Source organism: Microtus oregoni, unplaced genomic scaffold (assembly GCF_018167655.1).
Source record: "Microtus oregoni isolate MIOR12 unplaced genomic scaffold, Mior012 000000F_ref0000247, whole genome shotgun sequence".
In the NCBI taxonomy this organism is placed as follows: domain Eukaryota; kingdom Metazoa; phylum Chordata; class Mammalia; order Rodentia; family Cricetidae; genus Microtus; species Microtus oregoni.
Genome location: NW_024543059.1, coordinates 93,439,617 through 93,582,405, shown reverse-complemented (window position 1 = coordinate 93,582,405; position 142,789 = coordinate 93,439,617). Strand labels below are relative to the sequence as shown.

At 48.9% G+C, this 142,789-nt stretch overlaps 2 protein-coding genes and 1 pseudogene across 4 annotated transcripts; all 3 read right to left on the bottom strand.

The window, feature by feature from the left end:
• Positions 1-22,268: 22,268 nt before the first annotated feature.
• Positions 22,269-23,121, bottom strand: LOC121455110 (annotated as a pseudogene).
• Positions 23,122-57,914: 34,793 nt separating this feature from the next.
• On the bottom strand, positions 57,915-78,015 carry LOC121447460 (potassium voltage-gated channel subfamily C member 4). 2 transcript variants are annotated; one of them, XM_041650732.1, is made up of 4 exons: positions 77,338-78,015; positions 66,801-67,737; positions 64,725-64,928; positions 57,915-59,026 (listed from the first exon to the last, which is right to left on the bottom strand). In XM_041650732.1, exons 1-4 carry the CDS (start codon positions 78,013-78,015, stop codon positions 58,965-58,967), a joined length of 1,881 nt encoding a protein of 626 aa, XP_041506666.1. In that variant the 3' UTR covers positions 57,915-58,964. The 2 variants fall into 2 exon arrangements, with proteins under 2 accessions (XP_041506666.1, XP_041506675.1); XM_041650741.1 differs by having other exon boundaries at positions 58,959-59,088.
• Positions 78,016-86,643: 8,628 nt separating this feature from the next.
• Positions 86,644-136,245, bottom strand: LOC121445535 (sodium-dependent neutral amino acid transporter SLC6A17-like). 2 transcript variants are annotated; one of them, XM_041647682.1, is made up of 12 exons: positions 136,108-136,245; positions 117,798-118,170; positions 112,926-113,083; positions 111,214-111,340; positions 110,378-110,559; positions 108,820-108,930; positions 96,564-96,805; positions 96,115-96,307; positions 93,804-93,996; positions 93,065-93,224; positions 91,158-91,320; positions 86,644-90,686 (listed from the first exon to the last, which is right to left on the bottom strand). In XM_041647682.1, the coding sequence occupies exons 2-12, from the start codon at positions 118,081-118,083 to the stop codon at positions 90,318-90,320; spliced, it is 2,184 nt and encodes a 727-aa protein (XP_041503616.1). In that variant the 5' UTR covers positions 118,084-118,170; positions 136,108-136,245; the 3' UTR covers positions 86,644-90,317. The 2 variants fall into 2 exon arrangements, with proteins under 2 accessions (XP_041503616.1, XP_041503691.1); XM_041647757.1 differs by lacking the exon at positions 136,108-136,245 and adding an exon at positions 135,649-135,913.
• Between the last annotated feature and the right edge of the window lie 6,544 nt (positions 136,246-142,789).

The following is a 142,789-nucleotide window of genomic DNA, read 5'->3' as shown; positions in this document are numbered from 1 at the left end:
ACAATTGAAATGCCACTACACATGGTGGCACATACCTTTAATCCCAGCACAGGAGACAGAGTAAGGCAGATCTCTTTGTGTTCGAGACCAGCCTGTTCTACATAGTGAGTTCCAGGACAGCCAGAGCTACATGACTGAGACCCTATCTCAGCCAAACAAACAAAAACAAAAGTCACCAGACTGTTGTATATATTAAATAAAATGATGTTTACAATGAGTATTCTGCCTGGTACACAATATGTTCACAACATTATCCTCACCTCCCTAAAGTATTACTTCAGCATTTAAGAAAGTGGAGTTAGCCTTGGGGATGTATCTCAGTGATAGGATACTTAACATGTGTGGGACCCATAGTCAATTTGAAGTACTGAAGAAAACAATAAAAGTGTATCATAGTTTATTCTACAGCCTGGCATGGTGGCTCATGCCTACCATCCCAGAATTCGGGAGACTGACACAGGAGGATGACTGCAAGCTCAGGGTCAGCCTGGGGTGCATAGTGATTTGTAAGCTATCCTGGGCTACAAGATGAGTCCTTGTTTCAACTCTCATCCCCTTCTAAAGGAAAATTGCATCTACTGGGGTGAGTCTCATGCTCGTCATGCATTAGGCACCTGAATAAATGAACTAAGACTGAGGGAAAGCATCCTTGACTGATCAAACAGTCACCGGAAAGAGGTCACAGGCTGTTCTGACGCATGATTTGAGATAACATTTGGCAGCTGGACGTCCCTTTTGATCTTCATAGTCCTCTAAGGATAAGCAACACAGCTTCCCAAGGGCACCAAGACTCACTGCAAGGAACGCAGCAAACAAGTAACTAAGCTAAGCTTCTGTGTGTGGAGGGGGTGCGGGGTGCGGGGGGACGGGGGACGGACAAGTGCCTCCTGTGGCAACATAAGAATCCTATCTGGGATCAGGTGGCCTGACTCACCCACCGCTCATTAGGATACAATGTACATAGGGAGCTCCAGACATTCCCAGAACCTTCGGTGTAAGTCCTTTTCAAGAAAGTAAAGCCGCCATGAATTAATGAATAATGGCTGTACTTAGTCATTTCTTGAAGAGAGCCACTGTAAACAATGCTGCGGGATGCATACCAAAGAGACTGGGAAATACCCAAGTCCAAGGCAAGTGACAGGAAGCTAGACAGTTTCAAGATGATCAATAGCTCCTGTGTGGCAGAAGGAAGGTCATGGCAACCGAATCTGTGGACGGGGTATTCCAAGAATTCAGTCAGCCTGTCTCCAGCTCTACCTGAAAGAGACGATGCCCGGGAGAGTTTATCATCATATTTTAGTCATCCATGTTTTCAACTCAATAAGGAACTTTCTTAGGATTAGCTCCCCCTCCGCCACCCCTCAGAAGGACTGGGTACCGGGTACTTGCCACCTGTGTTATTTTGCTGTGGTTCTTCAGTCTCTTAGGAGTTATGTCTCTTAGTAATTGTATGCCATTACTCTTGAACCTGAACAACTGCAAGCATGTTTGTGAATCTGGCTACTGTCTGGAACTACAAAGCCAGGCAAGGGCCATCTCTCTGTCCACAGCAGTCCTGCTAAGGATATTCTCCCACCTCCACCACCGCCAGATGTCAAGAATGAGATCATTCTATCAGCCTCTGGCCACACTGCTGTCACTGCCCAGCAGAGCTGCAGAGTAGAGTGAGGTCTTCTGTCCATGTCAATGAGGGCACAGATTCCTTGTAATAGACTTGAAAACTGAAGATGGCTCACTGGAAGACAATGCCATTATAGTAAGCACCCCAGAAGGAAACCCATGGCCAGATGTGAGTCTTACTGCTCCCTCTAGCGAGAGAAGGAAGCAATGAGACAATGGGCTGAGTGTTCGAGGACATATACAAATTTATAAACACCAGAGGCTGCCCCCCCTCAAGGGAGGAGTCATCCTTCCCTTGCAGGGCAGGATCCTCCAGATCCACGTGGGATGACATTTTCCTTTTATTTTTCTCCCCTCTGGGATCTGGAGAGTGACTGAGATAATTTACCATTTAATGTGGGCAGATGACTTAATTAGGCTCAACTGAAAGACATCCACAGTGGCTCTGAGTGTGTGAATGACTTGGAGGGCAGGGTGGGACCTGGGAGACACCTTCCAGATGTGTCTTCATGCTCTACCCTGCCACCCAGGCTGGCCCAAAGGTACCATGATGGTCATGGGGATCATGTCTGCTTAGGAATCCCACCTTGTTCAAAGAGCAGCTGGACAGCCCATAGCTCATGCATTAGGAGAGGCCTCTGGTTTTGTGCCTCATCTCCGGGTCTAGTGATAGCAGCAGCAGCAAAATTCAGCATTGCTGGATCCTTCTTGAGGCTGAGTTCTTGGGCTATTAGTCATGTATGAGAATGAAGCCATGCCCCTGCCTTCAGGGAGCCCATAGGTGGAAATATCAGAGTCAAAAAGCCCAGTCTTTCTCTGTAAGGTTGACAGTGAGGAACTGAGACTGGGAGAGACCCCAGAGCAGCAAGGCAGGCATGGTGACTTAGCATCCCAGAACCTAGGAGGGAGGGGGGCAAGGGACATAGGAAGGGAAGACAGGGATAAGAATGTGCATGTCTACATGTATATATCTGTAAGTACTTTCTTCCTCTTCTCTCCTCTGGCCTCTTTATCTTCCTAATTTATAGGGTTTTTTTTTTTTTTTTTTTTTGGTTTTTCGAGACAGGGTTTCTCTGTGGCTTTGGAGCCTGTCCTGGAACTAGCTCTGTAGACCAGGCTGGTCTCGAACTCACAGAGATCCGCCTGCCTCTGCCTCCCGAGTGCTGGGATTAAAGGCGTGCGCCACCATCACCCGGCTAATTTATATAGGTTCTTGACCAAAAGCTATGTCCTTTTTTATTTCTCTGTGTCTGAAGGAGGCCATGGGAACCCCCAAATGGCCAGTAGCTTCCCAGCTGTACTCATTCCAAGTCCAGAGCTTCTTCAGACACAGGCTTTGGGAGCAGCCCAGTGTCTTTTCCAGGGTCAGATACACTTCCACAGATCATTAGCCCATCCGGTCTGCAGCTGGCCAGCCTGAGGGCAGAAACCAGCAGCAAATCGCTCTCCTTGCACTCTCTGCCCCAAAGCACCTTAAAATGATTGTTTTGGGCCTGAGCCAGGGCACTGATGTTTTCCAAACCACAAGCAACATTTCTTGGCTCATTAGCTTCATTACTTTCCTGCTCCAGAAGCCCCCTCACCATTTTCACAGGAGCCTGAATAGAATGTCCTCAGAGAGATCTAAGCAACTCCAGGAAGTATACTGGGCCCTGACCAGGGTTGCAGCTCTTTGCCTCAAGGAGGGCTCCAGAGGGGCCGAGCAGGGTAAAATCAAAGGCAACTTTAGGCAGGAAGTGTGACACACAGCAACTCAGGCCCAGTGGGTCCAAGGATTTCTCCTACAAATAACAGGGCAGAGAATGGAAGGGAGTGGGGATATGGACCAGAGATGGTAGATGAGTAAATGGGAGAAAGAAGGAGCGAGGGGCCACTGAGGGAGCAGAACAGGGTTGGTGAGTGTGTCTGCTTCTCTGGAGAGACAGCACTAACAGGCTGCATAGTTGTGTTGATAGATGAGAGTGGACATGGTAAGGGAATTAATTGTTTTCCGTGGTTATGGACACTGAGGGGTTCCAAGGTAAGCCACCTGCAAGCTTGAGACCTAAGATGTCAGTTGTACAGCTCAGTCCAAGTCCTCAAATGGGAGGAAGTGAGTGGCAAGTTCTCAGACGGAGACTGAGAACTCTGTGAGTTCAAGGCCAGCCTGGTCTACAAGAGCTAGTTCCAGGACAGGTTCTAAAACTAGAGCGAAACTCTGTCTCGAAAAACCAAAACAACAAAAACAAAAAAAAAAAACCTATTAACCCTTACAAAAATGTTACAGCATGGCAAAATTACAAGTCAAGGTAAAAAATATTAATCATTACAGTGTGGCAATAATTCAAGGAATGGTGGGTAGAATTGCTACATAAAACACCGCAAGTCAACTAAATGTGAATTCCAGATAGGCACGTGATTCTGTAGTTTAAGTATGTCCCACAGAATATTGGGGAACATAATTAAGAAAGTCTTTTTAAGTTTGAACTTCAAGATTAACTGGCTATCTTGTTTTTATTCTTCAAATCCTGGCAACCAGGAGTCAATAGAGTAATCACCAAAGGATAGACCAAATAGAGTAAAATATCAGCTGGATGTGGTGGCCCACACCTTTAACCCCAGTCCTCGGGAGGCAGAGGCAGGCAGATTTTTGTGCATTTCCGGCCAGCCTGGTCTACAAAGGAAGTTCTAGGCCAGCCAGACTTACCCAGTGAGACTCCATCTTAACCCTCTCAAAATAAAGTACGATATCATGGGGCAATATGCCAGAATTTTACTCTACCCTTGACCTCTAAGATTGACCTTGACATGGGTTTTTGCAGGGTTGGATGCCGAGGACCTATCCTGGCAATTGTGTCATGGCTTTCACCTTGGGATTTCTCTCTCAAAACTGACAGAGAGGTGATGTGAGCCTCCCACTGCCCTGCAGCCACCAAGCACAGGCGCTCAGGCTCTTGCTGTGGAAGCACTTCCAAGTGCCAGGCACAGGCCTGGGAATGAGCCTGAGATCAGCAACCCACTGGCTGCGTGTCTACGCCTCTAGTTAACCACTCTGCACCTCTGTTTCTGGGACATGGGGGCGAAACAGAAACAACCTATCATGTTTGCCCAATGGGTTAATATTTATAAAGCTGTAGGTACAAAGCGCTCAATAACCGTTAGCTGAAAAAAATCCCCAGAGCTCTTTAATCACCAGAGGGAACCAGAAGAACAATACGAGCTAATAAACGGGAATAAGTGATACACGTATCAGATTGTTGAGAGGCTCTCACTCACAGCCATTGCCCTCTTTTAGGAATAATGGAAGCCATCAGTCTTACACTCCCTTCTGATACCTGAGAGGCACTCACTAAATCACGTGAGTCCTCTCACACCCTTCCTTCCCCTGGGTCGCTCTTTCACCTGTCAGTTCAGAGAGCAAGCTATGAATGAGCGTCTGTTCGCCCCTCAGAGCCAGGACCGGCCCCTCAGAATAACACTACCTTAGTTGACAAACTGCTACCAAATCAGCTCTGGATATATCGGGGAGGGACTCATGCATGAAATAGAATTTGCCTTTCTCCTTACAGAATTTACAGCCTGGCTGACCATCTCTTCTCACGGGTCTCTCCTAACTCCTGCCATCTTTATTTGAATGGTTGAGAGATTGGGGCAGTGAATTGGCGAAAATTAGAACAGCGACTCTGATCAACCAGAAGCGGTTCCGTGGAACACTGTGTTTAGCCAGGCTCCTGTTCGATGAGTGAACTGCTGTGATTGATTAGTGATGTCTGCCACAGGTGGAAGCGGCGAATGCGGTCTCAGACGTCCTGTTGGTAAGGCTACTGGACCTCTCCTTAATGTACAAAATCTGGGAATAAAAACTCGCAGCTGAAGTCCGCAGGACTACGAACCCAGACCTGAAGGATGGCGGTAATTGCGGTAGAGATCTGACTCACACCTCTAGGAGCCAAGCATATTCAGAGCTGACAGATCGAAAAGCCTCGGAGGAGGAAAGAAATGTGCGCGAGACAGTGAAGCACGATTGCAGTTAGGCCTGACCAGCACGGCTGACTGATAAGAACCTGCAATTCGAAGAGCCGCCACGAATACTACCCCAGGTCTCATCAAGCTTCTTCAGTGGGAATGCCTTTCTCAATGACTACATCCCTGCTGGTAACAGGTCAGATGACACAGATGCTCCCAGGCCTGCTCGGCTTAGAAGATGAGCCTGGAGGGAAAGATGGATCAGAATGGCCTCCTGGCCCCCAGAAATAAGTGCCCTGGATCTTGCCATTAAAACTCAAAGTGGGACTGATGAGCCGGCTCAGGGTAAAGGAGCCTACAACGGAGCCTGGTAACTTCAGCTCAATCCCCAAGACCCATGTGGTGAAAGGCAAAACATTAATTCCTTCTCTGACCTCCACGCATGCTCCATGGCACTCCATTTGTACACACACACACACACACACACACACACACACACACACACATTAAAATGCATATGAACAACTCAAGGGTCCCAATTACACATGCTCACACGGGTTTGTAGGTACAAAATGGCAGCAGACAGTCTTACACCTTGAAGAGAATTTAGGAATCATTCATTCCAGGGCTCCTCAACTTGGGAATTTTCAGAAAACTGTTTTAGTTAAGTTTTTAATTGCTGTGAAGAGATACCATGATATAGTGATATTTTATTTGTCTTAATAAATAAAGCTTGTCTGAAGATCAGAGGGTAAAATTAAGCCACTAGAGGCCAGGCAGTGGTGTCACACACCTTTAATCCCAGGATTTGGGAAACAGAGGCAGATGAATCTCTGTGAGTTCAAGGCCACCCTGGGCTACACAAGATCAATGCAGAAACAGATCCAGGTGGTAGCGGCTCATACCTTTAATCCCAGAATTGGGGAGTCATACCCCTTTAATTCCAGCACTAAAAGGGAATATAAAATGGGAGGAGACAGAGGCTCAGGGCTCAGTTTGCAGTTGCTCAGCGTTGGTAGAGGTTAGATTTCTCTAGTGGCTTGGTTGTTTTGCTTTTCTGATCTTCAGCTTGAACCCCAATATCTGTTTCTGGGGTTTTACATTCCACGACTATGGAAACTGTTTATTTAAAAATCTGTTTATTTATTATATATACACTTTCCAGGAGACAGTACCTGATCTCATTACAGATGGTTGTGAGCCCCCATGAGGGTGCTGGGAATTGAACTGAGGACCTCTGGCAGAGCAGTCAGTGCTCTTAACCTCTGAGCCCTCTCTCCAGTCTACCCATGGCAACTCATATAAAGGACATTTAATTGTGGTAGCTTGCTTACAGTTCAGAGGTTCAGTCTATTATCATCATAGTGGGCAGCATTGCAGCATGCAGGCAGGCAAACTTGGTGCTGGAGCTGAGAGTCCTTACATCTTCATAGGCAGGCAACAGGAAGCTGAGTGAGATATTGGGTGATATGCTGGGCACAGGAGACCTCAAAGTCCACCCCCACAATGACACACTTCCTCCAACAAGGCCATACATCCTAATAGTGCCACTCTTTATGAGATTATGGGGCGGGGGGGGGTCAGTTACATTCAAAGCACCACAAAAATCATTTTTAATTGTTCTTTATTAGTGTGTGTGTGTGCGTGTGCGTGTGTGCATGTGTGTATACCAAGAAGCAAATGTGAGGTCAGAGCTGGTTTCTCTCCAACTTTCAGGAGTTGGTTCCCTCCTTCTACCATATAGGTCCCAGGGATTAAATTTAGGTCATCCAGTTTTGCAGCAAGTGCATTTACCCACTGAGCCATGGACTATTTGGTTTGTTCTTGGTGAGTGTCCCTGGAGAACTGTATTGCAGTCCCCAGTCCCAAGATAGGGACTTGTAATTGCTCTCAGGCTCATCATATGTGGTTATGAAGCTTCTAGAACTAGGGAAGACTCTGGACCTCTCCTCTCCCCATAGGGTGCTGGGTCTGCGCCTTGTCAACCTGTTCCTTTCCACACAGCCATTCCTGAAATCAGTTTAAAACAAAACATGCAAGACTTAAAAGGTGAAAATCCTGTCACTTTCAGCTTCCGTGGCAGTGCAGCTAACCAGCTTGAATGAAAAATTTTACAGGATTAAAAAAAAATTATGTGTGTGTGTGCGAGTGTGTGTATATGTGCATTGTGTGTATGGGTGCATGTGTGTGTGTGCGAGTGTGTGTATATGTGCATTGTGTGTATGGGTGCTTGTGTGTATGTGTGCGTGCATGTGTGTATGTGTGTGTATGTGCATGTGTGTATGTGTGTGCATGCGTGTGTGTGCATGTGTGTATGTGTGTGTATGTGTGCATGTGTGTATGTGTGTGTGCACGTGTGTATGTATGTGTGTATGTGTGTGCATGTGTGTGCATGTGTGTGTATGTGTGCATGTGTGTGTATGTGTGTGTGCATGTGTGTGTGTGTGTGTATGTGTGTGTAGGTTAGAGAACAACTTGTGAGAGTCAATCCTCTCTTTCTACCCAGGTCATCAGGCTCAGCAGAAGCACCTTTACCCACTGGGCCACCTCACCAGCTCTAGGCCTTGGTTTTGAAGGAACAAAGGCATCAAGGTGCACGAGGCAGGCAGGACGTGGGGGAAGAATCCCAAGGTTACTAGTAAGAAGTGACTTGACTATCCCAGGAGCAGATAAGACTGAGGAGGAAATATTGAAGGCTGTCCATTTCACCAACAAATCTTATCATCTTTTTTTTTCTCTCGACTAAAAAAATCCCCCTGCTAATTAGTTAGAGCCCAGAATTGCCCACAGGCACTAACAGTGGCGGAGGGAATAACAGTACTTTCCTATTATCTTCCTAATGCAGGCATCAGAACCCACTCCAGCTAGGCTAGGTCATATTTCCAGCTAAAAAGCAAGGAATTTCAAAGGCATTTTTGCTGGCCCTGGACATATTTTGATGCGGCGCTTTTCTTTCTTGGCTTCACTTAGAAGATCACCCCTATCAAGGGAGCCCAAGTCTCTATGATTACTGAAATGCAAAAAGGAGAAAGCTAAATTTAGATTGTGGTCGGGTGTGGGGTAGTAGATAGCACTGAAAGCAGACAGTAGGAAATGGGAAGTTTACAGCGAAACCTGACATTCTTGTTAACTAAAAACATGGGCTCTACTGCAGAATATACACCCGATGTCCCTGCGCTATAGAGTTTTTGAGAGACATTGTCTATCATCAACCTACTTCCCCCATCCTGTGCACCCCCTAAGCTGTGTCAACTTTTGGGTTGGTTTTGGCATGGTGACATGACATGCTGCTCCTGAATGAGAGATTAAGCTGCTAGGGCAGGTAGGGCTCTTGTTTCTGTGAAGTATGGAACACGAAATGCCCTGCTCTCTCTGCTGCAGACAATGCTCATACATTTAGATGTGCCGCAGGACTCACTCAGGCTGACAGGCCCTCTCGGAGATTGACAGCGTATCAGAACTGTCATGAGAAATGGCTCCCAAACAGGCTGGAACCAGCAGGATGTTGCACGGCATTGAACCCAGATGTAGATAGCAAGGGGGCGGGTTTTGTGTTTAACGGTGATTATATTGTGTATGGGGGTGTACTTACACACCCACTGTAATGGTTAGTATTGCCAACACAACACCTAGAAAGCACGTTTCTGGACACACCTGTGAGGGGTTAGATTAAGGTCGGCTTCTGAGATGGTCTGGACAGGATCGTCTTGTTTATGCTAATTGGCGTGGAAAGACCCGTCTCTATTGTGGGTAGGAATTTTATTTATTTATTTATTTATTTATTTATATATTTATTTATTTATTCTGGTAGGAATCCTGGAGCATCTAAACTGGAGAGAAGATGAACACATATGTGCATTAACTCACTGTTCTCTGCTCTTAACTGTGGGTACAATGTGACTAATGCTCTCAGGCTCTTGCCGTGATGGACTGAGCCATGAGCCCAATCCAGAAAATAAACTAAGGCATCCACGCTAGGTGAGCCGTGTGAGGGAGGCTGGGGGCATCTCTTCCCTTCTGACAAAGCTATTCAAGCCCAAGTTCACTGGGTCCTGTTTTCCAGGAGTCATAAAACCAGCCCTTTGCTCATGCGAAAGGTCAGAAAGCATTCATGCTTTCAGCTCTTAAGGGCATCACAAAAACACACTGAACTCCTAGGTGCGTCCTGGAATGTCTCAGGTTCTATGGGCAACAGGCACAGACTGAAGTCTGGGTTACTTTCCCAGAAAACCCAGTAACCTTTAGGGTGACTGGTTCTGTTGTTGACATTAGTTGAACAAATTGCTGTACCTATATGGGTCAGGGGACCTCCTGTGAGACACCACTCACCCATATCCAGCAAGTGTTTGCTTTGAGCTCTTTCCTCAGCATGGATTTGGGCAGCTTCAGCTTTGTCTTCACCCCTTTCTGTCACACTGCATCACCGGGAGCACACATTGCCAAGACAGCCAGAGCCACCAGTGCTCACGATGGAGGAATGATGTCTACCCGGACATGGGAATTCTGACACAGAGGCCAACTCTGGCCAGTTCTCCAGTCATGTTCTAAGTGCCAGGATCTGACCTAGTCTCAGCGAAAGGAAGAGGAAAACTCCAGAGTTTCTGAACTCTTTGTATTGAAGAGATTGACACAGCTAGGAAGCCCTCATTGGAAACAGGCCAGAATGAAGGCTGAGCCGCAGTGGCAGCAGAATTTGGGTTAAAAGCTGTGGGTAGAATTCACGTCTTATTTGTCTGTTTCCTTTGCACCAAGCCAAGGCAAGCTCACACAGCCCCAAGCCCGGAATAAATGTTAATGAAAAGTGAAGGATCTGGGCGAGGGAACACTTCCTCTCTGGGGACCACACCAAGTTGGTAAAGATACTTCCTAGCTCTAACTAGATGTCCTCTTTCCACTCCCCAGCCGGTTTTCTCCAGGAAGCTTTATCTGCAGTCACCCGGGATGTGCGTTCCTATTCCCTCCCCAGCTCAGTTTCTTAATGATCTCTTGTTCTGCCAAAACCAATTGTCATGGGAACCGCTGAGGCTTAGACAGACATCACCAGCAGCTCCAGAGCCTTCCCTTGGAGATTTGGGAGCAGTCATTCTTATAACACATGAAATCAGATTACATGAAGACAAAGGCATTTGGGGACACCAAAGCCAGTCGTGCATGCCAAAATAAAGGTGGTGGCTATTGTAAGGCTATGACACAGCTCTGAGAAAGGAGGGGAGCCCAAGCTCTTAGAAACGGAATCATGGGAAAGCTGAGCTGTTCTAGTTGAGTTATTTCCTCCCTTGCTGCTGCCTTCTTTCCCTTTCTCTCACCCTTTCCTTCTCTCATCTCCTCGGATGAAAACTTTGGAGAAAAGCGAAAACAGGGTCTTACCATGTAGTCCAGACTGACCTCAAACTCGATTCTCCTACCTCTGCCTGTCCAAGATTACGGTGTTAAAAATGTCTTGTTTCATAGCCACATGGGCCTTAGTTTGTTTTTCAAGACAGGGTCTCACTGTGTAGCCCTGGCTGTACTGGAACTCACTCCATAAACCAGGCTGGCCTTGAATTCACAGGGATCTACCTGCCTCTGCTGCCGGAGTACTGGAATTTAAGGCATGCACCACCACACCCAGTTCTTGAGGGGGGAGGAGTGGGGTTCTTTATTTTTTCTTTTCCCGCACAAGCCCTTTTTTAAAAGACTTCTTTGATTCTCTTTTTGGGGGGATCTCCATGGTGTCTCATCTGTTTGCACGCACAAGCCACTATTCTCTCTGCCTCTTACTCAAGATACGTTTCTGCTTCCAGGCTGTGGGGCGTCTCTTAGCCTTCAGTGTGTGAGCACAGCCCCCGCCACCATCCAGCTCCCTGAGTCATCTGTAGCAAAGGGGACATTCCTGAAGCCCACGTGGGGCCAGTGCTCTCTTCAGCCTCAGGCACCACCGGGGCCTCTGTCACGTACTATACCAGAAAAGCCCTTCGGGATTGTCTGCTTCCTGGCAAGCCCAGACTTAGACATTTCTAGGAGCAGCTAGCCCACTCTTTGTTGAAACGATCTTCTAAGGAAGGAGGGAGTGTTCATTGGCAACACATTTGAACACCAAAACCCCTGTAGCTGGAGATACGCAAGTGGGGGGTATTTTGGATAAGAATGAACGAATCCAAACAGATCTGGGCTCAACAAATCTTACTTCCCATTTTTAGCTTTTTGCTCTTTAAGAGAACTTTTCTAGACTGGATTTTCCTGACGAGCTGCCAGAACTCTGGATCCCAACTGTTCTCAAGAATCTAAAGAGTGAGGTTTCACTTTTTTCCCTCCTACTAACCAGCCATGAGGCCAGGGCTAGTCCCTCCCCCACTGTGGGATTCAGTTCTTGCGCTCTCCATTCCCAGCATGGGAGATTGCCTAGGTTCTCTTGTTAACCCTCCACCACCCAGCCTTTCCCTAGCCACGCTGTCAGCTCCCCACATTTTTCTGAGGCGGGGGTGGGGGGTGGAGGGTGGGGTGGGGGTGAGGGGGAGAGCAGATACTTAGAACTCACAATTCCTTCACTACTCAAGGTTTGATTTTTGCTTTCTCTCTGTTCCATTTTTTCTAGGGTTTGAGTGGCCAGTCCCTGGACCTCGCCAGTTGTTCTAGTTAGCTTGTATGCTGCTTTAGTGAAACATCTGAACCAAAAGCATCTGGATAGGAAATTTATTTCATGTCATAGGTTATAGTTCATCGTTGAAGGAAGCTAGGGCAAGACAGCACTGAAGTCAAGACCATGAAGGAATGCTGCTTACTGGCTTATTCCAGGCTCATGTGCCCACATCCCAAGCCTACTTGCCAAGGGATGGTACCACCTGCCTAAGGATGACACCACCAACAATGAACCGGGCCCTTCTATGTCAATTAGTGTAGCATGCTTTCTCAGACTGACAGCCCCCAAATCACAACACAGAGTCTTATTATTGGTTATGAATGTGCAACCTTATCTTATGCTCATTTCTAGCTAGTTCTTTTAACTTAATTTAACCTGTTTCTCTTCATCTAAGTTTTGCCTTGGGGCTTTTTACCTTTCTTTCATTCTGTATGTTCTACTCTGTGTCTGTCTGACTGGCCCAGGTGTCTTCCTACCTTTCTCCCTTGTTCTCTTTTTCCTCTCTTCTCTCCTCTTCTCTCTTGAGCCTAAATGATTCCTTCTACTATTCTCTCTGCCCACCAGCCATGCCTATCCTTCTACTGGCTGGCTATTGGCTATTCAGGTTTTTATTAGGCCAGTCAGGTGTCTTAGACAGGCAAAGCAACAATGCTGCAAGATCCCCGCGGCAGTAGGCAGCAGAAATGCTGTAGGTCCCAAATGGTGGTAGCAGGCCATGTGGTGGCAGACAGTGGGCCCTGGGAGCAGCCAGTCCCAGGCAGAGACGGCTGCTGGTCTCAGAGCAGTGGTTGGTCCCAGGCAGGGAGACACATGGCAGACGGGCAGAAGACAGAAACATGGATAGACACGACATGTAGGGTGAGGTTGAATGTTTATTCAGGGGGTTATGGAGGAGGAAGGGTGAAGAGGGAGGGGACAGAGAGAGAGGGAGAGAGAGAGAGAGAAGAGGAGAAAGAGACAGAGAAGGGGGGAAGCAGAGAAGTGGGCAGAGAGGCAGAAGCGAAGCTCAGGCGGGAAGCTGAAGATCAGCCTGCCTCAGAGGATGGGGGAGGGAGTGGGCGTGGCTTGTCTCTTAAAGGGACCCAAACCGTAACATTATGCCTAAATAGGTGAAGTCCCCACAAAAGCCAACAAAGAAACTGAGTCCTGTATGTAAAAACAAAGAGCCTTTATTTTAATCAAGTTTGCAAACTCGGTCTCTCCGCATGTTCAATGTATTGGAATAATCAGAGAGCCCCAAGCTCAATTAGAATTGGGCTTTTATAGTAGTAAAGGTGGGGGTGAGGAGTTTCTGATGTTCAGGATTGGTGTAGGAGGTTCTTCTATCTATATGTTGCTTTCATTGGTTGAATAAAGAAACTGCCTTAGCCTTTTGATATGGCAGCACTTAGGTAGGCGGAGTAGACAGAACTGCATGCTGGTAAAAAGGGAGAGAGATAGCTGCCATGGAGCTGCCAGAGATAGACATGCTAAATCTTGCCAGTAAGCCAGGTGGCAATACACAGATTATTAGAAATGGGTTAAACCAAAATGTGAGAGTTAGCCAATAAGAGGCTAAAGATAATGGGCCAGGCAATGACTTAATTAATACAATTTCTGTGTAATTATTTCGGGTGTAAGCTAGCCGGGCAGGACGGTGCCAAAAGCAGGCCCTCTCTCCCACAACACAGGACCCCTGATTGGCTGACATCTGTCTAGGGGTGTCCTAGTGAACGTATGCTAGCAGGTGATCCTATCTACAGCAGTTGGAATGTTAGTCATTTCCTTTGGATGGTCTGTTCTTGGTGGAGGTCAGGTAATCTCAGTTTGTGGTTCCTCCTGCAACCAGGTAAAGAAATTGCCCTTTAAAGTTCCATGGAGCACATCTTTCAGGAGGGAAGATGGGATCAGAAAGCCGGCAATGAATAACACGGATGAAGATGCAGAGCAAAAGTCCACCCATAGTGGAGGCAGAAATGCAAAATTATCAGTCCTCTGCACATGACATGCCTGCTGCATTCATGGACTCACAGCCTCTGTGGTCCCCTGCAAAAGTTCAAGCCTGCTAAACATTCCAGCAGGAAGGGTGGAACGGCTCTGAAGGCCCCACCCCTAACTCAGGAGTTATTGACAACTGATGGCTGCTGGGAGAGGAAGAGGGACTTTTCACTGTGGCCCATGCCACTGTGGTTGATCCCATGGCCATGCGCAAATGGCATCACTAATTGGATTCAATGAGTTATGTCCTGACTGAAAAACAATTTTTATGTGTTTTAGATCCTGTACTACAGGAAGTCTTTTTGGGGGAAACTGTGTCCTCAGCACACCCATGGCTTTTTCTGGGGCTGAGGGATACAGGAACTAGAATAAGGCAGATTAAACATGATGGCTGGCTTTGGAGGGCTAAACCTGTTTGTTTGTTTCTTTTTTTTTTTTAATGAGGTAGTAGCTGAGAGTGTGGTCTAATCCAGGGAAGAAGGCAACAGACAAATTCTAAATGTCTTTACGAGTGTTTGTAAAGAAGCAGGGTGTGAGGAGAATGTACAGATTCAGGAAAGCCATGGGAGCAGCAGGATAAAGATTGCCTCCTACCAGCCAAACGTCTGTGTGTGTGTGTGTGTGTGTGTGTGTGTGTGTGTGTGTGTGTGCGTGTGTGAGCGTGTGTGTGCATGTGTGAGCGTGTGTGTGCATGCATGTGTGTGTGTGTTCACATGTACGTACAGTACAGAGTCAGAAACATATCTACATGCCTCAGAGCCTCAGTTTGTTTGGAAGAAAGCCCTGGCCAGTGAGAACGGTATAAACAGTGAGCAAACACCATGCTCTTCCACATCCAAGTGGAAAGAGCTGCCCGAGAGCCTGAAATGGAATTCGGCATGGCCCTCCTGGGCTCTAGCCCCTGCTCTCATCCCTAGCTACCAAAAGTCAGTATTCTGTCAAGCAAAGCTGACCCTGACAACCACTACCAAATAAGCCTCGAAGAGCAGCCCTTTCTCCATGGGCTCTGCCCTCAGAGGTGCAGGTTCCTCACTAACTGGAAGCCACCAGATCTTTCAGAATGCTGCAGTTCATATCACTGCAGGTCCCCGGCAGATGCTGTTTGCTCAGCTTATCCAGAAAAGAGAGAAATGGGTGCCCCTCGGGAACTACCCAGAAGATGATAAAGGAACGTCAAGTATAACAAACATTCCCCAAAATAATGACAAGTAAAAGTCTGCATCCTCGGGAGTCCAGGAAACTCACAACTTTAGGTATCTTCTGTGTTCAGATCTCTTGGTGTACAAATACCAAAGACTCAAATTGGAAGAAGTGAGGCCGGTCACCAGAAATGAATGTTAGTGAAGGCAACCACAGTTGTGGTAGCTGTATACCCAGGAGTAGACACTGGAGCCAGAAGATATGGGTTCAAATCCCAACCCTGCCTTTTAAGGATCCCATATACTTAGGCAAGTTGTTTAGCCTTTCCTTAATTACAAACATGACTTTTTGGGTAAAATTTTGTCTGGGAAAATATTGCCCCTTCTTCTTCAGACTGCTGGAGAAACTAAGCTATCAAATTGTAATGCGCTTGGGCAAGCCTAGCTGATGGTAAGAGACTTATTCAGTATGGGTTACCAACTACGAAGGATTGTATTTCTAGAGACTCCAAGGGGTTCCAAGGACCTGCTATCAATTATTGTGTCTTTTCTTAAGGATAGTGATTCCCTGGCATTAGCCTTGTGGGTAGGACAGGGTACATTCTTTACTGTAGCCAGTCCTCCTCATTCAGCTCCCTTTTTATTTATTTATTTATTAAAGATTTCTGTCTCTTCCCCGCTGTTATGGTTTTGGTCCCTTTAAGAGACAAGCCACACCCATCCGCTGAGGCAGGCTGATCTTCAGCTTCCTGCCTGAGCTCCCTCTCTTTTCCATCTTCCTCTCGGAGAGGCAGCTTCGCTTCTGCCTCTCTGCCCACTTCTCTGCTTCCCCCCTTCTCTGTCTCTTTCTCCTCTTCTCTCTCTCTCTCTCTCCCTTTCTCTCTGTCCCCCCCTTCACCCTTCCTCTTCCATAACCTCCTGAATAAACATTCAACCTCACCCTGCATGTCGTGTCTATCCATGTTTCTGTCTTCTGCCCGCCCGCCATTTGTCTCCCTGCCTGGGACCAGCCATTGCTCAGGGACCAGCAGCCTTCTCTGCCTGGGGCCCACTGCCTGCTGCCACATGGCCCGCCACCACTGCTCTGGGACCAGCAGCCATCTCTGCCTGGGACTGGCTGCTCCCAGGGCCCGCTGCCTGCCACCACATGGCCCTCCGCCACCATTTGGGACCTACAGCATTTCTGCTGCCTACTGCCACCGGGGATCTTGCAGCATTTTTTAAAAAGGAATAACACCCGCCACCGCCTCCCATTTCCCTCCCCGTCCCTCAATCAAGTCTCCCTCCCTCGTCAGCCCAAAGGGCAATCAGGGTTCCCTGCCCTGTGGGAAGTCCAAGGACCATCCACCTCCATCCAGGTCTAGTAAGGTGAGCATCCAAACTGCCTAGGCTCCCACAAAGCCAGTAGGTGCAATAGGATCAAAAACCCATTGCCATTGTTCTTGAGTTCTCAGTAGTCCTCATTGTCCACTATGTTTAGCGAGTCCGGTTTTATCCCAGGCTTTTTCAGACCCAGGCCAGCTGGCCTTGGTGAGTTCCCGATTGAACATCCCCATTATCTCAGTGTGTGGGTGCACCCCTCGCGGTCCTAAGTTCCTTGCTCGTGCTCTCTCTCCTTCTGCTCCTGAGAGATGCCCTATCATACAACAAAAGTATATGCTCAACTATGTTCATAGCAGCATTGTTTGTAATAGCCAGAACCTGGAAACAACCTAGATGCCCTTCAATGGAAGAATGGATGAAGAAAGTATGGAATATATACATATTAGAGTACTACTCAGCAGTAAAAAACAAGGACTTCTTGAATTTTGCATGCAAATGGATGGAAATAGAAAACACTATCCTGAGTGAGGTAAGCCAGACCTAAAAAGAGGAACATGGGATGTACTCACTCATATTTGGTTTCTAGCCATAAATAAAGGACATTGAGCTATAATTAGTGATCCTAGAGAAGCTAAATAAGAAGGAGAACCCAAAGAAAAACATATAGGCATCCTCCTGAATATTAACCTTCATCAGGCGATGAAAGGAGACAAAGACCCACATTGGAGCACCGAACAGAAATCTCAGCTCCCTTTTTTGAGGCAGAGTCTCTCTAAGTAGTTCAAGCTGACTTTGAATTTACAATCTTCCTCTCTCAGCCTTCCCCAGATTTTGGGATCACCACACCTGTCTCTAGTAAATTGCTTGTTTGTTTGTTTTTGTTTTTCAAGACAAGGTCTCACGCCTCAGCCTGGCTTTGAACTCTCCCAGTAGCTGAAGATAACATTGAGCTTCGAGCCTCTGCCAGTACCTCCCAAGGGTTAGTGTTACAGCCTGCATCACCACACCCAGTGTGAGCAGTGCTAGGGGATCAACCCAGGGATCTGTGAATGGTAGGCAGGCACTCTACCAGCTGGGCTCCAAGCCCAGCCAGCTGCAAGTTAAGCTTTGTAAGGCAACTGACTTTGTGGCTTATCTTCCACCTCCTCCCTTCAAGAAATACCAATTTGTGATGCTGCTTTGGTATGCTGATTACTTCTGAGAGCATTTGGGGAACAGCAAATCCAGGCAGAGGCATTCTCTGAGCTCCCCTTATCTAGCTAAAGACAGACACCCCCCCCCCCAAAAGGGACAGAGCTGTCAATCCATTACTAGAGAATCTCCTCAGCCAGAGAAGATTAATTGCATCACAGGAGAGAAGTTTGGCAGTGGACACAGTCCCACAGATGCTGTCACAAGCTGTCACCTGCTCTTCTGTGGCCAATTTGTCTTTCTCCAAACTCACTCTCTCCTAAGCTGTCTACACCCCTCCTGTGTCTACACCCCTGCTCCATCTTCCCAAGGAAGAAGAGCATAGGCTTCTAGATAACCTCAGGTTTGGGGTAATCATTTTCCTTTTCTGTGGAATCTCTGTGTATGTGACAAACCTGTCCATCTCTCCTTGTGGTCATCTCTCTCTTCTCCGTTTCCTCTCAGGCACAGAACGGAGTTCTCGAGGGGCAGAGGGGACATTTCCATATGCTGTGCACGTAAAAGTTTTTTTCTTGCTTGCCTCAGTGGTCTTAAGGGACACTCTAAAGAAACCTGTTTTCCTACCCATTAGACTAGGAGACTTGGAAAGCTTTGTACCCAGTGGAAAAGCCAACCTGGCAAAGAGATGCCCCTGAGGGCTTTCTAATGCCCACTTCCTCCAAAACCAGAAAGAAAAAAAAAGGATTTTTAAAGGGAGATTTTTGCCTGCCAAGCCTGAAGCTGAATGTGCTTCAAAGTGGTCTTCTTCCCACAGCAAGATTCTCTCTTATTTATTTATTTATTTATTTGTGTGTGGTGTATATGGGCACATGCACCACAGAACTCATGTGGAAGTCAGAAGGAGACTTTGCGGAGTTGGTTCACTCATTCTACTTTTATGTCTTCATGTGGGTGGGTTCCCAGGAGGAAACTCAGAACTCCATCTTCCCAAGGAAGAAGAGCATAGGCTTCTAGATGACCTCAAGTTTGGGGTAATCACTTTCCTTTTCTGTGGAATCTCTGTGTATATGACAAACTTGTCCATCTCTCCTTGTGGAGGTCAAGCACCTTTACCCACTGAGCCATCTTAACGACCTAGGCTATTTCTTATTCTATGACGGAAACTGGAGCTTTGGAGTCGTCAGCTCTCCCCCGAACCATCTCCCTCTACAAGCTGTTCTCTCTTACATAAGGAGCACTTTGAACCCCCAAAATAACTGTGGGTCAGATGATGGCACCACTTGGAGTCGTGTGCATATCTCTGGGCGTCTCTCTGTCTGTGCTGCCCAGACGCGATCCTTCTTACCCTTGGTAATCCTTACTGGTCCAAGGGTGCCGAGGCAAACCATCGGTCATTCTATCTCCAGCAGCAGTCTCAGAGGGCCAAGAAGATGTCAGCATCAGAAAATAAACAGCCCTAATATTAGCCTAGACGTGTAGACAGGTTTCTCCAGCAGGTGGAGGGGAAGAAAAGCACTTACATTCTCATATATTTTTAAGTTGTACCCCATGCACCCAAACCTCCCAGAATGTCAATCTGTGTCTCTTTTGACCTAGAACAGCTGTTATTAATGAAACGCTTACTTTAGGGATGAGGCATCATCTGGCCTTCAGTTCCTGGGCTTATGGTAGCTGGAAGTCCCCAGAACAAACTGACCATTCATTTCTAGGCCTCCTGACCCTACATGTCCCATCAGGCAGGCAGCAATTCCAGGGCTTCAGCACATGGCCACCCCCTCTACCATAGAAAAATGTGCAGGTGACAGTTGCGAACAGGTCACCGAGCAAGTCACCAGACATCACAGTGTCACCAGTGAGTGTTTCCGAATGAGATTCATCGCATCTGTGCAGCTCGGGTTGTTGTTCATGGGACTCTGTTCTAGGTGGTGGGAACCCCAAGGAGACTCCGTGCTTGATCAGGTAGAAGTAACAGGACATCCTTATCAAAACAAGGCCTTGTGCAAAAGAATTAAATCTTGGCTGAACATTTGATGCTGCAGGATTAGAGCATCTTCCCCATTTTTCTAAGTTGGTCAATATTTTGATTTTATAATTGTCATTGTCGAGGGCACTGATTTGCATAAATATGTGATGCAAAATGGCAGAGCCATGTTGAGGGCCATTTCTGAAACTGCTGGAAATTCTGTCCTGATCCCAAGCCAAATCATTTAGTGATTTTTGGTAAAATTCAATTCAACTGCTCAAATGACATTTTCCTCCTCCTTTTCCTGTGTGTACATGCTATGTGCATGCATGTACATGCCTGTTTGTTTTCATGGGTGTACATGTGTGTGCATGCTTGTGTGTGTTACTGTTGCCAGAATTTTCAAGATCCCCCACATTCAGTTATGAAACCCCATATAGGGCCAGCACCCACAGTTTAATTATCCCTAATCCTATGTAAATGCCATGCAAATCCCTGTTCAACTGTTCAGTTTATTTTTTACCTTTATTCATTATTTGTTTTGTGTGTATGTCTGTGGTCAGGCATGTGCCACAACACATATGTGGAGGTCAGAATACAACCTTCTGAAGTAGGTTCTCTCCTTCCGCTATGTAAGTCTCAGGTTGTCTTTTATTGAAAATAGACCCCCCCCCATTTGTTATATTCTGACTACAATTTCCCCTCCACCTACGACTCCCAGTTTCTCCTCCCTGTTGGACTGGCCTAGATCTTTGGCCCAAGATGAAGTCACCTAGGACACAAGGTGGATGGCCTATATGGGACCCAGCCCCGTCAGGGAACCGGAAATGAGTGCTCTGTACTTCTCAGAAGGCTTCTGACCCCTTGTCTCTGCTTGACCACAGCCTCCTGCTAGGGCTAGCAGCGAGACCCACCCCCACCCCCTACAAAACAAAACACAAAATGACCTTGCTTACTGTAGTCTCTTTTGCTTCCCACAGTTTCTTTTTCCTTAACACTCTCCTACCACACTCCAGCCCAGATAAAAGCACCCTTACAAACTCAGACTTTCGTTTTGACATTGCTGCATTCCCTTCCCTTGTGAACAGTCCGGAAGTCATACCCCGAATAAAGCTTTGACTTTTGGTCTCAGAGCAACCCTCAGGATCCGGTTATCTCAGTAGGCCTTACGCTCCCATCCCCCCCTTCCATCCGTAGCCACACCCTTTCTGTCTTTACTTAGAAAACAAATGGGCATTTCAACATAAAACCAGGTACACTGACCCTGGATGAAGAGAAAGTGGGGGAACAGTCCTGAACACATTGGCACAGGAGACAACTTCCTGTTCAGAACTCCATTAGTGCAGGCATTAAAATTAATAATTAATAATTGGGGACTTCATGAAACTGAAAAGCTTCTGTAAGGCAAAGGACACCTTCAAAAGGACAAAAGAGCAACCTACAGAATGGAAAGAGATTTTTACCAAATACACACCCAACACAGGACTAATATCCAAAATATATAAGAAACTCAAGAAATTAGATAGCAAGAAACACAAATAGCCCAATTAAAGCATGGAGTATAGATCTAAGCAGAGAATTCTTAATAGAAGACACTCGAATGTCTGAGAACCAGTTAAAGAAAGGTTCAGCATCCTCAGCCATCAGGAAAGTGTAAATCTACGTTGAGATTTCATCTTAAACCTGCCAGAATGGCTCAGATCAACAAAGCAAGTGACAGCTCATGCTGGTGAGGATGTAGAACAAGAGGAATACTCCTCCATTGCTGGTGGGAGTGCAAACCTGTATAGCTACTAAGGAAGTCAATATGGCAGTTCCTCAGGAAGATGGGACTCAGTGTACAGCCATACCACTCTTGGGTACCCAAAGGATGCCTCATCCTACCATAGAGACATTTGCTCAGCCATGTTTACTGCTGCTCTCTTCATAATAGCTAGGAACTGGAAACAACCTAGATGCCCCTCAACAGAAGAATAGAAAAAGAAACTGGTACATTTACACAATGGAGAATTATTTGACTGTTAAGGGGAAAAAAAGGCATGAAATTTTTAGTCAAATGGAAGGGACTAGAAAAATCATCCTGAGAGAGGCATCCCAGACCCAGAATGGCGTTACAACAGAGAGTGAGAGACCTTGGAACACTCAGCCCTAAATGGGATGTCTCCATCAAATCCCTCCCCTCAGAGCTTGGGGAACACCACAGAAGAGGAAGCAGAAAGACTGTAAGACCCAAGGGTTGGAGAGCACCAAGAGAACAAGACCATCTAAATCAACATGAACAAAGCTCCTATGAACTCATAGAGACGGAAGCAGCATGCAAGGGCCTGCATAGGTCTGCACTAGGGCTTCTCCGTTTGTATTATGGCTTCCAGGCTAGTGTTTATATGGGATTACTGAGTGTGTGAACGAGCTTATTTCTGATCCTTGTGCCTTCTCTTGGACTCCTTTCTTCTGTTGGTCTCTCTCGTCCAACTTTGATAGGATAGTTTTTATTTTATCTTTTTTTTTTTAACAGACTTAATTCACATTTATTTTCCTTGTATAAAAACCCTTATGTGGTGGCCACAGTTGGAGCCTGGGTCCTCTGAACAGAGACTCTGGTGTGGGTTTTCACAAGATGCTCAGTGAATTCCTGATAAGGAGACTCGGTGAACACAGTCTCTTTCCAGAGGTCGGGGGTCAGGTAGCTGTAGGTCTTAGAGATGGCATCAAAGGAGGCCTTGGCAAAGTTGCCCAGGGTGGCAGTGCAGCCCCTGGCTGATGTGTAGCAGTCATCAATACCAACCATCATCAGTAGCTTCTTGGGCACAGGAGCAGAGACTATGCCAGTGCCTCTGGGGGCAGGGATGAGACACACCAACAAAGAGTCACAGTGGCCTGTCACATTGCCCGGAACAGTGTGGGGCTTGCCAATCTTGTTCCCCCAGTAGCCTCTCCGCACAGGGACAATGGAAAGCTTGGCCAAAATGATGGCCCCTGGGATGGCAGTGGCTACCTCCTTAGAACACCTAACACTGAGACCAACATGACCATTATAGTCCCCAATAGCAACAAAAGTCTTGAACCTGGTCTGCTGGCCAGCCCAAGTCTGCTTCTGCACGGGCATGATCTTCAGAACCTCATCCTTTAGGGATGCTCCCAGGGGGAAAAAAAAAATCAATAATCTCGGATTCCTTAATGGGCAGGGAGAACAGGTAGATCTCCTCCAGGGACTTGATCTTCATGTCCTTAACTAGGTGGCCCCTCTTGGTGATGGACATCCATTCCTTGTCTTCGGCTTTACCTCTGTGCGGGCAAGCCCTGGGGCCTCTGCCAGGACCATAGCCCCTTAGACTGCAGAAGCTGCCAGAGCCTCCTAACCCTGAGCCCCTGGGCCCTCCCGGTGCACCGGTGTCATCTGCCATTTGCTGTTTCCCCAATGAAGAAGCAGCTTGATTTTTATCTTATTATATTTTATTTTGTTACAGTTAAAAGAATGAATGGATGTAAACTGAGCCACTAGGGTAAAGGTTAACAACTGAACTGTCATTTATACCTTCTGGGAGAAGGAAAATAAGCTTTCTCCAATGGAATAACACTGGCTATATCAATCACTCCAGGGCAGAGCTCATGTTCAAGAGTAGTTGAGCAACAAGAAATGGACTCCAAAGTGTGTGTGTGTGTGTGTGTGTGTGTGTGTGTGTGTGTGCTTTTATTTGGTTAGAGTTTGGCATTTTTCGGATGTTTTGTTTGTTTGGTTTCATCTCTTTTGGGGTAATAATGTATTTTGTTTTTTAGGTTTGGGATTCTTGTCATATTGGGTTTTTGGCTTGTTTTTTTGAGGAAGAACTTAAAAGTTTGGTGGATAGAAAAGGAGAGAGGATACAGACAAATTTGGGGGAGGGGAAAAATGACTAAAACACTTAAATTTTAAAATTGTTTTAAATAATAAAAATATATTAAAGTATTTTTAAAGGGCCAGGTACTGGTGGTACATGCCTTTAATTCCAGCACTTGGGAAGCAGAGGGGAAGTACATGAGTTTGAGGCCAGCCTGGTCTACAAAGTGAGTTTCAGGACAAATAGGACTGTTATACAGAGAAACCCTGTCTCGAAAACTCAAAAAAAAAAAAAATTAAAAAGGAAAACAAACAGGCATCTAAGGAATAATACTAAAATAAGATAAAACAAAAACAAACAAGCCAAAACAGTACAAAACAAATAAGAAAAATAGACAAAGAAAAAGCACAAGAAAGAATAAAGATGCACAGACACATTTGCCTGCAGAGGAACCTCATAAAACACAAAGCTGGAAGTCATATTACATACACAAAGGACCTATAAGGTAAAAGTCAAAAGAGAAAAAGCCCTGACAACATCATGAGATAAGGAATGATGCCATCTCTAAAGATGCCATTGCATTCCTTTTATGTTGGCCATCAACGGCTGGGCACAGGGCTTACACTTAAAAGTGGTTTTTTCTCCAGTGAGACCTCCTTGAAGAAAACTAAGTTTCATTTGCAAGCACTAACAATTACAGCTCCTAGGCTAGGGATGGGGGCGTGTGTCCCCTTCTCCTTTCAGCTCTTGGACCCCATCTGGTGTACACCATGCTGGCCCTGTTCATGCTGCCATCGTCCCTGTGACTGCATATGTGTTCTAACCCTGCTGCATTGTGAAGGCTTGATTCCTTGGTGCCCTCCGTCTTCTCTGGCTCTTACACTATTTCTGCCTCCTCTTCTGTGGGGTACTCTGAGCTCTGAGAGCAGGGATTTGATAGAGACCTCTCATTTATGGGTGAGTGTATCAAGTTCTTTCACTCTCTGCATATTATCTGTCTGTGGGCTCTGTTTTTGTTCCCATCTGCTGTGGGAGAAAGCTTCTCTGAAGATGGTTAAGCAAGGCATGGATCTGGGAGTATAGCAGAATATTTTTAGGAATCGTCTCATTGCTAAGGCCCTTCAGCAGAACAGTAGCATTTGGTTTGCCCCTGGTTCCTTGGGCTATCTAGATTCAGGTTCTTGGCTACCCAAGTATAGCGCTGGGCATGGGTTTCATTCCATGGAGTGGACCTTAACTCAAACCACAAGCTTTGTGCCATTATTGCACCATATTAGGGGAACAATAATGACACGGATAGGTAGATAAACCATTATAGATCAAAGGGTTTGTAGTTGGGTTGGTGTTTACCTTTCTCTTTCAGCAGTGCAGAGTGCCTTCCAGGATCATTTACACTATTTCATAGGGGTGAAGGCTCTAGGTAAGCACCAGCCTGAGTTCTTCATGCTCAATGAATTGTGTGGGTTTTGTCTTCAGCAATAGGGCCTTACTTCAGTTTGTAGAGAGCAATCACTGGCTGCAGCAATAGCCTGGGTTGTCTGGGGGTTCCTATGGGATCTCTTTGGCTTTGGCTGTAAGCCGTATCTAGTATTGAAAGTTTCATTTGGTGACAAGAAATGTCCAGTTGGGACTATGTCACCCCATTATTCGACAGTATCATTTAGATTGCCTACATGTACACAGTTTAGGAAGCTTTACTGTGCTAGGTTTCTGCATGACCCCTCAAATGGCCCTTAGTTTTATCTGTCCCTTCCTATATTCCTTCCCTTACCCCAACTTGTTCCCTCAGTTTGACCCTCCCTTTCCAGTACTACCCTATCCACCTATAACTTTCTGTTCTAGTTCCCTTCCTAGGGAGATCCATTCCCCTTCTAGCCCCTTACTCTTCACCTAACCTGGCTATATGGATTGTAGCTTGCTTACAGTGACTTAACATCTAACTGAGAGGACATGACTTATTTGTCTTTCTGGGTCTAAGTTATCTCACTCAGGATGATGTTTTTCTCATTCCATCTATTTGTCTTCAATTTTCATTTTTTAACAGCTGAGTAATACTCTACCATGTAAATGTACCATATTTTCTTTATTCATCAATCCACTGATGGACATCTATGCTGTTTCCAATTTCTTTGTGAATAGAGCATCAGTGAACATAGTTGAGCAAATACCTCTGTAGTAGGATGAAGCATCCCTTGATGCTACACAGGCTCCAGGGTGGTAGAGCTGGTTCTTGAGGTAGACTGATTCCCATCTTCCTGAGGAACCGTCACACACAGCTCCATAGTGGCTGTCCAAGTTTGCATTCTCACCAGCAATATATGATACTCCACATTCTCCCCAATATGAGCTGACATTTGTTTTATTGATTTGGGCCATTCTGATTGGAGTAAGATAAAATCTCAAAGTAGTTTTGATTTGCATTACTCCGATGACTAAGGATGTCGAACATGCCTTTTAAGTGCTTCTTGGACATTTGAGTTTCCTCTTTTGAGAATTCTCTGTTTAGAACTGTACCCTATATTTTAAATTGGGTTTTATTATCAATGTCCAGTTTTTTTTAATTCTCTCCATTCCCCCTTTCTGTCTCTGTCTCTCTCACTACACACACACACACACACACACACACACACACACACACACACACACAAAATTAGGTGTCTGTCAGATGTGTAGTTGGTAAAAGTCTATCTTTCTTTTTCTAATTCTGGCCAGGCAGTGGTGGTGCACGCCTTTAATCCCAGGACTCAGGAGGCAGACAGGTGAATTTCTGTGAATTCGAGGCCAGCCTGGTCTACCAAGTGAGTTTCAAGACAGGTTCCAAAGCTACAGAGAAAATCCGTTGAGGAAAAAAAAAAAAAAAACCCTTTTCCATTCTGTGGGCTTCTGCTTTGTACAAATGATCCTGTCCTTTACTGTACAGAAGTTTTTTTCAATTTCATGAGGTTCAATTTATTAATTGTTCTGAGTGCCTGTGCCAATGGTGTTCTGTTCAGAAAGTCTTTCTCTGTGCCATTCAGTTTAAGGCTATTCCCCACTTTCTCTTCTTTTTTTTTTAAAAAAAAAAATATTTATTTATTATGTATACAATATTCTGTCTGTGTGTATCCCTGCAGGCCAGAAGAGGGCACCAGACCCCATTACAGATGGTTGTGAGCCACCATGTGGTTGCTGGGAATTGAACTCAGGACCTTTGGAAGAGCAGGCAGTGCTCTTAACCTCTGAGCCATCTCTCCAGCCCCCCACTTTCTCTTCTATCAGACTCCGTGTATCTGGCCTTATGCTGAGGCTTTTGATTCATTTGGAGCTGAGTTTTGTGCGTGATGATAAATATGGATCTATTCGCCTTCTACATGTAGCTGCCCAGTTTGACCAGTACCATTTGTTGAAGATGCTGTCTTTTTTTTTTTTCCAGTGTGTATTTTTGGTTTCTTTATTTAAAAAATGTTAGGTACCATAGGTGTCTGGACTTGGGTCTGGGTCTTTATTCTACTCCATGGCCAATGTGTCTGTTTTTGTGTCACTACCTATCTATCTGTCGTCAGGTGACAAGCGCTTTTACCCGCTGAGCCATTTCACCAGCCCTAACCTAAACTGAACTGTTCAGAAAACAGCGATGAAGAAAGTGTCCTTCGTCTGTGTCTGCTCAGTACAGACGCAATCATGTTAGCCCTAACTACATTTTCCATCCGAAGATACAGACCTGGTAGATGGGAAGGAAGCAATGCTGAGGGAATATTTATGTAATGAAGGAAACACAAACATTAGTTTTCAAATACTCTTTGGTATAATTTTACTTTGGAAAAGGATTGAACAGCGCATCATCTTTATTTCAAAGGCACAAGTTAAAACTGCTTATTAAAAATTTACCTGACAGCCATTTGTCAACACGGATATGGATACGAAGAAACAACTGTCCTTTGGTATTGGCAGAACATGTAATTTATCTTTGATGTTGGTGAATCTTGAGGTACTGGCCAGGAGGAGCATCAGTGAGCTTCTATGTAAGTCGCAGATCTTCCTGGTCACTCTGTGTCCCACTACAACGTGTGTGAGCGTTCGATCACAGCGTAAGGACCTTGTTTGTGTAAAGCATCAATGAATGGCGTGTGCCCACTTTGTGCAAGTCTGGCTTTAACGTCTTGGCAGCCCAGTGACTGAATGTCAAGTGTGGATCTGTGTTTGCAACCGCAGCAGACTTCTTTTTTTTTACTCCAGTCAATAATTTTCCCATAAAACACTTTTATTAAGGAAGCCATGTATTCTCCTCCCATACAGCTTCCCTTTAATGAATCAAAAGCAGTTCTCTTGCGTACATTTCAATAAAATATAGCAAATCCATTAACTGTTGGAAATACCCATACTTTTAATCAAATGCTTTCTATAAGGCATACTATCTTGATACTCGTTTCTGAAAATTTTCAATAATGTTTTCTATGCATCTCTCAATAATACCTGCTGACAAAAGATTGCATTTTTTATCACCATATTGCCTTTGTATATTATTTCAACCATTTTTTTTTATGGTAGAAAAAGCAAATGTTTCCCTGAGGGCACGTGGCTTTTCATGTTCTGCGATGACTAAGAAGCACCAGAGAGGTTTGTGTGTGTTTATCACTACATCCAACAAAGAGCAAGGATCTAGATTAAGCTATACAGTGACTTTAAGCATCACTGAGAAAATGGGGAAAGTATCCTCATGGTCTAGATGTTTCTTTTTTAATATCTTACTAATTAGATAGCTTTCTTTTTCTAACATTAGCTATTAACTCAAAAGCAAAAACTTTTAGGACAATAACTTTCATTACCAGTGACAACTTACCAACTATATTTCAGGTAATTTTTTTTTGGAAAACGTCAAATGTCTTGTTATTGTTCTCAGATCTCTATTGTTATTTCTTTTTCCTCATAACAGGAGTAATAAACAAGATGGCTTAGCAGTTAAGAACACTTGCTGTTCTTGCAGAGGACCCAGGTTTGATTCCCAGCACTCACATGGCAACTCACAATCTTTTGTTGCTCAAGTTCCATGGGATCCATTTCTGTCTCCTGGCCTCCACAGACACCAGGTATGCATATGATGTACAGACATGCAGGCAAGACACTCATACACATAAAATAAGAATTAAAAAAATGTGCAAAAATAAAGCAAGTTATGAAGACCATGTAAAGAATGAAGAGATCATTCTAGACATTTTCTTTCCTTTCTCTTTGTTTTAGTCATGATGCCATGTATCCCAAGACAGGATACTTGCTATAGAGCTGAGATGACCCCAAGTTTCTAATTCTTCTGCTCTGCTTTCCCAATGCTGGGGTTTCAGGTGTGCCACCACATCCAGTGTCATGATGAAGACTGAAGCCAGGGCCTTGTGCATGCTAGAAAAGCTGTCTACCATCTGAGCCACATCTGTGGTCCCAAATACTTCCTCAACTTGTCTTATGCTTGCATTATTGCCTCCTATCTAGATTTCTTTGCAGATTTTATATATAGGCATTAGTTCATTTTTGTTGAGTTATATAGGCACACATCAGTCACTCAAAGAAATTGGAATGACTGAGGGTCTGACTCAGTGGTAGAGCACCTGCCTTGCACACACAGAATCCTGGGTTCTATCCCCAGCCCTGCAAACAGACAAAAGCCACAGCGAAATCAGATGAATTGCGAAGAACCTAATGGGTGATACAGTCACCATTTTCTCTCTACAAAGCTAAGTTCTTAGAGGTTCCAAAGAGTCAAGATCTATATCCTGTGGGGCTGTGAACACGGAGGGAGGGACCTCATGCTATGCTTGGGGAAGGAGACTGAACTTGGGTTTGAGAGGATCAAGTTCTTCATTCTGAATTTGCAGCCATGAGACGTTTTCCTGAGAGCCATATTTTCTCCTGGAAGGAAGGAGTGAAAATCATCTATGGAACTTCCTTCTTCCCTTCCCAGAGTGATGCAGGCGAGCAAGTGAGAGGCTCAGCCCTGCTGAAAGCGAAGGGAGAATTTAGCCCATGCTTGTATCCTGATAAACAGTTGGGCCAACCAAAGCCTGGTCAGGCTTCCAGTGTAGTTCAAATGAGCCTGGAGACAAGCCAGGCCAGCCTCTGCATGTTGTCGCCTGGCTCTGGGTCTGCAGTCTGGCAATTTTCTGACAGAAGTTAGGATTGCATGTGGCTCTCTATAACAGAGACCCCACTTGCTTAGTCAAATGGAATTGGGAGAAGTCATAAGGTGTGCATGTGGGGACGGGTGTTAAGAAAGTCATGAAGGACCTTAGCTCTTGAATCCTTTCACTCTTCCATCCCACTGTGCCTCCTCCCCAAGTCAGGTGACTCTCCAGGGCTTTCTTCCCATGCCACTCTCTCCCAAGCAGTCAGGAGTAAGCGGGAGCCATGTGTGGTCTCTTCTTGGTCTTTGCCTATTCAGGAAGTATACCAGTAAATATTTTTGTGGTCCAGTACTGTGACTGTCTGCAAACGTAACTGAGGAGTCAAGATTTTCAGCTGAGCCCATGATCCTCTCAGCTCAAATCCATTGTCTATTTTTGGGAAAAGGATTCTGAGATCGGTAGGGATGTCTGGGCTCATCTCAGGAACTCTTTTATGTTCCAATTGCATATGCATAGGATGACCCTAGCTTGGTTAGCATCCCCTCTGAACCTTTTGTCATGCCCTGAGCAACAAAGTCTTGGATGATAGTGTTGGAAAGCACCATTCTGGGACGCTTTGGGTTTCCCATGTTCTTTTTTTTTTAAATTATTTTTTAAAAGAAAACAAACTATCTTTTTTCATTATACATACCAATCCAAGTTCCCACTCCCTCCTCTCCTTCCATTCCCTCCACATACCCTCCTATCCCACCTCCATCCAATCCTCAGAGAGTGTAAGGCACATTGCTTTGGGGAAGGTCCAAGGTCCTTCCTACTATACACAGGCTGAGCAAGGTATCATCCAAAGAGAATAGGATCCCATGCACTAGGGATAAATCCTGGTGCCATTACCAGTGGCCCCCCAGTCTGCCCCAGCCATGTAACTGTCAGCCTCTGGACTTCAGTTGCTATTGTTGTTTTCCTTTCTATTTTTGAGACAAGTTCCTACTAAGTTACTTAGGCTGGTCTCGAACCTATACCCAGGCTTATCTTGTCCTTCTGCTTCTCATAAGCATGGAATCTATTATGAGAGAGAATAAACTAGCGTTTAAGACATGGAATCAATTCTCCATTAACAACAGCTGAGTATAATCCTCAGCTGCTCCTTTGCTAAATCCAAAACATGTCTAGGATAGCACATTTCTCTGGAAAGACATTTTGGGGATGAGAAGAAACACTGGCAAATGATCCTGCCCTTGCCTCACTACCAAATCCTTGGGTCAATCGTGTGCTCTCTCTGGGTCTCAGTTTATTCTCTATGCTGTGTGAGGAAAAGACTAAATATTCTTCTAGGAGAGTCTTTGGACAGGAAGTATGGGTGTCCTCTGGCTTTGTGGCTCACTAGCTTTGCCAGTGCAGGTGGACGATCCAGTTTCTTGGAACCTCTGACTTTCACCTCAGTTGCTCAGCATATCAGGTCCGCAGGAACACCAAGGATAAAATGGGGTGGTCCTCTGCAGCACCGCCCTGAAGAGAGGGGTTCTGCAACTCTAATGGCTCCAGGGCTGGGGTGCCCTGGCCTTTTTCAGCCTCACATAGCACTTCTGTTCCAGGTTTGTGCCAGGACTTGCCTGTCCCACCTCCCTTCCCCTCCTTCACGTCTTCCAAACCGCCACTCAGTAAAACCCAAGCTCTTTGGGGAAAGAAGAAAGGGGGATGTACATGGGAAAAACAGACAATCCCTTTTAAGAACGCAGCTCCAAAGACAACACCCTCTATCTTCTGGCTCACCCCTGACCCCTTTCAAGGGTGCCAGGGAGTTCTGCCACCATTTATCTTCAAGGCAGGAAGATGTAGCCATCCAGGGAGCTCCTTGCTTTCCATTGGTTCAGAGATCTACCTGAGTTGTGCCTTTCTGACAGGAAGTTCAGTTGTCCTGGCACTCAATCTCCATGGCAACCCTTGCTCCAGAGACACTGAATGGAAACCGCTGGCATGGGGAGGCCAGCAGCAGAATACTGATTTGCCCGAGTGTCTGTAACGTTGACTGCATTTCAATACCTTGCTAGATACCCAAAGAGCTAAAAATATAACCAGCTCTGTCTAGGGCTCCCCAGCCAGCCAAAGCGTCTTAAAGTATCTTTGTGCTGAGTCTGACCTGCTAATATTAGTATCTTTGCCAGTTCGGACTTAGGGGACTCAGGATGGGGCTTGAATGCAAGGCTGTAGAGCTCAGGTCTATAGAAGGACACTGTGAGAAGAGGAAAGTCCCGCCCCGCCCTCCAGGAAGCAGAAGAGTTTGAAAGGGGGGTGATCAGCAAAGAGCATGCTGAATCCTAACTCCTTGTAGAGTTTTAGGGTACTGCTGTCTCGACTCAGATCGTCTAAGCATTTGCTCATTTCCTCACTCAATAAATGTATATTCAGCATCTACTCTGTTCCAGGCTTCGTGCCAGGCACCGAGGTTGCAGAGAGAGCAATGTATGTTCCCTGGTCTCAGCAGACCTTACCGGGGGTGGCAGTCAAGATTAGCTGTGAAAGTCTAGCTACACCGTGTATCTATCTGGCTGACATACCTGCAGGCAATGAGCAGCTTCAGCTAGATGATCCTTTTGCGTACAACCCTGGCACCATTCCCACCACCCAGTAGGCAGTAATCTGATACGGGATTAGATGTAATGGGATAGAATAGAAAGCACCATGGTTCCAGCTGTGGCCTGCTTCATCCTAGTGTTGTAGCTTCTCTATGGGCCTCCACGGAGTGTGGCTGGCCCTGCCAAGTGCATGCTCCGGCTATGAGGTACCGCATTCAGGATAAATGAGGTGACCGTTCTGCTGACACCTGCTAAGGGAGCTCACTATAAAGTGACAGGTTGAATTAATTCCTAGTCTCTCTGGCAAGATCCACAGACAATCCTTCCCCCTCCCATCTCCTTCTTCCCATAATCACTGCACATGTCATTCAGTTAATTCTGCATTTCCCAGAGCAGGAGGCTGTACAGAGTTTAAAGCAGGCAGCCCCTGCCAGGACTGCTGAAAAAAAAAAAAAGAAAGAAAGAAAGAAAAGAAAAAAAGACAAAAAAAAAACCAAAACAAAACAGGTGTCACACACACTTGGCTCCAGTTGCAACTCCAGCATCTTCCACAGGCAGATAAACCACAAATGGGAAAATGGAACATGACCACAGCTCTTGGGGACTGTTCTTAGATACTCAGTATGGTCAGGTAACTTAGGTACAAATGATGCTCCCAGATCATCCAACAATGTTGTGAGGAGTCTTGGGGCCCAGACTCTGTAGGAACAGAGAAGGAGCTGGGTTCCTGGAAGCACTCCTAAGTCTAGCTGAAAATGAGAACAAATATGAACTACCTAATCCTCAGTCCTGGCAAGGCGGCTCCAGGGATGCCTGTGGGGGAGGGACGGGCACAGCAGAGCCACTTCAGGTTTCCCCTGCAACCCTGCAGCTAAGACAGCAGCTCCTTCCTCCTTCTTTGCCATTTCCTCTGTCAGGTGAAAGAGAAGCCGGTCTTGGGTGCTTTCTTTTCCCTTCCCGCTGGAGGAAGGGGCTTGGGGCTCCTTGGAACTTGGAGGCTTACTATGGTCAGGATGTGGGGCACAGACCCTGGAGACCTCTAAACTAATATTACTTGGACCCTTTGAAGACACTGGGAGGGTCTTCCCTGGACAGACTTCAGCATGGCTAGGGGCTGAACTCCTTCTGGTTTCTCCTGATGGGCTTTTTACCCCTGCTCCCCTACCCTGAACATGAATTGCCTTCAGCCAGTTTGACAACCCCCTTTACAAGACCCTGGCAGGATCTGTGTCACATGAGGAACATCAGAGAAAATCAGTGGACAGAGGCAGCTTCTACAGAGAAGGGGTGTTGGGCTTGTTGTCTTGCTGTTCCTACACACAGCTAGTCACCTTAACTACATACAGCTCTAGTCCCTTAGAACCTGTCTCATGTCAGAGGTTTTCAGAAGGATCCACTGGGACAATGTACATTCAAATGCTTTGAACATTAGCAAGTGTGTTCCAAACCTCTGTGTGGCTGGCACTGTGCTGTGGTTGCAACAGGTAGGGAAGGGGTGGCCTCTGGCCTGAAGAAGTTGTGTGTTCTGGGGTGGACCTCTCAGGGCTGTGAGCAATGTGACGTTTGGCATAATTGGTTGCTGTTCATTAGGGGGACACAGGAGGAAGGCTTACATGTGTGAAACAAGAGGACACAAACAGATGGTGACAAAGGGCCTTGGGGGCCAGCAAATGCAATGAGAGATAAAAGGAGGGGAAGAGGGGAAGGCCAGAGTGTCAGGAGAGCCTTCATGAAAAAAGTTGGGATTGGAGTGTGACGATATACAGCCATGTTCCCCTTGTAATGTTTTGTTGTTGTTGTTTGTTTTGTTTTGTTTGTTTGTTTTGTTTTTTGAGACAGAGTTTCTCTAGGTAACAACCCTGGCTGTCCTGGAACTAGCCTCGTACTCACAGAGATCTGCCTGCCTCTGTCTCCTGAGGGCTGGGGTTAAAAGCATGTACCACCACGCCTGGCATGCCTTGTAACATTTCTATGTCTGAAGAGGCAGATATCTGTTGGTGCTCCCACGAGATTCTATCACTTATCACCTAGTAGCATCACAGACATCTCAATTTAAACACATTTAGGTGCACACATCTATGCAATCACCCAAGGAGACATTCCTCAGAACACATCCCATATTAAGCAACCCATGACTGCCTTCCTGGGCTTCAGCTAAGTGCCCTGACTGGTGGGGAGTACAGAGAACTCAGTCTGCAGAAGGGCAGTGCCTTGAGCCTGGCATACGTTTGGTTTCCTTCTGAGCTAGCAGGAGGTACAGTCCTAAACACAGGTTGGTGTTTGGCCCCCAGTGCCTTTCATCTATGTCTCATTTTGCAGTCTTTCACCTTGGGTAAATGTGAGTAGCCTTCCAAAGTCTTGATTTCTTTCCTTTTTCCTTTTATGTTTTATTTTGTTTTCAGACAAGGTTTCACTATATAGTCCTAAGTAGCATTACCCTCATTATATGGGCTGATTTGGCCTTAAAATCATGGTCCTCTTCCTGACAGCCTCCAAATGTATGGCCATGTCCAGCTCCAAGACTCAATTTTCCTCATCAGTGAAAACCTTTTGACAACATCTATATAAATTGAGTCTTGGAGCTGGACATGGCCATACGTTTGGAGGATGCTGCTGCATTCAGGTCATGGTTCTGTGGCTCACTAGCTGACCAACCCAGTACGTTCCCTTCCCTGAACACCGTGTCCCCCATCTTTACAGTGGTAACATCACCTTTCCTACATATAGAATGATGCCGCATGGGGTGATGCTATTCCTCTGAAGATACATTAACACCCCCTCCCCAGTGTTAGGCATGGGAACCTTCCCCTTCGGTTGTTGGGAGTAGGAACGCAAGAGTCTTGCAGGATAATATGAGTATTGCCATTGCCCTTGGTTGCCTTTCAGAACTTGAGGGTAAGACCCTATTGCTGAAGATACCACACACTCTGGGCACAGGACTTGGAGAAACTGAGCTATCTGACCTGGCATCTTCTTCTCTGAGGAGTGGCTCTCTAAGTATGAGAAGATGCTATGCAAGCTGCCAGAGGAGAAGAGCAATCAGGAGTCCTACGCGACTGTGAAGCCGACAGACTACAACAATGACTGGATTGGCATAGCCTCCGCCGTGGTGTAACAGTAGCGCTTTTATCGTGACCAACAGCTGTTTAATTAGACGCAAGGCTCATTGGACTGGAGGGAATTCATACATGGTAGAGTAAACCTAGCCAGTTCCTCATAGCTAGAGAAGCCACAGACCCAAGAGGAGAACCTACTGCTGCCATTGTTCTAAACCAATATAATTTCTAACTGCAATCTAAATACTTATTCTTATTACCACAGATATTATTCTCTCTTATTAAAGAAGCTTCTTTTCGCAATAGTCAGAGAATACAGCGGCCCACAACTGGTCAAAATAGGTGGCTGAGAGGTGCCTAAGCCCAACTGATACATCTGCAACATAGCTCCTATACCTAAGGCTCAGGAAATTTGCACAATAGGTGGGTAGAAAGATGGTAAGAGCAAGAGGCCCAGGACGCTTGCTGTTAAATAGCACTCCCTAGCTATGGCAGGGGAAATGTACCCATCTGAACAATAGGGCTGTCTGAACAAGACCAGCATAATGGCAACACCAGCTGAATGTAGACAGGGCAGATTCTGCATGGTCTCACCCCTAGATGAAGAGCTACAGATGGGCGTTGGCTGTTGAGAGAATCAATTTCCTCCAGGGAGGAACTCCCACATAGGTTCCCCAATCCCAAGAGGTATAGCCCTGGACACATGTACATGTAAACAAGGCCCAATGGATTCGGTAGGTTGCATATGCATATATGCACATAGATATATCTACACACATGTATATGCATGTAATGTTGATAACAATAAGAGACCATGAATTTTGGAGGGAGAGGGGAGGACATGGGAGGGGGCAAGAGTGATTTGGCACTTGTGTATATAACATTCTTAAAAATTTAAATTAAAAAAGAAAGACAGCCTGCCACATGTAACTCCTCATTTGGATGTGTCTGGAGTTTTGGAAGCTTGACTCTCCTACACTCTCCTACAAATGGACCTCGAGAACTTGTCTTAGAGGTTCTAGAAGGGGCTAGTAGCTACTCCTAGACCCTTAGAGATGGAAGAACTAGCCTCCTCCCTCAGGGAAGGTCATCTTCATACATTGAGTACACAGCTTTGAGAGGGATGTACATGGGACAGTGAGATAGAAAGGGGACACCTGACTAGCCCACCAGATCCGCTGAGTTAACCCTGACAATCAATGAAGTGACAGATACCACACGATGTTGCTCTCACATCCCTGTCTGGCCCATCCACACTCTCCTGTGACCAAAGGGAACATTTCAGAGTACTCTGACAGGTATGGCATAACTGTACCCAGCAGGAGAACCCAGCAAATGGCAAAGCTCTCTGCCCCCAGTCCTCCCAGACTGGAGCTAACAAGTGAAGCAGGCCTCACCCCCACCTTGCCAGGCAGCCTTTCATCTCCAAAAACCCCAGTGACCAGTTCCATAGCTGTGATCAGGGTCGTTTAGGCATTTGGAAACGCCTCTCCTTTGGTGGCCAGGGATGCATTGTGAAACCCAGTTCTTTGATGAAAGGGAAAAGAAATCATTTTAGTGGATTTATTTTCCTGCAGGCATACTGAGTCACAGAACCTGGACATCCTCCCCAGCCATGCAGACTCTGAGCTCTCCAAGTCACCCCTGCCAAGGCCTCATCAGATAAATGCATTCAAGGGCATGGCCAATGGGCTCCAGGTACCCTGATTAGAGTGGAGGTGGCTTGTGGGCTGCCAAGGTGACTCAGAGTCTGTCCCCACCTCTGCTTGGTTGGTCCTCAAAAGAGCTAACTGGACAGCTCACCAGTGTGGGCTTGTTCTCAGAGCCCAGCAAATGTGGGGCTCACTGGACTTCACGCCTACAGGGCAGGCAGCCTGCAGCCTGCAGCCTGTAGCCTGCAAGGACCTGGGCTAAGGACAGAAACACTGGAGTTGAGTTCCATTTGCTTTAAGGATAGATGACTAGCTCAAAGGGCCTTCACCTTTGGGTGTCTTGTTTTCTTTGCCTGTGCAGCAGCATGGCTATCTGTGCCTGCCCTGCTCATCTCAGAGGGTTGTTGTAAAGACCATCTGAGTCAATGCTGCCAGTTCAACACCTCACAGCTAATCACAGCTGAAGAGCCTCCTTCTCTCTTGGGCAAATAACCCCCAACCCCCGACTTCTGAGCACATTCCACTTGTGTCTTTCTGCTCCACACTTCACGTCCTTGGCCCGTGGAGTTGAAGTGCTGCTGCTGGATTTTCTTTTACTCTAGCCCCACACTAGAGTAAATGTTGGTCGTTTTACTCTGCTCTTTTGGGGGCCACCACCGGGCTCTCAAATAAATCATATGGAGGCTTATTATTACTTACAAAAGCCTGGCCTTTGCTTGCCTTGTTTCCAGCCAGCTTTTCTTGACTTAAATGCTCCCATCTATCTTTTGCGTCTGGGCTTTCTCGTTTTCTTTCTTTCTTACTCTGTAGCTCCCTGTCAGGTCCCTTCTTTTCTCGCTCCTTGATCTCTCTTGCTCCTGCTCCTCCTCTCCTCCCAAATTTTTCCTCCTATTTATTCTCTCTGCCTACCAGTCCCGCCTATCCTTTCTACTGCCTTGCTATTGGCCATTCAGCTCCTTATTAGACCAATCATGTGTTTTAGACAGGCAAGGAATCACAGCTTCTCAGAGTTAAGCAAATGCAACATAAAAGAATGCAATACATCTTTGTATCATTCAAAGAAATGCTCCACAGCATAAACAAATGGAACACACCTTAAAATATTCCACAACAAACTACTCTAAACTGACTCCCAGAGTCAAGTTTCTCTAGTAGCTCAGGGGTAGATGATGAACATGGGTCTCTCCTGTGTAGGCCCTAGCCAGCAAGCCCACACTCCACAGGCATTGCCCTGCTAAGGGCTGGGTATAAGCAGCTGCCATGCAGGATACCTGGATGTTTCTTTCTGCGCTGACTAACCCCCTTCTCTCTGCCTGCCATGGCCCTCTTTCCATCCCCCAATGCTGACATCAAAGCATAAGTTGAGCTTGCAGAAGGTGAGGTTAGGGCTTCCGGGCTTGCAGCCACAGCCTCCCTGTTCCTCTTAAGGAGCCCCATAACAGTGTGAGGCCTCTGAAGTAAGGGCTTCTCTTAGGCTGCTAGTCCTTTCTTGGCAGGATGCTGTATCCCATCTTACACTGATCCTGCAGAAGGTCTCACTTTCCTCTTTTCATTGCACTGTTTCCATCAATAAAGACCCACTGAGAGTCTGGAATGACTGAAGACCCACTGTGGGTCCATAGGGTCTTCAATGAGGACCCACTGTGTGTCCGTGGGATGAATGAAAGGATGGAAGCAGGAAAGGAATGACCGTGGAGGTTTCAAAAACAAACCATCCATTGAGGAATTGGTTTCCCTCCAGACAGGAATTCCAGCCCCCAACAGAAGCCCCCCCCCACCCATCATACCCCTAGACAAACTGTGTGGACATATTTGTCGGAGAGGATAATTTCATCTCTTTTCTTGAGAATTTCTCATCACAAATGGCTCAGGCTTCTGAGAGCAAATATGGTACAGAAACTGTACCAAGAGCCCAACAACCAGATCTCTCACAATGTCTGGGTGGAGGAGGTAAATCTGGCTCTCTCCTTTCTTTCCTTCTTCCCTGATGTTGCTGATTGAATGATTCCCAGGCTTTCAGAGTGTCAGATCATCCACTCAAAGCAAAGCTCTCTCCTTAGGGGGAATCGAATTTACTCGATTCAAATATGAGCGACCATAGCCTGGAAACATGGATGCAGGTTTCCCCAACACCATGAGCCATGGAAACCATTTTACAGAGTTTTTATATTACAAACCAAAAGAAAGCCATACATCAAGGCATCTTCAGCCCCATTGGTAGAGACATTGTATGCATATGTTTCAGCAAGGCAAGCATGTGTCAGTTGTAGGCGCCAGATGCTGACAGCCTTCTTAGCTTTGGAGTTAGTAGAAGCTAGTGGTCTGTTAAGTTTACATACTCTAGAATTCCTGATAATCACAAGGATATTGAATCAGACACAGAGGTGGACAACAAATGGTTGTTAAGAGAGCAAAATAATAGCCCAAGATAATTTGGTTCTGGACAAGGAACATTCCAACACTCCACTATCATGAAGTTCTTTTCAATCCATCTACCTTGCAAATTCTTCCACAGGTATGACCTTATCTTCTCAGTTTACAAGATTCATTGGTAGATGTGAAGTATACAGAGGGCTTGATGTGAACTATGCCCCAGGGAGCTAGTATATAAAGCAACAAGGACAAAAACACTTGCGTGGAAAGCCCAGAGCACAGGAAACCATGGAAGAGCCCATGTGAGGTTGTGGGTACAGCTGATTTTCTAGAGAATATAAGGTTTGTGCTAAGAGGTCAGGTTAGGGAGATAGCCTGGCACTGACGGGAAGAAGGGTTGGGATGCAATGGTTAGGCTGGGTCCGGAAACCTTTTAGAAGACTGTTTCATTTGATACAAGAAAAAGGGGAGCTATGGCCTGTTCTTGTCAACAAGTGCTTCCCTAAGCTGTTATTGTTAGAAAAGGGGAGGAGATGTGGGATTCCCCTCTGTGTGCTGTGAATACCATTGGTTAAGAAAAAACTGTCTTGGGAATAGAGGTAGTTGGGGAAATGCTGGGAGGAAGAAAGAGCCAGAAATAAGCCATGTAGTTCTGCCAGAGACAGACGCCAGAACTTTAGCTGGTAAGCCACAGCCAGGTGGTGATACACAGATTAATAGAAATTATAATTAATAGAAATTAATAGTTAAGATATAAGAGTTAGCTAATAAGAAGCTAGAGCTAATGGGCTAAGCAGTGATTTAAATAATATAGTTGCTGTGTGATTATTTTGTTTCTGAGCAGCTGGGAACAAACTAGTGGCCTTCTTCCAACAGAAGGGTTATTTTATAATGGCTTCAAGGTGGGGACCCTTCTTGGAGGCTTTTTTCTGCATCCCCATTTTTCTTTCCTTTTTTTTCTCCCAGTGTAGCCTCACAGGCTGCAAGCACTGGGTTCCCGTGACTTAGTGTTCCAATGCAGGGATGACAGTGGCTTGGGAATTAAGCATTATTGGGTTCAAAACTTGCTGTCAGTCAGTGAAGGAAGTCAGTTCTTTTAAAACCTCACTTTCTATAAAGTGGAATCATCTCCATCCTGCTGTGCTGGTGAAAGAAGATTCTGTGACTATACCTGAGAGCCAGCATAAAACGGCTCAGACATGCTGCTTTTGCTTTGAAAAACTAAACATAACATTGCCACAGGTCCCAGAACTCTCCTTTGTGAATATATTCCCTCAAAGGATAAAAACAGGGACTTGAGTAGATATTGGTCCATCCATGTTCCTGGAAATGTTATCCACAATAAGCCGAGGGGATGGGGGAACTAAGTGCCTGCCAATGGGTGGAGATAAGTAAAATATTATCTACACATACAACAACATTTTTCAGCCTTGAAAAGTGAGACCAACCAGGTCTGTAATGCTGGTGACTCAGGAAGCTCAGGCAGGAGGATCAAAAGTTCAAGGCCTGTTTGGGTTTCAGAGAAAGTTCAAGGCTAGCGTGGGCAACTGAGTGAGATCTTATCTCAGAATAAGGGTGTTTTATAAAGGTCTGGGTGTGCAGCTCAGTGGTGGAGAATCTGCCTACCTAGCATATTTCAGACCCTGGGTTTAATACTAATAACACGCACACACACACACACACACACACACACACACACACACACACACATGCACGCGCACGGTAATTCAGACATATCCTACCTGAATGAGCCTTTAAGATATTATGCTAATTTAAATGTTGCTCTTAAAGGGCACATATTGTACAATTCTGTTTAGATGAGGTACTTGAGTAGTTAACCTCAGAGAAAGGGAGTAGATTGATGGCATCTAGGTGTGGGGTTGGGGGACTGAGGGATTAGTGTTCAATTCATTTAGAGATGACAAAGAGTTCTGGAGGCAGACTATGGTGCTGGCTGTGTAACAGTGGAGATGTACTTAATGTCACGGGTGCAATAAAAATGGTTAAAGCAGAAATCTATGTTGTCATTGTCTTAACAATTCAAAAAAAAATGTTGCTTTTATTCCAGTCCAGAAGCAAATCTTTTACCTATTTCTTCTTTCTCTTGAAGAATGTGGACAAGGGAGACTCACTATGACACTTCTAAAAGGTCAGCAACCCTGAGCTTGATACCAATTATCAGCTGATCCTGCCCAGACTCCCAGAGGGGGCATTGATTAATGGTTCTCTGTTCAGGCCAAGAAGTCTATAGATAAGGCTCATTGGAAGCTGCCTCCGTGCTGGAGTGGGGAGAAGGAGGAGAAGGAAGATGCATGTACACAGTATACCAGGCCATGTGCTAACCAGGTGCCAGGCATGCAAATGAGAAACTCTGTCCTCAGGGACTTTGTAATCACCTTGGTCCTCAGTTGCCAGCCAACCAGGCTTCATTCTGAGAATGCCTGGGAGAGAAAGGGAAAGAGACATACTTTTCCAATTACTGGCCAAGACTCGGGACCTAGAGACATTTCTCTGGGACTCTCATATGACCTGGCTCTTGAGGTGGGCTTTGCTACTTGACCTTACTACCAACCACTAACAATAAAAATGCCTGGGTCTAGACGGAAAAGCGTTAGGCTTGGCTGATAGAATCTTTGAAGCGCTAGAATTGGCAAGCAGTCAGGTTCCAGGACAGGATACCTAAGAGGTCAAACCTAGCTCATGAACAGCTTGCTTTGGCCAGCCTCCCTTTGGGGTCACAGACCCCAGGAACTGGAGAACCTAGAGTCTGGGGTCTGGAAAGAGGCTCTCATGCTTTTTTCTGCCTCTCTACCCCCTGGAGCTGGAACTCGCAGGAATCCTACTGGTAATATAGTTGGTGGTGCAAACTTCAGGCCCCAGTCCCACACAAATACTTTTTATTTACTCAACACTCACAGAGTCTTGAGGGTAATGTTAGGTAATTTGCTTTAAAGATGGGCAAAGACAAAATCTATCAAAGCATAATTTTCTTTTGTTGCTTGTTTGTTCAAAGTATAATTTCCAAAAATCTTCTAAAAAGCAAAACAAAAATGGTTGATTGGTAAGGGGAATTTCAGCGGGGGAGTTGGGGAAGGAGAATTATAGGGGGTTAGAAATGACCAGCATTCATTGTATACCTGTATAAAATTGTTCAAGAATTAAAAAAAAGGAAACAAGTGCTCCCAGATACTACTTTTAAAATAACAACAACAACAAAAACAAAATGTTTCGTTGAATTCATTAACAATAAAATGATAATACTGATTTAAAGACCATTTGAGGAATAGCATTTAAATGAAAAGAAAAAAAATGAAGATTCTGTTTCTTGTTGTTGTTGTGTTTTGTTTTTAACACTTAAGACAAATTGGTTAACAGCAGGACAATGAGACTGAGTTTACATATACAGGAAAGGAGTCATTGGAGCTCTACCCAAGAAAACATGGTTCAAGTTAACATGCAACTTCACAGTCTGAATCTGCAGTTTAATATTAATAATACATGACAGCCTACATCCTAGAGCTACTTTCCAATGGGTGTGCACCCTGAGTATGATTTAGCGGTTTCTAGTAACCACATTAAGAAATAAAACCATGGGCTGCTCACTTGCTGCTCTTTCAGGGGACCCAGGTTCAATTCCCAGCACCCACATAGTGGCTCACAACCATGTCTAATTTCCAGTCGCAGGGGAGCCAGTGCTGGCTTCGGAAAGCATCAGACACACTGGTGATGCACACATATACAAACAGGGAAAACACTCGCATAAATAAAATAATAACGTTGATTTTTTTATTTTAAAAAGAAAGAAAGAAAGCTGGGTGGTGGTGATGCATGCCTTTAATCTCACACTTGGGAGCCAGAGGGAGGGGGTTAGAGGACAGACTGGTCTACAGAGGGAGTTCCAGTTCAGTCAGGGCTACGCAGAGAAATTCTGCTTAAAAAAGTCAAAAAAAAAAAAAAAAGGACGGAAGAAAGAGAAAGAAAAGGAAAAAGAAAGAAATGAATAAATAGACAAAACCATAAATTGTGTGTGGTGGTGCACGACTTTAATCCCAGCACTCGGGATGTAGAAGCAGGTGGATCTCTGTGAGTCCATTCTGGTCTACACGGTGAGTCTAGAACAGCTAAACAGTGAGATCTATCAAGGAGAAAACAAAGAAAGAGAACCAAAAGCTAGGTGTGGCCCACACACCCTCAGTCCCAACATTTAGGAAGCTGAGACAAGAGGATTTTGAGGTTTAGGTCATTGTGTACTATGCGATGAGACCTTGTCTCTAAAGAAATAAAATCCCCAAACAAAAACCCACACACCAAAGAAGCAATAACAGACACAAAATTAATGTGAATAATATGTTTTAACCCGACAAGTCCAAAATATTGTCATTTTGGCATATGGCACTAGCCGCATTTCAAGAACTCAACAGCCATCTGTGAATTATAGTTCTAGAGAATTCAGTAATCTTTGTGTGGATGTGTTAAACAAAGCTTCCATATGACATTGAAGAAATGTAGTCCTCCACTTGGTCTCACCCGTACTTTAGATCATTCTTTTTAACAAGGGTTCCTAGGTTCCTATGACCCAACAGACAAAGGCTCCAGGAAAGGTGACTCTGAACAATGGATTCTAACAGGGCTTATGCAAAGCCGTGGGTGTGCAGGGCTACAAGACACAACATCTTGTGGACAGGACGTAGTGGAACAGGACAGATTTCAGTTTGCGAGACAGAGGATATAGAGGAGGGACACTGTAAGCAGAAGGCCAAGTGAGCCCAATGCAGGGGAAACAGTGATGTGGGCTCTGGTTGGGGAACAGGGTACGTGGAGGAGAGGCAGGGACTGACTAAGGTCTGGTAGGCAGATTGAGCCCTTGAGGTCAAGGGTCTGGAGAAATCATGGTAGCACATCTCCTCTACATCCGGAAAGAAAAGGACACGTTTTATAGTGAGCTCCTTCAAGGAACTCTGAGCCTGGTTGCTGGTCAGATCTTCTCATATCCTTCCCCTCTGGTTTCCACCACTGTGAATGGGTAGAAACATTTGCATCATGCTTGGTAGCTAAAAGCATTTTCTGGCCATCAAATGACAGAGATAATGCCCAAACCAAGAATGATGAAACCATTGGTAGAGGGGGCATAGAGTCTCTAAATCTTCTAAGGTCTCCAGTGAGCAAAGACTCCTGGGACTGAGGGAGGCTAAAAGATGATTTATGGATCGGTGGCTTCATGGCTGATACTCAGACAGCCTTTGGGTCAGGTTCACAGGAGATATGAACATCCAAGCCTGACATTAGCTCCCCTCCTGGCCAGGTGAGCAAGAAGGGGCATAGCTGGACAGTTTTCATCTTCATCATTGGTGGGGGGGGATAAAGAGGTGACTTTCATTTCTCTTGCCCTTTTCAAGTGAGAGGCTCAGAGTTCTTTACAAGCGGTCTCTAAGTCACTGGTCTTAGCTTCTAGAAAAGACAGGCCAAAAGAGAGTAGGCTGGGATAGATCACAGAGCAAGAACCAAGAACCAAGCCTCAGTTCTCAGAACTGTCCTCCAGGATCCCCCAACCTATCAGCATCAGGAGGAAACTGGCTCATTTCACTGCTAGTTCTATAGGAGAAACGGTACATGGGCACAGAAAAAGCATCTATAGCACAGAGTCTGTAGCTGCCAGGAAGGGAAGAGGCAGTGTGGGGGAGATTTCACGATGCTCTGTGGTCAGCTGACTCTTCTGCACACTTGTGCGTTCATGGGGGCAGGGCTGGGTCTCACACCAGCTTCTTGGAGAGCTGGTGTGTTTGGGAGGCTGCAGATTCTAGTGGGGTCCTCATTCCACTCGGGGCTACACAATTACCATGGGCAAGACTAAGCATTCAGTCGGCTCAGGGAAATGCTGATCTCATTGCCTTGGTTCAGTTTCCACACTTTGTGCTATGAACTGATTGCTGCTGCGTTTTACAGGAGTGCTTTCTGATGATAGTGAGAGGAGAGAAAACGAAAGCCCCAAGCAGCAAAGGCTACTGAATTGGAACTCGGGAATGGAGCCAGGCCTGCCAGCTTCCAGCTCCATGTTTAGAAGCGAGCTTCATAAAATGTCAAATAGTTGGTTAAAGCCAAGACGCAGTGTGCTCTCCAGCTGTGTTCCAAATAGCACACGCACGTTTGGTTGTCTCTCCACCAGCCACCTCAGCTGCCAGCGCCTCTGCGGAGACCTCTGGTCTCACTGTCTCCCACCTCCAGCCAGATCTAAGCATCTAGCCCCAGCCCTTCAGGAGAGGCTGTGGCTGACTGTGCTCAGTCACTCTGCCCCAGTTTAAGAAGGGAAAGATGTGAGAAGGCCAGGAAGCTTCGTGAGCATCAGTTTCTGAGCTCGGTCGGTAGCAGGTATGGGATTTCATTCAAGCCCCAGGAACCGACGAAGGTTGACAGTACTGCCCCTGAATGATGATGACAGGTGGGAGCTGCAGCTAAGACAAGCTAAGTCAATTGCCAAAGGTCACATAGCCCAGGTAGAAGCCAGGCTATCGTACAAGATCCCCAGGTCCTGTCTGCAGTCAGTTCCAAAGAGCCATGATCTAAACTGTAAGAAAAAAAAAAAAAAACAATGAAGAAACAAAAACTTCTTGGAATAGATAGAAAAACATCAGTCAGGGATGGCTGTTTTTAAAGTCTATGTAATGGATAATACTTTTAAAGACTTTTTAATAATGTGTGTGTGTGTGTGTGTGTGTGTGTATACATGTGCATTCAATATGACAAGCATGGGGAAGTCAGAGAACAACTTGATGGAGTCCATTCTCTTCTTTCCACCATGTGGGTCCCGGAAGTCAGTCTCAGGTCATTAGGCTTGGTGGCAAGTGCCTTCACCTGCTGAGCATCTCCTTGGCCATAGAGTGTATAACTTCAAGTTTGAGTGCAGTGGAAAAGAAGCAAACCCCACTGAGACTCTAATGGAACTCTAGATCTTCTTTCCTGAAAAGTGTACTTTAATCCATAGATACCTGCAACCTTTGCTACAATGGACGGAGGTTCATGGGCTCTGGGAGTCAGTCAATTTCCTTTGAAGGCCAGGAGTCTACAGGATGGATGCTTTGGGAGAAAATAAATGCTGCAGGTAGCATGGGGTGGGGCAGTGTTTTGGCCAGGGAAGAGAAGGAGAAGAGGGATACCAGTGGGACCAGAGAAAGAGAGAGTCAGCTGTGTAGTGGTTGAGGGCCCAGGCACTTTCCAAGGTGAAACTTGCTGGTGTCTTGGTGTTGTGTAGCAGTTTCTTCCAAAATTAAAACCTTCCACTCTGGAGAGAAACTGAATACACAGGATGCTTATAGGGAGATGAAGTAACAGGGAAGTTCTTTTTTTTTTTTAAAGATTTTTATTTATTATGTATACAGTGTTCTGTCTGCATATATGCCTACTCTCCAGAGAGAGCACCAGATCTCATTACAGATGGTTGTGAGCCACCATGTGGTTGCTGGGAATTGAACTCAGGACCTCAGGAAGAGCAGTCAGTGCTCTTAACCTCTGAGCCATCTCTCCAGCCCCCATACCAGGGGGGTTCTAAGGGGAAGAGAACACCCATCCTGTAGGGAAGCTCTTTAAGACCCAAAACAATCAAACTAGCTCAGGAAGTCCCTGAAACTGATCAGACAAACTAGGTCCCTCCCTCTCTAAGTGTGTATATAAACAGCAAGGACTTCTGAGAGATATCAGACCAGTTGAGTAGCCTATAAGAAGCAGAGGCCAGCTGTCTGGAAGCAGAGAGATGAGCTGAACTGCCCAAGAAAGCCCAAGACCAACTGATTTACCTGAAAAGGACATTAACCTGTTGAGCTGCCTGCAGGTTGGGCACTTGCTACTCTGTGGAGGATCCAGATTTGATTCTTAGTACCCACATGGCAGCTTATGGTGGCTGTAACTCTAGTTCTAGGGGATCCAATGCTGTCTTCTGATATCCCCCGCACCTCTGTAGCCCCTGGGCATGAAATGGAACACACACACACACACACACACACACACACACACACACACAAGCAAAACACTGATACACATAAAACAAAAATATTTTTAAAAAAATCTTTTCCCCTGCAGCCAGCAACATCCATACATAGAATAAAAACCCAGAATAGTCTTGGTCTCTTTACAAAGTAAAGTAACTTTACACTTGCCAAAGATAGGTGGTGTCAGGCTAACTCACTTCTAAGCCAGCCTGTTAAAAGTAATGATTACATGAGGTAAACATCCCCAGAAAAAGAACCTTAACTAATTTGTGCCAGACTGGAATGTCTGTCTCCTGAACTGACCTACCTCTGAGATGAAGTGATCTGTACCTTCTGTGAACTCTTGTGCCTGCTTCATCCATGTGGGCATTTGCTCAACAGATGAACGTGTGGGGTTTGCCCAGTGATTCTATTTCTAGCCTGTTTGGTTCATTTTAGGTTTCATAACCTCGGCCTTCAATGGTCAGGCTCTCCTCTCCTCTTCTCTCCCTCTCTCCCTCTCTCTCTCCCTCTCTCCCTCTCCCCCTCTCTCTCTCATTTGTCTGTCTCTATCTCTCTCTCTCCCTCCCGCCCTCTCCTCTATCTTCTGTCCTCCCATTCCTCTCTTCTCCTCCCTCTCCTCCACTTTTAGACTCTTGATTTTTTTGGTCTGCTTCCTGTGACTGTAATAGATACCTGAGATAACTGACTTTGTTGGAGGAACACTTATTTGTCTCATGGTTTCAGGGGCATTGGTTTGTGGTCACGCGGCTCTGTTGTTTGGGGCCCATGGGTAAACAGTATATCATGGTGCGAACACAAGGCAGAGAAATGCAATGAATTGATAGCAGGGATGGGGCTGAGTGAGGGGCTGGTGTCCAACTACGGATAAGTCTGCTCACTTCATAGAGTTCCAGAAGCAAAGAGGAAGGAAAGGACTAGAACTCCAATATCCTTCTTAAAGCCACTCCCCTAGTAGCCTAACTTCTTCCCACTAGGCCTTGTATCCTACAGGTTCTGTTGCCTTGCAATAACACCTTGAACAGAGGACCATCTTAGGGCACACTGAAGATGCAAACTGTAGCATTTGTTTCTAATGTGTTATGTACTTCCTCCCATACCACCGTCTCCTTGACTCTACTGCCAGTGGGGTGTGTGTGTGTGTGTGTGTGTGTACACAAGTCCTGGACCTTGGGAGAGAGATAAAGAGCAGCTTGTTAAAATAAGGGCTGAGTTACCCTAACCCCCAGCATGGCCCAGGAAGCAGATGGCATCGTGGTTAGCAAGCAAACACATGTTGTCCTGCTTCTGGGGTCACCAAGAAGGAAATGAAGTACTGGTGAAGAGTCTCATGAATATTAATATCCTAGGGCCTGGCCTCAAGCTAGAGACACACCATCCCCGTCATCCCACAGTGAATGGTCTTAGCAAGAGATTTGAGGGATATGATTTCTGCTACTTTCTATGGTGAAAACCAGGGCTGGAACTATCTCCTGGCTCATTTCCCCAAGGACATGCAATGATCGCTGTTCAGCTGACTGGGTCTGTCCAGTGTTTCACACGCCCCATCTCTCTGCTCTCAGTGGAGTCTGAGATGCAAGGTTCCTTCCAGGAGAAACCAGTTTCAGAGAGTCATTTGCCTGAGGCCATAGAGTTCCAAAGCAGCCCAAAGAGCTGCAGATGGAATTAGCTGGCTATAGACAGTGTGAATTGATAGTTGTGGTGGTGTTGAGTGAGACCCCTGGCTAGGTCTGGGCATAATCTCAGTGGGGGGTGCGCAAGGCCAGAACCAGCCCAAATGGGTTTGTGTCTCTGAAACTGGCCTGCAGTCTCTGTTGAAATATTCCCTGTGCTTTGCTTTTCTTGTCTGTAATGGTGTTGTTCAGATGAGGGACTGCACAGAATAAGAACAAACTCTGCCCTGTTGCAAGTACCGAGTCAGAGGGAGCTGTTTTCTTTAACTTCCTGTGGAACTAACTGCCTCTGATACAGAACACCCACCCACACCCTCAAAAGGGCAGGGGATTGATAGCCCTTCACCCCAACTCCTGCTTTACAAGAGTCCCAGAGGACCCTTTCAGAGTCTAATTTTCCAGAACACCTTCAGGAAATGTGATGTTTGTGTGGGTTCATCTCCGGTTCACAAATGTGGAGGCAGAAGCTCGGCGGCACTGTGGGCCTGGCTTGGACCTCAGGGAGCACTGTTCCCCTCTTCAAGCCTCTCTTTCCGTGGCTCCTTCTACAGCAGGGATTTTTGTCCAGGAGCAAAAACCACATACTGAGTGAGAGCTGGGGAGGGAAAGAAGCACAGAGCACTCTTCATAAAGACTGAGAAGGAAGAAGGCTGAAGGGCCCAGGACACAAACCTGGCTATCTGGAGAAAACTCTGCAGGTCCACAGTCACTAACCTTCATTGTTTAGAGCCCGGGAGCTGGAGGGCTGAGGTGGGAGCTAAGGATGAGGGAGGGCAGGGAGACTCGGTGGTGGGATTGTAGGGCATAGCATCCCAGGGAATTGTTCTGGACAAATTCTGAGACTCAGCTGTAGGCTGGAATGACAGACGTGGAAGCCAGAAGCTGACAGGAGTCAATGGTGGGTGGCCAACTCATTCACTATCCGTCTATCCATTCCCCTTTAGGCTCCTGAGCACGGAGCAGGGGCTTAGCTGAGTAAAACCAGCAAGGAAGTCATCACTGATAAATATGCAAAGTGCTTAGTGTGCACTTGTCATAATGAAGGACAGAGCGCTCTCCCTGGGAGAGCAGGGATGGTTCTCGGAGGGGATGCCTGAGTGGGCCCTGAGAGATGTTCACGTTTACCAGGAAAAAGACTCAGTATGAGGCTGGGGAGGGGCCAAAAGGAGAAGGACCTTTTAGAAGAAGGCAGATGCCAATGCATAGCATTTCTGATATTTTCTTCAGTGTTGGGGATTGGACTCCAGGCCTTTTAAATGCCACGTAAGCTCCCTATCACTGAACTACAGCCCAAGCACCTTCATATACTTTGTGGTTAATCAGAGCCAAGTGAGAATTCCATGTAAAACCCTGTCGTCTATTTTTTTTGCCTCTCTATTTTATTTTTTTAATTTAATTTTTAAATTAATTAATTTATTTTTAAAAAATATATTTTCTTATTTTACATATCAATCCCATTTTTTACCCACACAAGGAAGATCTGCTTTCTTCTCTAAGTTTAAAAAACAAAACAAACAAACAAAAACTATCCTGCTTAGGGATCTTGGATGTTATAATTTCTGTAATAGAGAACAGGGCTTCTGCTCTGAAAGGTGAGAGGTCTTACAGTTCTATCTCCTGGGAAATAAAGCACACGTGGAGCCTAGTTTATACCAGGCTGTGGATGATTAACATTTTCTTGTTCCTAGAGTAGATGAAGTGAGGGTGACCGGATAGCCCCGTAACGGGGGCCGTGCCGTAGCAAGGGGAAAGTAGTGAGAGCCTCCTGCCTGGGAGGAAGAAATGGAGAATTCTAGAAACCAACATTTCAGCCCTGTGTAAGGAAATCCAGTTTGTCACAATCCAGCACTGAGGTCCAGAGAGAGAGAATGGTTACCCCAGGGCCTTCGTGCACTGCCCCTCCCGCTCCTGCCCAGGCTTCCTGGGAGCTGCTTTCTACCTCTAGTGAGATCCTGAGAGAAATGACATCCTCAGTGGGTTTACAGGAGTATAAACAGTGCTGCCCCCTAAGGGGATGCGAGGGCCCGCTATCACACCAGTGTCACAAGAAGGCAGGGTGAAGCTGGCCTAGCTTCTGCTCCTCAGCCCTGGAAGACTGCATGGACTAGTCCCTGGCTGGCTGGCTAATAGCTCAGGAAGGTGCTACTTCTCCACAGAGGCATCCATGATGGTGGTGGTGCAGCGGTACCCTTCTGTTCTCCATGGCAACTGGGGAGCTGCCACCTCAGGGAAGCCACTATGGCAACAGCTCTTGCAGAGCAGCAAGGAGCCTCTGGGCTTTCAGGCCTTCTGGGCTTGTCTCCTTGGTCTTCCTGGGGGGTGGCTGGCTCATCTGGGCATCAAAGAAGAGGCGGAGGCAGCCACTTCTCTAAGCCTGGCCTCTGGGTCTGTAAGCTTACAAAGACTTCTGTTGGTGCATGGTTTGTTCTAAACATTCCCCCTTTGTATCTGGCCAGAGGACCAGATACAAAGGACAAAGGATGAGATACTAAGAGGGTCTTGGAAATCAGGAGTGGAGCGGAGCCTCGGTTAAGGCATCTTGGTCTCTCGCCCCTACAAATGTTTTCCTCATGGGCAGTCACACCCGGTGATCCCAGGGTGTGTGACCCACAGCATAGGAAGCCCCTCTTGTCAGTGGGCCAGAGAACTCTACCATCCCCCCTGAGGCTGGGCCAGGCAGCTGGGTTCTCCTTGCCACTCCCCAGCCTCATTTCCAGCTCTCCTCTTTCTGTTCTTCATCAGTTCTTCACATCTTCCTCTTTCCTCCTCTATCTTGATCTTTTTTTTTTTCTGCTCACGGCTTTCTTCCTTGCTATTTACTCATTCAGGCGAACACTTCACTGAGCATCTACTATGAGGGAGAAGCCAGGAGTCAGCACTCTTGAGAAGCCTGCAGCAGGGCAGGGGTACTCTACCAGTGCCCAAAAAACTCAGAAAATGGAGAACTCCGAAGAACAGAGGTGAAGAGCTGCTATGCTTGCCCTCCCTCACCCCCCCCCCCCATTATTCTGACAGCTTCTCAGGCAGGAAATGCATGCTAGAAAGAGAAGAGCTTTCACATGTTCCCCAAGGGCTTCCAGAAATGCCCTAGAAGTGAGGCACACAGGCCAGCTGGAAGCAAGGCTGAGTTTAGCAGCTGTGAGCTAGGTTGGCTTCCCGCTCATTCATTCATTCATTCCTTCACTCATTCATTCATAAAATAGGGACTGAGCCCCAAGCATGTGCTAAGGACCTAGAAATTCACAGAGGCCAACATGAGGCAAACTTGCAGCGATGCAGAGAGTAGCATGAAGAAAACCAGCTGGCTGACATAGAAAAGGGCAGAGGATGGGGCTGCGGCTCCATTAGGCAGACGGTTCAGTTGTTAAAGGGTCCTGCTGCACAGGTGTGAGCACTTGAATTCAGATCCCCGGCACACATTTAAAAAAAAAAATCCAGGTAGGGAGGTATCCACCTTTAACCCTAGTACTGGAGAGAGAGGGACCACAGGGACAAGGTGGATGCCCTGGAGCTCACTGGCCACTCAGTCTAGACGAACTGATGAGACCCAGATTGAGTGTTTCAAAAAGTAGAGGATCTAGAAGATGGCTTAGCAGCGAAAGGTGTTTGCCACACTAATACAAGCCCAACAACCTGAGCTTAATTCCCAGAGCCCACCCAAAAAGCCTGATGCAATGCAATCCCAGCATTCCTACAAGAGGGAAAGAGGAGACAGGAGAATCTGCCCGAAGGTCACGTGCCAACTAGCCTGGAATAGGCAATGCAGTAGCAGAAACTGGTAGAAGATGAGCCCTGCCTTTAGAGTTGTTCTCTGACCTGCACATGCATGGCATGACATGATGCACACGTACAGTAGGAACATCTACATACACCACATTCACACAAATAAATAAACGTAACTGCTACAGCACCCATGATCGCGGAAAAGGAAATGCAAGTAAAACTACATAAATATATATGGAGACCAGAGGTGAGGGCTGGGGCCAGGTGAGGAGGTCACACTCAAGTTGGGAGTGTGGGTTGTTTCGCCAGATGCAAAGGGTAAGATGCAGTCCGTCAAGGGAAGGGCTGGAGTGGGTGGGGAAGGGAAATGGGTCCTGTGAGGGGACCAGCATGCGTGACTGGAGAGAGAGAGAGAGAGAGAGAGAGAGAGAGAGAGAGAGAGAGAGGGAAGGAGGGAGGGAGGGAGACAGAGAGAGAAAGTGGAGGTGGGCTGGGAGGATAGGGACAGGGGCTGAGAAACAACCATGCCCCAAGCCTCCGTTGAAGGCTTTGAATTGTATTGAAATGCAGAGGGAAGGAAGCCACCAAGGGTTTTAAGGGTAACAGGATCTTGATTCCACTTTAAGCTGCTCTCTGGTTGCTGGGCAAGACAGGAGATGATGAGGGAAGAGCTGAGGGTCACAGGGAGGCCTGGGAGGCGCCTCCTGCAAAAGGCCCAGGCTGGGGACCTCAGACAGAACAGACAATCTGGGAAGGGAGCAGGATGAGACTATCTGAAATACATTTCCAAGGCAGAAAAGTAGCATGCCTGGCCTGTTTCCCCATTTAGCACACAAGCTCCAAGCTTGTGGGCAGGGGTCCTATTTACTGCTCTTTCCCCAGGACATAGCACAGCATTCAATAATCTTGTGTTTGAAAACAGGGAGTGAAGTAATACTGGAGTGAGAAGGTGAGATTATGGCTGCGCTCTTCCACCCGGCTTCCGGTCAGCTGTAGCCTGTGTGGACAGAGGGAAGGAAGGCAGAGGAGGAAATCGGAGGCCTGTGGAGCATCAGGAAAGACGCTGCACCAGGGCCACACAGGCACTGTTGAGAGCAGCATGAGATGAAGGAGCTCCACTGTGTGCTTGCAGAATGACTGACTGAACGGATGTGAGTGGGGATTTCTGAAATGGGGCTAGAAATAGGGACGCTATCAGCATCTATAAATGCTTAAAGCATGGGAGCGGGTAAGGTCACCTAGGAGACAGTATGGAAGAGAAAGGGGGCCCTCCCAACAACCAGGAACTGTTGCATTAGGTAGCAGGGACCCAAATTCAACCAAGACCAAGACTCTGCATTTCCAGTAATCTAGTCACAATGACCCTAGTACATACTTTAACCACGCCCCTCCCAGGAGTCCCTGGAAAGGCAAGCAGATACCTGGCAGAAGGTAAAACTGGGGTACTTAAGAGACAGCCAGGTCTCGAGTTCTTGAGACAGTCCTCAGGAGCAATGCATGTTGTTTGGGCCTGAGTGTGATGACTGCAGTCCTCAGGGACTGGGCTAGCTCACGGGCCAACTAGGATGTGAGCGCTGTCATGCACAAAGGACTGGGAGCCCTGAGCTAAACACAGATGCTCACGGTGACAATGCCACAGGGATCCCTGGGGGCTGGTGGTGGGTCACATGGCAACCCAAGTCCATGTCTACTGAGTCATTGCTGTCTAGTAATGTCTCAGATGTTCTCTGTCGGGGCAGGGAATCTGGGAAAGTCCCATCAGGAAAGGAGTTCATCTGAGTCTTCCCTGAATCTCCAAGTTCTCGGCCTGCCCCGGCTGAGTCAGCCTTCCAGTCAGAGGTCTGACCACCTTGCACACCATGCAGAAATTCTTCCCACAGCCAGCACTTGGCTCCTGGGGTTCCCTCATACTTCTAGGAATGGAGTTCCCCTCAGCCTATAGGGGAGTCTGTTCCTAACCGTTTCTTAGTTGTTTTGTTAGGAAGCTTGATTCCGGAAGGCCTGGAAGACTTTGACCAGGTGTTCACAGTGCCACCTTTGGGGCACAGTGAAGTGCAGGGAAGGAGATCCAGCCTTCTCTGCTGAGTCGGTGTGGAAGAGTTTCTAACATTTCCTACTAAGTCTGTGAAGGAAACAAAAATAAGGTGTGTGTGTGTGTGTGTGTGTGTGTGTGTGTGTGTGTGTGTGTACCTCGGGTGTCGATCCGCACGAGCCATGCACCTTTGTTTTTCAGACAGGATCTCTTGCTGGCCTGGGACTTGATAAGTGGACTAGCCTAGCCAGCCAGTGATCTGCCTGTCCTGCCTCCCAGTGTCAGAATTCCAAACACATGCCGCCATGTTCAGCTTTTTAAAGATGTAGATTCTGGGGATCAAATGCAAGTCCTCCTGCTTGAAAAGCAAGTACTTTATTGACTAAGCCAGCACCCCAACCCCAAAATAGCTCTTTTCATTTGACCTCCTTAACATCTCTACCAATAACTGGTACCCCTACTGCAGTGTTCGCCAAATACCCGAACCCAGGAGCTGGTTTTCCACCAGATCTTCTCCAGGACGAGCTGCTCCTCCTGTCCCCTGGTTTTCAGGCCAGTCCCACCCAGGCTTCCCTTCTGTGTGTCACTGGGAAGGGACTTGTCACTCCCTGAGCTAGGTGTTGCCACCTGGTCATTAATTAATGAAGTCAAGATGTCCCTTCTTCCCCAGGGTGTGTGTGTGTGTGTGTGTGTGTGTGTGTGTTTACACAGACATGAGAGTGAATTAAACCCACTTTCATAAGCCCTAGTTTTCTTATCTTCTAAGAGGGAACCAATACTTTTGCTAAAGGCATCAATTGAGATTAAGGAAATGAAAAACATTCTAAGTTCCACACCAGGGGTTTTTCCTCCCAAGCCTTCCCCAGGCACTGGGACAGTAGAGTCATTCTGTTGGGCCTCGGTGTCAGTTTTGGTGGCTCTTACTGGGCTGTAATTCTGGAGAAATGACCTTCTATGCGGTGCTGCATTTTCTTCTCTGTGGAGCAAAGCATCACATCAACCTCAGAATGCATTTCCATGCGCATAACACGAGTGTCTCAGGAAAAACACACGCATGCTGTTTAATCAGTCCCTTGTCTCCTTTGTCAAAAGAAAAGGAGGCTAATCCATGGCACTTCTTTTGAAATGGGAAGGCATCAAACCAAACTGCTGCTGTTGGCTGAAGGTTGCGCCACAGGAACCCCCCCCCCCATCTATATTTGTTTAAATGCAATGATTTTTAGCAATTTATTTATTTGTGTGCATGTGGAGGTCCAAGGATGACTCGCAAAAATCAGTTCTGTCCCTCCACCATGAGAGTCCTAGGGATCGAACTCAGGGCTGTCAGGCCCGGCAACAAGGGTCTCTACCCACTGAACAATTCTGCCAGCTCAGTGAGCGGTGGTTATCTGTGCAGAAAACTTCCTGGCACCACCTAGCATCATTCTCCTACAGCTCAGCATACCTACTGCTATGACGGTTATGACAATGAGGAATGGAGGTTCGGGCAACCTAGGCAACGCGGGACTAAGAAGTCACAGATCTGAGATTCACATCCGAGTCCCTCTGACTCTAAAAGCCCACCCCGGCACAGTGATTCTGTTCTCTAAGGCAACCCCTAAGTTAGGACTCAGTGTGGGCCCCAGGGAGAGCAGAAGCCTACCGTGTGTCTCCCTTCATGGTGCAGCTTCGGGGACACGTGGGTCACTCTGCATCTGCCCATTCCAGAGTTTTGAAGGTGTCACTGCGTATCCCAGTCACATCCCCGTAGGTCCCCTTGGGATGCTCCTGGCATCCAATACTCATGTGCTGTTTGCTAGGTTCTTAGCCCATAAATATGGATTCATGTTTAAAAAAACAAAATAAAAAAAAAAACCCAGCTAAAGTAAAAAACAGCCATTCTGGATGTGGGCCCTGATGTGTAATGTCATTAGGGAGTCAGCAGTACATCCCATCCCATTATCGCCTGGCCAAGCTTCTCCGAGCAGCCTGGCTGCAAATGGCTTTCTCTTGGGGGGAGAGCACAGCCCTATCTGCCCTCCAGTTGGAGGAGAGATTTCATCTTTAATTGACAACTGGCCGCCTGCCACCACCCTGCCTCTACTGTTGGCCCAGGCTCGTGGCTGGTTTTCCATGCCACTTCAGGAATAGGCTTCCCCTTGTTTCTTCCTTCCCCAGGGCCCTGCGGTCTTCACCCTGCCATTCTGTATTGCCCTAGACAGCTCCTGGTGTGCTCTTGTCTTTTCTGAGTGTGTTTGGACATGAAGAAAATCTGCAGAAAAAAAGCCTGAACTGAAGGCAAGGGTGAGGGGGGAGCTAGAATTTATGGGCGATCTCCTGTCTCCAGTATGCTCTGTGCAGACACCTGACCTTGGGCCAGGCTGTTAAGCTGTCTTTGGAATAAGCACCATTATTTTACAGGCATGAAAACAGAGCTGAGGAGTTACCCCCAAGAGTCCCAGCTAATAAGGGGAAGATCAAGACTAAATGGAGGCACCTATGGAGGTTTATTGAGACAGTGGGGAGTAGGGAGATGAGAACATGCACCCGGACCTGGCTGTAGAGCCCAGGACAAACGAAACCACAGGTCTTTCTGAGGATCAGTGATGACAGTATGGGGATCCCTTCTGGGTGACGGCAGGGCTGCGTATCCATAAAGCCAGCCTCATGTATGCCCCTACGCGGGGGTGAAAAGAATAGTGAGGGTCACCAGTGTTCAAGAACTTGCCACTTCCCTAGACCATGTACTCCAGGTCTGACCATTCTCCATCCCCAAGGGCCCCTTGGTTGTATCACGCCAGTCCAGTGTTGGCTTTGGTACTTCAGCCCTCATGCAGTCCTTGCAATGGCTGGCCTCCCCAGAGCCTTGGCCCACTTAAAACTGATGCACTCGCAGGGAAGTCCCTGTACGAACAAGCAGGCATACAGTAAACTTCCCTACACACAGAAGACTTATTCCATGCTATTGGGTGTGTGTGGGGGGGGGGGGAGGGGGGTCGCTCAGGTGGCAGCAGCAGAATCAGGACACTGCCCAGGAGTGAGGGGTTCAGTGTTATGCCCTTGGCTGCCTTGAGCAGCCTCACTTTTGAGTACTTCCTGCTAGCTGTAAAATGCAGGAGCTGGGTCACAGGGAGGATCCCTGGTGGGTGCGTGCAATCCTTAGAGGCAGACGGGAGGTTGTTTGGAACTCAGGGAGGCCTCCCCCCACCACAGACCCACAGCCAGAAAAGAGAGGCGAGGCAGATGCTCACAGAGGAGCAGCAGGACACTTGGATGTCTTTATTGGAGCTCGAGCACAGCATGACAGTTGAGGGCATGCAGACAGGGCACAAGGGGCCCGGCCTAGGCGTGCCTCAGACACACACGAGGGAACAGCTTTAGAAAAGGACTGACTGATACCAAGGGTGGGCAGGAAGGGCCGAGGGAGGGGCAGAGGCCAAGGCTGAAGGGGTCACCTGGCCTCTGCTATTGCACGCATCCTCTGGCCGCCGGCCAGGAAGTACAGTATTGCGACTGGTCTCCTCTCGCCCAAGGTGTCCCCTTCTCAGACCCCTGAGCCAGATGGGCAAACAGATCCCCTTCCATCTGCCCAGCAGCATCTTTGAAAACAAATGGACAAAGGAGACTCACACAAAAGAAATAAAACTCCCCTCTGTCAAGGGCACAGAAGGGGGTGCTGGAAGGAGCTACAGAGGCTACAGAAGAGCCCCTGGAAGTGCCCCCAGTGTGGGGTGGTGGGAGGTAGAACCCCAATCTGGGGTGGGGTTGGGCTAGTGAAGCAGTGACCCTGGAGGGCAATCTTGCCTTCGCAGACTACAACAGGCCACCTGCTGGCAGGGGAAACACCCCCAAGTGAGAGCAGCCTGGGACCACCCAGCTGGAGGGGCAGGTGCCAGGCCCGCTACTTTCCCTGGGACATTCCATACAACATGGTCAGAAGGAACAATCCATGAAGGAAGAGGGGAGGGGACACAGGGTGGGAAGAAAACTTGGGAGACATAGCCTAACAACGAAGACAGACCACCAGTAGCACGTGCACTACACACAAGAGTATATAGTACGTATGAATATAGATACTATATGTGCATATATGTCTCTTCAATGTACAGTAGAACAGAGCATCAGACCCAGATGGCTCTGGGGCCCGAGAGTCGCATGGGAGGTTTTTCCACCAGTTCTCTGCAAACAAGGATATCTGAGTCTTTTTCCCAGCAAAAGATTCGTGCCTGGGTTCCAGAGTTTCCCTAAGCCTCTGGCTTCCTGTCTGTCTGCCTGTCTTTTTCACGTTGGTGCCGCCTTAAGAGAGGGTGAGGACTTCAGCGTGGGCATAGTTGGACGAGAGGGCGTCTTGGCAGGTCTCTGTGTTTAAAGAGCACAGGTGTGAGACACTGGGACGCACGCTTTCGGTTCAACATTGCCTTCTGGGGGCGGGGGGGGGGGGTCAAGAGTTCAGCAAAAGAAAGGGAGAAACAAAGAGTGAGATGTTAGAAGGAAGCCAGCCAGCCGCTGACCCACCGGCTGTGGGCTAAGGAACAGCCAATAGCAGAGCTGGAAGGCATAGGGGACCCAGGGCTAAGAGGCAAGGAAGAACCAGGGTGGTACAGCAAGTGGGGTGAAACCTTCATCTCTCCTCTGCCAACCCACCTCCAGGCCGAGGAGACTCAGGGGACGCTGAAACTCAGGTAGCCATTGGCAAGAACTACTAGCCTTTCAGGTCTTCGGAGTTCTACTGCGGCAGGGAGAGGAACCATACCAGACTCCATAGAGCCCAGCAGGGAGGCAGGGGTGAAAATCCCTGCTGTAGACTATGGCTCACGGCCCCTCACTCCAACTGTCCTCTGCTCTCTTTGTGCTCTCCCCCAAATAGCCCCATCTGCCCTCACCACCATGGACAACCCCACTGTCCCAAGGAGCCAGTGAAAATGGCTCTAGAGTGGGAAGACACATCACACCAAGCCCCTGGACCTCAAAGTGATAGGAAGAGTCCTGGGGCGTGGGTATGGAGGGCACATTGCCTCGGGAGAGCAGGCTGGCACATGGCATCAGCTTCAGATATCTGAGGCTTGGGTCTTCTTCCCTATCTCCCAGCAGCAGTACTGGCCAGACAGCTAGAGAGGCCGAGCTAACAGTGTGGTGAAGTTTCAGCCCCAAGGCTGATTAGTACAGCTATTTAGTTTGTCATTTGGCATCCAAGCCTCACCGCTTCTACACTAGGGTTCCCTGACATGTTGAAGGCTTTTTACTTTATATATTCCCTGACATGTTGAAGGCTTTTTACTTTATATATTCCCTGACATGTTAAAGGCTTTTTACTTTATATATTCCCTGACATGTTAAAGGCTTTTTAATATATATATACATATATTTGTATATGTATGTATATAGTATATATAATATATATATAATATATATATATATTATCATCTCAGCATGACCCGTTACCATCTCCATAAGACTGTGGCCCCAACCAGCTCTGTCTGGCACAGTCTGAAAGGTAAGGCTCTGAGTTTGCTCCTAGGCTGCCTGCTTGTTCTTTAAGCAGGGCCCCAGACCCCAGCTACAGGGTCATGTTCTAAAAGCAAAAGCAACAGGTCCAATTCCAAGTCCAATGCAAAGACAAGCTAATGCACGCTTTTGGTTCAACATGGCCTTCTGGGGTTTATCTAAGTGAGACAAACCTTTCTCCTTGTGAAGGACATTCAACACCTGGATGGATCTGAGGCTTGTATAGGCAACTGCCATAATAGATTTTTTTTCTTTCCTGGAACCCTGGGCAAACACAAAAGTCCTAAGAGGTAGCTGAGGACAGATAACTCACCTAGTTCTTCCACCAGCTGGGCCCTGCCTCTTCCCTTTGGAGCCAGGAGATTAGGGGTGGGTATAGGAGCCCATCTCTCCAACCAAATGCTAGGGGCTTCAACCTGGCAGATGCACTGTGTCTCCCAGGGACATCTGTGCCCCCTACAGGGGTGCTGTAAGCATGCCCATCCTTGTAGGAGGAAAGAAGAGAGGAGGCGGTGGGTGCCGTGGAAACCTGGGTTCCGCACAGCTTGAGGGTTGCCACAGAAATAGCTGCCTCGGTTCCCCAAACCAGAACGGCAAGCCAGAGAAAATAGCTGTGGTACCCATGCTAAACTGGACACCTGGCTCATCCTGTCAGACCACAGTCTCCTGGTACCAGGAGCCCCGCTGGGTGGGGCCCAATCTACCACAAGGAGGCTCGATTCAGACTCAGCCTGCTCCCAGTATCTCCTCATCTTACCTCTCAGAAAACACCCCCTTCTGAGAGCCAGTGGCTGCAGACCCTGTAGAGCACAGCTGAACCGAGTGTGCCAGGGCCTGATCTAGCAGAACTTCCGAAGTTCTTTCGGCCAGTGCTTGCTCACGCGATAGTGCCTGTCACAGGCTTTGCAAAGCTCCAACCTCGGGAAACGATTTACATTTATGCCTGGGCCACCTTCTGTGTTGACCGCCCCCTGGTTTTCCAGTTTCCTGCCAGGTCCCTAAAGTTGTCTCACCAGGTCTCTTTATTGCCCTGTAGGGAGCAGATATGGACCTTCCTTAGCCACGCCCTTTTCAAAGTTGCATAATCGGACTCTAAGATAGCCAGGCACGTGGCTCTGCTGTCAGGTCAATTCCCATCAGGTGAAGCAGGGAGGCTTGGTAGAGGCTTTTGTCCTTTAGCCCTGGGCTGAGGGAGGGGCTTATTGGGAGCAGGAGGGGCCCGGTGGCAGGTGTGGGTAGGAGCTCCTGTCTCCTCACTTCCCCTCAGCTGTCTCTGTGCAAGGTGTACCCCTGCTCACCCAATGACTCACAAACCTGTTGTGCTCCCGGGCTCGTTAGGTAAATGAATACACTTAATTATAGAAATTAGATGAGTCTCCGGTTCTGGCAGGAATACAGAGCAGAGGCTGGGTGGGAGTGGCAGGTGACTCAGAGGCAGGGCTGGGAATCGGAGGGAGCGGGAGAGAGGGAGCAAACTGTCGCTGAAGCAGAGGAAGCAGTGTGGAGATGCTGCAGCGCAGGGCACAGATGGGATGCTGGGTGTCACCCGCTGAATCTGGGCACGGGCTTCGGGGAGGAGGGCCTCCCTGCACTTACACACCCTGCCACACCAGGGTTTGCACCAAGCCTGGGGCTTGGGTTCTAGGAACTCCCATCTGTGCCCCAAGGCCCAGATGGAAACACCGGGTCCCACTCCCAGGGCAGCTCTGTCGACAGGTGCTGCTGGTCCAAGGAGCCAAATGTCCTTTTCACCAGCAGAGAAGCCCCATGAGACAGCCTTGTTACCTGCTGATCTTGGTGTGGGGTGGATAGACAGACAGACAGACAAGCTGGTTACTGGTTAAAGGCCATAAGGAATGCAAATTAAATTTCTGTGGTTAAAATCTCAATGTAGGTTTGACTTGCAGGCAAGATTAAGCCGTTCCAGACACTCTGTGTACCACGCACACCCTGGCCTACAAGGATCCTGAGCTGAAGGCAAAACCCAGAGACATGGGCCCTGAGTGTGCCAGCACCTATGGTTCAGGGAGAAGCTGGCAGTATCTCCCCCTTGCATTCAGGTTCCATGGCTGACCGTTTGGGGGAGCCAGGTGCCATGTAGGGCAGGCTCAGGGACTCGAATTCTCCATCCTGACTGAAGTTCCCTTCTGCTGTTTTCTCAGACCTCAGGAGGGATAAAAGGGTTGGGGTGGCATGTAAACATGCCTGCTTGGATATGTGTCCCAGTGTCAGAGCTGAGGAAGGCCATGGTATAGCTAAGGACCTGAGTGACCAGGTGGGGGGCTGGTGAGAGGGTGGAAGGGGTGCGAGAGCAGGAGCTTTCTCGGAGGATAGGGCGAGCTGTACCGCGATGCCAGTGGAGACAGCCCCAGACTGGTTCCAGCCGCTCCTGCTATGTTGTTTAGACTCCGGGACTTTTCGCAGCCTTGGTGAAGAAAAGGCACATGGGTCAAAGTGGAGTTGTCTCCTCAACAAGGGAGCTCCATGGAATCCATGCTACTTCAAGAGACTCTAAAGGGTGGGTGGCCCCGGACTGGGGCGAAGGGATCTCTCCTTGTTGCGAGTGGCTTCCTGCCACTCCCTGCCATCAGTCTCCTGGGCTCCTGAGGGCAGACCATAGGACCTCCGCATAGCTTAACCTGTGTCCTGTCCTGTTCTCGCTGGCCCAGCTGCACAGACTGCACAACTTCCAGCACCTGCCTTCCACCGTGAGAGCCCGTGTCACATACACTCCGGGCTCATCGGAAACTACTGGTTAGGGATGGGGTCAGCGTGACAGCTGCAACAGGCCTGCATTCAGCCTCCCCTTGTCCTAGGTCTAGATGACTGTGGAGAAGTGTGGCGTGGGGAAAGTTGTGAAGTGCACGCTGGGAGTCTGGTGATATTAATTGCCACACTTGCTTAGCAGGGCCTGTTTCCCAGCAACCCACCTGTTCCCTCTCGAAGGTCACTCTAATTGGCTGAGCTACATGCTTGTTGCCAAGAAGCAGTGTGGAGGCATCTTGAAAATAGAGCAGATGGGCCCCCAAAGGCACCTCAGGGAGGCAACGTGGACGGATAGAGGTTCTTCTGTATCGTGCCTGTACTTATGGGAGTACCTGCCCTCAGGGCTCTCCTGACTTGTATTCTCACGGTCTCTTCCACAACTCTACTGCACCAAGCATTTCACAGCCTGAAGAGGGACGCCAGGGTGTTCTTCCTTCAGCTCTGTGTTCTCAAGTCCTCCACAAGAGTGGGGGATACATTCTACACCGTGGCTTAGCAGGCTGCAGCCTGAGCAAGAGAATACAGTGGTACTACTGTATTCTTGAGGTGCAAGAGAGAAAGGCATGTCCGGGGCCTGAAGGCTGGAGCATGGAAGTCACAGGCGAGGGTCTATGAGCTCTGAGCACTCTCTCCCTGTGGACCTTCTCCTTCCAGGTGCCAGACTGCTGCTCCTGTTGCTGTCACTCAGTGAGACAGGTGCCCAGCACAGCTGAATGGCCACTTTTCATGGCTTATCAGATCGGGATGCCTAAGAAGCACACGGGAAGGTGCCCCAGAGACTGCCTGGACCCGGTAGCTAGGGGCCATCTTTAGGGCCCAGAGACATTGCAGGCTATTCCTGCAGCAACCACTACCCTTGTCTGATTCAAACCAGTCACAGTCTGGGATTTGGGACCCTGAGAAGTTGAGAGGGGGAACCTTGCTAGTTAAGAGGTGGTCAAGAGAAAGCCTGCAGATGATGTTTGTTTAGGGAGAAACACAGCTTCTTCTGGAAATGGGCAGGATGTTAGGGAGGTCAGGACACAGGACAGTCAAGGTAAAGTGGGATCAGGAGACAGACAGGACAAGGCTCTGGCCTTGAGCCTCCTGGTTCTCAGTCGTCACTGGCCCTTGTCACTCCAGTGGTTTCTGTTTCCCTCTCCTTTAAGGTTAAGGCTCCTAGCTACACAGGCCGACTTCAGCTCTGTCCCTGCCACACGCTGGAAGTCTGGTGATAGAATTCCAGACTTCCCTGACAGACAGGTAAGAGGCTGCTCCACTAACTTCGAGAATCTTTCTGCTAACTCCTGAGAGAGAACCATGCCCCCTGCCCACCTACTCCTAGCCACTCCCAGACTGGTCCCATGACCATCACACCCCAGCAGCTGCCAAACATGGGATCCAGGCCTGCAGTGAAGAATTGGAGATACAGGACCTGTGTGGTCTGAAGACCTAGAACCTGGAATTCCTGGCTTTGGTAGTGTTTGGGACTAGGGACATGGCTGGGTATGACTCTGTAGGCTAGGCCTGAAGGACCAGAGCCGGGGAGGCGACAGAGCATCCCATAAAATGTCTAGCACTGCTCCTCCTGGTGGGTACCTGAGAGGGAGGGACTCCATAGACTCCTAGGGAATACTAAAGGCTTTCTAATCCAGATACGCATACTAAATGCGAGGGCGCATCCAAGGCAGAGGAGATGGTGGCCATGGGCTTAGGGGAGGGGGAGACCTCAAGCTCTGTGGGGAGGGCTGGGGAGACTCAGCTCTGGAGGGGCTCCCAACCTGCCCAGCCCAGGGAGCCACCATACCTTTTCGGACACTGCCATCGGCACAGGCATAGTCCCCAGCACTGAGCAGGAAGCAGGCAGCTGCTTTCTTGTTTCTGTCTCGTGTGCCTGAGCGTCGCAGGGCCCGACGCTCTTCAGGGGTGGGGGCCGAGGCCAGGGGCTGGGTGAGGCCAGCTCCCTCCTCATCAGACAGCACCGCGTTTGCGTCACCATTCTGCTTAGAGTCTGGAGGGGGCAGAGAGAAAAGAAGCTAAGACAGTTGCTGGGGCCTTCTTAAGGGAGCCTCTCAGACTCCAGGTCCAGGAAGCAAAAGCAAAATGGCGGTGCCTGGTCTGGAGACTCTTCTCTCAGCTTAGGCTTACAGCCTCCCTTGTGGGCTGGAACACAACACAGACATCCTACAGTCGCAGTAGTCCCCCAATGGGCTTCTAAGGAGGTCCCCGGAGATCAACCCCTGCAGGCACAGATTCTTACTTCCCCTCTGGTCTGGCTCAGGTAGGCTCTTGATGAGTCAGCATTCCTCAGAGAAGACCTGGCTAGTAGGGGTAATGGGTGGTGGCTTGTGTGCCAAGTGTACTCAGTAGTGTCGCTGGCTCTCTCCCTGCACCACTTAAGGCAGTTATTCTGTTCCTCGGGCACCCGGGGCCAGCGCTGAAAGGGCTTGGGCAGAGCTCTCTTCTGTCTGGGAAGGTATAGGGAAGAGACTCCAATTCAACTCTTCTCTGTGGGAACACCTTGTCTTCGTCAAAGAGGGGCACAGCTACTATGGGCTCTGACTATATGTGGTGGGGTTAACCTAGCCTGAAGACGCTGGCACTGGCCATGCAACACCTCAGTGTGGCCAAGTCAAGCCTCAGTGCTGTGCGCATCTAGGAAGCTGCCTAAGGTCCTCTGTATTGGGACACACGGATCCTCTCTGAGCTCTGCCTGGACCTCAGAGCAAATCTCTGATTCCAATAGGATCAGGGGCACCACTGTGGTAAGGAGCAGAAGGAAACTTTCCTATTAAGGTCTTTATCAAGGAAGATCCAGACCCCAGTTAATACCAGAGAGCACCTAGCCCCAACAGTGTGATGGCTGCATGCCAAGGGGTCACAAGTCTAAATGTCTCAACTCAGGCACCTCTCTGGAGAACTAGTCCCACTTCTAGAGTCTAACCAGGAGCTGCTGCCTCAGTCTCCCAGGTCTACCCAGCCCAGCCTCGGTGGCCTGACACCCAGTCACCCCCCAGACCTGGGCTTGTATCATTCCTGGGAGCTCTGCCCATTGAATCTGATAGTGCTTTTCCTGTCTTTCTAATCTCTTTCCATGTTCTTGGGGACCAGGCTGATCTCCCTTCTGACCCAGGGCAGGTGAGCTTCCTGGAGTGGCCCTTCCATGGAAGGTCAGGATTTGATGCCCAGTCTTACTCCTGTCAGGACACAAACACTAGCACCTTCCATGTCCCTAACCCTCCCCCCATGCTTTTCCAAGACCCTGGGCTACTTCTTCCCTAGTTCCCTTCTACCCATGTCAAACCCTGAGCCCAAGACTCACTCCAGCTTTAGCTGAACAGAAGGCAGCCTCCCACGTGGTTACGTTATCACATCTATTAGGCCAAGAGACAGCAGACATGCATGTTGGGAAAGAAGTGAGTCATGTGTTGATGCACCTTGGAGGAGCAGCTGCCCTGGTCTCTGGCTAATCGGATCAGCGCCGGCATTTGCTCTGACTTCTCAGAGTGAGGCACATCCACCCCTCATCTGGGGGCAGGACCCTGATACGTCATTGCTATTGACATGTTGTGCCTAGAGGGGAGGGGACTCTCAAACAAAACAAGGGGCTCGAGGAGGAACTAGAAACCCTGCCTTCTAACACACAGTCCTATACACTGCCATCACATCCAACACTGGAAGGACAATTCACTCCACAGACCCTGGTGTTCGCCACAATCATTAAACCATGGGACAAAACAACTGATCTTAATACGCTGCCCTCCTAGAGGCATGCCTGACACACAGCAAGTTTACACAATATAGCACAGACGCAAATATCAAGGGCCAAAGGAACTCCCTGACTACTTGGGGAAAAGGAGTCCTGTGCCTAAGCTCGACTTACCTGCCCGTTTCCTCTCAACCATACCCTCTTCCCGGGCAGGGGGGCTGGTGTCACTGTAGGTGCTGTCCCGGGGCGAAGTTTCCTCAGACTTGCAGTACATGGGTGACTCAAGCTGGGCTGGCCGCGGTACGTGCTTCTTTCGCTTCTTGGGCAGCTTTTGCTTGGCCATAGCCAGGGAGTAGTACATACCAAAATTGTTGACGATGACAGGCACGGGCATGGCAATGGTTAGCACACCAGCCAGTGCACACAGGGCCCCAACCAGCATTCCTGACCACGTCTTCGGGTACATGTCCCCATAGCCAAGTGTTGTCATGGTGACCACGGCCCACCAGAAGCCAATGGGGATGTTCTTGAAGTCGGTGTGGTCGTTGCCCCGTGGGTCAGATGGCCTGGCCCCGATTCGTTCAGCATAATAGATCATGGTGGCAAAGATGAGCACACCCAGGGCCAGGAAGATGATAAGCAACAGGAACTCATTGGTGCTGGCTCGGAGCGTGTGGCCCAGCACGCGCAGCCCCACAAAGTGGCGCGTGAGCTTGAAGATGCGCAGGATACGGACGAAGCGCACCACGCGCAGGAAACCCAGCACATCCCGAGCGGCCTTGGATGACAGGCCACTCAGTCCCACCTCCAGGTAGAAGGGCAAGATGGCCACAAAGTCGATGATGTTGAGCAGGTTCTTGACAAAGTCCAGTGTGTCTGGGCAGCACACAATGCGAACCAGGAACTCTAGAGTGAACCACATCACACACACACCCTCGATGTAGGTGAGGATGGGCTCTGTTTCTACCTCCCGCCGGAAGCGCACGCTGGTGATGTTCCCTACCCGGTGGATCTCTGTCACGTTGCGGTCGATGTTGAAGGCCTCGTGGGTCTCCAGGCAGAAGGTGGTAATGGAGACCAGGATGAAGAAGAGAGAGGCAAAGGCTACCACCTGTAGGTCAGGAGAACAGGGAGTGGTTGTCATGTCAACAATAGTTGGCCTCATTGGAAACACTGACTTCTACTCATGGAACAAGAGCGTATAGGTTACTAGCCCATTGCTGGTCAAGGGGTGGGAGTAAGGTAGAGACATGAGAGGATTTACATGCACTGATGCTTCAGGGCAATGCTTCCCCTAATCTTTGCCAGGGTGCTCAGAAGACAGAGGAAACCACAAGTCAGGGTATCATAGCTTCCTGGTCCTGACTATTACAGCTCTGCCCAATTTATGCTTTAAGGCTTCTCAAATTGTGGTGTGTGGACAAATCAGTTGAAATCACTTGTTCCAGTGTGGCTAACTCAGGAGGTTTGGGGAAGGGTCTATATTCCCCCCTTTCTAACAGGCTCCCAGGTGAAGGGTAGTCCACATACTACCCCCGGGATAATCAGGCTCCCAAAGTGGGGGCTTACACCAGAAGCATCAAGTGTGTGGAAACGGGTGAGACACGCAAATTTTAGCAACATAGACCTACTGAAAAGAAACTTGGAGGACACAGAACCTAAGAAGAACGTTAGGAAATCATCTAGGTGACCCTGATATACATCAAGATAAAGGTCCGTTGCTTTAGGGGATGTCCAGAGACAAGGGCTGTAAGGAATACCCACTTTCTGCCAACTGACCCCTTTAACATGACCTGCCTCCATGACCCCGCCCCGCCACCTAGAACCACCTTCTGCCTCCGTGGTAAATCCAGGAATGAAGACAAACGTGGCTATGGTGATTGGAAGGAAAATGCCCCCAGAGGGAGTGGTACTGTTAGGAGGTGTGACTTTGTTGGAGGAAGTGTGTCACTGTGGAGGCGGGCTTTGAGGTCTCACATATGCTAGAGAAACCTCCCAGAATCCCAGACCACTTCTTGTTGCCCACAAGTAAAGATGTAGGCTGCTCAGCTACTTCTCCAGCACCATGTCTGCCTGCAAACCGCCATGTCGCACGATAATGATAATGGACTAAACCGCCGGAAATGTAAGCTACGCCAATGAATGCTTCCTTTATAAGAGCTGCCGTGGTCATGGAGTCTCTTCACAGCAACAGAAACTCTAAGCCATGGCCTACAACAGGAGGTTGAGGTGGGGAGGCTCTCAGAACAACCAGTGTCTCCTTTTCTGCAAACTGATGCTAGCGGGACCCTGAGCTTCCAAGTCAAATGAACTGTACTTATCAGGGCCAGAATGGCGGCAGCAGACCTGACAGCCGTGGGGATCTCAGCTAGAATGATGACAGCAGTATCAGGCAGAGGAATGGCTGGACTAAGTGTCCAGTCATGACGAATGGAGATGAGATTCATGTGTAACAACACCAATTACAGAGCCTTCATCTGTTATTCATGCCATGCCATTCGGTGGCACTGTCAAGACACTCACTGTCAAGGTCCGCTCTCCTGCTACTGGTCCTGCTTGGAGGATGGGACGTGGCTTTCCCCCGCTGGGTGGAGAACTGAACCTATACAGGTAACTGAGGGATTTTCGTGGCTGTACAACATTTGACAACTCCGTGCCTGCCCTGCCCTAATTTCTACCTGGCCGTGTCCTTTTTCCCGTGCAGCGAGCACTCAGCTCTGCCTGTTGGGGTTTTCCTCATAGTGTGCCCACACTGAAAGGGAGTAGGCAATACAAGACACTAACAGAAAACACGGGGGATATGGAAAACCAGGCAAGACCCCACATCCCCAGAGCCCTCTGGGATAGAAGAAGTCAAGGAAGGAACTTTGGTCATGACATTCACCATCTGTTCTCTCCCCGGAACTATCAGCCACCCTACCTGTGTCTCTGCCTTCCATCTCCTCAGTGACAAGGCAGACAGACCACAACTCTCCATTGCACAAAGGAAGAACTGATGGTCAGAGAGGCTGCATGTCTATTCTAGGACCACACTCCCCAGAGCACATAAGAACCGGGTATGACCCCAAAACCGTGTGGTCTGGACGTTCCTTTATACCATACCATCTTTACTATCCCCTGAGCAGAGTTGCTTCACAGGCCCAGGAATGCAGGCCCCGATGCAGCCTGTGCCATCACTTTCCTGGTGCCCGCTATTCCAGCACGAGGATATGTGCCTTCCCAGGACAGGTCCCCCATCATAAGACAGGGTTATTTCCCTTACTCTTTAGATGGGTTGAACATAGACAGCAGGGAGAGGAACAGGCTGGGGAAGTGGGTCCATCTACCTACTTCTCCTCGGGAAAGTAAATTTCAAGTGCTTTTGCTGGCCTCGCTTTTTCTCCCCTGAGACATGGGCTGCCAAGACAACGCAGCCTACTGCAGGCTCTCCATGGCCATCCATTAGGAGCTGGTGACAGTGCCTGCCCGTGGCTGTGGAATACAGGGTCCTGGCTCCACCCTGTGCTCCAAGAAGCAGAAGGAATAAGAGTGAGGGGTTAGGACAGCACTTCCTGGTTTTGCCAGGAGGCATGGAAGCCCAAGAGCTAGCGCTCTCTCTCTCTCTCTCTCTCTCTCTCTCTCTCTCTCTCTCTCTCTCTCTCTGAGGGACCGTTAGCCAACAGAGTCTGCCCACCTGGGATCCTGAATGTGAGGTTAATTAGTGATGTGGAAAAACAAGGTCAGGCAGGTGCCCAGCCTTTGCCACAGCCTACATTCCTCAGCTGCCTCTGCCGCAGGTACTGATGGAAGGCCCAGACCACCTTCACGTGAGGCAGAAACATCCCCAACTCCTGTGGTCTCTTTGGCTTTTTTTTTTTCACAGAGCCATCCCAAGATTGCCATAAGGTGGTACAGGTCCTTTAGGGCCTCCAGTGACCTCCAGTATTCCTCTCCTCTACATCACTCTCAGGCAATTGTTTCCTAAGTGGTTGGCTGGTGTAATTAGAGCTTTTTGCCAGGCCTCATCTTTGAGGGAGGGATACTATTTCATTTCCCACAAGGCCCTTGACTCAGGCTGCCCAGGACAAAAGGGATCCCAAGAGACAGTAGCTACAGCAATAGCAACCTGCAAGGGGTCACAGCCTGTGTTTAAACTTTAGCCCCCATGAGCAGCAATTCTGTAGGTCTGTCAGTTGTGCGTGAGCCTCCCTCTCATCAGGCCTAGCACTGCCAGCCTGAGGGCAAAGCAGAGCTGAAGAGCCCAGGGCTGGCGGCCTTAGCTGGGTGTCTGCCGTCTCTTACAATCAGTCGGGTAAGTGTGTGCCCTCCGTGCCATTCTCTCCTTGTACGCTGGGACCGTACAAGTGCTCACCTCACACCCTCCCTGGAGGATGCATGAGCCGCGCCACAGCAGGTGTCTAAAATCTGCTAAGTGCTGAGCTGAGGTGGAGGCAGTCTCTGGGGGAGCCCCCTCCTGCGTCTAAAACTGACAAGCCACCAAATCCTGAGAAGTTTATACAAGTCAACTCCCTTTCTGCTCTTGGAGACAAGGAAACCTGAAGGCTAGAAGCGGTTTGTCCTGGAGGCCATGGGTGAAACTGGCAGCTCTCTCCTTGGCAAGAGGACACAGGCTGTGGATTCTAACGGCAGTCAAAACTGCCCAGGCAGAAGACTGTTGGAGTGAACTGACTGTATCTGCTAGGGGAGGTAGCTGGGCCTCAGCACTGGGGACAGGAGACCCTGGATGTCAGGACAACACTCCTTCCAGCTCCCTGTTCCCCTGAGACACCCTCACACACGTGCTGGCTATTATGGCCTTCAAGGGACCTGCCCATCACTAAAGGCCCAAGCGTTGCAACTATCAACCCAGTTACCAGCTTTTCCTTCTGCTCCACTGTACTGGAACAAATGAAAGATCACACTTTTGGGTTCAAACTGGGTTCTGTTATCAAATGCCTATGAGACCCCTCTGACTTTCTTAGCCCCAAGTAGCCTCTGAATTGTTATTTATAAAGAGGAAACTTGAATACCTACTATGTGCCACTATGCTGGGAACAGCAGGAAAAATCTAGAGAAACACTTCCGACTTTTGGATCTTACATCCTAGTGGATAGAAACTGCTGACAGACATCTTACATAGCATATCAATGGTATGAGCATTATGGAGGAAAAGAGAAGAAGAAGGAGGCTAAGAGAGAAAGAGAGCTAATTCAAACCGGATAGTCAGGCCAGATCACAAGGACAAGATGAAATCTGACTGTAGCGGTAAAGGAAAGAGAGCCCGAGGCAGCAGGAACAACCGTGCAAAGACCCCAAGTCTTAGAGGGGATGAGAGCAGAATCTACCTAGTGCGGTTGTTTGAGAACTAAAAGAAATGATACCTGTGAAATTTAGCACAGAGCCGGAGGGCCAGGAATCTGGCAGAGGCTGGGTGAGTGGAGAGGTGACAGACACTAGTCAATGGGAACTGAATACAACCAGTGGGGGTTGGGCAGGGGAGTCCAAGGAAGGAGGACCAGGGAGACAGATGGACAGATAAACATAAGGAGACTCATGCCCAAAACCTATATTAAGGAAGACGTGTAGGAGAAGGAAAAATTGAGAACACAGCCAAAGACGCTTGCAGAGGAAGAAGATCTGTGGAGACAGGGTGAGGGGCTGAGCCTCCTGGTGAAGTTAGAGCTTAGTACACAGGCAGTGCTGGGTACTAAGTGGGGAGCCCAGGGGTTAAAAGGAAAGAAGGAACAGGGCCTGTCAAGAAAGGCAGCTCCAAGCAGCTCCTGGCTCCTAAGTGAGACATACATGAGGCCCTATCCTAGCTGAGGGCCACTCCCCCTTTCTCTTTTTTATCAAACCTGGTTGTGAGCCAGCAATCCCTAGTTCCAGCAACTAGTGCTGCCCTTCCCCTGTGGTCACCCTTCCTGTGAGTCCTCAACCAAATGGGACCAGATCCAACCCAAGTCATTGTCCAAAAGCCTCTCGTTGGTCAAGTTCCATTCTGCCATGTCCCATGCAGACTTGCCTTCCCTGGCCAGACAATCCTGTCCCTGACTCTGCAGAGTTGGGCACCATGTGTTTCTATAGCAATGCCATCATTCAAGGAGATAAGTCATCACCCCATTTAGAGGTGGGGCTTGTCACTCCTCTCTGCCTATTGGGCTTTATCTTTTACAACTACCACATCACCCATCACGACACATCTACAATTACTGTTGCCGGTCCTTGTCATTAACGCCTCTCTGCCTGCCCTAGCTCTCCCCAGACCACTGGCCTCTTCGTTACGTTTCTAGAACCCAGCCGCATGTAGCTACCATGGAGCAAGTGCATAGTCAGTATCTTCTAGATGCCTAGAACCGAGGTAACTGTAGCTTCTTCTCACAGGACAGGCAAGCTGTCAGGAGAAGGGATCATTTAGCTACAGGACTGGGGCTAGAGGTGACAAAGGTATACCCAGGAGTACCTCCAGATTCCAGGGACCTAGCACCTTGACAACGCTCTAGAGTGGGCCAAACCTACTTCTGACGGGAGTCCTTGCTAAGCACTGGGTGACTACTTCATGGCCGGAAGGAAAATCAGCAGGGAGGTGGGCCATCGTGGTGGGTTGGTAGTACCCAGGCTGTTGGGAGTGGCTGGTACCCAGCATCTAGACTAACAATGTCCACTGTGGAGGTGAAGGGATCAAGGAGCTAGCTCTCCCCATGGCCCAGTTACCTAACTCTCTGCTCCTGTCTGCTTTCTCCTCGGATCTCCAAAAGAGGCTGTTTAATTTCACTCCCCTCCCCCACTCCACATTCTCACAAAAATGGTGACAAACAGAAACAACGCATCATCTATAGACAAGATGCTCTGAGGCAAATGTTGATCTCTTCAGAGTGAGAAAGAGAAACAACACTTGGAGGAACCCGAGAGGAACCTGAGAGGCTGCCTGAGGCAGGATCCGCGGGGAGTCTTCAGCCTCTGACCACCCAGGGTGGGTTGGCACTACCCTGCTGGACTCATGTTTCATGTTCACCCTGTACCCAGACTCAGAGGGCACAGCATCAGTGGTGCCGGCCCTCACTCTGAAGCCCGTCATGACTACCGTGGCTACCAACAATGTCAGACCTCTAAAGGGGCCCGAGTTTTGACCCTCTGCCCCACAACCTAATATTTATTTGTAACCAAGTCTGGCCTCTATTTTTTATCAAAGTTACCTGGTGAAAAAGTGAGAGCGAAGGGTCAGACCAAGGCAATTCTAGAAGTGATAAGAAATAAGAAGGGGCTAGGAGTGGAGTGGAGGAGGAGACTCTCCAGTGAAGGCCACCCCCAAGCCCTCCAGAAGCCAGAGACCCTTTCTGGGCTGGAGTTGCAAGGCAGGAGTAGCAGCAACAGAGTGGACTCTTGAGAGCTGAGATTGGATTCTAATGCTACGGGCTGTGCTGTCTAGGCAGGTGTCACTGTGACTCTGTGTTCTTATCTGTTCACTGAGGTGAACGATTCCTGCCTCTCCTGAGCCAGAGGAGGTAGCAGAAGAAAGCCCAAGCCAAGCTCCTGTCACACAACCTGAGAAAGAGAAACATTCGTGTCTAGCTGCCCTCCTGAGGCATTGGGGATCCTGTGATCAGCCCCTTCTATTCTGAAGAGAAACATGGAAAGAAAAAAGATCCAGCCAAGAACCTTAGCCAAAAGAGAAGGGCCGTGGCCCTTTATACAGCTGATAGCTGAATTAAATCCATCGCAGCTTGGGACCTAAAGAACAGAACAAGGAAGCAAGGTAGCCCAGGGTCCCTGAGGTAGGCCTCTAGTCTGTTCTCAGAAGGAACAAGGCAAGATTCTATGGCTCTGAGTGCTGCGCGAACCCCTCCTGGCCTCTCCTGGGTTATACAACAGCCTAAGGAAGCCTTTGCTCTGCTCCAGGGCAGTGTCCATGAGAGGCTAAAGACAGAACCAGCCTGCCCTCAGCTCAAGCCACAGAAACAGAACCGCAGGAGCGGCCTGACTGACGACAGTGGAGGCAGTAGGGGTGATCATCCTGCCTCAGAGCCTTCCTGAATGGACCAGCTGATAGCCCGGCCAGTAGCTAGGCAACAGGCTCTCCTAATTAGCTCAGTTCACTTTGTTGTTTGCGTCTGTTTTGCTCCTGTCTAACGTACTATTCAAATGGCTGAACTGCTGTATGTGAAGAGACGCCTCAAGGCCGAGAGCACAGCTCCTCTGCCCTCATGTGCCCTCCTAGGTGACATTGTGAGTCTACAAAACCTCTAGTGTTGCAAACTCCTTCCGGGAAAACTGCAGCTGATTGGGATGGGATGCATGCATATCCAACAGTGCAGAGCTCCTGTGGGGACAGTTCTGACAACTTGGGGGTCAGTGGAGAAAACAAATGCAGCTTCCCAACTCTCCCACTGGGCCCTCAAGTCTTAAGGAGTAGTAACAGGGCAAGTGGCCCTTCTAATGTCCCCTCGGACTTCTGAGTGCCATTGGTTCCTGGGCTTCTGATGTTTATTCACAGTAGAGAAGAGGCTCAGGACTCTGAGCAGGCTGGAGCAAGGAGCTAGCCACTTCTCCACCCAGCAAACAGCCTCACCCAGTAGAGAAGGCTTGTGGTAGTTACAGAGTAAGGAGCCTCAGTTTTGATTCAAAGCCCTGCAGGAGTGCTGTAATCCCAGGTCAGTGATTTACTTGCTCCCAGACTCCATCTGTTAACTGGACATTGTTTAAAGTTCTTTAGGAAGAGTAGAGATTAATGTAATGTCTTCACAGCAAAGCATTGGTACAGGATGCTCAATAAAGAGTTGTTATTCATTTTTTAATAAATTGTGTATTCTCACTTATGTGACCAGAACGGTTCAGAACTGGTCTCTGCCTGTGTTCCTCAGCTGTGGGCAAGTCTTTTGACACGTGTCAGCCAGAGCTCCACAGCGTTATTCCCATCCATGCTAATGATCTGAAGGTTAGAAACTAAGGATGGCTTTGGCCAGACAGTTAATGTGTTCGAATCCTGGTTCTTTCCCTACTTAAATGGGAGAACTAACCCTCTACTTGATGGTAGAGTCTCTCGCAATTACAGAGGGAAAAAGAAAGCAGGGGCCCCAGAATGCTCAGAAATAGGGCCCAGTTCCCTCAGTCATCTCTTCCCATAAAAGCTTCCCTGGTTTGGGCCCCTTTCTGCCTCCTCCCTGCCCCATGACTTTGAAAAAGTCTCAATGGCTTGTGATTGTCTCTCTCTCCTAGTAAAGACAAACTAAGGGCCATCAGGGCTAATAAACTCCCAGCAGGGGTGCACTGGCCAGAGGCATTGCTGTGCTCCCCACTTCTTAGCTGGTTTTCAGGACCACAAAGCTTTAAACCAAAGCAGCTAGAATAGACAGGGCCTGAAAAGAGTCCAGATTTCCAGTGGCTACTTAAAGTCCCAGCACTGCGTGGAACCTCTGGCTAGGATCTCCACCTCCTTTCTCTTCCAGGGAGGAGCTGCATTGCCCTGGCTTGGTATTTATACCAGCCTAACGCATCCCTTTAGCTGAATTCCTCAACCCTCCACTCTCCCCTGGGTAGGAAGTGGAACTTTTTCTCCCATGACTAGGGTGAGGACCGGTCCGTGGGGTGTTGAGGGGAGATGGAGAGCAAGGCTCTGAGACTCACTAACATGACAACCTGGGACGCCAAAGGAACCAATCAGACCAGCTTCAGCTCACAGAAACAGATCTCAAACACAGCTTGTCACCCTGTCTCTCTTTTCTTTCTCCTGTCTCCTAGACAGCTCTCAGCCAGCTTTGAGGCTAAGGTCCATGAGAGCAGATACCAGCCTGCAGGCTTTTTTGTTTTTAAATTTCTAAAGCCTTCTTCAGGGTTTTAGCTGCCCAAGCATGCCGGAGTGAATGAATACATATCTTTCTAGCACCCCACCACCACCACCACCTTCAGGGTAGGGACTAGGTCTTGTCTAAATCAACCTGTTTCCCCTTCTCCCCACACAGCCATTTCCAGTGTAACCTGAACCAGGGCTTTCTGGGAAGCCACTTTGTGCTAGAGCAGAGAGAAAAGAGCAGTGACAAGTCTGACCATCACTAGCAAGCTTGTGGCTATCCAGTGTCCTGGGACCCTGAAGAGCCCAAAGCAGTGGCTTTATCCTGTCCACACAGAGAGGCCAGACTATGACAGAGGTGTGGAAAGCCTTGGGACAGGGCCTGCTCCCTGGAAGAAAGGTCCTAGACCAGGAAAGGTTTGGGCTCTGAGGATCTCTGCTTCTTATGAGCTAGGCATTCTGGAAACTATGCCCCCTTCTCTGCGATGCTTAGCTGCCTGCACAGGGAGCTGCTGGCAAGATGGAAACAGGTAAGTGTCCAACTCAATCCACGAATTCCTTCTCTTGATCCTGCCTTACTCCCTGCAAAAAAAGGTCAAATTCAAGCACTCCAGGACTGCGGTCCTGTACAGGGCAACCACGCTGACCAAAGAGGAGCAAGAAAAGCCAAGTTGAAGGCATGCCACTCACTGAGGGGCATGTGGCAAAGCCGACAGCTGGGATTAGGTCCAAGGAGAGAGTCAAGTGTGTGCAATCTCCTAATGGAGCATGCAGAAGGGAGGGGTGACTTCCAAGGGCCCATGAGGGAACTGGGAGGCAGGCAGGTACAGTCTGCCAGGTATATCAATCTCCTTCCACCACCACCCCCCCCCCCATCGGACCCACCAACACCAGCACCAAGAGCCCACTGGACACCGAGATGGGGAGACCCTGGCTTCTGCCACTCACCCTGGCTGCCCGGGATGAGTAGGGATCCTCGAAGAGCGCCCACATTCGGGGCTGCCAGCCACGGCAGCCCCCGGATCCAGCACCAGAGCCCGCGCCTCCCTCATGGGGGCCCAGACGCTGCAAGGCCAACTCCCGCTCATCGTCGCCAGCCTCATCGCTGGGCCCTGCGCCACCCCCGCCCCCGTCCGGGCTCTCGAAGATGTCCAGTGCCTCTTCAGCATCGCGGTGCTGCCTATAGGTCATCCAGCAGCAAGGCTCCACATCAGTTTCATCAATACCCCAGAAGGTGAGCTCTTCCTCGAAGAGAGGCCCACAGACGTCGGCGGGGCAGTGCAGCTTACCGGTACGGTAGTAGTTGAGCACATAGGCAAAAACACCCGGGTGCCGATCAAAGAAGAACTCACAGCCCCCACCACCGCTGCTGCCGCTGCTGCCTGCACCGCCGCCATCCGACTCCTGCCGACCCCCGCCGTCGGGATCCGCCAGCCAGGCAAGGCGGGTGCCCGGTAGAGTGCGCAGGGTGCTGCGGTAGGTCTCATGTCGCGTGCCGCCCACGTTGATGATGATCTTCTCCGACGCCTCGCCCTTGGCCATCTCCTCCTTCAGACATGTTTTGGACGGAGGCTTGTTCCCCGACTTGCGCCCGCGGTAGGAGGAGACACACACCGAGCTGATCATAAGAAGCGCTACGGGGCTCCGGCTTGGGGCGGCCGCTGCCCTCCAAACACCCTTCCCAAGGAGGCAGCGTCAGACCGGGGAGGGGGAGGAGACGAGGAGGAGGTGGAGGAGGAGGAGGTGGAGGAGGAGGCAGGAGGCAGTGGCGGCCCCTTCGGCGGCGTGGCTCTGCCCCTGCCTCCCTCCCTCCCCCCCAGGGCGCGGAGCAGGAGGAGTTGGGTTTCTCTGGTGTACAGGTGGTTGGAATTTGGTCAGGCAGAGCCTAGGGAGGAAGGAAGTGGAGACCAGGGTCGAGGACTCAAGCCAGGGGTCCCGGGAGGTAGGGGCAAGCCCAAGGATGCTCGGGGCCGGGGACACGCCCCCAACCCCAGAAAGACGGAGAAGCGCACAGTCCCGGAGCACTGCGAGGGTCCGCGGCGCGCGCGCTCACACTCACGCGGGCCACCTTTTGGCTTCCAGTCCTCGTCGAGCCTGAAGGCAGCTGGTTTTCTCCGGGTGGCAACGGCGGCGGTGGCAACGGCAGCAGCGTAACAGCAACAAGTCCTCGGAGCGGCAACCGGGGCCAGGCGGATGCTCTTAGGGTAGCCGGAGCTCTGCGGGGCCGGGCAGTGTGCGGTCAACTCGAGGCGGCGGTGGCTGCATGTGGCCTCTTCCCCCCATTCATAAATCCAGCGCGGAGCACCGATGGCGGGCGGGCGGGGCTGAACCGAGCGAGAGGGACCGGCGGGCGGGGGCTGTGTAGGACCAGGCGGCAGCAGGAAAACAAGCAAGCCCGCAGCAGAGAGCCCGGGTCCTGCGTCCGCGGCCGGGATCTGCGCCGGGCTGGATGCCGCGCTGCGGGGGCCGCAGCGGGACGAGGGGGGGCTCAGACGGGGCGTCCTGCGCGGCGCAGAGCCTGGAGGGCGGGGCTGCTCTGAAGAATCTGGCACCCGGCGCTGGCGAAGGAGTATCCCGGCGGCGGCCGAATGGCCAAGGACACCTGCAGGCTTCCAGGGCCGCGCCAAGAGGGAGCCTCAGCGCAGCGCCCCGGCGCCGGGTTCCTGCGATCTGGCGGCGGCGCCGGGAGCCGCGCCATCTACGCGTCTGCCCATCTCCGGGCGGGGCGCCGGCCTTGGCTCGCTGTTAGGGGCGGGCGCGAGGTGGTCTAAGGGAGGGAACGCCTGGGCGCCAGAAGAATGGGGCTCCGAGGGTTCTGCGTCTCCCTCCCGCGATGGCAGCGGTTTTGGCGCTCCAAGTGGCGCCTTTTCCTCGCGGCCCCGCCTGACCCCAGCGCACCCTCCGCGGGGCGGGATGGGCGCGGCGCGGCGCGGCGCCGGGCCGATTAGGTGCGTTGCGGAGCTCGGGCGGCGGAGCTCAGCCTTCCTCCGCGCATTCCAAACCAACCGAGGCGCGTACCCCGCTCACAGCTAGTGCCCAGCGCCGCGCGCCGCCCCTGCGCGCCTCCGCCGCCATCCCCTCTCGCCCCTCTCCCCGCCTCTCCCTAGCCCTCAGCTCCACCCACTGCAGCCCTTGGTGACACTCAAGCGGTCTCGACTCCTGACCTCTAACCTCTCTCTTTCTCTGAGCCTCTTCACACAGAACCTAACCTGTGTCTCGCTTGCAGCTAACCCGGTGGTATTGTTGCGGTTTCAGTGCTTCATTGTGGCCGAGTGGAATCCAGGATGGAATAGAGTGGTAAGGCTGTACATCAAAGAAGCTGTCCTCTCCTCCTCCGGAAACACTGTTTAGGGCCTTCTGACCACCATGGCCCGTATCTTGGGTGCTTTAGATCTTGATAGTCATGATCTCTGCCATAGTCATCACAGCCTCCACCTTGGAACCAGGACAGCATGGTGCTGAGCAGGGAAGTGCTTTGGGTCTAGGTGGAGGGAAGTCCTAAACCTGAGGCTCTCCTTGAAGAAATGGTGAGTGTGGCCCTGAAGATCGTCAGGTTGAAGGCCCTGCTCCCTGTTGCTATGAAGGGACCACAGGAAGGGCCACACTCTGCCTTATGCCATCTTAGGATCATATTACTGTCCCATTCCTTGCAGTTTGTCTTTTCCTGTGGTTCGTCTTCTCTCCCTGTCTCTGGGCTCCTCTAGGCTGCACTGTTTTTTTCATATTGCCTCTGAGGACCCATTTGCTAAGTAATTGAGAAGCTGCCATATCCAAAACATGAAGCATTGGATCTTGCTGGCCGTGTCCCAAGAGCAATTTCCATTTTCATTGGTTTTTAGTTGTTTTTTTTTTTAAGCCCAGAACCACACCTATGTCTTTACTCTCCTCCCTCTCCATCTCCTTTGCCTCTCTCTGCTGCAGGCGCTCTGCGTGATATGAAGAGGAGGTTTAAACAGAGTGCAGGATGATTGACACACCATACCTCATACTACATGTGTACCATCCGATTTCTGGATGAGGCGAACAAAACAATAAACTATCTGCAAGCCTGGGGCTTGCCTGTTCTTCAGAGAGAGGTTAAAAGTCCAACATAAATGCAAGGGATTTTTATAAGCAAGGGTTTCATCATGAATGAAGTAAATAAAAATAATAATCTTTGATGATTTGAACTAGCATGCAAGCGAGGGCCACACCCTCATCTTCACCTCAGTCAGAAGCGCTCATTTGTGGGATCCTCTTTGTGCACCCCCGACTCCTCAGACACGCTGTCGGGATTTCAGAGTTTGGCTGCAGCAAAAACAAATTTTGCAACATGATTGAGAAAATCCCCATCTCTAGCCCAGGGAAACCGCTGTCCAGTTTGTGCGTCCATCTGCAATCTTAGTGGGGTGGTGATGAGTGTCTGCAGAGAATGCAGGAGGAACCCAGCCAGGAAGAAAAAAAGGCCACAAAATCAGAGAGGGAGATGAGAAAGCTGGTCTGGAGCTAGGGGGTCCCAAGAAGAACTCAAGAAAAGAATTGGTAAAGGTGGTCTAGGAGGAGGGCCAGCCCCTACTGACAGTTTATCCTAAAGCTCTGGATTAACCCACTTCATGGGCCTTTTTCTCTGGGCTAGTAAGGTTGGCACGCAAAAGCCTATTGCTCTCATCTCTGTGTGTGAGGTAATGCTATTATTCTCTTCCAAACCTACACTCCTGAAAAATGTGAGCCCCCTGCCCTGCTGTGAGTGGGTGGGTGCTGCCCCCTGGTGGTGCTTAACTAGCTTGTCCTCTGCTCCAAGCTGTTAGGTGTGTAGGAAACGGGCAGTTTGCTATTGGTTCCTAGTAGCTGCTGGTCCATGGATTCCTGCTGATTCCAAGACCTCAAGGCTTAGCCCCACCCTAACATACCCAGGAAAATGCCCACCCTCTCTGTTTTTCATTTCCTAAGATCCTGACAGCGTACAAAAGTAAGCAAGCCTACTTCCAACCCCTGCTTCACCCCGATCCTCTCCCCAACTTCATCCTGCGGCTTCATCCTACGGCTCTCTCTTCATCTTAGTCTTTCCTCTCCTTTCTCACCTGGGATTTTTCTTTTTGGCTGTCAACAAGAGCATCTAGAGCCAGTTCACACTGTGGAATCAGATATCAGACCAAGTAAGTTCCCTAGCTAGAATTAAGGGGTTAGCCAAAGAATAAGGGCAGAAGGCAAAGCCGAAATCCAGAGTGATGCCGGTACATGCTCTCGAGCTCCTGTATCCTTTGTAGGGCTCTCGAAGAAGCCTCTCCCCTCCTTATAGAGGCCAAAGGGAAACGGAAAGGCTAAAATCAAAGTCTTTCCCCCATTTAGAACATGCATATGGTCTCCCTCTTGGGGGTAACAGGTGCTATCTGACCTGTCTTCTACCGTCCTTTGGGATCTCCTTTTCTGAGAGGTTCCAGGCCAAGGAACTGGCCTATGGCGATCAGGGCAAAGTCATAATCCTTTGGTGCTCACGTCTCTCTCTTAGCATTCCAGATCCTGCCAGGGACCAACCCCTCCTTTTTCAGATCCAGGCCAAGGAGCCAGCATCCTTTCCCAGCATGCCCCGCTCCCTCTTGGCCTAGCAAATTGAATTGCTTTATCGGAGCTCATCACCAGGCACATGTGGCAGGCCTTTATTCTGTGCAGGGTGAGGAGGGCGGGCAAGAGGAGACTGCAAACTTGTTTGCTCAACAGCTCATCTTATTCTTCCACTCCCACCCCCAGGCTCTCGGGCTCCAAATCACATGGGAGAGCTGTCTCAGGAAGGGTCTAGAAAGAACATACCTAAGACAATGGCCCAGAGCCCTGTGGGCCATGTGGAGGCCAGCTACACTGATTCTGACAAGAGCTTCAGGCTCTTGTATTGCTTTAAAGATCTCAGGGAACTCCAGACACCCTTTGATGCCCTTCCATCTCTTAAAAGGAAGAGACCAGAAAGGTGCAGATCATAACTCAGGCTGGGTCAGACCTCAGGGCTTCAGAAACTGGCTTAGTGCTATAGGGCTGGGCTGGAAGGGAGCAGGGTATGCTGGGAGGGACCCAGTGCTACCTCAGAGGCATGTTCCTGTTAAGGGATTTCAGGTCTATGCAGCAGCAGTGAACCTTGGAGATGGAGCTACACAGCTGGGTTTGGGCCCCAAACAGAGAAAGCACGGAGGCTTATGTGGTCTCCACGTGTAGGACAGTGTAAATGAGAATCACAGAGGCAGCTTAAGGGACCCCTCCAGGCATTTTTCCATCAAGGCTGTTGGGCTCTGGGAGGCAGCTGGGACTGAGGAGTGTGTACACACACACACACACACACACACACACACACACACACACACACAGTGCGGGGCCCAGCTGGCATGACTCCCTGGCACTCAACATCTCTCCATCCAGAAAAGTACAGATTCCTCCTACCTGGGCTAAGTTCCAAAGGAGCAGGTTCCTTCCAGTAGAGTAGTTAATTAGTACTGATGGGCCGGATCCCCTCCAGCAGGATCCTGGAGAAAGGGGAGCAGCTGTCTGGAGAGACAATTCAAACCCAGGCTCTTGTTAGGTCAGTCATAAAGTGCACAGATACAGCCCTTCTGACATGAGGGAAGACCCTGGGAGCCTGGGAGTGGCCCCCTACCAGGTCCTTCTGCTGTGCATGGAGTGATCTTATTCATGATACGTTTTCTGTTGACTTGCTCGTCTTCTCCCCAGCTCCCAGGTTCCTTCCCACCTAAGCTAGTGTGCCTGGCACCACAGGAAGGTGGACACACCAAGTCTCATTGTGATTGTACAAGACAAGAAACCCTGCCTGATCCGAGCCTTTGTGCAGATTCTCAGTGGTTAGTACAATTCTAGGCACTCTGAATACCTGTGCCATGCCCGATGCAAGGGATCAGAGGAGGAAGGTTAGAAGCAGGAGACGGTTGGGGTCCCTCCCATCAGGGCCTTGCAGCATGGGAAACCATCCACTGGGTTGGATCGGGAAAGCAGGCTTTGGCCACGGTTTCCCCTCTGCTTGGTTGTAGGAATTCTTACCCCTGGCCTCTATGTCCTCAACTGTTATATGAGGTGATTTGGTCAGAGAAGCCCTCAGATTCACTTCCTGGTTATTTTCACTGTGAAACAAATTGACCTAAAATGTAAGTTTAACAGTCATTTTCTTTCATTCATTCTTGTTTATGGGCCAGAAAGGTAGGAAGGGCTCCGTTGAGCAGTGCTTGGAACTCATGCAACTGCAATCACACACCCACTGGTACTGCAAATCCATGAGACTCCTGAGCCGAGTGTTCAATACGACACACTCCCATGGCTGGTGGTTGACACGGCCATCGGCTAAGAGCTCAGCTGAAGCTGTCAATAGAAGCATAAACACACGGCTTCTAGCCCTATTGTCTCTGTGAGGTACCAGGGCTAACCTTACAAAGCAGAGAGCTCCCCCAGGAACCATTATCCCTCATGGCTTCTAGCCTTGTAGTCTCTGGTACCAGGGCTAACTTCACAAAGCAGCGAGCTCCCCCAGGAACCATTATCCCTAGAACACCGCGAGGAAGTGGAACTCTCCTTGTTGATGCAGCCTTCCTTGCAAGTCACATAGTATTATTTCCTCCATTTTCTGTTGGTCAAAGAGGGGATTTGCTTGCCCAAATTCAAGAGGAAAGGTAGAGAAATTTCTTGATGGGAGAAGAGTTAAAGAATCCTTTGAAAATTCACCAACAAATGAGCTGCCACATTCCTGGAGCTTATAGCATTCTTTAGCCCATGCCTATGGGCTGGATGAGGCTCTGTGTCTGGCTGTGGCTAAGGAGCAAACACAACCCTGGTGGGATTAGTGAGCACCCACTTCCCTGGAAAGGGACATTCTCTTTTCTCCTTCCTTGGCTTTTTCCTGAGTTAGGCTGAGACTGTCTTTTAACAATGGTCCTAGGATGCTGGTTTATTGCACTGGTAGATGCACTCACCCAGGTTTGGAATCGAGAAGAGAGCTGTGCTTACTTATCATGTGTTAGAACCCCCTATGGAAAAAACTTCTCTGCTAGGTTCCAACTGGTACCTCAGGAGTCCGTTTATTTCTTCCAGCATCTCAAGGAAGAGATTTTATTGTCATACAGGGCTCAGAAGGTTAAGTGGTCTGCCCAAGGTTGGTGAGAGACTCATGATTGGAACAACCTCACACTGCCTGCCCCTGGGGTGAAAATGGGGCAGAAACTCTCTCGTGTTCTTCAGCATGCCCTTATCATCTTGCTGCTCACTGCCTCCATTCAGGCCCCGAATTTAGCTGCTCACCTCCTCATTAGGAGAGATTCCCTGTGTGTCTCAGTTCTGCACTTCATACTGAGATCCTCTCAGGAAAAGCATCCACAGACATGCCCACGATGGATGATGGAGACGTCCGATGCCCCAGAGTGGTATCCTCCCATTTCTAATCTACAGTGAGGTCTGGGTGCCCTATGAACAGATGCCAAGGCCCATAGACCATGGTGGAGGCGAAATATCCCCAAGCCCAGGCCTCAAGAAATAGGCAGCTTCCAGCTGAGCTTCCGTTTTTTTATTTTTATTTTTATTTATTTTTTATTTTTTGCTCTTGAAATGGTCTCCCCAGGCACTGTGAGCCATCAGGTGAGAATCTGGTCCCTAGAAATGAACTGTGTCAGAAAGGTCAGTTGCAGAAAGTCACTCTGACGAGCAAGCCCAGCTGAACCCCACTCCTACCCATTTCTACGCAGGAATTAGATATTTGATGCATGTGAGGAAAGGCTCCCTTGGGACTTCCAGACCAGCTCTTCCATGAACTGAATACCCCTTAGTTCCCACTGATCTACAGGCCTAATCCATACTGGAATTCCCCATTCACAAAATCATGAGGTATGGTATGATGGTTATTTTAAAATTTGGACTGATTCGGAGTACGGCAAAAGATTATTGATTCAGGTGTGTTATCTACTTCAAACTATTCTCTCCCCCTCTTCTTCTTCCCCCTCCCCTCTTCTAAATTAGAAAAGGTAGGCTCAGAGAGATTAAGTAACTTGCCTAAGGTCTCTCGGGAAAGACAAGACCATCCTGACACTTAAACTTTACTTTGAGGACTTAGCTTCCGAGCTCCACTGCCGTGAAGCCCTTATATAGTGTCTTAGGGTCCGTGTACCCCTCCTGGAGGGATAGCTGCCATTTCAACCAAATTTCCCAGAAGTCTGAGTAGCTGTATATAGAATGATTTGTCCAACACTGGGACATTCCCTTGTCTGAGAGATAAGTAGGGGGATTTGATGGAACAAAAGAGGTGCCTCCTTGGTCAAATCAGGGCACTGGGTGCTGGTTTGCCTGTTCTGGGGGTGTCTCTGGCTAACATGGAGTCTACCCCATGGTGCATTCTTAATGTTTATTATGAATACTCTGCAAGCAGAGTCTGTGACAGTTGAAGAGGAGGTTTCCCAGGCTAAAACATGGACAGAAAGGGGTTCCTGCCACCTGGTGGCTGCTCGTGGAACAACGGGAGACAGGGACAGGAAATGGAAGGTCCCTTTGGAGGGCCCTGCTGAATGAGACAGAGAGGGAGGGCAGGGTGGGCAGCGTTGATCCAGACCAGGATGGGGCTGGAAGAGAGTGAGGTTCTTCCCGAGACTGTGCTCCTAGTGGAGGCAAGAAAGGGGCTTCTCCGCCACCAGCTCTCTCTGTTCTTCACGGTCCTGCATTCAGTGGGTGCTTATATAACAAAACTTGGGGTATCACACCTTATACTTCACCTGTAGCTTCCGCTGAAGATTCCAAAGGACAGCATTTGCAGTGTGTGTGTGTTGGGGGGGACTCTCAGCACTTAGAGCACGGCTTTCTGGAACCAGCCCACTTCCCTAAGGACCAAGTCAGGCCCCTGCCTTTTGTGTTCCCCACAGACCTCTGGTACTGCACCCTTGCAGAGTGTACATATGTCGTTTTTCCCTGAAGCCAGGCAGAGGAATGACCCCTGAAAAGTCCTGGAAGAGGACACTGAGCAGCACATCCTCATATTAGACAGAGCCTCATTTTCCTCGCCCAGGAAAAAAAAAATGTAGGTTCCAAACATTTCCCTCAGAGAAAAGACCTTAGCTGTACAGTCGCTGAGACATAGTAAGGCCAAAAACAGTGCGCACATCGTCAATACCTAGGGAAGCTCCCAGGAAACTGGATATCCATCCTCAAATTTCTCAGCCAGCATCCATAAGAATAAAATGACACTATTGTCCCAAAGCTCCCCTCAGCTCCCCGCACCCCTGTAAGTGTAAGAAAGGCAAGAGAGAGTGGTAAGAACAGACACTTTATTGTACACCAGGGTAGGGGAGACGAAGGAGGGGCCCTGGGGTGGCATTGCCTCATCCCCTCTCCTGGGCTGAGTATCCTGACTCAGGGCTCTGACCAGTCCAGGACACATGGATTCTAACTGCTCTGAACCTGTGCCTGGCCCTGAAGAGACTGCCTGATATGTGTTTAGGTCTGTTTAAAGCAGGACTTCTCATGAGAAATGACCCTGGGCCCTCCTCCACCAGTTCCCTGCCCTTTCAGACCTAAGGGGAGGGACCAGCAGGGTACAGAGTCACAGGTGTATTGTGACCCGCCTCGCTTTCATTCCCTTTTCACAGTGGGGCCTACTCTGGTTGGGGGAGGGGTACGATAAGGAAAGGAAGAAGGGCAGTCCCTACCTGTTAATACTTGCAGGCCTGTGTGGGGCTGGCTCAGCCTCAGGGCTCACACAGGCTGCCTCTGGAGGGCATTTCCTGGCACTTAAAAAGCGGCAGCCCCTGAAGATTTATTGCTTGATGGCAGATGCCAACCTCACCTGCTTTCCCTTGGGTGCCTCATGTCTCCCCCACCACCCAAATTGGGCCTCAGGCTTCACACTGTCTCCCGGAAGAGGGGCCCAAGGGCTCCCTGAGCAAGAGGCTGGTGACTGGGGCTGGGGGACAGGCAGAACAGGGAACCCTTAGGTGTACCTCTGCCCTGCCCCAACTCAATTGACTCACAGCCCCCCCGAAACCCCTTGTCTCCTGGTGGGCACTGTTTGGGCAGCACTAACCAGCAGCAGTGGGGATCCTGGCCCTCACTGCCAGGTCCTCCAAGGAAGCTGGGGCTTGATCTTCAGTGTCAGGAGACTTCACCTCATCTCTCCTGAGGAGCCAGCAGAGGTCTAAGGAGCAGCTGTTGCTTTCTGGGTACTCAGGACTCTTTCAAGGTCAAATGCAGGACAGAAAGGCAGAGAGACGCCTCCCTCGGACAGCTGTCCTAAGAAACCCAGCGCTGTCTGCTGAAGACCGAGTGCCTCCAGGGTGAACAACAGAAGGTTGGCTAGAAAATAAATGGGGCTCCCCCGCCACCCAAGGCCGTCCTTCCATGGAAGGACATGAGACATGAGTCACCTGTGGGAAGCAAGCCTTTCCCCATAGCTAGTGCTCTCTGAAGTGTCTGTCCTGAGGCTTCCCCATAGAGCTAAGAGGAAGACCCAGGTCTTCAGAAGGTGGTGAACACTGGGTGGGGGGGTGGGGGGTGGGGGTATCACAGATCAGCACCTTATGCACTCACACCTACCAATGTCTCTCTCTCTCTCTCTCTCTCTCTCTCTCTCTCTCTCTCTCTCACACACACACACACACACACACACACACACACACACTCACGGAGAAAGGGAGCACGTGCTCTAGGACCTATGTCCAACTCACAGCAAAGATGCAACCAGGACAGGTTCCGGCCTACAGCTAAAGGCTACGACAAACCCTACAGAGCCCACAACGCACAAGCAAGCAGCCTCGGCTCGGTTCCCCTCCCCCCACTCACCGCAGGCTCACAGGCTGGGGCCTGGCCCAGCCACGCTACAAAATTAAAAATATATCAAATATACAATGAAAATAGATCTGTACAGCACTGAGGATGAAAATAGCCCACCAGCCGCAGTATAATATGGGGTTTGTCATTTCACAGCAAGGACACCCACATGGACAGATTGAATGCACAATAGAAATAGCATAGAGAGGAGTAGAGATAGTGGAGTCCACTGGGGCCTGCACTTCCTGTTTGCTAATTCTGCTCGGGACTAGGCACGGGGCCAGGGAGAAGGTGTTGTCAGGCAAGGGGGGCCGATGACGGGATGCCGCACCCCCAAAGCGCATCTCTTCAGGGAGATTCGGACTCCCTCTCACCTCAAATACTAGGACAGGTGGAACTGAGAAGGTTACAAGGGAGAGAAGGCGGTGAGGAACTGAGGAAAGAGAGAGATGGCAGGAGGAGGGGATGGACCTCTCAGGCTAGGAAGGGAGGTAACCAGTAGGCATAGGAATAGAAGGTGGGCACCTGGGCCTAGTCTGCCCCTCTCAGTACTGAGGGAAGTCAGGGCCAAGAAAATGACCCCAGGAACCTCTGGAAGTTACCCGGGTCAGTTCCTGTCCACCAAAACTTTGAAATGTATATATATACATATACACATATATACACACACATACACACATATATATACATTTATGTATGTGTGTATATACATATATATCCACCCATCCATCCATCCATCCTAGTCTGCCAGTCATACATAAATATATACACATTCACACACACATATATATGGATATATATATCCATACACCATCTCTCTGAGGTCATACTGCAGAGAGATACCCTGATTCTCAGGTCAGTTTCTGAGTCCTTACAGGCTGCTCTGAAACAGTCCCTCTCCCCAGGGGAGCTTTGATAGAAGGACAGGGACACTGCCAGAGGCTGTACCTTCTCAGGGCCTAAAACCAGAGGCTCTTTGCTTTGCCACTGCCCTCCACCCCCGGCAGCCTCCATCCTGCCCAGAATCACCTGTGCCATATCTCTGAACAGACTGGGGGAGTTTGGGAAAGTTTCCAAGGTGTCTTCACACGAGGTGCACACCGGAGGCTGTGCTTGTGCAGCAGGGAGAGCGAGAGGCAGCCCGAAGGGGCAGTGAAATGACCTGTCTTTCCCTAGAAACGAGGGCTCCTGGTGACACGGCCCTGAACTCCAGGAACCCCCATTCCAGGAGAGAAGCTGCCACGAAAGAGGATGGCGAGCTCCGGGTGAGAGCGGAAGAGAGTGTTTCACTTGTGCTCCAGACCTAGGCTGTGCTGGAACCCTTAGGTTGTGCTCTGCAAACCTCGCCTGCCTGGCGCTGCCCCTTTTCTCCCTGGGACAGAGGCCAAGACCACCACCCCTGGCGCCAGGCTGGATAGTGGAGATCCAAAAAAATGGCTAAACCCTAGTTAAGGTGACCCCTCCCTTCACCATGCTTCCAGGCAGAATCAGGAACATACCCGGTCTGCCCCTGGCAGGAGAAACAGAGTCATTTCAAAGATTCCATGAGCTGGCTGTGGAGCATTCCTTTCAATGCTCAGGTTCTCGCTCAAGCCAGAGGGTACCGCCTATCTCGTAAGACAGAACTGAGGAGTTTCCTGACACACGTGTCCCTATCCCCATCTTAGCTCAGGAGCAGCCATGCTGGGCTGACAGGATGATGTGTTCTGTTCTTACGGCAGACTGGGCTAAAGTCTACCACCTGTGCCCTCGGCCCTGAAGCCTCTGCCCACTACCACCAATACCAACAGCGCAAAGCGAGCCTCCCCAAGACCTGAGAACTGCAAGTGGTAGGTTTCACAGGGAGAGGGGGTGTCGAGTCCTAAAGTGCCCACTTGAAGTTCCCCCATACTGGGGTTGTTGTGGTCACATGGCTGCAACTTGGCAAGAGTTCTCAAAAAGTTACATGGGGTGGAGGCCTGGACGAGGGGATGAAATTGTCCCCAGTCCCCTGCTCATAGGTAGAGGGAGTCTGCTGGGACTTGGGTGGGGAACAAGGCCGGGCAGATCCCCTCTCCGTGGACTAGCCTGGGTCTGGCAGCTACCACGGAGGAAGAGACTAGGCCCAGCCAAGTGGGCAGGTTGGGTATTGAGGGGAGGTGGGCAGAATGGCACAGTGGTCACAGCTCTGATTCAGGGGTGCTGGCCAGGAGGTAGCCACTTCCATAACGTCCATTGGGATTGCCGCTGCTCTCCAGGGGCGATGTGCTGCCGGGCCCCAGATAGGAGCGGTGGGTGGGCATGGGGGAGGGAGCCTCGCTGGGCACCTTGCTGAGGATGAAGCGGGTCTCATCGTTCTCCTCCAGATTGGAAATGTCCTTCATCATGCGGCCCTTCTTGTAGGACACAGAGAGGGTGTTGGAGCCGTCAGAGAGCAGGTGGAAGTGCCGCAAGATGAACACCACGGGGATGGGCAGGGTTGCCACAGCGATGAGGGTGATCAGCAGTGCCATGGCCCAGTTGGGGAAGTACAGGTAGCGCTCTGCAGCCTAAGGGTTGAGAGCAGGAGGGGTGCTGCAGGGCGCCAGGCAATGCCCCTCCCAAGCCTACAGGCTGATTTTTTCCCACCCTTGCCTATGGCCTCCCCTCCTCCCCTCCTCCCCTCCCTCCACCCTGGCCAAGTAGCAGTAGAGTTGGCGTCCCCAGTAGATCACCTTGGCTAAAGGGGGGCTCAGTGTCTACATCTGTAGAAAGGGCAGGCAATTCCACACCATAGACACGAAAAGACACTGCCTTAGAACACCCGAGGAGTATGCTGATTTTGCCCAACTCCAGTTTCTCCGTTTATGCTAGAGGAATAACGCCACTCCTTAGGGCTGTCCTACAGACTGTACGTTAGGAAGACAGGGCACCTGGCAAGACCTGTCACGGAGCTGCTGTCCTAGACAGGTTTGTTCCGATTATCTGTAAAGGCCTGAGAAGATGCAAGTGGTTCTGGGGTTTGCGGGGCCACCACTCACCTCTTCTTTGATCCAGGCACTGTAGCCTGGGGGCGACACCCCCAGCTGAATGATGCTGGCTGTGGTGAGAACAGCCATGAACAATGGGGACACGAACTTCCACATGTAGAAATAGAAGCGATAGGGTCGGAAGCCCAGCATCTCTGTTAGCTCCTGCATAAACCTGCCAGACAGAGCAGAAGACAAGAGCAGTAGGCACCTTTGCCACCGTGCCTTCCCTTTCCCTTATGGTCACTTGTTTCTGACCAATCCCTTCTGGGTTCTGCTAGCCTTTGTCTTCGGGATTCACAGTGTGAAGCCCCAGTGGTCTCCAGGAGGCTCTGCTTTGCCTACTTCACACCGGAGATTTGATTCACTAGGCAGGCTGGGGACCAGTGGATGGGGATAGAAAGCTGAGTTCTCAGGGTGCTGCTGCCTCCCACCTGCCGTGCTCACGCTTCCCCCTGCTGGAGAAGAGGCAGTAATGCACCTAGCATGGGAAGGAAGAAGCTTCTAAAAATCCTAAGGTCTCTAAATTAAGGAGGCAGGCAGGCTACAGTTTTGGGTGGTATACAAAATGCATCTTTACCTCAATCACGCTAACCGAACCTGGCCACTCCTTCTGTTGTAAGTGCAAGCAACCTCAAGAGTGTTAGCGCTACTTGTGACTGAATCAGACATTCTCTTATCACCGCCTGCTATGGAAGATACCAGAAACACATATGTCCACCACTGTTTTTAAGTGACAGCTGTTACTAGACCCACAACCAGATCTCCAGACTTGTTGTGGTACAAAGAGAGTACACACTAAACCACACTAAACAATGCTTAATCCGTTCTCAGTACCATTGGTTTTCTATATAATTATGGATAGCTAATTGCATGCATTTGAAAGGGACACTGTGAGAACAGGCACAGGGGCTTCCACAAGCTGCACAGGAGTCCACGGCACCACAGTCCAAGCCCTTCTGGCAGAGCCTTCCAGCCCCAGCGCGTGGGGGGAACACGGGGGAGTCCTCTGTCCCTTCCTTTTCTCATCCCGCCGTCAATTCGCTCCTCCTTCCTTCCCTTCTGTTGTCTTTTGAGACAGGGGTTTTCTGTGAGCCCAGGCTGGCCTCAGACTCATGGCAATCCTGCCTCGGTCTCACAGGTGACAGAATAATAGGCATTCGTCTTCACCCCTGTCCTGGGCGCTCCTTCTCTTATGCTTTCTGCCCCTCCTCCTCCTGTGCCCTCCCAGGAAGCAGATGTCCCCTGTGAGACACACTGGATTCCAAACCCATCTGGACATCAAGGAGGGTCAGGCTGAGCTTCGCAGTGGAAGGCCTGGGCCTCTCTGAGGACAAGGACAGTGAACACAGTCAACACCAAGAGGGTAGGAAGGTGGTAGTCCTGGGAGTCCCCGGGAATGAAGATTTGACCGTAAATAAGTACTGGCTGTAAGTGGAGATCTGCCTTGGGTCAGGCCATGAAACCAGATCTGACCTTACTGCTAAACCCCCTTTCTCTGCAAAACCAAAACTTGAGGCCAAAACCCATTCCTTAAAATTATAAATCAGGCTGCTGGAGTCTACTTGGAGGGCGAGGGAGGGGGGGCTTGGAATCCCAGCCAAGTGCTACACAAGCTAAGCAGCCATCTCTGGACTGGTCTTCTGCAAAGGGGCTGTGATAGTTAATTGTTTAGGCTGACGTCAGGATCGGAACCTAGGATCCCAAGGTCCTTAGCATGGCTCTGTCTCTTCCAATATTCTTGGCCTCTTTAGAGGCCTCAGTTTCCTGGTGCCAGGGGGCCCTTTAGCTCCCATAGTCTGTAATCTCTTGCCCCTTTCAGAAGCAGCCTCGAGAATGCAGGTTTCCCCCCGAAAAGTCCTCATGGGAAAGAACCCCCCTCCTCCACCTGTCCCCATCACTCTCTATGACCTCCTTACTTCTTGGTCCCATAAATCCAGGCCACAGCGATGTTCTCAAGGATGACGATGACGGTGAGTGGCAGGGTGGCCGAGTAGTCATCGAACATGGTGACGAAATAATTTCCGGAGCGCTGGACGAACAACAGCCCCACGAAGAATGCAAAGACACAGCAGCCCACTACAGAGAGCCGAGAGGCCGGTGTGGGGGCAAAGGTGCAGGGTGGGGGGGACCCGGCTACCCCCCCAGCATGCTGCTCCCAAGCAGGCCTGCAGCCTGCCCCCTCTATGATTCACAGGCACGGCCCTGCCCTGCAGGAGAGCGCTGGAAGCTGAGGTTCTGAGCTCCCCCTACATCAGGCAGGGGACTCTTGAGGAAGGCATCAACTCTGCTTTCTCCGCCCCCCCCCCCCTCCCAACTCATGCTCCCTGCTCTGGGCACAGCACCAAGCCCAAGGCAGCTGCTTCACTTAAATACTGAACTGAATTGAGATGATTCAACTGATTAGTCCTACGATCCTTTCCCGGGAAACCTTAGTTTTCCCATTTGAAAGGAGGAAGCCACTACGCCACTCCTCCTCCCCAGGGATGCAGGGAAGAGGTAGACGGGGATCCTGAATGGCACATCCAGGTCCAACTGTCTATCATCAGGGAGAAGAGCCTTCTGCAGATGGGGTGACAAACCGCCCAATCAATTCAGAACCTGATTGTCACATGCGTGCCGGGCTGGTGTCTGGCAGGGTGACAGGGAGTTACTTACCTGTGAAGATCTCCTTGGGCACCTTGAAGGTGTCGATGATAGGTGTGGTGATTCCCGCCATCGTCCCGATCATGCTGCCCAGGCCGAGGTTGATGAGCATCAGGAAGAACATGACAGACCAGAAGGGGGAGGCCGGGAAATGTGTCATGGCCTCAGTGAAGGCGATGAAGGCCAGGCCTGTGCCCTGCACAGACTAAGGGTGGGGCAGAGAGTGGGGGCTACTCTTACTCCAGAGGTCCTCTGCCTCCTTCCCTCTGGAGGAACAGGAATCACCGTTCCCTCTTTCACAGGGCTCCCCATTGCTACTTGAACTCTTTTCAGCTTGAAAGAGAGGATCTCAAACCATAGTGAACATCAGAGTCTCTGGAGAGAGTTAGCTGTAGTGACTCACACCTATAATTCCAGCACTCAGAGGGCTAAAGCAGGAGGACTGCCAAGAGTTCAAGGCCAGCTGAACTTCACATTGAGGTTCAGGCTTACCTGGACTACAGATTAAGATTGTCTCAAAGCAACCACACTAAACTAAAATGTTAAAAAAAAAAAAAAAGTCCCTGAGAGTTTCCCTAGGGGACCTAATTCTACAGGTTGTTTCGGGACCCCAGTGGTCCAGGTGAAGATGCTCCCATCTAGAAACACACACAATGTAGGACCCTGCTCCTAAGACTCCTCTTTGCTGCAGCCACAGTGACCACTCCCAGTTCTGAACTGCTGAATTATAGACACTCAGGCTCAGCTGTCCAATGGGAGCAACTAGAGTCTTTAAATACCCACCCTTGTCAGGTTCTCCTGCAGAGACCACGATTTCACTGGGCAAAGGTTAAGGTGGTGTGACGTTTTCTAAAGCTATCAGGGGTCTCGTGGACAGCCCAAGTATGGAGCCACTGCTTTAATACAAGGGCCACACTGCCTGCTCACGTCACTCACAAGTGTCCTGTTACCTGGAGGGAACTTAGGAGTTCTCAGTTGTCATTTAGCTACTCTTGAAAAAACCTGCTGTATTCCTAGCGTTATCAGAAGATCAGGTCACGGCTGTGAGAAGGGGTGGAAAGAGAGGATGCTGCCAGTTGGGCTCCTTTGCTCTTGAGTACGGGAGAGAAGCCAGAGATAGTGGGATGCAGCGCCCCCGGACTAGTGAAGCTGTCTTTTTGCTTTTCTTCTGTTAATCCTTTTTATTTAAGGGCACAGAATCAAACCCAGGATGCTAGACAGGCACTCTACCAACAAAACTACAGCTCCAAGCCATGGAGCAGCCTTTGGCATGGATCTCAGACACCTCTATGGAAAGCTTCTGGTCTTGTGAAGAAACTCAGGGGCTAATGGGGCTTGCTATCCCCAACATGCGCCTTGGCTCTAGCCAGAGGCCTGGGATCTGTGGATCTGTCTGGTTGGTTTGCTGGTACCACTGTAGCAGAACGGTCATTTTGAAAGTGCCCAGAGGTGCAAATGCAAACGCGAGAAAGTTATCCCCACCTCAGCCTGAGCACTAATGGGGAGGAGTACCTCTGCTTAGCCCAGGAGCTAAGTCTCACTGTGACGGTGGAAGTGGGAGCACTGACGAGAGCAGGCGTCTCAAGGGATGAGGCGAACAAGGACTCTGGAACTAGAGCACTAATTTGTTTTCTTGCTTACTAGCTGTGAGACCCTGATCTCTCCCACAACCTACAGACTCCTTATTGATAAAACTGGGAACAATATTCATACTTAACTCATAGAGCTGCCGTAGGGGTCAAAGGAAATGGGAACTGGAGGGAATTAGCAATTACCTGGTCCACAGCTGTTGTTCTAAGTGGATTGTTTACACGGGGTCCTGTGTAGAAGAAGCCTGCTCAACAAAGGGGGATCCCGACTCAAACTGACAAGGGCTCCTGCGATTTCAGCGTTCCCTTTGACCCTCCATCTAATCATAAGCTTCCCTCTGGGCATCCTGACGCTTCCAGCCTTTCTCCATCTGTGCTCATAGTGAGTCTTCACGTGTTAGTAAGTGCATGACTCTGCGGCCATGGTTCTCAACCCGTGGGGCGTGACTCCTTTGGAGGTTAAACAACCTTTTCACAGGGGTCACATATAAGATACCCTGCATATCAGATATTTACATTGCAATTCACAAATGTAACAAAACTACAGTTATGGTGTAGCAACGAAATAATTTTATGTTTGGGGGGTCACCACAACATCAGGAACTGTATTAAAAGGTCACAGCATTAGAAAGGTTGAGAACCATTGCTCTATGGGCTTTCAAGGCCCAAGCTCCAGCCACTGAGCTTATCTTCGGATTCCTGCTTGTCCTAGGAAGGGCAGTTTGTTCCAGTACCTTGTCAAGTTCATCCTCCAGGAGGCAGGGATCCAGGCCCAGGGCTGAGAACTGTTTTTCCTTAACAGTCATGATGACGTTGTACATCTCGGAGTAGTCCTTGGTGGTCAGGTGTGAGAAGTTGACGTGGGGTGGAATGAGGTCACGGCTCAAGATGTTGGAGTTGAGGTACCCTAGAATCTTCTCAGCATTCCTGCATTGCAAAGAGGGCAGGACCTGGTAAGAAGGGAAGTGTGGGACCTGAGAGACCCCTCCCAGAAACCCAGGCAGGGCACCCATAGGCCACTGACAGAGACATCCAGGAGCCTATTCTTGTGGGCCAGGGCTGAGGAAGATGATGACCTCATCCCTTATGGGATGAAGGGGGCCTCTCATCCTGCCCAGCCCACCTGCTACCTTTGGGTGAGGCAGGCAGAGAAAGAAGGGACTGGAGGGGTCAGGCCACCTACTCGACCACACACTTCTCATTCATGATGTTGGCTTTGAAGCCCAGCACAGCAAACACCACGAGGGTGGCCAACACCGAGGTGAAGAAGTTGATGAAGGACACCAAGGCAGCATCGAAGTGGCAGTTATTGTCCTGTTTGTTGTAGCTGGAAAAGGCGATGACACCTCCGAAGCCCAGCCCCAGGGCGAAGAAGACCTGGGTGGCTGCCTCCCGCCACACCTGGGGGTCCAGCATCTTGTCCAGCTATGGGGATGACCATGGGGACAAAGACAGAAACAAAGAGATGATGGTTTTACCCATGTGCCCACCATCCCCCACCCTTTCCGCAGCCTCCAGAGCTGATGCAACATGGCCTGGTATTAAGCAGTTGTGGCCGGGAGATTCCAGGCAATTCCCCTAACTCTTCCACGCCTCAGCTTCCTCTGGTGCAAAGGACAACCTCAAAAATTAAAAATGCTGAGTGCTTGCTTACACAGGAGGCTGAACTATAAGAGAATTTGGGTGGCGTGGAGCTATTCCCAAAGTCTTTTTCAATTCAAATTTTCTTTCCCTCTTCATTCCTCAAGGTAGGAGCTAAGGAGAATGAACGAGGCAGGGTTCCAGCATCCTTGGAGTTTATGGTCTAACTGGAGAGATGGACATTGGTAAACTGATCCCACCAACAGATGCTAAATTGCAAACATGGCTGGGACAGTCGGCACTCGGTGTTCAGAACAGTTGTGACAAGAGGGTCAGGATGCTGCCCAGGGAGAGAATCCTCAAGCTGGCCATCTGACCCGGGACAGCAGAGATAAGAATATTGAGGAAGAGAAATCAGTGTGGGCATAGGGTGGCTTATAAAGGACATGGAAGTGCCTGAGGGGTTATGACTGGACTGGTGACGTGGTATAAATGGTCTGGCACAGGTAGGGGTGCAGGGGAGGCGAGCAAGTGGGGTAGTACAGGTGGGATGATACATACAGGAGGTGATACAGGTGGGATGGAGCCGTGCGTACAGCTGGGATATGTGGGAGGGGGAGGTGATCTAGGTGTGATGGAGCAGTGGGTACAGCTGGGGTGATGTGGGCAGGAGAGGTGATACGGGTAGGATGGAGCACGGGGTACAGCTGGGGTGATGTAAGCAGAAGACGCCATACAACAGTGCTGCAGGGGAGGGGCAGTGCAGGGGGGATAGTTCGGTGGTGCTGAGGAAACCCAAAGAGGCAAAGGCCTGTAGAGATCTTGGTATTCATTCTAGGAAAACACTTGATCCAGGATACACTAAGGAGCTGAAGAAAAAAGGCCGCTATTAGATGTGCATACACAATAGTCATCGGTGTATGGAGCCAGGAAGCCGCAAGGAAGCACCTTCTGGAGCTCCAAGTGGCCTGGGATAGTGGCTTTCCTGCGGCCAGATGGTGCTGAGGGAGAGATTTAAAAGGGAGAATGAAGACCTGAAAGATGAACTGGAGTTGGGTTTGCTAGACTGGCCGGCCATGTTTGTGGTCTCCCTGGAGAGGGGGCTGAGGGAAGAGAGGTCCAAGGCACTGGGCAGAGCAGGTCTAGAAGGCAGTTTAGAGAGGTTAAGTTTAATGGTCTGGGGACTGTTGAACAGGTAGATAGTGCAGTTTACTGCAGGGAGCACAGCTGGAGACCGAGGTTGTCCTGTAGACAGACAGCGAGAAGAGGACAGGTCCTGGGGCCAAACCCATCTCTAGAGTTTCATGCAGGAAAGAGAAAGTCACCTCCAAGGGAGCAGTAGATCCATGGTGGGGGGGGGGGGGGTAGGAGGACCTGGATGTGGTACATCATACAGGGAAAGTTCACATTCCCAGTGACAGATCCTCCGGGAGGGTGCCAGCGGCAGGAGGTCACAGGTAGAATTAGCTGCTCAGGGATCCAGAGGTCCTGGAGCCAGGTGGAGGGAGGGAAGGCAAGAAGCCTAGGGAAAGAGTAGAGTCCAGGCATATAAGCTAGTTCTTGGAAGGGCCAGCCTTGGGCAGCAGAGCGGGTATTATCAGGAAACATCTGTGAAATCAGTGTTGCTGTTTTTCTATATTGTCGTTTTTTGTTTCAGGTGCTATGACTTGATGATTGGATGAAAACTTGGTGGGGGCAGGGACGTAGGAATGGAGAGTGGAGCTGTCTTCCACAAGAGCCCTTTGAAGTCCTCACTAGAAATGAAAGAGGGAGAAGGACAGGACAGGCTGCAAGCAGGTCGGCACCTCCAGTTTCTGCCTGCCGTTCGAGGTGTTTTTAATTTGACAGCCCTGCCTTCCCTGAAAAGCAAGAGGGGAAGGTGCGGAAGGGCAGATGCTGTATCAGTGGTCATGGAGGAGCCTGAAAGACAAATGGTCCTGGAAATAGGGAAGGGATCGCCTGTGGGCCACTGCGTGTGCATAGACAAAGGTCTGCTCTGAACAGATGTTTGTCTTATGAGAAAGGGCCTCACTGTGTACTTCAGACTTGCCGGGAACCCATGCTTTTCCTGTGTACACCACTATGTCCAACACATTTTCACTGCATGTGAGTGCTTGTGTACACGAGTGCATGCGTGTGTGCGTGAGTGTGTGCATGTGTGTGTGTTAATGTATACTATAAGGGGTGGAACTCTGGGCCTCCTGCATGCCAGGATCCTGTTCTGCTTCTCAGCTCCACCTCTAATACAGAAGTCTGGCTTTTGATACAGGATGAATGTTTTGACTTTTGCTTTGTTTTGATTTTTTTGTTTTGTGTTTTTGCTGAAGTACCCAGGTCCAGGGCTCCTATGTAAAACCTTGGGACTTGAGTGAGGCTTTGCTTCTGATTTTAATTTAGGACAGTAATATGGTGCCGTGAGACACAGCCACATGAACATTCCCCAGCAAGATTTGGGGCGGGACCCTGTAATCAAACACTTCGGGATGTCAGCAGCACAATAGGAATTTTCACACCAAGTGAATCAATAAGGACTATAAATAGGCTCGCATCTGTGCAGGTTGTTTGCCCTCCAAGTGAGTTCTACAGGAACCAAAGCACCTTTTTTTTTTTAAATTAAGAAACAGGGGTCTGTACTGGGTTTAATAGGAAAGCAGAGATTAGAGAAAAGGAGAACAGTCACTTGATTCTGAGAAATGACTCTTTAAACACCCCTCCCTCTCCAGAAGGCTCCAGAAATGACTCTTTAGACACCCCTCTCCAGAAGGCTCCAGAAATGGGCTGAGGGATTATATATACTCCCTCATGATGGTTGTGTGGCCATCACCGGTGTTTCCTGATGTCCACTGTGAGGGTTTCACCTGTCTTTGAGACCTAAGCATGGGACTTTGTTAGGAATTTTGTCATTCCCTGAATCTATAGTGAGAATGCTGTGATATGTCAAGCCCCATCACCGTACAGGGCAAAATTCTTAAACAAAAGCAGCTATTCCAGGGGAGACAGCCCAGTCCCAAACTGACTAGTGGGTCTGGTCTAATAGCTTGAGGGACATCTCAAAGGACAGGGCAGGGTTCAGGTACATGCAATCATTTTGGTTATAAACAACTGTTTCTTTTATTAGGACCACAGCTATCATTGCTCTTTTTATATATTATAAGATAAACAAAAGTAGAAATGGGCAGTGCAGCCAGCCCCTGCTATAGCCATTGCCAGTTTAAAACACGATCAACAGGAGACCAATCTTGTTCTTCTGGATCCCACCCCCACCCTTAGCCCTAGATGATTTTGAAAGAGACTGATAGCTACAAATTGAGGTTTGAGGATCCATAAAAATCACCTAACACTAAAGCTCGCCCTTGGAGGGGTGACTGCCCTGTGTGAATGTTCTCCCACACCCTTGCTCCTAGTCCATAGCTTAAATGGGGGAGCATTTGCTGCTGGAGATACCCAAAGCTAATCTGGAAGTGGACTACATCAGGAGGCTTCGGGAGAGATCTCCTGACGTTACTTGATTTTAAAGGAGGCTCTTGTCAGGCTTCACGGGATGACAGTATGTACTTTCAGCAAGTGTCAGCGTAGGTCAGTTGAGACAGGATGCTCCACGTCCCTTCCAAACATTGGGATGAGACTACAAGAGGAGAGGCGGGCAGGGATTTTCTGCTCTGGAGAGAAGCCCATTCCCTTCCTGGAGCCCAGTGTGATGTAGCACTGGCTTCCTGCTGTTTCTTTCGCACAGCGTCTAAGTCACTTCCTGTCAAGGGAACGAGGTATTTTGCAGCACAGAAGATGTTTTCTGAATGCACAAGCAGCTGCTGAGCACCTGCCTGAGTGACACGCGACAGCAGCACACGCGTGACGGAAGCACACAGCCTTGCTTCTCGGTGCTTCTCTAGCACCTGCTCTGGCAGAGCCAGACTGAGCTACAAGACACCAGATGGCACTGGAGTGCAGAGTTCCCAGTGCCTAAGAACGGTGTCACCTTCACAAGGGACAGAGACAAGAATAGCTGTGCTTGCTAGGTGTACCCCACTTGCCAGGAGCAGTCCTAAGAGCTCTGTTGACAGCTCTGCAGAGGGGTATCACTTGCACCCCCTCTTGCAGCTGTAGAAGTGGGCCCCAAGAGTCAAGGAACCTCCCTAGTGGAAACTGGGTGGTGAGCTGGTCACAGGGGTCGCAAGGCTGGTCATCTTCTTCGAGAGGTCTTTGCTCAAATGGGAGTCAAGAAAGTCCCTCAACCAGACTGTTTGACTGGGATCTTGGAACCTCCAGGGACCTCTCTGCTTTTCCTTGAGAGTTAATATATATATATATATATATATATTCTTGATCCTTTGGGCTCCTGTAGTGATATTTCATTTTTATTTTTAATAGATAAAGCTTGTCTGAAGGTCAGAGAGTAAAACAACCACACTGATCAGCCTTAAAGACCAGTCAGTGGTGACACACACCTTTAATCCCAGTAGCCACGCTAGTTTGCCATAGAAATCGGGCAGTAGTGGTGCAAGCCTTTAATCCCAACACTAGAGAGGAATATAAAATGGGAGGAGATAGCTCTCAGATACAGTCTCATTCTGAGATTCCTGGAGGCAGAATCGCCATTTCAGACTTAGATAGAGAGGTAAGACCAGTGGCTGTTTGCTTTTCTAACCTTCAGGTTGAAACCCAGTTTCCGTCTCTGGGTTTTTATCAATCATGCTACAGGCTCCTTTTCTTTACCACTTAATCTCAGAAGTCTAGTTTCCTTCCCCAGAAATAAGTAACTGTGATTTTGGCTTTCTGAGTATTATTCCAGAGGTTCAGACAGACACCAGCACATGAAACAGGCATCTCATGTTACAACGCCTAGCGCGCTGCTCTGCTGTCTCACTCCATGGTTAATTTGCCTCTTTGGAAAGCATCCGTAATCAGAACACTTACCCGGAGAGGCATTAGAAGGCTTAAATGAATTGACACACACGATGAGTATAACACAACTGTTTAAGCACCTCACTGACATGGAAAGCAATGTGCTCTCAGAATGTTCATTTGCAAAAAGCTGCACCTCAGATTGCTGAGAGCTGGGGTGGCCCATGCTACTGAGGTCACACCCATTCCGGAGCCATATCTACCAGACGGCTTTTAGGGTCATACCTGTCCACTATTCCCAAACGGACAGTGACCTCACACTCACACCTCCTCAGCCCTCCAGGGTCCCTCCTTCATTCCTACTCCAAGTTGGCCACTTGGTTTCCTGCCTCACTGAGAAAGATGCCACTATTGGAGGAAGACCATTAGAACCCCTCCCTACAGCTTCTTCCTGCCAGCACGGTGCCAAGGGCTGCCCTCTCCCTTGGTGAGTGTGGATGCAGCTAACGTCAACTCTTCCCCCAAAGACACTGGGCCTCTCCCTGATGTCATCTGGATCTTTTTAAAGTGTTCAGTTCAACAACGTTTAGCATACCAGTATTGAGCAATCAGTACCACTATCAGTTTGGAGCCTCTTCCTTGCCCTTAAGAGAAGCAACTAACAGTCGCTCCTCATGATCTCCCCTCAAGTACAGCCCTCAGTGACCACTAGTGCCCTGTCTCTATGGATTTGTCTATTCTGGACACTTCCTATGCTTGAAATTCCACACAATGTGGCCTCTCAAGTTTGAATCCTTTGATTTGCTTAATATTTTCCGGGATCTTCCGTGCCGCGGCATGTGTCAGTACTTTATTCTTGTGTGTTTTGCACACGTGTTCTTAGGGGTGAGGTTGTCTAGATCTGTGTGTACACTAGTGGAGGTCAGAGGTTAACCTTGTGTCTCTTCCTCAGTTGCTCGCCACCATTTACTGTTGAGATGGGTTTCTCCCTGAATTACCACTTCATTGAACATGGATGGCTAAATTAGCTGAGCATCAAGTCCTAAGGATTTTCCCATGTCCACATCCACAGAGCAGGGATTCCAGGTACATGCCACCATGCCTGGCTCTTTTATTTTAGGGATCAAATTCATGGCCCACGCTTGCATGGCACACACTTTAACGACTGTGCCATTATCACAGCTCTGGTACATCCTTCCTTTCTACGGCTGGATACCATTCCGTTTTATGCATCTACCACATTTTGTTTGTCCATTCCTCAGCTGATTGACATTTTGGTTGTTTCTGCTTTGGGGCTATTATAAACCACGCTGCTATGAATATTCATGTTCCAACTTTGTGTGAATTTACATTTGAAGTTTTCTTGGATACACGTCTAAGGGTAGAATTATTGCATCATGCGGAAACACTAGACTCTTTTTTTTTTATGCCCCTGAATCAATTCTAGCCTGTCGGTGTTCGGTGAATTATTTTCATCACTATATAAATTCTGGGATAATATCCTTGACCCCAGGGCCCTCTCCACTTACTCTTGTATTTCTCATTTTTGTTTCCTTTTATGGTGAAACTACTGAATACAAACGCCCTCTCCCACTTGTCTCTGATTCATCACCTCGCATTCACTACTATTAGAGTTTGTCCCCAATGTTCTACCAAAGCATCTCTTATGAAGGTCACCAATGACGTTTCCATTGTCAGATGATTGGTTATTTCCTGTCTTCATCATCTGCCCATCTCAGCTTTGCTCAAGCATTTCCCTGACTCTGCCTGGGGGCGTGGATATGTGTGCTTCCTCTTCTCTTCTGCCTCCCTTACCTGCTATCCTTCCCTCAACCCGAGCCAAGTCCTCCTTTCTGACAGAGCTTGCTCTCCAGTCATTATAAACCAAGACATAGCTTCCATCCACTATTCAGAACTCCCAAATTTGCTCCTTCACCTGTTACTTCCAGATTTATGGACCAAATTACCACACCACGTCTTCACTTGCCTATCTAGTGGACATTTTAAAATTGCCACATCCAAAACAATAGTCTGGGTGTTCCTCCTAAATTCTGATTCTCCCACCATCCTTCCCATCTCTGTAAATGTCATCTTCATCCTTCTGGCTGCTCAGGCGAAAGATCTTGGGGTCACTCTTGGCTCCTCCCACACCTCATATCCAAGCCACGGCAAACCCTCTTGAGCCTGTTTCCTAAGCATTTCTTTCTTTCTTTCTTTTCTTTTCTTTTTTTCTTTTTTTTCTTTTTTTTTTTTTTTTGGTTTTTCGAGACAGGGTTTCTCTGTGGTTTTGGAGCCTGTCCTGGAACTAGCTCTTGTAGACCAGGCTGGCCTCGAACTCACAGAGATCCGCCTGCCTCTGCCTCCCGAGTGCTGGGATTAAAGGCGTGCGCCACCACCGCCCGGCTTCCTAAGCATTTCTTCAACTTAACCAACTCTCAGCCCTCCATCAGCACTTGGCTCACTGGTGCGTCTCATCCAGTGACCCACACAGCAAATCTCCCTCTTCTCCCCTTGGACTCCCCATGGCAGTCTTCTCTAAGAGGCTCAAGGTGGCCATAGCACCTCATCCCTCTGCCCATAACCTGCCACTGGCCAGAGTTTACACAGGGGAAATGTCCAAGTGTCTTTATGGCCTCCCGGACCCCCATAGCCCTAGTCAGACCACAGTCCTGCCTCTCTCCCCTCCTTTTTTTCTTGCACACTTCCTAGAATTCACAAGCTGCTCCAGCTCAAGCCCCTTTCACTCATTATCTCTCTGTCTAGAATGGATCTCCACACCTGCGTGTAGCCTGAACCCTCAGTACCTTAGGGTCACTATTCAAATGCTCTTCCTCAGTGAGGCACTCCTTGACCACACATGAAATAAAATAAAATGCATTCTGTTCTAGAAGCTCCAATTCTTTGTTCTCTGCTTTGTTCTTCCCCTCACCACACTGTTCTGCAGCAGTTCTGCATCTTCCATCATCCATTCTGAGGGCTGGGGGATTTGTCTGTTGTATTCATGGGCTGAATATCTGTCTTAGAACAGTGTTTGGCTCTAGCGAGCCTTTGTTGGATGAATGCAAACATGAATGATAGACATTTGGGTATTTGGAGCATGCTAGTCTTTTGCTACTAAAACAAATGCTGTAGCAACCAATACTGAGTACTAACCATTTTGCTTATATATGACTACATTTGTTGGGAAAGGACATAAATGTTCATAATTCCAACTGTTTGGGAGTTTATATGACAAAAAAACTCTCCATAATTCACCATTATATGTTGGGCAAATTACATGAGAATTGTATGGCACCCCATGTTGACCTGGTTTTGTCTTGGATGAAAGAAATGATAAGGGAAAGCTCTCTGGGAAATTCAAGTTGTTAATTAGCTATTAATACCAGTTACTATCTCATCAGGGCCACTAGAGAGTCATCATAGCATCCTGGTCACACAGCACACCAGATCCACTAGCTCTCTGCTTGCAGACAGGGACAGAAAGGATAGGTCCTATAGCCTGGATATTTTCTGATGTTTAAAGAAGTCTGGGGCGGAAGAAGGACCTCTCACATCATCCGGCATAGTATAAAAAATAGTCTGAGATGTCTTGATCAAAATTTTCTTGGACTTTGTTCAGGGATTCGAGTGGCATGACCTCTTGGGATATTGTTAATATTGTAATTCATAGGAATGAATGAAACCGTGTTCATCCTGGGCAGCTCTGGACAGTGACCTGGTGGTACTCTGTGGCGCCAAGAACTTTAAATGACCCCAGAGATCTCGTATCTCCCAGTCCTGAGCTACAACAGCCACCTCTCTGCAATGGTCCTCAGCCTGACAGACCATCAGATGGCTGTTGCTGAGAGTGAATTCATGTTTTGCTGCACAGAACAATCTGTGCAGCAAACATGAATAGATCTCCAGGCAAACAGCACAGGCTGCCTGGGTGCCCTTGGTAGGAGAGTGTCCAAGTCTTCTTAGCCACCCCTCCTTGCCCAATACAAGCCTTCAGAGTCAGGTGCAGGAGCTACACAACACAATGCTCAGTGGACAATGTCAAGATGGGTCACAAAGATGTGACCTGGAGACTAGCAAGTCAGATGAGCCATGAGTTACATCATGCTGGTTCTTGGGGACTTGGGTCCTTTATGGTTTTCTAGGTTTAATTTTACATCTCAGAAGATTCTGCAAATGCCAAGGTAGCTTCACATGGCTTCTGGAACATCCAGGAAATAGTTTGAGAAAGGGAGTGGCTCTGTTGTTCTATGAGTACTTAAGCTATATCCATCTATTGATGGGCAAAACTGAAGCCTGTCAAATGCGGAGTTATATACCTGGTGTGCGTGCCCGTGGACACAATCACTTGGAAAGCATTTTGGCTGAAGATTTGCATACCCTTTGAAACAGCAATTTTTACTGTATTTACTCTAGAGAAACTTGTTCAAAGACTTGGGTAATAATGTTTAGTATTGCCTGTGCTAGTTTTTATTGTCAACTAGATACCACTAGGAAGAAGAAATCTCAATGGAGAAACCACTCAGATCAGATTGGCCTGTGGACTTGGCTGCAAGAGATTGTCTTGCTTAACGATTGATGTGGAAGAGCCCAGCCCACTGTGGGCAGCACCATCCCCAGGCATGATATATACTCTGAGCTATATACTAGACTCTGAGAGTGAGCCACCAGACAGCAGCATTCCACAGCTTCTGCCTGAGCTCCTGCTCTGACTTTCCTCAATGACAGACTGGGAATTGGAAGTGTAAGATGAAGTCAACCCTCTCCTCCTTAAGTTGTTTTCGGTCATGCTGTTTATCACAGCAATAAGAAAACTAACCAGAACATATCCTTATCGGTAATAGGAAAAACTGGCAATGTCTACAAGTAGACATTTTTAGGTTAGTTCTGTGGTAAAATATTATACCACACTGAAAATAAATGTGCTATAGCCTACATGTCAGTATAATAATAATAATAATAATAATAATAATAATAATAATAATGAATAGTGTCATGCAAAATCAAAAGCGAGTCATTGAAGGATACATGTGAAGATATGTAAACTTTAAGGATCTGTAGAATTGCTGTGTACTGTTTGTGGAAATAGGTCTATGTATAAAATCTCAAAGAATGCATTAGTGGGATAAATCTCAAATTCAGGATAACAGTTTCTGTAACCCGCTAATTTGCATACTACAAAGTAATATTCAGGAGTCATTTCCTGGGAGTGATTAAATCATGAGGAATCCACTCTTCTGAATGGAATCCGCGCCTTTATAATAGAGGCTCAAGCTGCTTCCTTTGCCCTTCCACCATGGAATCTTCTAGTGCCTTCAGCTTGGTCCTCCCAGTTCTAGAATTGTAAGCAATACATTTCTTCTGCTTATAAATCTCTTAGTCTAAGGTATTTTGTTATAGCAGCAAGAGCAGACTGCTAATGGCTGCTTTTGAGAAAGGAAATAACTGTGAAGTCAGAGGGTACTGCAAAGGCATCTGTAATGTTTTCCTTTTTAAAAATATCCATTATATTACTAGATATATAATTATAAGCTTGAGATATTTCAGAATTAAAGAGACATTGCAATGGTGTCTGAATCCCACGAGGCGAACTGAAGTATTGTTTGTGCTGGGGCTGGTGGCCAAGTCCGGTGAGTCTGGGCCACTAGCTTTGGATGTCACACCAATGATTCTTAAGTCCATCAGCAGCCTATCTGGGGGTGTTTGTGAAGCTCCGTGTTCATGTGCATCATCAGAGCAAATAACATGCTCATACAGCTCAGCGAAGTACAACGCAAAGACTCAAGGGGACACCTGAGACTGATTGTGCGACCAGGGCGACTGCTGAAGTAATTCACAGAGGTTGATGGCCTTCCTGTGATCACTTACCCCAGAGGAAGCCGACTGCTTCTCCAGGAGATATCACAAGCTTACAGCCCTATGGTCTGCTTTGGGAGACATAATTCCTACTTTAGAAGGTGAGTCTTTGTGAGCATGTTTGTAGAAGTCTTGGTTGTTCAGTCTAAGGACAGTTTGTGCAGTTATGAGTAGCGTAGGTCCTAACCATGGCCATCCTCCACACACCAGGAGCCCACTCACAATAACAGGGCAGGAGAGTCAATGGGACCTGGGGACTTCAAACTCCATAGAACCTGGGGCTTTCTTAATCACCCTGTGTGAACTCCCCGTGGAAGGGAGTGTGTATGTGCATGTGTATACATATGTATGGTGGCACTATTGAGTCCTGAGGCTTCAAGCTCATCTGGTCCCGTCTGACCTGGAGCCCACGGGCTAGCTCAGAGGGATCTGGAGGTGAAATTCTCAGCCCCATCAACTGGAGGCACTGACATACATTGTTTAGGACAATTTGAAATTATCATTCCCCCATAGCCTACTCATGGAGTTGTGCCCAGTGGTCTAAATGGTCACGGTCATGAGGTGGGGACAGACCACCTCCTGAAGGCTAGGTGTGCATATGCAGAACACCTGTTTCTCAGCACATCCCTCGCAGTCCCTTTACGGGCTAGTGACGGGACTAGGAAGGTGGCTGTGTGGGCTCCTTGTTTCCCTGATTTGGGTTCAAACCAGAATTCCTGAGGTGAGTTCATCTTCTTGGCTCCTATTATCACACACCCACAAAATGAAGACACCCCTAAAATGAATGACTGAAGCCCCATCCCTCGTATTTAAATGGAATATGCAATCACTGCAGGCATACCTGGTGCTTTTCCACATCCTTGTTCACACGGTCTCCTTTGATTAATAAATCATACTGATACTTGCTGAAGCCCTTCCCGCTCTGCAAGGCTCACTTCAGATGCCACCTCTTTTCTGGAGCCTTTTCTGACTTCACCCAAATTGAAGTAAAGTCCCTCTCCTTGAAGCATGAGGACGGAGCCTAGACCCCTTTCTCGGGCTTCTCTGAACGGGCTGGCAGAACACCTACCAGACAGTTGGGTTTGGGTGTAAAGTTGCACGCAGCGGAGCAGGCCCAGTGGAGCTGCCAGGGTTCCCCCCATGTGGACACCACAGAGCCTTACCTTAGGGGTGAACATGTGCAGGATGCCGTCAATAGCCCCTCGCAGCAGCAGCCCCCGAACCAGGAAGCAGGCCAACACCACGTAGGGGAAGAGGGAGCTGAAATACATTACCTGCAGAGAAGACAGAGCCCCCCCCCCCCCCCGTCAGGCAGAGCCCCCCTTCCCTGCTCACAGCTGGGGCCCATGAGCCTCCTCTGCTATCAGGCAGCAGAACTCAGAGCCTGGAGCCCCAAGGCACTGAGCCAAACCCACCATCCATCTGGCCCAAGCAGGAGCAGAACAAGCTGGAGTCAGCATGGCTGTGCCTGGAGCTAGTCTGCCTTTCAAGAGCTGGCAGGACCGAACCAGCAGTTTGTACTCCTAAGTCTCATGTTCCTAGTAGACAGTTCCAGGATCTGCACTGTCCTCAGAAGTTCTATAGCAGAAGACATCTAGGGGGCCTTGACACTGTTTCCCAACAGAGCCCATCAGAAGAGAAAGTAGCCCCTACACATCCCGAACCTGAACCACGTGATTCTTGCTAGTTCATATATGTCATGCACCTCTCTACAGCCCCGTGCTCCTGGCACAGAGTCACGCACAAAGAATTTGATCATGGGGCCTCAGCTGCAGTAAAACCAACCCTGGGGCACTTAGGACAGAGCAACAGAAAGGCTAAGAGCTATCTGCATGAGTACTGATCCTGCAGCTACCATCAACCAATCCTGGGGCCTCAGGCTACCTGCTTAGTATGCATCCATCTCCCCATCTCTAAAGGACTGCAATATTCTTAACTCATAACAGTGGTGAGAGCCAGGGATATGCAGATGTGACAGCCCTGATAAATGTCATGAAGTGTCAGCTACTATTCCGGCCCCCAGAGAGAGAGGAGGCTGGTGGCTGAGATGGTACCACCTTTCTGCAACTCAGCATCCTGACTCATCAAGTCTGACAAAGAACCAAGAGCCTCAGCTCAAGCCCTGGACCTGGACAGACTAGCTGTAAGACCTTAGAGGGGGCTCTTTCCCCAGTACAGACCTCAGTTTCCTTCTCTATAAAATGAGTGGAGGAGACATCTCTATCAGATGTCTGTCAGTCTTTCCATCCCTGGCAGCCCATGAATTCTGCGAGGTCATAAATAATAAGGATTGGAAATGCTGGGAAAGAAAGATAGGGCTGGACTGTTATGACTTTCACTGGCTGGACTGTTTGGGGGCCCCAAGCTCTCTGCGGCTCTAACAGCCCTTTATCGGCAGACAGCATAGGGCAGAGTTTCATCGAAAACTGCTTAGACTGCCCAATGCAAGGGCTTTTGCTTAGGAACCTGGGGATGCACCATCTAGATATCAAGGTCAGTACCTCTAGCTCCTCGGTGTTTGCAGGGCAGGCCTAAGCTATAAGCACCAAAACAGATGGGGCCCCAGTAACAACTACCCAGCAAGTTCATCCTTGGGCTATCTGTGGTGGTAATGTTCCCACCCTTCCCATGAGGCTAATGCTGTCACTCAAGTAGTCTTCCCCGGTGGCCTGGGATCCGAGCTCCTGCTCTCTGAGTCTCTGTTGCCTTTTTCCAGCTCACCTTTCCAGAGGACTGGATACCCTTGACTACAGCCATGCCCACGATGCTCCAGGCCACAAGGAGGCAGAGTGTCATCTTCCAGTTGAGGCCCCCACTCTCTGAGATGGAGTTGGAGATGTCCAAGGCCTCTCGGTACCAGAAGTAGGTAGTGGCTGAGCTCTTCTCACACTCGGGCTCCAGCACTGAAACCACAGGAAAGGCCACAGGCCTCAGCTTCCAGCCCTATGGCCATCTCCTGTGGTGGACCCTGCCCAGGCAGCAGTGGGTGAGTGGGGAGCTGGGGGACGACTGTGCAATGATCTGGAGGAACCCGAGGAATCCTGAGTTTCTGGTGGGACCTACGAGCCTTTGAGCCACAATCACATGGCTCAATTCCCACCTCCACCGTCTTCTGCTCACAAGTGCCAAATTTGTTTAAAGGTTCTTGGGGGAAGGCCCTGAGACAGAGGCTGGAAATCCAGATGTCAGGTCACTGGTTAGATGGACAGCATGAGCGTGGGAACAGGGGCTACGGGATCTGTTTTCCCGTCTATGGAGTGAGGCACGCAAGTCACAACTGTTCTTAGACATATGCTATTGGGGAAACAGAGTAGTTCATAATAACTAAACAAAATTCAATCCCTGAGACCTCTGTGTGCTAGGCCAGCAGGAGATCAGTAGATCATTTCCTCAAGAGAAGGAGAAAAAAAAAGTATTGGGGTGTGAAGTGCTTTCTCCAAGGTGACTCACTGAACCGATTAAACCCCGAATCTTAGTACTAAACAGTTTAGACTTCTTCCCGGGACAGTGCTGGCTGGAGACCACAGCTGGGGTTCCTCCAGGGTCCCCACACTTGCCTGCCACAGTCCCATTCCTGATGACAGGGCATTCGCTCCAGGGCAGGGGGTACTGGAAGGACTTGAAGAAGTAGAAGACGCTCCACCCAATGATGACATTGTAGTACAGCCCAACGAAGAGGCAGACCTGAGGGCAAGGACCAGGGTAAGATCACAGAGGCTGCAGGTAAAGCCGCCCCTCCCTGCACTCCACCCAAGGCCCAGCAGCTCAAAACCAGCCCTGATGGAGGATGTGGGCAGGGCGGGGCGGGGGAATGCAGAGATGGAGCAGGGGTTGGGGGTCTGCTCCCAGTCCTCCTCCATTCATCTGGTACTCAAACAGTCCACAAAGGAATTCCTGGGATATTAAAATTTTCTCCTTTAAGCAATAAACTCTTAAAATGTTAATTCTTTCCAGTTTGAAATTCCTGTGAGATACTTGAAGCCCTTCCCCCATCATTTCCTGATGACTCGGGATTCTAATCAGAGATGCCCTCCAGGACCACAGAGACACACCACAGTAACGGTCCTTTTAGGCCCAGATGGTGGCACTTTTTGAGACTGTGTGGATCACTGGTTTTTCCACCTCTTCCCTCTTCTCAGGTGCTGCTCTTCCTTCGGAACAGCAAGCAGCCTGCTTCTAGCTTCTAGAGACAAAGCAGTAAGCTTGGCAGAGTTTTATTAAACTAGGCGGGATCTAGCAATGTTTAACAGGCAGGGTTTGGCTGCATCTGCTCCGGATGCTCCGAGGGCCCTTCCAGAGGCCTGGCTGTCCCAGACGATTCAGATTGCTTGTTAGTGTGAATGCAGAGTGCTCCTGGTCTCTCCCATTTCACACGAGCAACTATGTGGAGGAGCACATGTTCACATACACAAAGAGAAAACGAGGGAGGGGGCTGCGCTGAAATAAACATGCAGAGAAGCAGCCCTTTCCTTAACTGTGTTGTTTCCAGCCCAGGTAGAGGGTTCCCCTCCTCGTGCATGTCCAAACATGGCCAGCCTGATGTTTACACTGGAGCTGGCCACGGGAAGGTGATGCCTGGTCTGACAACAGGATAATCCTCCTACCGTGTTTGACAGAACCCTCAGTCCCTTCCAGAAACAAATTCCAGTTTTTATCTCAAGTATGAGAATGGGCACCTGCAGGTTTCGCCTTTAAGGGATGCTCAGTTACTTTAGTTGTATACAGCTCTCAGCAAGATTTCATCGACAGCTGCACAGATGAGCCCGGAAGTCCCCATCCGAGGCTCGGGAGGTCTCCCCAAACCTCATGCTTCCTGGGTTGGCCATAAGGCTCCTGTCTGAGTATTTCAACTGTTTAATTGCATGGCGCTCTAGCAAGGTGTGCTAAGCCACGTACATTTGAAACTCACTTCCCAAGGAAAGAGAGAGGAGTCCATGAGGAAGTGGTAAGGAGTAGTGGGGACCTGGATGGTCCATCTGTTCCCGGATGATAAGGACTGAGATATCCTTGTGAACGTGCCCCGTTTTCCCTCCTTTGCCTCTTTTGTGAATGTCACATATGGTTTCTGGCAGTGGCATCAACTGCCAGTTTAGGAAATGTGGTGACTATGGCCCTGAGACACCATCTGTGAAGAATCTGTTGATGAACCCTCTCATTCCGCTTGTGTCGGCCCAGGACTCTGGCCTGTAAACCTGGTGACCTCCTCCACACTATCCCAAAGGGGACCCTCTGCCTCCCGCCCAGTGCCAGCCCCCAGCTCTGAACTCACAATACAGCTGGAGAAGCCGATGCCCCCTAGGCGCGGGCACACGTAATGCCAAACACCGATGCTGCCACGGCGGATCCTCTGGCCCACAGCCAGCTCCAGAAAGAAGAGAGGGATGCCAATGATGATCAGCAGCACCAGGTATGGTACCAAGTAGGCACCTGCAAGGATAAGAGAAGGTACAGATCAGAGGGACAGTGAGGGAAGGGGTGGCAGCCGTGCCCAACAGTCTCAGACATAGTGTGTGGGCAGGGACAACAATGGAAGAGAAAGGTGGCATATCCAACAGACTCGGCCACAGCTTAGGCCATCTGGAGCTTCCCCGTGAATGTTGCTGCTCAAGGCTGTGATTTTTATCTCCAACGCTGGCCCATTCAGACTTTTCCTCTCCTTGATCCTCTGACTCGGGATGGGACACAAGAGAGCGTACGGACACCACTGCCTTCTACTCGCAAGGCTGGATTCAGAAGCAGATACCTCATTGCCTCTCAGAGAGCCACGTGTCAAGTCACAGACACTGGCCTCACGCAGCACTCTGTGGACACCTGTCCACAACCCTCCCAGATGTCACGGGTCCCGCTCACTCATTCCCAAGGCCTCACTCCCACCCACCCTCCCTCCTACTCTGTGGTCCGGCCTGCCGGCATCTGAGACAAATGCTGACACAGCAGACTGAGCAACTCGAGAGAAGCCTAGCTTGGACGCTCTCCAGGGAGAGGATCTGATCAGCATCACCATTAATCCACAGCCAATTGGGAGGAATGGAAGAGAAATTAGTTGTTCAGGAAAGCGTGATAAGGGAATCATAAAGGATGGAATGATCTTGCTAAAGATTACAGATAACAAATTAATCTTGCTGTCTTAAACCTAGCTGCAGACACGATCTCAATTCCGAGTGACAGGGCATTTAGCAAGAGAATTAAGGCCACGGCTGGACATGGACGAGTGCATCCCCACCAAGAGTTGTGCCAAGAACATAGCCCCGTTGGCAACACTATCAGTCAGGCCCTGCCTGTCAAACTGTCTTGCTTGTTCCTGTCTCCTGGGTTACCTAGCACCTTCAGGGAAACCCGCTCAAGAGAGGAGTCTCTGAAAGCCTCGGCTACACTGCTCTACCCTGTAGTGGTATTTGGTTTATGATCTAACAAATAAAGCTTGCCTGAAGATCAGAGTGCAGAGCTAAGCCACTAGTTAGTCATAGATGTCAGGCAGTGATTGCACAAACTTTAATCCCAGGACTAGGGAGACAGAGGCAGATGGATCTCTATGGGTTCAAGGCCACCCTGGCCTACATGAGATTGAATCTGTCTAAAAAAAAAAAAAAAGTGATCCCAGCACTTGGGATCCCATGCCTTTAATCCCGGCACTAGGGAGGTGAAGACAGGAGTGATATGGCTGGGCGGAGAGAGGAATATAAGGCAGGAGGAGAGAAGAGCTCTGCTGCAGTTTGAGGATTCAGTCTGAGCATGCAGTCTGAGGTTTCAGAGACAGCAGTCAGTCTGAGAATCTGTAGAGACAGGATCGCCACTTCGGTCTGAGCACTGGTTGAGGTAAAGGTTCTCTAATGGCTGGCTCCTTTGCTTCTCTGATCCTTCAGCCTTTACCCCCAATATCTGACTCTGAGTTTTGATTATTAAGAACAACCAGAGTTCGTGCTTCACTGTTCCCTGCAACTTACCCTTCTCAAGTGCATGCCTAATCTGCCAATGAACCCTGGAGATCAGGCAACTACTGGACACAAAATTTGTCCGTCAGCAGCAAAAGTTGTTTACCATGGATCTCCTCCATGCCAGATTCAGGCTTTGGGGGGGATGCAGGAGGAACAGAAGACCCAGATGCCATCCTGGGAGACCTCGCGGGAGGCAAGTTCCTCAGATTCATTTAGGCAGTGTCAGCAGGCACATTCTGGATTGGTCACACCACAGGGGGCCACCTGAGCACACATCTGCTGAGGGAACTCATGGGGAGAGCCTTCAAGAGAAGCTTCCCACCGAGTCTCACAAAGCAATATCATTTTAACACGCGCGCGCACACACACACACAAATGCACACACATACACGCACGCACACAGGCACACACGCACACATGCACACACATGCACACAATGCACACATGCACACATGCATGCGCAGGCATCCACCCATGTACTCCTCATTCAGCCTGTCACTCACCAGTAGCCCCATCAAATGCCCTAAAAAGCCGTGAGTATGGACCTCTAGTCTGGCTTGGTCTTTGGTGGAGAGAAACAGTAGCAACAGAAGCAACTTATTGCAGGAAGATGACAAGGAGGAGCCTTGCTGGTGTTTTACTTTGCCTCAGGGTCCTCAGGAGGAACACGATGTCCAGGGAGATGAGTGTCGGGGTGTCAGAGCACACTGCTATCTCCTATGTATGTTTCTCTCCTCTTCCTACAGCTGGGGAGATCCTCTAAAAGTGATCTGCGGCCAAAAGGTGGACTGGCTTTCCTTCTGTCCGAGTCCTGACAGCAGGTCATGGCCACATGGAGTTTAGTCTAGCCAGGGGGCTCAAGGCCAGGAACTCAGGTGAGCTGAACTCATAGTTAATCAAAGGCACTCTTGTGTGCCAATCATCACTGAGTTCACGAGGCACCCTCTTCTACCTGGGAAAACATGACCTGGAGGCAACAGTGTCTCTGAGGAGGCTCAGGGCTGAGCAGCTGGGAGCACCACTCAGGGCATTAGGACACTGGGTGGAGCCTGACTCTCTACACTTCACCAGATCTCTCTCTATACACCGTGCCTTGCTTTTGCCACAGCCCATTTATTTCTGGGGCTCAAGAGCTCATTTTTTGGCCTCCAGTCAATTGAAATATGGATAGAAAAGAAGCTGCGAACAGACTCTGTGATCAGATTATCAAACCTGGAATCCTGGCTCTGACACCTACTTTGCAACTTTGAATAAATTATTTGATGTCTCTTTGTTCTTATTTTGTCATAGATGCAGACAGAATGGAAGTATTAGACGAAGCCATAGGAGATAGCTGATGTGTGTCCATTTTTTATTTACAAAAATGTCACTCCATACTCCTCCACTCTCTAAAGGGTGTTGTGAAGAAGGAATGAGGTACTTTGAACAGGAAGGCTAAGCACAAATGCTGCTGTACAATCTTCAGGAGGTCTGGCTGGCAGAGGTGGGTCCCTGAGTGGGCCTTTGAGAGGTATAGCCTGTCCCTGATTCTGTATTATCCTGTTTCCTGCTACTCTGCCTTGTGATGAGCTCCCCAACACACTTCCTCTGACACAGATACTCATTCGCATTACCACCCTCACAGGCTGAGCTCCCCCGAAACCCTCAGACAAACTGAGTCCTTCCTCAAGTTTCTTTTGTTAGCTATTTTGTTCCAGTAGGGAGAAAAGTAACCGATACAAAGGTGAGGTGTCCCTCTCTGAATGGAGCAGAAATTTTGGGAGAGGCTACGATGGTAGGAACTCGCCGGCAGGAAAAAGCTGAGCCAAAATGCTAGGAAGCTGTAGCTATCCAACAGGCTGGAGCGTGGTGGTCCCAGGGCAGGGGACTCAGGAGCTATGCAGTTCCCTTCATAGCTTTCATAGAAAGGACAGGTTTCTCGGGAACACAGGCGTGGCCTTGGAAATGCAGTTGCTAGCTCTCTGTGTTAGCACTAACTGTCGGCTTCACTACAGTCATGTGAAAAGAGAATCTTGGCTGAGGGATTTCCCAGATCAGACTGGCCTCTGGTCGTGTCTTTCAGGGATTTCCTTCATTAGTAATTGATCCAGAAGAGCCCCGCCCACTGTGGGCGGCACCATTCCCTGGGAAGCTGGTCAGGGCTCTAAAAGAAAGCAAACAAGGCGCCACACTGTGAGCAGGGCAGCAGGTACTGTTTCTCCGTGAGTTCTTGCTTCATTTCCTGCCCCGATTTCTCTCGGTGACGGCCTGCGTCCTCACTGAAGTTGCTTTTAGTCAGTGTTTCATCACAACAGAAAAGAAACGAAAACATGAGCCCACCAAGGTTTTCTTTATTTTCTGTGATCTTCCCATCATTTCAAGCCAGCCTGCCTCTGGAAAATTCTGATAAACGTCCACACTCTGGAGAGACAGCCAGTGCCTAGGGATATCTGTTTGCTCTGGGCTTTGTCAGCACCGACGACAATTTTATAGGATGCCACATGCGCCAAAGGAATTTGTAACCAGGTGCAGTGTGAGGCGCCTCTACAGGCAGCCAGCCCACGTGGTGTAATGTGCATAGGCCACACCCACCAGGTGGAATCCCACAGCATTAAGCCTTCATGTCACATGACCTGGGAAAATTACCCAACCTATCTGTGCCTCGGTTTTATAGTCTCTAAAGTAAAGACAATGACCTTCTCCTTAAACAAGGTCGCTGGGAGGGATGGATGGATGACCCATTTGAAGCTGGCGCTTGGTTGTTCCAAGATGCTCAAAGAGGAGGAGTTAAGCCATTAATCGCTTACAACAGTGCTTCCTGTCTCTGTTTGATAGTAACAGCCAACAGTTGTTCTTTACCAAGGTAGTATATAAAATTCACTTAATCCTTCCAACTACCAAGAGTAGACAGGAAGCACTCTTATGTTCAATTTACAGGGTAAGCACTGACAAGCAGAGGTCCAGCAGCTTGTATTAGGGCCCAGGCCTCACTGGCTATGCTAGAATGGGATCTGAACCATGGCAGTCTGGAGCCAGACCCCCATTCTTATCATAACCTCCAGCCTTTTTATACCTATGAGCCACTGTGTGACTCAATGACTCTTGTTCTGGAATTCTGCACTCCTATCTCTAAGGAATCCAGGTCCGCCTCAGCAAAGGTTTGGTCCTTTCTACCCCAGCCCAACCCATTTTCCAGGTACCCTTGATCAATCACGGTTACCTCTTACCTCCTCCATTTTTCTGGCACAGGTAGGGGAACCTCCAGATGTTGCCAAGACCCACAGAAAAGCCAATCTGGGCCAGGATGTACTGCAGCTTGCTATTCCAGGCCGGCCGGTCCTCTGCATCCAGCTCCTCCTCCGCTGCCTTCTGCTTGCCACCTGCCTCGCCGGCCACATTCAGTACACTCTGCTTATAGTCCACAGGCTCCTCGAGGGCCAGCAAGTCAGCCACGGACTCAGTGACAGGCTCATTGCTGTGTTCGCGCTGTGTCACCTTGCTGTTCTTCGGCATGGGTGCCACCGGGGCTGTGGAGCCCTGTTCCCCAGCACACAGAGAAGGTGGGGTTCGGCTCCTGTCAGCTCTTTCTCATCCAAAGGCCTGTGGAAGCAGATAAACAGCAGAGGATTGGTGGGCAATGCCAGAGTAAACAGACAGAACCCAAATCAAGTATCGGGATATATCCCATACTGGCCCCCAGTTTCCAAGTGTTGAGCTCAACTTTGTCCCCAGCAGGATGATCACTGGGGCTCTGTTTTCCCATAGGTGTTACCTGGGTATCACTAGAAGGTGCTGGAAACCTAATGAGGCAAAACCTGCAAAACCCAAATACAGGTCCTCTACCATGACCTTCATCTTTCATCATCACAGCCTAGAGTGGTCAAGACCTCTGGAGATACCCACACTCTTCCCCTTCTGAGGTAGTGTGGTTGTGACTCACACCTACCTCTGTTGTGTTCTATTAGCCAAAACCACTTGGTGGGACCCTGGGGTGGTAGTTAATTTCAACTGTTAACTTGCTGAATTAAGGAACACCTTTGAGTGTTTTAAGAGGGTGTTTCCAGAGAGGATGAAGCAAGGGGGTACTGTGTACCCTGAATGTGTGCCAGGCTACCCCATTGGCCGAGGTCCCAGATGGAATAAAAAGGGTAAAAGGGAGCCAATAAGTCAGTCTTCCCTTTCCAAGCTTCCTAGTCTGTGCAGAGAGGAGCAAGCAGTCTCATGTGCCCACCTGCCACTGCCCTCACCACCATGCTTTTTCCCGCCACTGACTGTGTTTCCTTAATTTATAAGGCAAAAGAAGTCCATGGTAGTTTTAATGTACTTGGTCCCATAAGCTCCACAAGGAGGAGCGTTATTAGGCTGCATGGCCTTGTTGGAGTAGGTATGCCCATGTTGAAGGAAGTGTGTCAATGTAGAGGCAAACTTTGAGGTCGCATATATGCTCAAGCCATGCTCAGTGACTCAGACCACTTCCTGTTGTCTGCAGGTCAAGACATATGACCCTCAGCTCCTTCAATGTCTGCCTACATGCCGCCACGTCACACGGTGATGATAATAGACTAACCTCTGTAAATGTAAGCCACCTCAATTCAACGCCTTTCCTTTATAAGAGCTGCTGTGGTCATGGTCTCTCCACAGCAATAGGAATCCTAACTAAGACAAAGGCCTTTTTCTCTTAAGTTGCTTCCTGTCAGATCTTTGGCTACAGCCATGAGACAATAACTATACACACAGAAACTGAGCATCTGACTTCTCTAAACTCTTCTTTGTCAAAACATAATCCATGGGCCAAGGAGTCACCAGGAGTTCAGTAGAAATGAGAGCCTCCCTAGGATTCAGAAGGCTCCCTGAGTCTCACTATGGGGATCCTGGACAGTAGCTACCAAGTTCCTCTCATTTCCCTGGCAGGAAAGCTGCCCAGGCTCCGCTATGGATTCTGGCACCAGAGCCCTAGAAATGTTTGCTTGGTGCCAACAAATCCTGGGTCATTGCTCAGCACTGACATTATCTGAGGGCCACTGCAGCCAAGAGCTGGTTCTCCATCCTTCAAGCGACAGCTTTATGGCAGATAACGTCTGCACAACATGGGCGGGGGCGGCAAAGCCCTCCCCTCCTCTGCCACCCCTCATTTGTCTTTTACACTTTCCCTTACAGAAAGAAAGCACCATGAAAACGAGTGCTTTGAAGAATCCAGCGTTCTGTTATATTTCAAGGTACCTCCTCATTAAGAAGAGGCTGGAGAATTTAAAATAAAACACACACACACACACACACACACACACACACCCCAGCCTACCATTGCCCTGCATCTTTCTAAGGATGTAAATTAGCCAGCTCTGTAATCACTTTATTAAGGGAACAAGCTGTCTCTGGAAGCCAGGCTTGCTATTCTTCTCGTGTGTCTGTGCCCCCTGAAAAGCACAGGCAAGGTCACTGTGCGACAGAAGGGCACAAGGATTCTTTTGTGGTTGATGCAACCGTCCTGACTAACTCCAGCCAGGACCTGACCAACCCAGCCCTGCTGCATGTGTGATAAACCTGTGAGGCCTTATGACGACAGGGGTGGGGGCATCCATGCTAGTCTGTGAGACTGGCTAGCTCTCCCCAGGCCAGGCTGTGGAGCACAGCAGCAGGTGACACTGACCTGCACTCTTTGTTCAAGAACAGCAGTGAATCTTTTGCAACTGCCCTCTCCACCCCAGGAACAAGACATCAAGGTCTTGGGCTTTGGAGGAACCAGGGCAGAGTCAGCCTCAGAATTCTTAATAAGACATTCTGTTGAGACTCCACAGTGGGCTAGCTGAATATTCCATTGCATCCTAGAAAATGCCCCAAGTTGGCACAGTGGGCTAGTTGAAAATCGCATTGTGTCTCTCTCTTTTATGGTTTGCCTCACAGAACAGGATAAGCCCTGGGGAGACAGGCCAAGGAATTTGTGTCCCACTTTTCATGGGTGTCCTCTGCAGCATGAGAGAGTACCTAGGTAACCAAGCTGAGACTTCTGTGCCCCTTTTCCATGCCCCTAGAGGCTGCCCAAGGTGGCACTTGTGTATCTGTGGGCTCTTCAGCCCTCAGGACTCTTCCCCGCTGCCATATAGCCCATGCTACACAATGAAGAGTATACAGAAGTTATGTCATAGGGAGGCCTGTGCCTGGACCTGGCATGTCAGGGCGAGTGCCCCCATGGACCCCATGGCACTCAGCTGGAGGAAGCCTAAGGAATTCACACTGCGCTCCTTGTCTGGGAACTTACTCCTCCCCTGCAACCAACCTTGAAAGCTTTTACTGCAGATTAGAGCCAGGGGTACTGGTTGTGGTGTCTGGAGATTGCAATCTGGGATGCCTTGGCTTAGAGTTTCCTCCAGTTGTCTTTCTCACACAGGAGTTCAGGAACGTTCTGCAGCGCATTAGGTCTGATCATTAGGCTCGAAGTGGAAAAAGCCAGGGGAGATCCCCACCAGCTGCAGGATCCGTCTCGATGCTAACCAACTAGAGCACGTTTCCCCTAAATACCTGAAGAGTAGGAGCTCTAGTCGCTAATGTGAAAGAAAGGGCCACCACTTTCAGCTAGGAACACTCAAGGACAGAGGCAGCGCACAGTTGGGAAGAAAGAGCTGCTTGACCAGCGGCCACGGGACCACACTCAGTATGGCTTTCCTCCTCCTGATGTCACTCACTCAGAGTGTCCTCCAATCTACGGGAAGGTGCCCAGGGACCCCTGTACCACTGCAGGACGCAAGCTCATGTTACGAGCCTATAAGCTGCACTGCTGGGCTGTAGCCACAACGAGGAAGTTCTGAATCCAGTGATATATCCAGGTGATGACCCAACATGACATTGGGTATACAGATATACATATATGTGCATGTGTGTGCATGTGTGTTTGTGTGTAAACTAAGGCTCATAGAGAGGAAATAAATTACTCAGAGTACTCAGGTCCTCCTGACACCCTAACAGGGTATCCTGCCAGGATTGACGCTGTGGATCTGGGGGGAGGGGTTGCAGGAAGAAAGCAGGCATCCCAGGATCTGTTCTGGGGAATGTGATGCTGCAGTGAGCATGACAGACCCCCTTTCTTTTGGAGGGCCAGGTACTAAAGAAATAAATATCAAATGTAATGGCCAGGGGTGATGTGCACTGCAAAGAGAAACAGCATGGGCAGAATGGCACCAGCTGCCTTCATGCTGGGGAGGAAAGAAGTCAGGAAGGGCATCATCTGGAGCAGAGGCCCAAATGACAGGAGAGAGCACTAGCAGAGATGAATCACACATACATACACGCGCACACGTACTCACTCATGTATGCACATACGTGTGCATGCCCACACACACTTATGAAAGGAAGCTCTGTGAGTAATTCAAGAACAGCAGTGTGACCCAAATGGCCAGGGTGAGGAGGGAGATCAGGGAAAGTATGATGGGTAGTAAGGACTTGGATGGGCATTCTTCATGAAGTGTTGAACACATACTAGCCGTGTGCTCCTGGAAAAGACCCATTAGTTACCCAAGGGCCAATTCCCTCGTGATGAAAATGGCTCTATTTAATGACAGGCTCCCTCTCCTAGAAAGCAAGAACACATGGCTAGAAGTGCCCAGTACAGAGCTAGGGCCCAGACACCAACAGCTGCAGCCTGAAGGCCTGGCAGTATTCATCTTTGCACGTTCAACTATGTAAGAGCTCATTTATATTTGTTTACATGATTCTCCTTTCTCCTCAGAAAGAACCGGAGTGGCGGGGTGGTGGTGGTGGCGCATGCCTTTAATCCCAACACTCAGGAGGCAGAGTCACATGGATCTCTCTGAGTTTCAGGCCAGCCTAGTACACAAAGCAAGTTCCAGGATAGCCAGGGCGACACAGAGAAACCCTGTCTCAAAAAAAAGAAAAGAAAAAGTAAGAAAGAAAAAACCAGAGTGAGCAGAGAGTGCGAGAGGTGGCAGCTGGTTGAAACGGCCACCTTTTTTTCTTTTCTGTTGCTGATGGTCTAACCCGGGGCCTTGTGAGTGCTGCCACTGAGCTACATCCACACCCCAGAAATGCTCATTCTTCATAGCAAGAATGAGACCCTCCTAAGGCTTCTCACCAGCACCCCACTCATCACACCCTAGAGCCCAAAAGAGCCAAGTAAACACCATCAGCTCCAGGTGGTTTAGATCCAAAACCTCAGCAACATTATATATAAAAGATAAGTATTAGTAATAAAAATAGCTCATAGCTCATATATAGCATTTGCAATCATTTGAAGCCATTAAACATTTTTGTGCACCATGCTGGTATAGTATGGAGTACTGATTATGTTGGGCTTGGGTTCAAATCCCAGCATCACTAGGTATCAACTGCCCAGGTTTCGGTTCCCTCATCTGTCACAGTTATATTCTAAAGTGTCCCTCACAATGCCGAGACTCAAAGAGGTTCTCACAAATGCTTCTCCCCGTGGGCTCTCATTTGAGCCCCACTCCAGCTCAGGAAAGCAAGCAGTAAACTGCACACACGTCATTTACACATGAGAGCACCCAGAAAAGGGTCACATCTCACAGGTCTACTCCTCTACCTGTTCATTCTCCAGGCTGTTCGCCATCTTTGACATGTTTTAAATTTTTATTGCATTTATTTATTTATGTGTGTTGTAGAATGTTATTTTAAAATGTGTTACCTTTGTTTATGCTGTGAAACATTTGTTTTAAGGGTGCAAAGATGTATTGCATTCTTTTATGTTGAATTTGTTTAACTCTGTGAAGCTGTGATTCTTTGCCTGTCTAAAACACACGATGGTCTAATAAAGAGATGAACAGCCAATGGCAAGGCAGGAGAAAGGAGAGGTGGAGCTGGCATGCAGAGAGAATAAATAGAAGGATAAATCTGGGTGGAGAAGAAGAAAGGGCAAGAGAACAAGAAGGAGCAAGATAGAACAAGGAGAGGAGGACATCAGGAGCCAGCCACCAGTTACACAGCAAGTCACGGAGAAAGAAGTAAAGAAAGGAATACAGAAATAGAAAAAGATAAAAGCCCAGAGGCAAAAGATAGATGTGATGATTTAAGATAAAAAAAAAAAACATGGCTAGAAACCAGGCAAGTTAAGGCCAAGCAGTTATAAGAAAGAATAAGACTCCATGTGTGATTTATTTGGGAGCCAAAAGAATAAAACAAACAAGCAAACAAAAAAGTTCCTACATTTTGGTGTTCTAATGTGGGGCTAGAGTAAAAAAAAAAAATCCAACAACATGTGTGTAACATAAGTTTCTGTCCCTCCAGGTCCCTCAGCCATTCAGTCCCAAAGAAACACACAGAGGCTTATATTAATTATAAACTGTTTGACCTATTAGCTCAGGCTTATTATTAACTAGCTCTTACAACTTAAATTAACCCATAATTCTTGTCTAAGTTTAGCCACGTGGCTTTGTACCTTTTCTCAGTGCAGCATTCTTATCTTGCTTCCTCTGTATCTCGCTGATGACTGACTCTGTCTTGCCTCTTCCCAGAATTCTCTAGTCTGGTTGCCTCCCCTATACTTCCTGCCTGGCTACTGGCCAATCAGCATTTTATTAAACCAATGCAAGTGACAAATCTTTACAGTGTACAAGAGCATTATCCCTCAGCACATATGTGTACATATATATGTATGGCACAGCACACACACGAAGATCGGAGAACAATTTGTGGGAGTTGGTTCTCTCCTTCCACCATGTGGGTGGATTGAACTCAGGTCTTCAAGCTTGGCAACAGTTTTCTTTACCTCCTAGACCATCTCAGCAGCCCTGTAGAGCTTCTTTAAAAGGAAGGTGGTACCAGCAGCTTGAAATGATGCTTCTTAACCCAAGCCCTCACACCAACCCACAAGCCTGGAGACCATGCACTGGCTTGGTCTATGACTAAATGCCAGATTTCAGATCAGGGTGTGGGGATCCACAGTTACCTAGCCAATGGCCCTAAAACAGCCTTGGACAAACACCAGGATGCTAGAACCCTAAGAAAGCAACCTCTCTCTTCTCTACCTTTACATCCCTTAGGACCAGCCATGAGTCAGATATATAGCCAGCACCCTAACTTCACAGGACCTCAGTTTCCCTGTGTGCAAGAATCAGGAATCTGTGCAGCCTTCCAGCATACATCCAGAGTGCTGCTCCTGCAGGTGGGTCTGAGCAAAACATGACTACCCAGGCACTGGGTGCAGCAGGCTCTGCAGTCTGTCTGTCCTGCCCCTATCCATCAGCTGAGATCCTGCTGGAGTGTAGTAAGGAGGTGTTGACAACCAACCGCACCATACTCCAGTTATCCCCCTGTAGTAGCTGGGGTAGGCTGTAATGTCTTTCAGGAGCAGCACATCAGACGGCGAAGTTGCACGGTACTCTGAACGGAACGCCTCAATGACTTAAAGCACAACACAGAGGGGCTCGAGAGCAGAGCGAGTCTTCAGTGCCAGCTCGTCACTTAGCAACCCGTGCGGCTCAGCGCTCAGAATAGCTCATGTGAGAAAAGCAGGACTGAGCAGTGAGCTGTGCATCTTCTTTAAAGGAGAGGGAAAAAATATAGTGAGACTAGGAGGCAGACAGGTAGAAATATCTCCTGCCAGAGCTCTAATTAATGGTCCCACAACAAATGTTCAGGCACAACAACTTGGTAATCAGCCGTGGGTAGGGCATGGCTGTTCTCACCCTGTGAGCAGCACCACACCCAGAGCCCCCTACCCCAACGCCACTAAAGATGGGGGGAAAAAAGGCTCTTCTGGAATGCTAGATTAGCTCCTCTGGATCTGGGGTGTCTCTTGTTCAGAAAGGTTGGACCAGGTCACTGAAAATATGAGCTCCCTGGAGAAGCAGAGTGAACATGATGCCATCTTTGGGAAAGCAGGCAGTTCGCCCAACTATTCACACTACAGTGCACACATTTTCCAGTCTGGGGTGTGCCCAGTTCTGCTCTCTAAAGTTTATGGCTCTGGAAAGCATCCTGTGACCCAGTCATTCTGAAGAAAACCCTTCACACGGAGGCAGACGCTAAGCGGGAATTGAGAACTCTACCCTTTGGGCCTCGAGGCCAAGGTCCAGCTCAGGAATATCTGGTGGTGAAAAAGAAAATGTGGCTAGACCCTTTTCCCTCAGAGAATGCTTAGTGGCTTCCTGAGCTCCATATGACTTCAGTTTTCCTAATTACCTCAGTGCCTCTGGGCTTCCACACAGCTCAACACAGGTTGGACTGCTATCAGAGACACAAACTGTCCTCCAAATTATTTATTTATTTATTTATTTATTTATTTATTTATTTATTTATTTTTTCAGTGTCTTTGGCACAAGAAGGTACTCTTCGCCGGGCAGTGGTGGCGCACGCCTTTAATCCCAGCTCTCGGAGGCAGAGGCAGGCAGATCTGTGTGAGCTCGAGGCCAGGTTGGTCTACAAGAGCTTGCTCCAGGACAGGCTCCAAAGCCACAGAGAAACCCCGTATCTATGAAATCCTCAGACCGAATGGGGTATCCTGTTTCTATAAGTCTTCAGACAGAATGCCTCCTCTAAATTAATTATAATTCTTTTCTCCAAATTTCTGACAGTCACCAAAGGTAAGCTGATATGCCCTGCATGGTTTTGAGGCAGCTTTCCTTGGACTTCCTCTCCCAGGACATGCCTGCAGGGACTCCCAGTCCTGTTTTGAGTTCCTCTCACTCCATCCAATTTTCATGAAGTCTTACAGGAGTGTCCATCTCTGTCCTGACCTCACCACCCTGCTCCTCTTCAGGCCCTTTGTTTGCTTAGGAACATTTACATTTTTGTTTATATATACACACACACATATATGTTTGTGTTAGTGTGTGTGTTTGTGTATGTGTGCATGCATGTGCAGGTCTGAGGATGACTTGTGGGAGCTGGTGCTCTCTGTCCACCCCAGGTCTTAGCAGCAAATAACTGTCCCCACTAAGCCATCTTGCTGGCCCTTACGTGTGACCTTCAGAAGCAACTGCTAGAAATACCATCTCACTCAGATTCACTGCCCTCTAAAGAGAATCCATAGCCCTTCTTTTTCTCTTTTTCTTTGTTTTTGTTTTGCTTTATTTTAGAGACAGGGTTTCTCTGTGTAGCCCTGTCTTTGAACTTTCTTTGTTGACCAGGATGGTCTCAAACTCAGAGAGATCCGTTTGCTTCTGCCTCCCAAGTGCCAGGATTAAAGGTGTGCACCACCATGCCCAGCCCTATAGCTCTTCTTAAGTCATTTGATTTCCTCCATGTCCACATAAATATTGTCCTTCAATTCCCCCTTCTACAGCAACCCTTCCATGTTCTCAACCTCCAGGAGCCTTCTAGGTCCACCTCTTCACCTTACCGTAGCAACACCTTTTATAATTCTTTGAGTAAGCACAATTGTGCTTCCTCGTCCCTTCTCCGCATACTCTGTGAGACTACCGTGGCTCCTGGGGTAGTCGGCTGTTCACATGCCCCATTCCTTTCCCAAACAGGACATTCCTCGAGGCAGGAAGCAAGGGCTCAGTTTTTTGTCCACCTTCCTTATTTCTTGTGCAGCTACTGCCTGTTATACACAGGCTACCCAGGAAAAATTTCCAGGGGTGAACTTCCTTTCCCACCCTCCAAGAACAACCTTCTTTCCATGTTGAAATTTCAACCACTGCTTTTTTAAAAAATATTTATTTATTTGTTTATTTATTATGTATACAATATTCTGTCTCTATGCCTGCAGGCCAGAAAAGGGCACCAGACCCCATTACAGATGGTTGTGAGCCATCATGCAGTTGCTGGGAATTGAACTCAGGACCTTTGGTAGAACAGGCAATGCTCTCTTAACCTCTGAGCCATCTCTCCAGCCCTCAACCACTGCTTTTAAAACAAATGGGAAGAGTGAAGAACGAGCAGAGCTGTCCAGGGAGACACCAAGCAGGACCAGAAGACTGCAGGGCTCTGCCAGAGTAGTCACCAAATGCAGCTCTCTGAGCATGTGGGGAGGACCCAGCACATAGAAGCCAGGTTTCTGTTTCTTATTCATCTGTAAAATAGAGAGCATCACTTACCTACCAACTGCATCTGGCTACCACATGGGCAGCAGGAAGAGGAGCAGAAACTCCATGAGAAGTCAAACACAAGGAATGGTGGTTGTCTGATCATTCATTTCGCCGGCTTGTAGGGTTTGTATTTTGGTCTCCTATTTGGCAACACAAAATTCTGATGTTTTTTTTCTATTCATGCATGCCCAATAAATATGCTATGAAAAAATGAACCTGCATATTGAAGGCCCCTTAATTTTTTCCATCCTGAGTTTAGTTTCCTAGTTTAGATATTTTTCCATTTTCTGATGCAATATTCTGATGTCATGCCCCAGGATGTCCTCTGGTGGTAATTTAAAACTTGAGGTGTATCAAGAAGTCTGACCATGATCCACTGGCTTTTTCTGCTTTCAGAGGAGCCAGTATTTATATCCCAACTTCACCATCTCACAAATGGGATTCATCCTCATCTCAGGAGTAAGTGTGGATGGGCACCATGTGCCAGGGGTCTGGGGGAGGGGATGATTCCCAACAATAAATGAGGCCAAGGAGTCAATGCCCCTCATCACCTTCCTGTCATGTCTGCTGGGTGTGTTCTTTGTGGCTAATATTTTGTTTTCTTAGTCAAGACAGAAAAGAAGCAGGAAAAGAGGCAGATGGTCCAGAGGGGGAGGAACTGGCACTGGAGGACGTGGGCGTGGTCAGCGCAAATAAGATCATTTGGTTCTGTTTACCATTTCACAAGAGGGGGAAATGCACGCTCAGTACGTTAGATGGGCAGCATGGTGCCTCTGCGTGAGTCCACTCTGACGGAATTGGGTGCTGAGTTCTTTTCTGGGGGCTTCTGGAAACACAGCATGGTGTAGCCATAGCGATGTGCAGCACACAGGTCACATGGCTTCAGTTCCACCGCTGTGCCAGCCACGGTGCTAACACCCTTCACTCACTGTCCCCCTTAATCCCTCCATAATTCTAACAGGAAAATGCCACCGGAGTTCACGTTTGGCAGTGAAGAAGGGCAGGTTATGAGGAACGGCCTATGTTTCACAGAGCTCAAGAGTCTTTGATCTCGGGCCAAGGGAAGTAGGTCACCCCTGTCACACATCAGATGCCATTTTGAAATGGACATTGATTACACATTACGGACTGTTTTTAAGATGTATCAGTGAGCATAAACATGCATTTTGGAGCTGATGGAATAGGGCAACTAGTGCATGGTCAGAAAGCGGAGGCCACTGGATCTGCACGGCCATAGGCTGACTCCAGGGTCTGACTCCAGCCCGGCTGCCATCATAGGAAGACATGGGGTTTAGAGGCAGGCAAGTTTGCTATGTGTCCTGCTCTGCCATCTGCCAGTGAACCTCTGGGAAAGTATGTAGCCTCTTTTGATCCCACCTTCTGGACCTGGAAAGGTAGGGGATGAAAACTGATTCATGTGTATAAAAATATAAGGACTGTGGTCATTTGAGCCCCCACCCTCCAAAAGCCAATACCAGCTGCCTCCTTTAGTACAGAAAATGTAGGAATTTGGCTCAATCCACAGGAACATACACCTGCGATCCTATGATGCCCTGAAATAAATGTGGAACAGCACACCGGGGGCCCACAGACATGGTGAGCTGCACAGGGACCCACAGACATGGTGAGCTGCACAGGGACCCACAGACATGGTGAGCTGCAGGGGACATGCAAGTTCTCATTACTAAAATGACTTCCCACTGTCCTCTTGGGCTGGAGGAGTGGAGCCCAGAGTTCTGTAAGTTAGAGGCACTACTGAAAATACATTCTTAATTTTTTTTTCATTTTCTTTGTTTCCTTTATTTCTTTCAATAAATATACACTGTGTGTCAGGCCCTGTTCTAGGACAGCAGAGAACAGAGGAAATTATGTTCCTGCTCTGTGAGATTTATATTCTCATGCTGGGAGGCAAATAAATACATGATACATAATGCAAAGTATGAGAAAATAGAGTTGGGGCAGGGATGCTATGAGCTACAGAGGCGTTAAGTCAGCACACTCGGATAGGATAACACAAGGGCCTAAACAGAGAGAGAATGAGCCATTCTGATATCCTGGGAATGCATTCAGGAGAGAGGAACCAGCAGGCACAGAGGCTCTGAGATAGGACCAGGGTGTTTGGCAAATGTAAGCAACAGAAACGTTTATGACCAGAGCACCCTGAGTAAGGGAAGTTGGGAGGGGCTGAGGCAGGAAGATAGAGACTGTCTGGAGCAGGCAGGACCCACAGTCACGGGAAACAATCTGTGCTTTCTTTGAGGCTGGAAGAAAGATCTCAGAGACTCGTGAGTTGAGATAGGATCTGACATGAATGTTTTCAGAAGGACCAATAGCTGATTGTAACTCAACAACTGGAGAAACTGGGAAGGTAGACGAAAGATGGTATAACCCGGACCAAGCTATTGCAAGAGGCGTAACTTTTGAAGAGAGGAAAACAGGAAGCCAGGTTGGTGAAGGAAACTCCAGGCCCCAGACATGAGGTCCATGTGTACACCAAATTTAAGAACGAAAAAGGTTAAAATTAGACATGAAAACAAAAGTGACTAGCTGAAGGCCTTGATCTCTTCTTTTCCTACCCATGGGGACTCAGGATGGTGGCAGATGGGTCTCCTCGTATCTGTCCGAATCTTCTGACCTGGATTTTCTTAAACTCGTTATTTTCTCTGGTTTCAAAGACACACAGAAGGATCAGAGTGTCCAATTACCTGAGTTAGCCAGCAGAGTTCTGAAGAGCACTTGAAGCAATAGTAATCAGAAACCCTTAATTACAGTCCCCACATGGCGTCTTCTTCCTGGGAACAAGAAGAGTCTGATCTCTTTCCTTAGCTCTCTGTGCAGCTTGGTGGACAGCTGGGCAAGAAACTGTTCCTTCCAGGGGACAAGGCACAGCAAAGACCTACTATGCTCGCAATGACGAGGAAAGCACCACCATTGTTTGATAGAAGAAGATTCTGAGGCAGAGAAACACTAACCATCGTGTACACCGTTACCCAGCCATTAAGTGCAAGAGCTGAGCTTTAAATGGCGACCTACCAAGCTCTGTAGTGAAGACTCCTTCTCATGTGCTGGTGTTTCCCAACTGTTTACAAATAGTGGTACCCAGAAAGATTAATACTGGTCTGCAACATTGCAGAAAATGAAGGAGGCTTCACAACCCTGGGTCATCCCCAAGCGATTTCCAGAGAGATGGGCATCGTGGTTTCTGGATCACAGGCACCCTCTAGCACTGATTGGGAAGACCTGTAGTGTGTCCTGCGGCCGTGCAGAACGGGGCACCGCCACAGGCCAAGTGGAACAACTTGATGGACCATGGCCTCTCCCTGAGGTCAAGAGCTTCCTTACTCCCTTGGGTCCTTCTCTGAAACTAACAGCATACGACTCTTGGGTCGAGAGGTCAAGCAGAGTCTTCCTGGCTGTTAAAGGAAGTCCCAGATTACCAGTAGGCAGCTGGCTTCCGGGTGTGGCAGGACCGTGGACAGCGCCCACCAGCCATTCTGGGAACCAGCCCAACAGCTCAGCAGGAAAACACCCCAGCCCCCCTTCCCTTAGATTCCACAAGAAGAGGTAGTCTACATCCTCACTGGCTTCCCATCTGGCAGCACCTGCTGGGACCACCCTACTGGGTGACAGTCACATCTTTTGTGAATAGCCCCTTCTGCTCTGCTTACAGCCCCTGCGGGCCATTAAACCACAGGGGTCTCCAGTCGCAGAGAGAAAAATATAATTGGCAGGGTTTTGGGAGAATGGACCAGTGAAGTCTATTTGTGAACAAAAGAATAGGTGGCAAATTAGTGGCACATAAGAAATTCTAGCTAAACCAATAAGTATAAATGACGGAGTGGGGTGAGGCGACCTGCTGGGTAAGCTCGAAAGCGTCCTGCCAGGGCTTAGATCTGGGGTTCCTCTGGCCCTTAGTAGGTCTCACTCCCACCCCATAAGAACTAAAGAAGAAAGGGGTCTTTACACCTCAACTCCAAGTTGTGGACAGAGGCAGCCTAAGACTCACTGGACCCAGAACCATTCTCCAACAAAACCTACCTGGTTCTGAGATAAGAATTCCTTCATGACTCAGTAATAATTCATACAGCCTCTGAGTATGTTCTCACATAGGAGCTTCCTGTGCACAGTGATATTTAGTTATGTGTTTTTAAATAGCTGAATTTGCACATCGATGAATACCTTGGTATTAAAAAAAGAAAACTACTCATGAAAAGAGGAGAGAAAGAACAAGTATCAGCAGATTGCATTACCACGAAATGGCTGCCCCTGAAGCAAAGGTTTCTGGATAACTTCTGTCTGCTGGGGCAGGGTACCATTCATGCTTACATTTCAGTTATCCTTCCTTATTTACAGAAACTTCCCCTTCGAGATCTCTCTCTGGTGGTCTGGGGGTGGGAGGCAGGCTAGGACAGTGTGGGAAAGACAGACAGACAAGAGGAGCCACATGCCAGTCGTCCTAGAACAGCCCAGGAAACAGGGGTAGAGGCCTAAGAAGAGGCGAGCCTCCATGGAATGTAAGACCAGGAAGCAAGCAGACCCTCTTCACCAGCCCCTGCCAGCAACTACGGTAAATAACCGACCGTGCTGTGCCAGCAGCTTGGCTCTGGGGTCTGGGCCTCATCAGAGACTGTAAATCCCTGGCACACACTGTCCAGCAGGGAAACCTGACACACCAGAGCTCCCAGCAGCACCCGGCTGTCCTTGATTCTGCGGATGCAGAGATTCTCAGGGCAGCGTCCAACCTGCTCCACCTCATTTTTCCTGGCTCCAGGCACAAGCCCTGAGTAGACAAACTTCAAGGGAGTGAAATCTGGAGCTGTCAAGTCAGGAAGAGAAAGACAGGACCAGCACAGAAAGCACCTAGATAGAGCCTAAGGTCTTTTTCTGAACTCTGACTCTCCTGGAACCAAATGTCATAGCCCTTAAACCTTGGCAATATGGGTGTGGTCATTTTATACCAGTTTCCTGCTGGCAGAAATCGGACTCTTCTTTCCCTTGGGTACTAATTTGAAGATCAGAGCCCACAGATTTTAATAAAGCTTCATTTTGATAAATGCCTACGCTGTTGGCCACACTTATTAAGAACTTGCTGTTGGAAACACATCACAAAGTGGTTAAGAGCCTGGAATTTGACGTCTGACAGAAGCAAGTGCCAAGTCTCAGGTTGCCACTCACTAATCTGAATGACCTTGAGCAAATTAGTTAACCTCTCTGAACCTCAAAATCCACATCTATAAACTACAGATAGCAATATCCATCTCATGGGACCGTGGGGATGATTGAAGGAGATGGCCTGTAAGTACTCAGCACAGCACAGAGGCCTCAATAAAAAGCTGGGTATTCACTGTGCATGCCAGCCACGGCACGAAGTGCTGCAGTCCAGAGCTGCGTTTTTCCCCTGCTAAAATCTTGCATGTGGTACCACACACTTACAATCCTAGCACTTGGGAGGCAGAAGGGTCAGGAGTTCAAGGTCATTCTCAGCTACAGGGTGAGCTACCTGAGACACTATCTGGGTGGGAAAAGGTAGGGGTGGGAGGAATGGAGAGAGGGAAGAGGAGGAGAGGTACCAGAAGGGCCTGGGATGCAGGGGGCATTTCTCTCAGAGCACTGCCTCACTGTGCCTGGGATAGCGTACCAGCAATTCAGGATTGTGCTTCCGACCTCGAGCAGCCTAGAATGCTCCTCAGAGGAGGCTGGCACAAGGGCTGAGGTGCAAGGATTTTGTTTCGTTTCCCACCCTGGTTCTCGGATGTTTGGCTGTCAAGATTTCTTGCAGCGTAGCCTGGGAGTCAGTGATAAGTTAGACTTTGTCTGTGGGGGGAAGGGAAGCGTCCAATCCTCCTTCTTTTTAAAACTCTTCTGCTGCTTATCTTAGCGGTTTTAGACGGATTAATGATGAATCGTCCTACTGCAGCAGAATTGGACAGGAGAGCCCGAGGGGCGGGAGAGCACCAAGCAGGAGGATGCTGCTCTGGAGTCCTCGTGTCTGTTTCTATTGGTCATGGAATAGGTGTCCAGACAAAATAGGGAAGGCATTGACTTCAGAGTGGACAGACAATGTCAACTCTCTCTCTCTTCCAGTAGCCAACTGTAGTTCCACGAGTCAGCTCCCATTTTTTCTTGTTACCTTGAGAAAATCCTGACTTTTTAAGTGAATGCATCTTAGGTCAGCCTTAGATCTAGACCCTTTATAAGGGGAGGACAAGAAGTCCAGAATCCTTCAGAAAAGTAGGAGACCCATTCTTCTCCTTCCTTTATAGGAAAAGGCCAACATCAGCTCTGAGCATTTCTTTTGAAGCTTCCAGATCTGTTATAGATAGGACAGGTGAGTAGGGAGATGGCAAGACCCATTCAAGGAGAAAGAACCCCTGAAATCTACTCAGCAGGTACCCCAGCTTGGGGACAGGCCACAGTCATAAACAATACCAGTGAGTCCAGGTCTCTCTGTTGGAGCCATCTAGGAGCTGTTGTAAATAAACGGTCACATTACTTATCTCACAATAGCCTGGTTCTCATCCTAGCTTTCGCATCCAGGGGGGGACTTAAAAACAGGTTCACTTCAAGCTGAGCTGTGGGTTCAATCATACAGGATCTGGCCACCTTCATATGCACACACACACACACACACACACACACACACACGCTCAGGAGCACAGCATCGAGAAGGGGAAATCATCTCTGGTTGAGATCCACAGCGGAAGAGGTGGGAACCCAATATCTGGCAGCAGCTGCTATGTCTAGCACCGGTCACAGAGTGAGACTGGGTAAAATGGTACCAACAGCATCCTCCTTAACAACTGTGGAAACAGATGTTCCGTGATGCAGGGACTGGCCAGACCGTGACAACAAACACAGTGACTCCTCTGCAGCCTGACCCTGCTGGCCATCCCCATGGGGACAGAGTTCAGCAGGCCCATGTTAACAGCAGGCAAACTGAGATCTACTCTGAAGATTCACCCACCCCTAAATCACTTGGTGCTCAGGCCAGTCCCCTCACGAGAGCTGCTAAAGAACTGCACTGATCCCACAAACAGCTGACACACGACTCTGTGTGACTCAGGCTAAGCAAACTCCGATCAGCTGGTGGGCACGATTCACCTCCTGCACTGAGTCACTGAAGGCTAAGCTGCAGAAATCCTCTATTCAACTCAACCACCTACTTGGCCACAGCTGCTCCATTAGAGAAGAAGGCACCACAGGAGCTACAACCTCTGATGGCCTTGTCCGTAGCCAAGGGCAGCCAGGTGTGACCTGAAAGTCCTTCCTTCCAGGAGATGGATCTACTTTACTGGATAGGATACAACGCGAGAAGCGCAGAAGGCACAAGATGCTTATGCTCCACACAGTTTGAAACCCACCAAAGTTTGACAGATACTATAGAGCCATTCCAGGATTTTCCCAGTCCCCGGAAGTTCTTGTTAACAGTGGCAATGGCGATCTTTCTTCTTCATCCCCATATCTCCAACCCAACCCAACCCAGCTTGCCTCTTCTTCACAGCTAAACTGCCTTCCAAAGTGGCTCTACTTTAAAATCTCCTTATTCATATGGCCCATTAAACTATTTCTAAAGAGGGGGAGCGAAAGGGTGGGAGAAAAAGACAGAGAAAGAGAAGGGAGGAGGGACGGGGTTGGGAACCGAGGAAGGGAGGGTGGGAAGAGGGACGGAGGAAAATTTTCAAAGAATAAAGTCCACTTGACAGCAACTGGGTCCGAGTAGCCTCAGAACTTCTGAACCTGAACCTGTGACAGAGCTGAAGAGATAGCTGAAGCACTGGGCTTCCTTCCAAGGCGGCCGCGCCCCTGGGGGAGCAGCCTTGGCATACTGAGAACATCCCTTCAGAGCACCGTCTGCACAGGTATAAATGTGGCGGAAGCCTCTCTCCCGACAGCAGGCCCCTCTAGACTGTGGCCCCCAGTGCACGCCTCCTATCTCTATCCATAGGTCCCCAGATGCGCTTTCCTCGGGGGAGGAAGGAGCTCTTCCATTCTAACTCCGAATTCACTGAGGAGCAGCCCCGGAACTGGAAATGAAATATTTATCTCGGCATGAAAATACTGCTTCTCTAGCCAATGTTACCGTCAAGGTCACGGGCCCGAGACCAAGTGGCTGGGGCTGGGGTCCCCAGCTGCTCCGGAGCCTCCTGGTGGAGCTGCGCCTTGGGCGCACTCCAGGCACAAGGACCCACCGAGCTGGCCTCGCTGGTCCTCCGCTGGTGCTCGCCTCTGCAGCTGTCCTGTTACCTCCGGAGTTCTGGGGCATCCTGAGCTCCAGAAGCTGAAGCCCAAGTCCAACCTGTGCAGGAGCTGCTGAGCACCCTTGCCGCGCCAGATCATCGCCGCCCCGGGGCTCTGTCGCCAGGCAACGGCGGCTGGAGCGCCAGGAGGAGCCCCCGCGCCAGCGCTGGGTCGGGCGGACCGGGTGGAGCGCCGCCACGCACCAGGGGCCTCCGGCCTTCCAGGCTGGGGCGGGGCCGCAGCAGGCAAAGTTGCCGTGGCTGGCCTGGGTACGCCAGACGGGAATCAGACGGCGACTCACCTGTCCCGCGTGGACCGTCGCGTAGATTCGGCCCCTGGATTACCGCCGAGTGACCGTGGTCCCCGACGGGTCGTAGGTGCACCGTCCTTCCCGAGGGCAACTGGAGTCAGGCGGCGACAGGCCCGGTCCGGGGCTGGGGGGACCCGGAGCTGCGCGCGCCGGCGCACGCGGCTCAGCTGGCTCCTCGTTCCCTCCCTTGCCGTCAGTCCCAACCCTGCTCCCGCTCTTCGCTCGCTCGGGGCTCTGGGGAGCCACCCCGGGGCGCAGATGCCGCGGCGGAGGGAGCGCGTGGCTGCGAAGGCCCCGACAGACTGCCGCCCTCCCCGCGCCCTGTCCGCACTGGCTCTGCGGAGCGGAACGGAGCTGGGCGGAGCGCGGCGCGCACTGTTCCCTCGCTTTCCGAAAGGCCACCCTGGCGGCGGGGCGCCGTGATGCAGGCTTGACTCACGCGCGGGCCCGCGTCAATGCGAGGCTCCTGGTCTGTGAGCGAGGCTCTGATGGCCGACACAAGCAGAGGGGTGGACAGGGAGCAGAAGGGTTGCCAGGAGCCACCTCTTAAGACCTCAATGCTCTTCTTAGAGCATCTACCCTCGGGAAAATGGGCCCCCATGGCCATAGGCCTACCTGAGCCTGGGACCTCACCTGTCTTTACATACTCACCTCTTCTTGACCCTCTTTCAGGATTTCAATTCTACTCGGTGGTTATTCTTTGCATCCCATGCGAATGTCGCCTCTCAGTCCACCATCCTACCAAGACCAACCCCTGCACAATACAGTTTCCCAGAACCCTGACAAACGAGTGGAGTGGGGGCGATGAGAGAGAGGGATATTGTGACTGGGTACCAAAAAGTTGTTGAAGTATGCTGGCCTTAAATAAGGTATAGACGAAAGGGGAAAGGGCAACCAATGTAGAGGGAACAGTGTGACCAGGGCAAACACATGAGCGAAGAATGTGTGCAGACAGGTGGTTGCTGAGCTGGAGCAGGGCTGGAGGGTGAGGAGAGGTGAAGGTAGTCATGGGGACAGGATCTGACTGGCTGGAAGTGCTGTTTGGGGAGTCTTTGGCATATCACAGGCAGGTACCTGTTTGGGAGGGATGGAGAAGGTGGCATTGTCTTAATTATCCCAGCTAAAGTTGATAAAGACCAGAAGCAAGAACTCGGAAGGAACTGAGATTCTCCACTTACAATCTAACCAGTTGTCCTGACACAGTCTTCTGGACGCTGGCAGAAGACAAAGAACTCCAGGGCTAGAGACAATGGACTTTTATTACTTGGGACACAGCAAATAGAACACGCTTCATACTCACGTCAGCTTCTCCTAATCCACAAGTCCTATGGAAGGAGTTTCAAGTTTAGCGAAGCCTAATGTTTTATAATAGACTACAAGAAAACCCGCTGGTGATTTGCACTGATAGAATTTTTATCATAAAGGACAGCAAATAAAACTACCCTGCACTATCTTTGTTTTCTGAGGCAATTCATGATGGGGGAGTGTCATATATCAATCTGTTGATTTCCTTGGTTAAGCAATAAAGAAACTGCTTGGCCCTCATAGGTTAAAACATAGGTGGGTGGAGTAAACAGAACAGAATGCTGGGAGAAAGAAGCTGCGTCAGTGAGTCGCCATGATTCTCCCACTCCAGACAGAAGCAGGTTAAGATCATTCCTGGTAAGGGAGCTCGTGGGCTACACAGATTAATAGAAATGGGTTAGATCAATATGTAAAAGCTAGCCAATAAGAAACTGAAACTAATGGGTCAGGCAGTGTTTAAAAGAATACAGTTTCCGTGTAATTATTTCGGGTAAAGCTAGCCGGGTGGCGGGACACAGCCCGCCGCTCCGTACTTCAACAGAGTGGCGCCCAACGTGGGGCTAAATCCACTTAAAAACCTGAGAAGGCTTAAAAATAAGGGAGAGAGACTTTAACACAGATTTTTGCTTTTTGTTGGTGGCGTGCTGTAGAGAGATTTCCTGATTCGGCAACAGCAGCAGAAAAAAAAGCTGCGTCATTTTAAAGTGCGGCTTCTTGGGACTGTGCCGCCAGTGCAAACTCTGGCTTTAAAGCATTTCAATGGATTTTATGGGACTGGATGTTTGTGTTCCCGCTTGGGATCGGAAGGAGAGTGCTCTCAGCGCTCCCCGCCTGCACCTGGGCAGATGGCAGAATCAGGCTTAGGCAGGCGGAAGAGCATGGTGGAAGAGACGTGTTTTCAGACTGCGCAGTGCTCTGCGTGTCAGATTTGGTTGTAACTTGGATAAAAAGAGTTTCTGTGCTGCATGCTCAGTCTCAAAATTAAACTGCTGAGTGCGGCTCCAATGAGGACTTGCTGTGTGCCTGGAACTGTGCACAGCTCAGGGGCACCAAATGGATCTGAGGCAGGAGTGGCTGCTCCTTGCTGAACTGTGCTGGTTGGCAGGAACTACCGTAATTACCATAATAACAGCACAGTTAAGGTTTAGACTGGGCAGGACACAGGTGGTACCGTATTACCTGTACATGGTGCAACTTAAGTTTTTAAGAAGTGCTTAACATTTTAAGAAATGCTCCTGGATAGTAAAAATATTACAGATTCACAATAAAACAGATTCAGACATAACAGACCTCAATGGATCACAGTGTTGGATGAATGTACATAGGCTTGAGAGAGAGAAAAATAAGAATATAGAAAATAAAGTAAATGTCTTTAAAAAAGGGTAAAGTCTTTAAAGAGACAGAGTACAGATAGTTAAGAGATTAAAAAAAATAAAAAAAAATAAGCCACGTAAAAATGGAAAATTCACAGAGAGTCTGGATTATGTACATTGTGTTTTCTTTAAAATTTTTGACTGTAAAGGAGCTAAGTACAGACAGACATTTCATTACATGGGCTGCCAAGCTAAACCAGAATGGATATAAAGGTATTACGATTTCAAAATTTGGGTCTAAGGATATGATACTTTGGAAAGGGTCTTCTTTTGTTTTCACAGAGGACCAGACCCTGTGGATTTCTTCTATTACAATTTGGTATGATAGACCACGCCCTCCTGAAAGGTTGTTGTGAACATCTTCAAAAAATTGCTTCGCTCAACTGCCAACTGAGATGAAACTAGCACACAGGTTATACCATGAAAGACCTAATTAACGACGCCCCCATTCAGCAGGAAGCAGTTTGGAGAGAAAAAACTGCGCCCATGTTCCCAAAATATTGTTTGTAAATGTTCTTTTACATTTAAAGGGGGAAATGATATAGGTATGAGTAATTTGCATTGGTGTGGATTTTACAGTCAATTTTGTTATATGTATATGTATTTCTGATCTTGATTAAGGTATTGTGATTGTGTAGTTCATTTAAAATGTAATGTATAATAGGAAATATAGGTTGTTGATGGATAATCATAAATAATAGTCAAATTTGTAGTCATGTTACTTAGATTTTCTAGATATATAGAGATATATTTCAGATAGGCATTCTTCATATCTCTCAAAGGCTGCAGATATTTTAATAACTTAGGGTTTTTCATGACAATGAGACATGTCTGCTCCTGACAGCCCCAGCTACTTCAAGAGGAAGAGGGGCATTGAAGAGGCTCGTTATGGAGTTTGATAGCCATTTGGGCAAGAAACTGCTCTTGCCTGGACTGTTGCATAAAATGGACACAGAGAACCCACAGAGAGAGGACTGCTGAACTTGCCTAAAGGTGAGACGGTCTTTTGGGGTTCTTGACTCATGAAAGAGTCTGCGAGACATTCTGCAGGACACAGCAGATAGTGACTGAACTGTCTTTGAAATTTCCTGCTTCATGGAAATGTCTGCTGGATACTATGGGCCTGAAGGCTGAAGATGGATGCCCCAACGGTACAAAAGAACTTTGGGTGACTGTCCAGGCAGCAAGATGTCTCTGTCATTTCTAGAGTTTTCTTATTTCTTGTTTACCTAGGTAGTATTATATCCTTCTGGAGTCTTTGATGGAGTTGAAAAATGAATAGATAGTTATAGTTTTCCTTAGTTATGATAAAAGATAAAATAGATATAAATATTGTAACTGTAATTCTTGCTTGATAACTGTTTTACTATATGTAATTTTGCTATGTTAAAGTTAAAGCCTTCCTTTTTTTGTTTAAACAGAAAAAGGGGAAGTGATGGGGGAGTGTCATATATCAATCTGTTGATTTCCTTGGTTAAGCAATAAAGAAACTGCTTGGCCCTCATAGGTTAAAACATAGGTGGGTGGAGTAAACAGAACAGAATGCTGGGAGAAAGAAGCTGCGTCAGTGAGTCGCCATGATTCTCCCACTCCAGACAGAAGCAGGTTAAGATCATTCCTGGTAAGGGAGCTCGTGGGCTACACAGATTAATAGAAATGGGTTAGATCAATATGTAAAAGCTAGCCAATAAGAAACTGAAACTAATGGGTCAGGCAGTGTTTAAAAGAATACAGTTTCCGTGTAATTATTTCGGGTAAAGCTAGCCGGGTGGCGGGACACAGCCCGCCGCTCCGTACTTCAACAAATTCACTGTGCAAAGATCCACTGAACTAGATTGGAACAAGAGGTCATCCGTGCCTCTGCCCACAAGACACATGGAAATGCAAGATGCCCATTGAGAATAATCTCTCCCAATCGATGGTTCTATTAGTCAACAAGTATTTAGCAAGCCTACTGTTTGCTGGAAACTGTTATGGTCCTGCGGACATAACAGACAAGTCCCATCATGATCCCTGCCCTTATGGAACTTACATCCTGGTGCACTTAGCCAGGAAACCTGCAGGATGGAGGTGCAGGAAAGGAGAAAGCAGGAGCCCAAGAGCTGTGATGGGGTGAACAAGTTCGGTGTGACCCTCATGTGTTGAGAGGGGTGAGAGGAAGGGAAGCCTCACATGTAGATGGTTCTGGGTGGAGGGCTATAGAGTTGGTGTAGAGATAGGAAAAGAACTTTTGAGTCTGGTGAACCTAAGTTTTTAATCTAGACTGCCATTACTTATATACCTTGAGTAAGATCTATAACCTAATGAGCCTCAGTTTCCACATTTGTAAAGCAGGTACACACTGCAAGAAAATCCATGTTTTATGTGGTTGTGATGGTCACATGTGATGGCCACATTATTTTAAATGATCTGATATCACATACCCTTGATAAATGACTGTTATTGGGTGACTGTATTGTCACTAAGATGACCTAGGAAGAGGAGATTTGGGAGCAAAGGTGAAGAGACTCTGGATTTGAGGCATACTGAGAACAGCATATCTATCAGGTACGAAGGCCCTGTATCACTTCCACCTGACGACAGCCCTAATCTTGAGTGAAATTAGTACTTGGTTTCTTTATGCAAACTTCTCTGGGAAAAGAAGTTCCAGTAAGAACCCATCTCCTGGGCTGGAGAGATGGCTCAGAGGTTAAGAGCATTGCCTGCCCTTCCAAAGGTCCTGAGTTCAATTCCCAGCAACCACGTGGTGGCTCACAACCATCTCTAATGCCCTCTTCTGGCCTGCAGGCATACACACAGACAGAATATTGTATACATAATAAGTAAATATTTAAAAAAAGACCCATCTCCTGATTTCATCACCAGCCTTGAATGGCCTTCTCATTTCCCAGCGCCTCTGTGTGGCTTTATGAGCCATCCCTCCTCTCTCCAGTCAAGGCCACCTCAATTTTCTATTCTCTCAACCTTCCTTCTTGTCTACCCATTACCTCCTCGGTCTCTCAGAGGTTCCTTGACTCTCACCCAGGACTGTGGGTCAGCCTTGCCTGCACCCCCAAGTATCTGCACTTCCTCCCTCCAGTCCCTGCGAGAGCAGGGGAGCCTCTCCTACTGTCAGAATCCAGGTCCTACTTAGCCCCTGGGTCCCTTGGCCCACACCTTCTTAACAGCCTCAGACATTGACCACCCTAGATTCTGGGGCTTTCTCAGTGGCTTTGAAGCATGTTCAGATATCTCCTTTATAAGTCGCCCCAACTTTCTTCTTCCAAATGCTCTGTTTCCATTTTCTCCTCTCCCCTTCACTTCTTAACCCACCCTGCACTCTCATGACGTCAAGATGGATGTCAGCAATGACCTCTGATTCACTGAATCTGCAGGACAGTTCCCCAGTCCTCCCGTTATTATCCTCTATAGTACTTCCTTGGACTTCTCTCCTTCTTTATGTCCCTGTCTTTATCTCCCTCTGGCCTCTGGTCATCCCTGTAGTTCTTCTGCTGACCTTTATATATTGGGCTTCCCAGATCCCTGCCCCTTTGTCCCTCAAGATCGTTCTCCTAAACCACCCTCTCTCCTGCTGCCATCTTCATTCCAGAGTCTCCTGTGCCCTGCACACTCACTCACTCACTCCACCGGTCCAGACAGGTCTCAGAGTCACCTCCTTATCCAGAGACCCAGCCTGCAAAACAGTCAACATTTTTCTTTCCATTCCACCTCCAAGTCTCCCTCACAGAAAACCAGCCATCACTTTGCAAGCCCCTCCTTCTTATCTCTTCATGATAGGCAGCATTAAATCCTGGAGGTCTTAGATCCTAAAGGCAGTGAGTGTCTGGTCACTTCTCTCTAATTGTATTGTCACAATCTTAGTTCAAACTATACTCACTAGTCACCTGGACCCTCAGAATCTCCTGACTCAAATACCAGGTTCATCCCTTTGCCACATACAAGAGGAATTTTTAAATGGTTTTCCAAGATACGGTTTCTCTGTGTAGCCCTGGCTG

Excerpts from the sequence above, each read along its gene's own strand:
- LOC121447460 (XM_041650732.1), bottom strand. The coding sequence starts at position 78,015 with ATGATCAGCTCGGTGTGTGTCTCCTCCTACCGCGGGCGCAAGTCGGGG. Across the intron at positions 64,929-66,800 it reads GGTTGAGAGGAAACGGGCAG|ACTCTAAGCAGAATGGTGAC; the intron begins GTAAGTCGAGCT and ends TGCCCCCTCCAG. Across the intron at positions 59,027-64,724 it reads CGATGGCAGTGTCCGAAAAG|AGACCTGCCAAGACGCCCTC; the intron begins GTATGGTGGCTC and ends CTTTAAACACAG.
- LOC121445535 (XM_041647682.1), bottom strand. The coding sequence starts at position 118,083 with ATGCCGAAGAACAGCAAGGTGACACAGCGCGAACACAGCAATGAGCCT. Across the intron at positions 108,931-110,377 it reads GTATCCAGTCCTCTGGAAAG|GTAATGTATTTCAGCTCCCT; the intron begins GTGAGCTGGAAA and ends TCTTCTCTGCAG. Across the intron at positions 90,687-91,157 it reads GTGCCTGGATCAAAGAAGAG|GCTGCAGAGCGCTACCTGTA; the intron begins GTGAGTGGTGGC and ends CTCAACCCTTAG.